This window comes from Scyliorhinus canicula, chromosome 25, assembly GCF_902713615.1.
Source record: "Scyliorhinus canicula chromosome 25, sScyCan1.1, whole genome shotgun sequence".
In the NCBI taxonomy this organism is placed as follows: Eukaryota; Metazoa; Chordata; class Chondrichthyes; order Carcharhiniformes; family Scyliorhinidae; genus Scyliorhinus; species Scyliorhinus canicula.
Window position 1 is genome coordinate 21533395 of NC_052170.1, and position 144179 is coordinate 21677573.

General features: G+C 49.7%; 3 protein-coding genes across 4 annotated transcripts in view; 1 reads left to right on the forward strand and 2 right to left on the reverse strand.

Annotated features, from left to right (window-relative positions):
* Positions 1–5108: 5108 nt before the first annotated feature.
* On the reverse strand, positions 5109–83845 carry atp13a1 (ATPase 13A1). 2 transcript variants are annotated; one of them, XM_038784656.1, is made up of 26 exons: positions 83475–83844; positions 76572–76661; positions 74251–74438; positions 72493–72565; positions 68843–68998; positions 65999–66068; positions 64223–64329; positions 61818–61947; positions 59909–59964; positions 55708–55834; positions 46919–47056; positions 40815–40935; positions 33229–33386; positions 30294–30469; positions 29662–29772; positions 27948–28073; positions 24111–24219; positions 23721–23920; positions 22902–22998; positions 18378–18556; positions 16880–16994; positions 13576–13772; positions 9875–10017; positions 8085–8196; positions 7107–7250; positions 5109–5492 (listed from the first exon to the last, which is right to left on the reverse strand). In XM_038784656.1, exons 1-26 carry the CDS (start codon positions 83820–83822, stop codon positions 5382–5384), a joined length of 3582 nt encoding a protein of 1193 aa, XP_038640584.1. In that variant the 5' UTR covers positions 83823–83844; the 3' UTR covers positions 5109–5381. The 2 variants fall into 2 exon arrangements, 1 of the variants encoding a protein (XP_038640584.1); XR_005458734.1 differs by having other exon boundaries at positions 5409–5492; positions 8085–8191; positions 83475–83845.
* A 154-nt stretch (positions 83846–83999) lies between these two features.
* Positions 84000–104851, forward strand: LOC119957168 (coiled-coil-helix-coiled-coil-helix domain-containing protein 5). Its single transcript, XM_038784955.1, has 4 exons — positions 84000–84106; positions 89209–89349; positions 98455–98606; positions 103269–104851. The coding sequence occupies exons 1-4, from the start codon at positions 84027–84029 to the stop codon at positions 103292–103294; spliced, it is 399 nt and encodes a 132-aa protein (XP_038640883.1). The 5' UTR covers positions 84000–84026; the 3' UTR covers positions 103295–104851.
* A 32613-nt stretch (positions 104852–137464) lies between these two features.
* Positions 137465–144179, reverse strand: part of lmx1al (LIM homeobox transcription factor 1, alpha-like) — a 182348-nt gene continuing 175633 nt past the window's right edge. The window contains exons 9-10 of the mRNA XM_038784597.1: positions 142721–142879; positions 137465–137741 (exon numbers count right to left, since the gene is read on the reverse strand). Coding sequence (XP_038640525.1) covers positions 137584–137741; positions 142721–142879 — 317 coding nt within the window. The 3' untranslated portion in view covers positions 137465–137583. The remainder of the gene's footprint in view (positions 137742–142720; positions 142880–144179) is intronic.

Consider the following 144179-nt stretch of genomic DNA (forward strand, 5'->3'; position numbering starts at 1 on the left):
CCAGGAAATGGAAGGGAGGGAGATATGCAGGAAGATTAGCTTCACCAGAGAAGTGGTACCGAGTAAACTGTTGGAAGCTGCGGGCTGACGAGCCCGGGTCCTGATGGACTTCATCCGAGGGTCTTAAAAGAAGTGTCTGGTGAGGTGTTTGAACCATTGGTTTTAATTTTCCAGCTTTTATTAAATACCTTACAGTGGGGTACTTGGATAAGCTCATGGTAATCAGGCAGAGTCAACGTAATTTTCTGAAAGGGAAATAATGTTGAACCAACTTACTGGAGTACTTTGAGGAAGTAACATGTGCTGTGGATAAAGGGGAACCAGTGGATGTACTGGTTAGATTTCCAGAAGGCATTTGATAAATTGCCACATCAAAGGTGATTGCGGAAAATAAAAAGTCATGTTATAGGAAGTCACATATTGGTATGGATTGAAGATTGGTTCGCTAACAGGAAGCAGAGAGAAGGCATAAATTGGGCCGGTGGGCTGATGAATGGCAAATGGAGTTTAATTTAGATAATGTGAGGTGACGCATTTTGGTGGATCGAATCGGGGCAGGACCTACTCAGTTAATGGTAGGGTGTTGGGCAGAGTTCTGGAACAAAGAGATCTTGGAGTCCAAGTTCATAGCTCCTTAAATGTGGAGTCACAGGTGGACAGGGTGGTGAAGAAGGCATTCAGCATGCTCAGTTTCATTGGTCAGAACACTGAATACACGAGTTGGGACGTCTTGTTGAAGTTGTACAAGAAATATAAGGCCACACTCGGAATATTGTGTACAATTCTGGTCATCCTATTATAGAAAGGATATTATCATAGAATTTACAGTGCAGAAGGAGGCCATTCGGCCCATTGAGTCTGTACTGGATTGGATTGGATTTGTTTATTGTCACGTGTACCGAGGTACAGTGAAAAGTATTTTTCTGCAAGCAGCTCAACCGATCATTCAGTACATGGGAAGAAAAGGGAATTAAACAAAATTCAAGAAAATACATGACAGGGCAACACAAGGTATACAATGTAACTACATAAGCATTGGCATCGGATGAAGCATGAAAATGAAAATCGCTTATTGTCACGAGTAGGCTTCAATGAAGTTACTGTGAAAAGCCCCTAGTCGCCACATTCCGGGGAGGCTGGTATGGGTGTAGTGTTAATGAGGTCAGTCAATAAGAGGGTCATTTAGGAGTCTGGTGACAGTGGGGAAGAAGCTGTTTTTGAGTCTGTTTGTGCGTGTTCTCAGACTTCTGTATCTCCTGCCTGATGGAAGAAGTTGGAAGAGTGAGTAAGCCGGGTGGGAGGGATCCTTGATTATGCTGCTTGCTTTCCCCCGGCAGCGGGAGGTGTAGATGGAGTCCATGGATGGGAGGCTGGTTCGTGTGATGGACTGGACGGTATTCACGACTCTCTGAAGTTCCTTGCGGTCCTGGGCCGAGCAGTTGCCATACCAGGCTGTGATGCAGCCCAATAGGATGCTTTCTATGGTGCATCTGTAAACGTTGGTAAGGGTTAATGTGGACATGCCGAATTTCCTTAGTTTCCTGAGGAAGTAAAGGCGCTGTTGTGCTTTCTTGGTGATAGCGTCGACGTGAGTGGACCAGGACGGATTTTTGGTGATGTGCACCCCTAGGAATTTGAAACTGCTAACCATCTCCACCTCGGCCCTGTTGATGCTGACAGGGGTGTGTACAGTACTTTGCTTCCTGAAATCAATGACCTGCTCTTTAGTTTTGCTGGCATTGAGGGAGATTGTTGTTGTTACACCACTCCACCAGGTTCTCTATCTCTCTCCTGTATTCTGACTTGTCGTTATTTGAGATCCAGCCCACTATGGTCGTATCGTCAGCAAATACTGGCTCTTGGAAAGAGCACCCTACTTAAGCCCACACCTCCACCCTATCCCTGTAACTCAGCAACCCCACCTAACCTAAGGGCAATTTACCATGGCCAATCCACCTAACCCGCAAATCTTTGGACTGTGTGAGGAAACCCACGCAGACAAGGGGAGAACGTGCAGACTCCGTACAGTGACCCTAGCCGGGAATTGAACCTGGAGCTGTGACGCAACTGTGCTAACCACTGTGCTACTGTACTGCCCCACAGTAGAAATAGTGCAGAATGATTTACTAGAATGCTACTGAGACTTGATGGTTTGAGTTATAAGGAGGGGCTGGGCATTTTTTCCCTGGAGTATATATATATATATAGACAAATTCAAGGATGCCAGACAATGCTTAGAATGCGAGCATTTGGAGGTCATTCAGTCTTTACAGATCCAGAGATAGGGGTAACCCCAGGTTAGAGGTGTGAATTATCTCAAGCCAGGACAGTTGGTAGGATTTTGCAAGCCCAGGCCAGATGGTGGGGAGTGAATGTAATGTGACATGAATCCCAGGTCCCGATTGAGGAGCAAGGGGGAAGTGGGAGGCAGAGGAGAACCAATGTGGGTGTGATGGACCCAATGGCCTCTTGTGCTTTATGGTTCTATTGAGCATCCTGACCCTTTTGAAGAAATAAAGGACGTGTGAAATTTGGATGTGCTTCAGTCCAGGTCTAGTGATGACCCATGGCGCTATTTAGTGTGGGTAATTGTCCCAGGGTCCTGGTCACATCTCTCCCTTAATTACCACTGCAAACAGATTACATAGAACATAGCACAGAACAGGCCCTTCGGCCCTCTATGTTGTGCCGAGCAATGATCACCCTACTCAAACCCACGTATCCACCCTATACCCGTAACCCAACAATCCCCCCATTAACCTTACTTTTTAGGACACTACGGGCAATTTAGCATGGCCAATCCACCTAACCCGCACATCTTTGGACTGTGGGAGGAAACCGGAGCACCCGGAGGAAACCCACGCACACACGGGGAGGACGTGCAGACTCCGCACAGACAGTGACCCAGCCGGGAATCGAACCTGGGACCCTGGAGCTGTGAAGCATTTATGCTAACCACCATGCTACCGTGCTTAATGGAGATTGATCTCCATTTTGCAGTAGAATGAGACTGCTTGCATCATCTATGCAGCAAGGTTACTGTGAAGCACCTTGTGATGTCTTAGCATAAGATGGTGCATATCAAGTTATAATAACCAACTCTCACCCAAATTTCAGGTTCAAACTTCAATCCCGAGACCCAAAACCTCACTTCTAGCGCCACAAACTCCTGATTGACTGAATCCAACCTTCATCTTCCACGCAAACAGCAAATGTGCACCCCATTCACAATTCTTTAATATATAAACATGACCATCAAATTCAAACCAGGAAAATGATTTGGCCACGAGCCCTCATCAGGTGTCATTTGTACCCCCGAAACAATCTCCCAGTCCATCATCTGGCAACTGCAAGGTTTCTGGGCACATGGCAGACAATTCCCAACCGGCCTGCATGGACGTGCCCGCAGCTGAACAGAAGGCATTAATCCCAGCACCAAATTCTTCCTCCAGCTTCCAAGCGTTTTGGCCAGCCTTTATTTTCTTCACATTTCTCACCATGAATATTTCCAAGTGTAAGACATCAGACTCAATTCCCTAATTCGGAGAGAAGGGGCAGGAATTCCAGGGTTTATAGGCAAGACCACATGAAGACACTGCTGCCCATGGTGGGGTGAAGGGGGTATGCGAGTTGTAGACAAAGCCCATGTCAGAGGAGCAGAATTCTTGGAGGACTGGAGGTTAGAGAGAGAGAGAGAGAGAGAGAGAAAGGGGCCCAGTATAGATGGGATTTGAATTTGAGGTTTCAGTGGGGGCCCGAGAGGCATGAAGGTCAGTGTTGAATGGGTGAGGATGCACGGAGTGAAGATTTAGATGAGCTGAAGCTTATGGAAGGTGGAGGACAGGAATCTAGCCAGGAGGGCAATGAAATAGTCATAACTCTGGTTAAACTCACATTTATTTATATAGCACCTTTCAAGAGGAAATTGTCACTCATCCAGAACTGAATAATCTGGCTGGGGAGTCATCGAGGGAAGTTGGTGGTGAGGTTGAGTTGGGTGTTGGCACCATACATGTGGAACCTGACACCATATCTTTCGATGAGAAGGAGAAGCACACAGAAGAGGATTCGGGCACTTCAGATTGTCTGGTTACCGTCAGATAGACAAGAGTGGAAGCAGGTGAGGCGCTCCCATCCAATTGGGCAACAGAGCAGAGACATTCGGGGAGGAAGATGACCTGATTAACTATTGTCAAAGGTTGCAGAAATGTAGAGGACAAAGGATATAATTTGGGACTTTGATTAGAGACATTTTAGTGCAGGAGCTGTAAATGAACCTTGATTGGGGAGATTTCTTTAACCAACATCCAGTAAAACTGGGGTCAAGTAGCACATTGCAGTTTGTGGGATCTTGCCATGCATAATTTGGCAGTCCCGTTTCCCGTATTACATGAGGATGGTTCTGAAGTGGTGCAAAGAAACTATGGAAATAGTTCAGCAAAAGTAAAGACACAGTTTCACTGAGTGCAGGTGTGTGTGTGTTGGGGGTGGGCAGAACTGATCTTTTCAGTCCAGCTGATTTTGAAGACTCACCCACAGCATGCGCATCAGCAGCTGTAGAACCTCCAAGTTGAGGAGTGACGTCACTCCACTGTGAAAGGATTTGGTTCACTGCGCTCACTGGTCTGTGTTACAGGAGCCACGGCAGAGGGTCGGTGAGAGGGATAATAGGGAGTGCAAGAGGACTAGGGTGTGCCAGGGTCGAACAGACATCACAACATTGTTGATGCAAGGGGCACGTTTTCAGGAGTGCAAGTGAGGAGAGAATTCCACAGCTGACGGCCTGCCTGCCAGTGGTGGTGGGGGGGGGGGGGGGGGGGGGGGGGAATGCCCAGAGTTGGAGAAACACAGCTAACTGACTGGAGGGTAACAGGAATTCACCCACCCACCTCCTGCAGAGCAGAGACTGGCCAACAGATGAAGTACATGAGGAAAACCTTCACCTCCGAGGTAATTAAATTAAATCAAGTGAAGACACAAGTCTTGGTGGTTAGTTTACAAAACTAAATCGGGCAGCGGTGATGAAGATTTCATATTCCATAATAAGCAAAGAGATGTGGGGGGGGGGGGGGGGGGGGGCGGCGGCGAGTGGCTGAATTCACAAACACTCAAACTGTACATGGATTTATTTCATTTTTTCCTCATCCAGAATTCTTTTTTTTTGGGGGGTATGAAAATACCAGTTGATTTTGTTTTTATATCAAAAACCATCTACGAAAACAGTTGGCGAGTTAAAAGTCCATCGGTGCGGGGGTGGAGGGGGGAGTGGCTTGGCACTGAGCCCCCCACCCCCTCGCCCTGAAATCTCTCACTGGGGCAACAAGCCAGCTGTGGGCTAGCACAGAGCAGAGAAAGGACTGGTCAGCCTGCCAGCTCCGCCATCAGGAAGGCACGTGAAGTCTGCTGCTCCCCAGCAACGCCTGAAGCATTCGGTCCAGCCCAAGTGCCACCAGGAAGTCGGCCACGAGCACCTCGCCAATCACCACCTTCAGCTGCAGCAGAGAAAGAAGAATTAATCTTGGCTCTTTGCCCAATTCTGTTTCCCAACAGCTCTGGCTTAAATGTTACATGTCTCTCCTAGTGCTGATCGCCCCTCTAGTCGATCCCAGTGGGTACTTTCACAGAATATAGTCAGCCACAGCAAGGTGCCTGCAGGCATTCGACTATAGTGTGCACCACAATCAACTTTGATTGGCAACTTTCCAGCAGGGACCCACCGATTGACGCTGACTGATTTACACCCTTCTCTTATCCACTGCAGTGTGCCACAACAGAGGACTGCTGGGTCGCAGGCAACACAGGGTCAAAAGCGGTGTTGACCTCTCTGCTGCCCCTGGTGCCGTTTGCCTGAACTCAATGTGCTTGACACGAAAGGGAAAATGCTGGAAATTCTCAGCAAGTCTGGCAGCATCTGTAGGCAGAGAAAAGAGCGAACGTTTCCAGTCCGATGACTCTTTGTCAAAGCTAACAGACAGAGAGAGTGGGAAATATTTATACTGTGGAGTGAGAATGAAAGATGAGTCATAGTCACAGAAGCCCAGGGAAACTGGGTGCTAATGGCCACAGATACCATTTCAGAAGGAGAGAGGTTGGAATGGGTGAGGGGGGCAGAAAAATTAAGACAGCCAATGTCCTGTCGACAGTTCTCAATGAAAAGATAAAGGACAAGTAATTGTCCCGGGGGGGGGGGGGGGGGGGTCCACTTGGAGGCACATGAAAGGATCAGTGGAAAGGGGCGGGGTTCTTGCCCAAAGAAGTGGGCACGGAGACGAAGGTGACGAAAGAAGTTCAACATCGTGTCGAGCCTGGAATTCACTGAGGTGGGGACCCAAGGGTACAAAGCTGAGTCCTTTGCAGAGAACATCACGCTCAACCTCAGAGAGGGGAAGGTCAGAGGGTATGGTGAACACGCGGCAAGGGCTGGGATTGGGAGAAATTCAATGTGCTTGACAACTGCTGTATGGTTTTTAAGCACAAAGCAGCTCTGAAGGGAGCTGCTGCAGATCCCAGGCAGGGCTAGAGAGAAAACGTGAAAGTCGGACGACTGAGCTAAAGGCAGAGGGGGCTGGAAACGCACGGCAGGTTAGAAAGCCAGGAAACTGCAGCACGGGGGGGGTGGTTACACAGACCATCTCGCTGTGCTGCCGCTAAACTGCTGCTGAGCCCAACTTCCGTGACACTATTTCCCTTTCTAATATTGACTTTTAAATGCTGCAGACTAATTTTTCCTTGTGGGAAAACATTCTCTGTTCCTTCTGGGAAAAACAATCCCGTTATTTCTCAAGTCGCAATGAGCCCCTGCTCTCGTTACTCCTTAACACCACTTGCAGATTGCTCAAAGTCTCCGAAAATCACTCCCCTCCCTCTTACGTCCACTTTAGTTCACACTACCTCTTCTCCTAGTCAGAATTAATCCTCTTGGCTCCAGCATCGTTGCCCCAGTCAAAACCAACCCCTCTTCAGCCATTTATATCACAATTCTATCCTCAGAATTGGGGGGGGGGGGGAAGAATCAGCTTTCCTTCCCCCCCCCCGCCCCCCGTTCAAGATCAAACGGTGCTGCCTCCATCCGAGAGATTCGGAGTCAGCGGACTTCCGGTCAGTACCTCTGTTGGGATTTCCACCAGCCCAAACTGTTCGTTGAACTCTGCAGACGAGCCAGTCAGCAATCCCAAAATAGCGAGGCCTGAAATCACAATGCTCCACAGCAAGGGCTTGTTCTCCCGCAGGCTCTCCATAAACGGATGACCCTGAAAACATAACACAAGGCCCAGCTTAGAACCAGGGGGTGTTTCAAAACAGCCTTTCATACCCTCCGAACCGTCTGTATAGGGTGAAAAGATTAAAGTGGTAATTAAACTGTCTCACGATCCAACACAAATCTAGAATTGAATCTGCCTCAGTAACTTAAAGGCCATTACTGGCACCGCAGCTAGGAGGCAGTGTAGTGACCAGCACGGCAATCAATGATTAAAGGCTAGTGACGATTCCACCCGGGTCATACATAGAAATACTTTTTATAAATTTGAAATGAAAAATGAAAATGAAATGAATTTAGAGTACCCAATTCAGTTTTTCCAATTAAGGGGCAATTTAGCATGGCCAATCCACCTAAACTGCACACGTTGGGTTGTGGGGGGGCGAAGCTCACGCAAACACGGAGAGAATGTGCAGTGACCCAGAGCTGGGATCGAACCTGGGACCTCGGCGCTGTGAGGCAGCAGTGCTAACGACTGCACCACCGTGCGTGCTGCCCTATAGATAATCCCCGTACAGTGCAGGAGTCTGCACCCACCCTTCCGAAAGAGCACTCTGTCAAGCCCACTCCCCAGCGCACCCCACCCTATCCCCGTAACCTAACCCATACATTTCTGGACACCAAGGGGCAATTTATTAGGGCCAATCGGCCTAACCTGCGCATCTTTGCACTGAAAACCCACGCACACACGGGCGAACTCCACACAGACGGTGACCCAAGGCAGGAATCGAACCCAGGTAGCCTGGCGCTGTAAGGCAGCAGTGCTAACCACTGTGCCGCTCAGTCGGTCAGTTCCCAGCTGGTGTACACTAATCCGCCCTCTTACCTTGTAATTAATGGCGAAAGTGGCCATCTGCATTGACATGGACATGATGTACACAGTGCTGTTTACCAGGCTGGGCTCAAACTCTTTGTACAAATCCACAAACCCCTCTGTGCTGGAAAAGGAAACAAGGCTGGCGGTAAAATCAAAACACAAACCACGGGAGCCGTAATATTCCAATATCACATTCCAAACCTCTTATTAAAGGTAAATCAGCCTCTGTGCCTCAGCAGCTCACAGGTAACTTACTGGCTGCAACACATGTTGGTTCTGTAAGTACATACCCAGTGGAACTGAATAGTGAGCCATTTATTCAGCAACGTCAAAACGTTACACCTTCCTCTCCAGATACTGCAAACCCTCACTGGGAGACAGTACTGTGGTGGTGGACGGCTTCCTGTCAGGGGAGCGGAATATTATTTAAATGGAGAAAGACTGCAGAAAGTCTCAGCTGGGAGGGTTTTCGGGGGTCCTCTTGCATCAATCACAAGCTCGCGTGCAAGTTCAGCGGCTGACAGGGAAGGCCATTGGCATGTTGGCCTTTATTTCAAAGGGAATAGAGTCTAAAAATAGGGAAATCCTGCTCAAACTACACAAGGCCACACCTGGAATATTGTGAACAGTTTTCCTTATCTAAGGAAAGATATGCGAGCATTGGAGGCAGAACAGAGAAGGTTGACGAGGTTGATCCCGGGTATGGAGGGATTTTCTTATGAGGAGAGGTTGAGCCTGTACTCATTGGAGTTTAGAATGAGAGAGGCGACCTTATTGAGACATATTGGATTCTCAGGGGTTTGACAGGGCCGATGCTGAGAGTGGGGTCGAGGATTATCACATCAGTCATGCTCTTATTGAATGACGGAGCAGACGTGGGCCGAATGGCCGACCTGCTCCAATGTTTTATGGAGTGTTGGTTGAGCAAGTTGACAATGGAAGGCATCACAACTGACCCCAATCCCAGTATCCACCTGGACAAATGTTAAAGCGGAAAGACTGAATTGGAGCCCCAACAACCTTTCCCCCTCTGTGGCCCAGAGGTTGTAAATGCTCATAACCTTCCCTGACCACCACCCCCCCGACAATTCCAGCCCAGTTAGCTTGTGCTAGTCGACATGAGGACATGAATACAAGAACCTAAGAAGGAGGCGTAAACCACATGGCCCATTGAGCCTGCTCCGCCATTCAATACAAATGGCTGATTTGGGTTTAACTCCATTTCCCCACCCTCTCCCCACATCCCCGAGTTCCCCAAGAGACCAACAATCTGTCTATCCCAGTTTTAAATACATTCAACGATGGAGCATTCACAGCCCCCTGGGGTGGAGAATTCCAAAGATTCACAATCTTTTCAGTGAAGTAATTTCTCCTCATCTCAATCATGATCTCATTAAATGACGGAGCAGACGCGAGCCTTGGCTCCAGCGGCATCGCACTTACTGGGCGATTAAAAGGACAAAACACGCCAAATCAATTAGATTATGCTGGTTATCGGAAACTGGGTGCGGAGAAAGATTAGTTTTTCCACAAGCCTCGGACAGCCTCAACCCAAATCGGTACATTACAGGGAACTACACTCTCGACTTCAGTGATAGCGGTTATGGAAGGCGCTACACAAATGCAGGCCTTTTCTTTATTCGACACTGAAATTGGGTGACTAAATTGTTGTGGCGTCCAACACTGGAAAAGTACCTTACTTTTACAGACACATTGGGGAATGATAGAAGTATATTTGTGCTCTGCACCGTTCCCCGGGTGGAACCAGGAGACAAGAAAAAACACAATGAGGGTCTCACCTGGAGGAGGAATATTTCTGTGCCGCCTTGTACAGGTAAACTAAGCTGGCGAAATGGACAGCAAACTGAAGCAGTACGGTGAGAATCGTGTACAGGTTGAATATGTTTGGCAGTGGGCGCACCTTCGACAGGGTCTTCAGTGGCTGCAGGAAAGTCAACAGAACGAGGAGTTTGGGTTATCAGAAGACCAAGACCAGATGTCATACTGCCCCATCCCTCCCTCAATGGGTCCGCAGCATCTGGATACCCTCGGTTCACACACCCAAACAGCCGCTCACCCTATCTGAACTGGGAAACTGCCGGGTCCAACACTACATCCGCTGGGCAAACACATCAAAGTCTTTTGATTCGAGTCGGTAATGGTTAGGAGGCAGGAACATGGAGCAATCCATCCCCACCACAGCAACCAAAACCAATGGACACCAAGGCCATGGATTAAAGCCAGGACTTTCCTGACCAACGCAACACTATTTGCTTGGCCAGGACAGCCACTGCACATCGTACACTACTGCTGCAAAGGTTCTCATTCATTTATGGGTCACTGACTAGATTATCACTTGATAAACTTGCAGCGACCGCCGCTAACCCATCAGGTCTGACGTGGTGATGGCACATACAGGGAGTGTGTTGGCCATGGTAGGTTGTGCTGTGTGGGGTCAGTGGCTCAGCTTTGACACCTTTTGGGGCGACAATCTTTCTTTTTTATTATTCATTCATGGGGTGTAGGCGTCACTGGCTGGGCCAGCATGTGTTGCCCATCCCTAATAGCCCGAGAAGGTGGTGGTGGTCAGCTGCCTTTTTGAACCGCTGCAATACATGTGGTGTAGATACACCCAGTGTAGATGGGAAGGAGCATTTCCCCTTTGTCGAGGGGTCAATGACCAGGGAGCATAGGTTTAAGGTGAGGGCAGGAGATTTGAGGATAGAATTTAGAGGGTGGTAGAGGCAGGAACCCTCATAACATTTAAATATTTAGATGAGCATTTGAAACGCCAAAGCAGACAAGGCTACAGGCCAAGTGCTGGAAGATGGGATTAGAATGGATAGGAGTTTGGTGGCCGGAGTGCAGCACAATGGGCCGAAGGGCCTCTCTGTGCGGTGAAACTATGATGGTATATGTCATTAAGGACAGAGTTCCAGGAGTTTGACCCAGCGACAGTGAAGGAACGACTATTTTTTTAAAAACTGCTTTCATGGGATGTGGCCCTCATTTGTTGCCCATCCCTAATTGCCCTTGAACTGAGTGTCTGGCTCAGCCATTTCAGAGGGGCAGTTGCGAGTCAACCACATTGCTGTGGGTCTGGAGTCACATGTAGGCCAGACCCGGTAAGGACGGCAAATTTCCTTCCCTAAAGGAGCATTAGTGAACCAGATGGGTGTTTGCAACAACCGACATTAGCTTCCAGGTCACCATTACTGAGACTCACTTTCAACTTCAAACTTCATTTCTCAATGAAATTTAAATTCCACTAGCTGTCGTGGTGGGATTTGAACCCCAGAAAGTGAGCCTCTGGATTATTAATCCATTGATATCGCCTCTACGTCCCTGTTTCCCTCCAATATAGTAAGAAAATATATAAAAGATATAGGGCCCAATTCTCCCAGAAGATTTCCAAAGTGTGGTAGCCGGTGGAAGACGAGGTGCGATTCCTGCCAGGTGGTGTGATGTGATCTCGATCCACTCACACTTGACGGCTGGGGTGAACTGCTCTGTTAATGAGGTGTGCGGGACCCAAAAACGCCAGATGGTTCAGCTCCTCAGCGATCCGGGCGCCATGATCTCAGTAGGCTGACAGATACCCCCCACCCGCCCTCGGTGTGTGGCACCCCGCAATGGGGTCGCCAAATGCTTTTACCCCTTTCAGGCCCCCTCCATCCTGTCTCGGAGGCCCCCAGTGTGACCATCGCGTGATTCCCGCCAGCTTCACGTTGCGCCGCGGGTGGGTCAATTGCAGGAGCCGGGAAAATCAGGTGTAAAAACCGATCCTGCATATATATAACCGAGGATTTAGATATGCTAATCTGGTTCGCGGCCAGCGAGGGCGTGAACCGGAGCAGGCCAGGAGCAAACTGCTGGCACTCGGTGCAAATCCCGGTTCAGGCTTCTTCCAGAATTCTCCCAACACAGCGGGATTTGTGCTGGGTACAACACGACCGTAGAATCGCTCCTATAGTTCTGAGTCAGGCCGGTGTGCGGCTGAGGGGGAGGGGGGGGGGATTGCACGAGGTGGCGCTCCACTACATTTGGTGTCCCAGTCCTCTGTGGTAGAGATTGCGAGTTTGGAAGATGCTATGGAAGGAGCCTTGGCGAGTTGCTGCAGTGCATCTTGTAGATGGCACTGTGCATCGGTGGTGGAGGGAATGAATATGGAAGGTGCTGGATGGGGCGCTGAGCAAGTTGGCTGCTTTGTCCTGGATGGCGTTGAGCGTCTCAAGTGATGTCAGAGCTGCTCTCGTCCAGGCAAGTGGGGAGAATCCCATCTATTGATTCACTGCCTTTACTCACCAAGGCAGCCTGACCAAGCCAAGGCCTGAGCTCCCCAAACAGAAATACAGAGCAGAGGAAGAGACTGTTGCAAAAACAAAAAGGCGAACATTTCCACTACCATCTTAGAGAGAGAGCCTGAGTAAGGAGAAAGCAAGAAGAGGGGTGAAGTTAGAGAGGGGAGACTGGGTGGGGGAATGGGTAGAGAAGAGAGCCATGTAGGAGGGAGAAACAGATAGGCAGACTAAAGAGGCAGAGGCACAAATCACCCAAGGAGATAGAGACACGCTGAATAAAGATAGAGACACATTGAATGACAATGTGACTGGGGCCAAGAAGGAAACCACAGACCAGCTCTTTGACATGCCCACAAACCATTGATGAGATACAAGTGGTAAACCCTTCCTGACCATTCCGGAAGCACACAGAGTTTGACAAGCATCTTCAGTCTGACCTCAAGCCTCACGGGCCCCAAACCTCTTTGGCCAAATGCCAGTCTCCTTCAGCAAGTGCTTCCAGTGCCCACACCGAGCCCCACAGGTCAGGGAAGCCCTCTGACTGTATACACACACACACACACACACACACATACACACGTGGGGCTGGTTTAGCACACTGGGCTAAATCGCTGGCTTTTAAAGCAGACCAAGGCAGGCCAGCAGCACGGTTCAATTCCCGTACCAGCCTCCCTGAACAGGCGCCGGAATGTGGCGACTAGGGGCTTTTCGCAATAACTTCATTGAAGCCTACTCGTGACAATAAGCGATTTTCATTTTCATTTCATTTTCATGTTCCGTGGATCCCTTGTCTGATATACAACTCTGTTGAGCGGTTTCTGAGGGAGTGTGATTGGATGGCGGTTACCAAGTCTGATGTTCAGTTGATTAGATCACTGCTTCTTAATCTCTCCTGGGTTACTCGCCTATTGCAGATTAGCCCATGGTGAGTCTCGGGCACTGCCGGCATCAGGTTATTAGGAGGCAAACTTCCCTCCATTTGATTGGTTGAACAGAAATGATTCATATTCCCTCTTGCCCCTCTGTCAAACCAGAGAAGGCGAGATACTGTGTTTAGATGAATCAGAGTAACGGTGGCTGGTATGTGGCCATCACAACTGGTCGCATTTAAGTTTTCACTGAAGTCTACAAGAGACAGCCCACGCAGAAGGCAATGGCTGAAGTACACATTCACAAATGTTAAATACACATTATATTACCTTGGATCTGGAGATGAAGAGGAAGCAACCAGCGAGAAGTAACCCCTGCAACGTGGCCTGGAAGTCGCTGAACTTAACTCCCTCCAGGTACAACACGCTCTGGCTGTAAGCAAGGATCAGCGCATTCAGGGCCAGAATCTTAAACATCTGCAGCGTGGTTACTAATGTGCAACGGCCTTGTTTGATCACGTAACATACTGTGGAGAGAGAGAGAGAGAGAGAGAGAGAGAGAGAGAGAGACACGGGCGGGGGGGGGGGGGGGGGGGGGGGGGGGGGGGGGGGGGAAGAGAAAGGAAAAAATCTTCGTTAAGTCTGAAATATATAGATGCTTGGCAGTTCAGAATCGAGTATTCCTGACAGAGACAGACTGTCAAAGCTTTGCATCTTGCACTCATCAGGTCCGGTGCAAGAATACCAAATTTCAAAGAGAGCAGCAATCTATACTGCATGAGGCAAGGGTACTGATTGGTTGTCGAGTTGATTGGTTGAGGGGTTGCCATACCTGTCCTGCTGAGCTTTTCCAGCACTTTTTGTATCCCTGATATCGTTCTGACCAATCTCCTCCCTCCTAAAGTGTAGTGCCCAGAGTTGGACACAATGCCCCAGGCTGAGGCCAGGCAGTGATTTATAAAGGGTTCACACAGCTTCCTTGTTTTTGTCCTCTGTGACTACTTCTAAAGCCCGGGATGCCAATGCGATTTTAAATGGCACTCTCAACCTTTCCTTCCGAGGGTTTGTGTACCTGTACCATCAGGTCTTTCTTTTCACGCACTGCACCGTTACAATTGGACCATTTAGTTCATGTTGCTGGTCCTCATTCTTCCAGACTGTGTCACTTCACATTTCTGCACATTGAACTGTATCCGCCATGGGCCTGCCCACTTGGCCAGCCTGGCTGATTGACGGAAAACGGTCCAACCCAACTTGGCATTCTATTTGATCGCCTGGTGCTGGGAATAATGCATTGCTTTCAATCTTTGGGAAGGATGTGACGGCCTTGACAGAGGAGATTTACTGGAATGGTTCCGGGATGAAGGAATTCCGCCACAAGTTTAGGTTGGAGACGCTGCGGTTGATCTCTCTGGATCGAGGAGAGTGGCGGGGAAATCTGATAGAGGTGGACAAGATTAAGACAGGTTTAGATAAGGTGGGCAGAGAAAATCTGGTCCCATTAACTGATGGTACAAGGGCGAGGGGGGGGGGGGGGGGGAAGAGGGGGGGCAGATTAAAGGTTTTGGGTAAGAGATGCAGGATGAGGTGACCTTTCTTTTAAACCCAGTAAGTGGTAACGATCTGGAACTTGCTGCCTCCGAGTGCAGTAGAAGGGTAGAATGATGGGGTGTAGATTAATTTGTTCTTAATCTAGGACAAAAGTTTGGCACAACGTTGTGGGCCGAATGGCCTGTTCTGTGCTATATTTTTCTATGTTCTATGTAAGATGGATTAATGATTTCAAAGGGAAATTGGAGGCACACAATGGGAATAAACTTGCAGGTTTACAGGAATAGAGTGTGGGAGTGGGACTGATTGGACTGCTCTATAGAGCCAATATGGATTTGATGGGCCGAAAGGTCTCCTTCAGTGCCATAATGACTTGTGTATCAAATGCCCCTGCTCCAAATCCTTCATTAACACCACACTGAGTCAGCTTCTTAGGTCTGGCAGTATCCACTCGCCAGCCTTTTCTGTTCCGAGCTGTAACGTCAGAATCCAACCCCACCATCGTTCTCAATGCCTCCAACACCCTACCCCACCTCACAGGGGCGAACGGAAAATCTGACCGGGGAGAGGAGAGAAAAAGAGCCCCTTCACCACCACCCACCCCACCGGCCCCGATGGACAATGGAAGTCCTACAGATAGCGTGTGGCTTAACTTTGAAAGAGATTGATTGACTATCGCACAAAAAAACTGCTAAGCAAGGCAGTGTCTTGTGGGACAGGTAGGGAGGTTTCAGATTGGACCGAATATTGTATTCACACCGGCAGAAAGCGGAGTGGATACCATCGGTGGGGTCCAAACACTAGCGGAGTTCCACAGCAATCGGTGTTACAACATAGAACAGTACAGCACAGAACAGGCCCTTCGGCCCTCAATGTTGTGCCGAGCATCGTCTGAAACCAAGATCAAGCTATCCCACTCCCCGTCATTCTGGTGTGCTCCATGTGCCTATCCAATAACTGCTTGAAAGTTCCTAAAGTGTCCGACTCCATATCACAGCAGGCAGTCCATTCCACACCCTAACCACTCTCTGAGTAAAGAACCTACCTCGGACATCTCTCCTATATCTCCCACCCTGAACCTGATAGTTATGCCCCTTGTAACAGCTACATCCACCTGACGAAATAGTCTCTGAACATCCACTCTATCTATCCCCCTCGACATCTTATAAACCTCTATTAAGTCACCTCTCACCCTCCTTCACTCCAAAGAGAAAAGCCCTAGCTCCCTCAAACTTTCCTCAGAAGACCTACCCTCCAAACCAGGCAGCATCCTGGTAAATATCCTTTGCACCCTTTCCAATGCTTCCACATCCCTCCTATAGTGAGGTGACCAGAACTGCACACAATACTCCAAGTGTGGTCTCACCAGGGTCATGTACAGTTGCAGCATAACCCCACGGCTCTTAAACTCAAGCCATTACTCCTCACCAACATTATTAAAGTATCTGGATAAAGGTAGAAGGAGAACAGTCCATATATGCTCGCTGGAGGCACCAGGTTATACACAGGAATTAAATGAAACTAACAGGCCGTAAGTGGGTCTAGAAGTTTTTGGAGAATGGTAGATGTGTCTCAAAGTTGACCAGTGCAGTGGGTGGGTTTGGAGCTGGAGGGAATCCACTCTTACGCACAGGTCACTGCCACTCAATGTCCCCGAGATGGAGAAGGACCTGGGCCTTAGAATAATGTAAGTGGGTTAACCCCAGGGCAGGAACCGCAGCCAACTGCAGACACAGCCTGTGAAAGGCACAGCCTGTGGATCCACGTTTGGCTAACTTGAATTGGTCGTATTAATGAAGCATCAAATTTTCGCCACGTGTGTCATGAGGGCTGCGGGGAAAGCTAAAAGTGAAGATGCACAGCCAGAGCAACCAGAAAGCAGTCTATTGGGGCTGGCTGCATCTAGAACGTGGGTCCCCGGTCTTGGGCTCAGAGTATAGAAACCTGCTTTGTATAATACTGGGAGACTGAGAAGAAAGAGTAGCATTTAATTGAGGCGAGGATAATTTGTGTAAGAATGACAATATACAGCATGTAGGTTAAGGAACACCAGAGAGAGGGCGGGTTATGTACAAATACTCACTGCACATGATGGATGATAGTTTGGAAGTAAATGGAGCTGCAATGCTGGCATCTCCCAGTTTTATTACAGGCATCTGATCCTCCTCGAGGTCCTTCAGTACCTGGTTAAGACGCTCCTGTAGGGAGAGAACACATGGTGGGCGGAGAAATGATTCAGAGGCTGCTGATATCACTGGGCCTTAGAATGATGTAAGTGGGTTAACCCCAGGGCAGGAACCGCAGCCAACTGCAGACAGCCTGTGAAAAGCACCCCGTGGATCCACATTCGGCTAACTTGAAAGATTCCAATCACTGCAACGTGGCTTTGACTACCCAGAGATGGTGGGACAGGTTTATCTGAAAATTGGTCAGGGTGCGGAATTACTTACCATATAGGTCGAGCTTTGAACGCCACATGGATCCCATTACCGAGGTCACTCCATCCCACCCAGCAGCTTCCACTAAAACCTTCAGCACCCTCAGGCTACCCATCTTTTGCCAAACTCCAGCTCTGTTCCTTCCTTCCATCTCACATTAATCACTTGTCCATTTGTCGGCTGGTCATTGCCGAGTCCGCAGCCGTGCTCCACCCTCCACCTGCAGCCTCCTTTATCCTGAGACCTCTTCACTCTGATCTGTACACCTCTTTATTCTACTTCTGCTGCCACAGCCTCCAGCCCTCGCTCCCAATGATCGCCGATGTTGCATCAATTACTCGGAAATCCCAACTGCCGACTGGCTGTTTCTTCCAGGGAGATCTCGGGCAGCAAAACTCTGGCTGAGATACAATTAATAGTTGTTCTCAGGAGATTGAGCCGCACAATATTCCATATCATTCGTCACCTGCTAGAGTGGAAGTGGAATGCTTCAGCTTACATCTGTGAGGAGCACCCAGTGATATTCAGGGCCCCGGGGGTGGGTGGGGCATTCCTCGGAGCTTCCACATTCCCAGCTCCTGCTCGGCCACCAAGCAGCAGCTGAACCCTGCCCAACGGGGAGGAAAACCCTAGGGAGCTGCCACCTCAGGGCCACAGCACCCAGTTTCTGGACAGCATCAGCCTCGCATGTGGTGGTAACCAGGTCTTCCAGTGTCCTTTCAGTGATGTACAATAGGGTATTCACCTGCAGAGACATCACACCCAACACCTATTTTTTAAGGATGGGGGGGGGGGGGGGGGGGGGGTGTGTGTGTGTGTGTGTGTGTGTGCACATCAAGAGAGAGATCAGGTATCAGGACCCTGGCTGATTCGTTTTCCCTCTCCCCTTGGTGATTAAATTCTAGTCCAGTGAACCAGTTAACTGGAGCACAGATTGGGAACTGCACCCGAGATCCTCCTGTGCCTCATTGGAACTCACTCCCCGTGCAGCCATTGGGAGATAACAAACCGTAGATCATTATTTTATAGACGTGTTTCGCTTCAAGTAAATTAGTTCTAAACACAATACGTTTACATAACAAGAGCAGCGAGTCCAGGCTAACCAGTCGAGGTGACCCAGTAAACGCTCCGAGTGTTACCCACCCTTTGTACGGCGAGCTGCTCCTCCCGCTGCGACATTAACCGGTGCCTCGCTGCCCGAGAGTGTGGTTTCAGGTTGCTGCTGGAGTTGGAAGTAAAAGGTTTCCCGTCGGTTATCGCGTCCTTTGACTTCCTCTTCTTCTCCGGAATCCGTTCGGGAGCGTTGGCCAGCAAAGCCACTCCTGAAACAACAGGACACTCGCTGAAAAGCTTGAACGGTGGGGAAGCACCAAGGTTGCTGAGGGCAGATGGGGAAATCTCCGGGGAGGGGGGTGTGTGTGTGTGTGTGTGGGTCTCGCTGTGATAGCAAGTTCCACATTCCAGCCATTCTTTGGGTAAAGTACCACCTCCTAAACCCCTTGTTGGATTTATTGGCCATTATCGTACATTTATGGCTCCAAGATTAGTGAAATGAAATGAAAATCGCTTATCGTCACGAGTAGGCTTCAATGAAGTTACTGTGAAAAGCCCCTAGTCGCCACATTCCGGCACCTGTTCGGGGAGGCTGGTACGGGAATTGAACCGTGCTGCTGGCCTGCCTTAAAAGCCAGCGATTTAGCCCAGTGTGCTAAACCAGCCCCATACTAACCCTATCAAACTTTTCCATTGTTTGAATGGCCTGTATCAGCTCTTTTTTTTGTTAGTGACAGCACTTCAACAACAAAAGGAAATCAAGCAGTGATCACAGGACAAGAGGCAGCTGATCCGCTGTACGGAGAACTCCAGTGGTCTGGAGCACGGAGGACCTTGGGACAGAGCAGAGTGAGCACAAACGTCAGAGAGTGAAGTTAAAAAGAAATTTTAAAAAGTGAGGGAAGGTTACGACTGTTCAGTTTTTTTTTGTTTAGCTAAATCTTTAATGAGCCTTTAGTTTATTTATATTACGGTTAAGTTAGTCTAATAAATGGAACCATGACAGGGCACCCCAGTCACAAAATACACATCAGGTTCCACGTGGGAACTCTAGTGCACTGAACAACCAAACGTGCAGGAAGCAGGGTCAGCGGAAGCAGCTGGAGATCCAGCTCGTTGAGGTGTATCTCATCGAGACCCACAGGGATATCACTTTTCTTGTCGCTAATTTATTCTTTCAATGGACCGTGGGCATCGCTGGCTAGGCCAGTATTTATTACGCATTCCTAACTGCCTTCGAGAAGGCGGTGGGCGAGCCGTTCCTGGATGTGGCCACCCCACAGGTGTGGAGGCAGGCAGTCGAGGAGGAGGAGGAGGAAAAGCAGGTCGCCCAAGGGTCCCCAACGCATCGCGCTCTCCGATCAGAATTCGGTTCCGAATGCAGGCAAGGTTGATGGTCCCTCAAGGGGAGAGGGTGAAAGATGAACGGGGAAGCAATAGTGAAGGGATTTTCTATAGTTTAGGGGAACAGACGGGCATTTCTGCGGCTGCAGACTGAGTTCACGATGGCCTAATGTCTACCCAGTGCCGAGGATGTCAGCAAACGGCTGCAAAGTGCTGGAAGAGGGAAGAGTAAACAGCCAGAGATCATAATCCACGTCAACACAAACAGCATAGGCAGAAAGATGGATTAGGTCCGGCAGCAAAGTTAAAAATTTTTTTTTTTTTTTTTTTTTTTTAAAAAGAGTACCCAATTCTTTTTTTTCTAATTAAGGGGCAATTTAGCGGGGCCAATCCACCGAACCTGGGTTGTGGGGATGAGACCCACGCAGGCACGGGGAGAATGTGCAAACTCCACACGGACAGTGACCCAGTGGCTGGGATTGAATCCGGGTCCTCAGCTCCATGAAGCAGTGCTAACCACTGCGCCACCCTGTTGCAGCAGATTTTAAGGACTTGGTGCAGATTCCTGACGGTGCCACACGCGTGTATAGAAATAAGTGGATAAAGCAGATAACTGATGTGAACATGTGGCCGGAGAGATGGTGCCGGGGGGTTGGGCGGGGGGGGGGGGGGGGGGGGGGGGGGGGGGGGGGAGAGAAAGAGTGTTTTCATTCCAGATATACTGGGATCAGTTTTGGGAGAGAATCATCGAATTTACAGTGAAGGAGGCCATTTGGCCCATTAGGTCTGCACCGGCCCTTGGAGAGAGCACCCTACTTAAGCCCAGGATTCCATCGTATCCCCGTAACCCAACCAAACCTTCTGGACACCAAGGAGCTATTTAGCATGACCAGGGACCTGTACAGGGAAAGCAAGCTGTACTTGGAGCGGGCACCAATATCCTCGTTGTGCAGTTTAGCTTTGATATTAGGAATGGTTTAAGCCAACCTGCCAGGGCGATGGGAACAAAGGTGTACCATCAGAGACAATAATCACAGGGTTAAAATCATTGAGCAGATAGCACTGGGGTAATAAATAACAAAGGTTTCAGACTAAGAGGTAATGCAGTAAAGTTTAAATTAGGTTTTAAGCACACGTATGCAAATACACGAAGCAATGGTAAATAAGGTTGGTGAGCTGCAGGTGCAAGTAGCCACATGGGAGTGTTGTTGTTGCAGGACTGGGTGCTAAACATTCCCGGAGACATTCAGGAAAGAATGGAGGAGGGTGGTAGTACTGAGCAAGGAGAATATTACAGTGATGGAGGGATAGCATGTCCTGGGGGCATCAGGTCACAATCTATCTGGTTCAGACCCAATAGACGCACCATTGCAAAGCTAGGTGTAGTCCATAGGTCACCAATTACTGGAAAGGTATGGAAGAGCACGTTTGCAGGGAAATGGGGGGTGCAAAAGTCGTTACAAAGCTTCAATTATCCAAATATAGACTGGAAAGTAACAACGGAAAAGAAGGGGGATGGGTTTCTCAAATGTCTTCAGGAGAATTTTCCTGATCAATCGGATTCGGGTCCAATCGAGAAAGAAGGCATTACTAGGTCTGGTTTTGGGCAATGACGTGTGTAAAATGGATGAAGTCTCTATCGAGGTAACTTTAGGAATCAACGATCAAAGGATCATAGGGTTTATTCTCACTGTGGAAAAGGACAAGGAGCAATCCAGGGTAAAAAATACTAAATTGGAGGACGGCTAATTTCAGTGGGGTGAGAATGGGCCCGTCTCGGATACATAGACAGGCAGATCTGCAATAGAACAACGGACTGCCTTTAACGAGGAGACAGTTCAGGTAGAGTCGAGGGACATCCCCACCAGGGGTAAATGTAGGACAAACAAAGCCAGCGCTCCCCAGATGGCAAGAGATGGAGAAAAGGCTGAAGCAGAAAAAGACATCAGGTGAAAACCAAACTGAATATAGAAAGTACAGAGAGGGAAGTGATAAAGGAAACCAGAGAGGCAGAGCAAAGACTGGCAACTAAAATTAAAGGGAATCCAGAAGTCTTCTATCAGCATATAATTAATAACAGAGAGGGCTAAGAGACCTCCGCAGAGAGAGGAATTGGTATGGATACTAAAATGAGTAGCTTTCATCTGTCTGTACCAAGGAAGAAGATGCTGACAAAGTCACCGTGAAAGAGGAGGCAGCCAGAGGCAGATGGACAGTAAAAGGGGGTGCATTAAAAGGGCTGGTCGTACTGGAGGTTGATGAGTCACCAGGACTGGTGCAGACGCATCCAAAGATCCTTGGGGAAGTAAGGGGTAGAAACGGCAGAGGTACTGCCCATAATCCAGCAATCCCCTTTAGATACAGGGCTGGTGCCAGCGGACTGGATAATTGCACGTTATACCCTTCTTCTTGGCAGATGGGCTGAGGGACAGAGAATATTAAGTTAAGGCGCCTGGCAAAGGAACCAATGGCTGCATGAAGAAATACTATTTAACACAACGAGTGATTTGGACCTGGAATGCACCGAGTGAGATTGGAGGGGGGGGGGGGGGGGGGGGAAGGAAGAGATTGGATTGGATTTGTTCATTGTCACGTGTACCGAGGTACAGTGAAAAGCATTTCTCTGCGAGCAGCTCAACAGATCATTCAGTACATGAAAAGAAAAGGAAATAAAGGAAAATACATAATAGGTAGTCTTCGAATTAAATTTTAAAAGATTAGAACGATTGTAAGATAAATAAAATGAAATGAAATGAAATGAAAATCTCTTATTGTCACAAGTAGGCTTCAAATGAAGTTACTGTGAAAAGCCCCTAGTCGCCACATTCCGGCGCCTGTTCGGGGAGGCTGTTACGGGAGGCTGTTAAGAGGGGGAGGGCTCGCAGAGTCACCTTGCTCCGGATGCCATCTTGCTGTACAGTTCGAGCTCTCAAACGGGGACCGAATGAGCACAAGAGGGGGAATTTAAAAAGCTGGGAGGAGAGAGCAGCTGAGTTGCCTCTTGCAAAGAGCTGGACATGGACATGATGGGTCAAATACCCTCCTCCTGTGCTGTAACCATCCTTTGATTATAGTTTGGACTTTAAATCCAGTCCAAGTTCATATATTAGATACATGTCAAGAACAGGCGTAACATTTCATCTTACAATTTTGTTGGTGTTTAAATTCCTGGTTTTGGATTAAAGTGCAGGGTTAAATACTGGAGCCAGTGGTGTTTGCATTCCGGCTGCCAGTTAGTCCGAGTCACACATTCACTCCTTTCATGCTTACCAACATCAGCATGTTTTAAGGCCCCAACGTCATTGGTCCCATCACCGCACATCAATGTGGTGTAACCGAGGCTTTTGAAACTGGTGATTACAAACTCCTGCAGACAGAGGATGGCGAGCATTCAGTCACAACGCACAGGATTTCACAACCTTCATCGTGCACGATGCGGCCACTCGGCCCATCGGGTCTGCACTGGCTTCCCGACAAGAGCATCCGACCTAGTCCCCTGCCTTATCCCCCCCTAACCCTGCACATTCTCTCTTCTCCGATATCAATCCAATTCCTCTCTGAAGCTCTCGATTGAACCTGCCTCCAAACCCCTCTTAGGAAGTTTATTCCAACCACTCTCTGGGTGTTAGTGGGATACAGGAGAAATATTTCCACATAATGGGTTATTGAAATAGGGAATCCATCACCACAAGTTACAATTGAGGCCAAGTTGATTGCTGCATTTAAGGTGCAATGAAATGGACAGAAGGGGCAGGGGTAGAAGAGTCAAATAATTCATTGCGCTGCAAGACCCCATCAATTCACTGCTGAAACCACCCCCCATAATTTCCATTGCCCCACCATTGGTGCCCCTGCCCACCCCCCCCCGGGTCTCAAACTTCTCCACCCCTCTGTCTTCAACATGTCTAACTGTAAATTCTATTGTTCCAAGTGAAAATTGCAACAGAAAAAAAAATAGTTTTTTGTTAAAACCAGCCATTCCACCGGTCACGCATTGGATTACATGGCGTGGTGTCAAATGTTGTCTTACATAAAACTGTTACGTTAACGGCACGACACGAGTGAAACGCTATCGCAATAAGGTCTAACCTTCTGTTTGGGTGCGACCCGTGCAAACACGTGGACATGCGGCATCAGCTTCATCAGGGAGGACCGATCCACCATGTTTAAATAATTGATCCCTTCCCCCGTCATGCACAAGTCGTACTGTTTGGTCATGTCATTCAGGGTGGATGGGATCGCGGGGCTGGTAACGGTGCCATCAATGGACTCCCACAGCCACTGAGCATCTGAAGCGACAAGCACACAATATTCCATTAGGCTTTACGAACATTGGACAGCCCTCCATACGTCCCATTACAAAATGCTAGTCACTAGTTGCATATTACGAAAAAGTAAAGTACACACATTTCTATTAGTGAACGGGACCATTTTAATCAGCTACTTCTAAGCCTCAGTTTAAAGTGCGTCAGGCTTTACCTTTAGTGTGAGGTGCTTGGAGGACAAGAGTGTGTTCTTTCTGGATGAAGTGGAGTTCTCGGGCCACATGGCAGGCTGTAAGGGGGTTGTCACCAGTGATCATGACTACCTGTAGAGAGATTGAGAAACGGGATCAGCAGGGAAAGGCAGGCAGGAACATGGCAAGATGCAGGCACAATGGAGAGAGGGTGAGGGAGGGGGAGAGGAGGTGGCAAAGGTTGGGGGTGGGGGAAGAAAGGGATAGGGAGAATAAAGGCGGGGAGGGAGAGGGAGTGAAGAGAGAGAGAGAGAGAGAGAGAGAGAGAGGGAGAGGGAGGGGGAAGGGAAAAAACTAAATCACAAAAACAATTCCTCAATGTAATTAAACGTTTGCAATGCAAAAGATGGAAACTGTACACTTTCGCCCGCTTTCTCTGGCCAAAGATTAATATTGTCCCAATGTCACTGATATTTGGAAGTGATTTCAAAATTTGTAGATGGCAAAACTTGGGCTGAGGTGGATGGTAGTGGACCTCAGGGGCACATCGATAGGCAGCTGGAATGGGCAGGAAGGTGGGAGATGATCTTTGACACGGAGAAGGGTGAAGCAATACATTTTGGCAGCAAGAAGAAGAAAGGGCAATATCAAATAAAGGATAGAATGTGGAATGGGATAAAAGAGCAAGGGGACTTTGGGCTATATATGCACAAATCATTAAAAGGTAGCAGGCCAAGTTGAGAAACCCAGACAGATGGAATGCAGGGCTTTAGAATCAGGATAGATCGGAGAAGCTGGGCTGTTCTCCTGCTCACCAAATCCACAGAACACCAGCTTGTCATCACTAACACACTGTTCCGCCAAAAAGACAAGTTCAAGACTTTCTGGAGGCGTCCACGATCAAATCACTGGCACATGATCAACTTCATCATCACCCAATCCAGAGACTCAAAAGATGTCCCCACCACCAAAGTGCTGACCAGTGCAGACGACTGCTGGACAGACCATGGCTCATCTGCTCCTCAAAGTCCATCAAACTCCAACTGAAGCAGCAGAAGATGAAGTAACAGCTCAGAAAAAAGATCAGCGTTGAGCGACGTCAAGAGCCAAACATGCTAGTGACCTTCCAACAATGTCCTCACCAAAATCTCCAGAGTCCATTCTAGTGGAGTGGAGAAAAACTGGAAAGAGTTTAACACAGCTATCAACCGTCAGCTACAAGACCAGGAAACACCGAGACTGGTTCAACAAGAACGACCATCCAAGACCTCATCACCAAGAAGAGGAAAGCTCTCCATGCCTGGCAAAACAACATAGCCAGCAAGGCAAAGCGGGAAAACTCCTCAAACAGCAACGGTGGAGATACAAAGAAGAACTAGGGAAAGAAAGAACCAATGGTGGACTGAGAAAGCCAAGGAGCTGCAACTTCTCGCCGACAAGCATGACAACAGCGAATTCTGCAGTGTCACCATGGCAATATATGGACCTAATGACCTAGGTCTCAAACCGGGTGCGGAGTAAGGATGGAAACCACTTGAGACACGGAAAAAACATCAGCTTAGATGGTGAGAACACTTCAACAAACTCCTAAACTGTGATACAATCATAAACGAGGACGTATTTGAGAAAATCCCCCAACTCCCCATCGAAGATGATCTTGGGCCCCCACCAAGTGTGGACGAAGCTGTCATTCAACACGAGGAATGGGAAAGTCACAGGAATAGATGAGATTCCAACGGAGATTTTCAAACTCGGATAAGAATAGAAGAGATCGTCCGTCATCTCCATCAGTTGCTCCTGAAAATCTGGGACAGAAGAAATCTGAGCTGATCTCAGGGATGCAGTCATCGTCACCATCTTCATGAAAGGAGACAAAGCGGACTGGGCGAACTACCGAAGAATCTGCCTATTCTCCATCACCAGGAAGATCATCGCCCAAATCCTCGCTAGCCGCCTTCTCCCAGTCTCTGAAGAAATCCTTCCCGGAAGCTGGTGTGATATGTACCAAACCTCAGAACAGCGGACATGATTTTCACTGCTCGACAACATCAGCCACTCCACATGACCTTCATCAATCTGACCAAGGTTTTTGGCTAAGGTCAATCAGGAAGTGCTACGGAATACCCTGTCAATGGTCGGCTGTCCAGAGAAATTCATCAGCATCCTCGTATTTATCCACCACAAGATATTGGCGACAGTCCTCACTGACGGAAAGACCAAAACCTTCCAAGGTCAAGCAGGGATGAGTCATCGCCCCCAACCTTTTCTCCATCGCCACCATCCTTCTTTACCTGGTCACGAACAAGATTCCCAGTGGAGTGATCAGTCTACAGGATAGATGGAAAACTTTTAAACCTCAACCGATTGAAATCCAAGAAGAAAACGACACTGACATCGATCGTGGAACTTCTGTGTGTGGATGACATCACCATCTCTACTCTCTCAGAAGAGAATCTCCAAGCCATGCTTGACACCTTCGCAGAAACACAACGAAGAATTGGTCTCGGCCTAAACCTCAAGAAGACTCCAGCCCTTTACCAAACCGCCCCAGGGAAAGATCCAGTCTCTTCCTCCATCAAGATCAACAGAGAAACCCTACCAAACTTTAAACATTTCCCCTCTGGGGAGCCACCTCTCATCTAAGGCTGAAATTGATGCAGAGATCCAACATCATAACCAATCTACGAGTGCCTCCTTCGAACGCCCAAGTACGAGTCTTTGACGACCACGACATTTGTGCGGACACCAAGATTCTCGTGCACAAGCCAGCCGTCCTCCCAACTCTTCTATATGGCTCAGAAAGCTGGACTATGTCAACGCTGATTGAGACAGATTCTCCGCATCAACAGAGAGAACAGGAGTACGAACATCAGCGTCCTTGAGGGAGCCAAGAGCACCAGCATCGAAGCCATGATCATCCGAAACCAACTCTGCTGGGCCGGCGGCCAAGTGCTTCAAAGGCCCTTGCTTTGTCCACCTCTTGTTTGGGAGCCTTCCTTGCGCTGGGTGAAGAAGATTTGCTTTGGCAGTCGGGACTCTGACATCCTAAGCACGTGCCCCCCCCCCCCCCCCCCCCCCCCCCCCCCCCCCGAGGGCTTACCGCAAGAAATTCAACATAGACGTCAACGCCCGGGAGACCCTTGCCCAGGAGAGATCCACTTGGAGGAATTGAAGGGACAAACTGGGCGGCATGGACAAGTTGGGCCGAAGGGCATGTTTTCATGCTGTAAACCTCTATGACTAATTCGCCGACTCTCAGAACCCATGACCAGTGACAGGAGGTTTCCTGGGTGGACAATCATACTCATTAGTGAGTGATCGCCGAAGATGTGAGGAAAAAAACTACAAGTGGGAAGGATTTGGAATGTATGGCTCGAGTGTGTGGTGGAGGCGGATACAATCTTAGATTTGAAAAGGGAATTGGACAATGATCTAAATGGGAAAAAAAATTCAGGGTAACACGGGAGGGGAAGGGCAGTGGCATGGGACTAGCTAGTTACTCTGGCAGTGTCTGCATGGGCACATGGGCCGAATGTATGACTATAATCAATAGAAAGTTTCCAATCAAAAGAGTCAAAAATCGGTGAAGCTCTGTTAGTCTTAGTCTGTCAGTAAATTTCTAGTCACTTGGTAACAGCTTCCAACATGGATGTTTAGATTTGGTACTTGATCCTCAGAGCCCATTTCACAAAGCCGCAACTCGCTGTAGATGCCCCAACACAAGAACTGAAGCGAGGCGACTGCCTGCTGACAGACCTGACCAACTCTTCACAGTGGAGGCCGACGTGGCCAACAAGCGAACTGAGCAGAGATCAATGCAGGAAATGCCATCCGTCTAATTGGAAAGTATCTCTATCTACCTGGTGTGATGCATTCTGGATCTCTTTGATGACCGCTTTCGAATCAGTCTTCAGGGGACAAGAAACGACCATGAAGCCAGCAAATTTCAGGTTCGACTCCAAGTGCGCACGGGTTAACGTCCGTACCTGAGAGAGAGAGAGAGAGAGAGAGAGAGAGAGACAACTCTTATGGTTAACGAATAAAGAAACATTACTGGGGCAGCACCAACACTTTAACTCCCAGCTGAACAAGGCTCTTCCTGCAAAAGCCGCAAAACGTAGACTCCAGACGACAATGAGGAAACACTGGAAAGCAAATTCACGTCCTGTTAAAAACAACACGTCTCTAAATGCTTAGGTATGGCACTAATGTGACAGGTTAACGAAAGGTAGTAATTCTCCATGTTAGAGCTACCAGAGTAGAGAGAATCCACAATATCAACACAAGGGGCAGCATGGTGGCACAGCAGTTAGCACTGCTGCCTCACAGCACCAGGGACCCGGGTTCAATTCTGGCCACAGGTGACTGTGAAGTTTGCACTTTCTCCCCTTGTCTGTGTAGGTTTCCTCCAGGTGCTCCAGATTCCTCACCAGATAGCTCATCAGGCTAAATTGCTGGCTTTTAAAGCAGACCAAGCAGGCCAGCAGCACGGTTCGATTCCCGTACCCGCAACAGGCGGACAGGCGCCGGAATGTGGCGACTAGGGGCTTTTCACAGTAACTTCATTGAAGCCTACTCGTGACAATAAGCGATTTTCATTTCATTTCATTCCTCCCACAGTCCAAAGGCGTGCAGGTTAGGTGGATTGGCCATGCTCAATTGCCCCTTAGTGTCCAAGATATGTAGGTTAGGGGTGTTATAGGGAGTAGGGGAGTGGGCCTAAGTAGGTTGCTCTATCAAGGGTCAGTGCAGACTTAATGGGTCGAATGGCCACTTTCTGTACTGTAGGGAGCCTATGATTCCAAGATGCAATACATGGTTCCCAATTCCAACAAACAGGGCCAGTTTGGATAATATGGAAAAATGTACATCTTTCATTGGCCAGAGCTGATCATCTTCACCCAGCGACCAATGTGGCACGTCAAGTGTAGAGAAGTGGGAGAGAAGAACGAAAAATAAATGTTACTACGCAAAATAAGAACTCATGGTGCAAGGGGCAACATGGATTGAGGATTGGCAACCAACAGTAGAGATAGATGGGTCATTTTTGTGTTGGCAAGATGCAGCCGAGTGGAGTGCCACCGGAATCAGATCTATTATTTGCAATCCATGTCAACATCTTGGATGAAGGGACGGAATGATTGCTAAAATTGCTGATGACATATTGCTCGGGAGGAGAGCAAGTTGTGAAGACACAAGGATATTGCAAAGGGATGCAGCGGTGCTAAGTGACTGGGTAAAAATTTGACAGGTGTAGTAGAGAGTGTGGGAGAACGTGAACTTGTCCACATTGGCAGGAGGAATAGCAAAGCAGCAAATCATTTAAATGGAGATTGACAAACTCTGCAGTGCAGAGGGATCTGGGTGTGCTGGTAAACAAGGATCGCCAATTTCAAAAGGAAATTGGATAGGCTCTTGAGGAAAATAAACTGACAAGGGGATTAGGCTGAACTAATGGTCCCCATCTGTTCTGGAATGACTACGATAATCTGTGGCTGGCGGACAATTCAGCATGGTTACCTGCACACCTCGCTGGCGTGGGAGTCAAGGGAAGATATTCAAGCAAATCTTTACCTGCTGATGAGAGAGGTGTCCCATCTCCTTGTATCCCAGGGCTAGTACTCGGGCTCCCTCCCGTGACATCGCAGTGTGGACAGCATCATAGTGGCTGGGGCACTCAGAAAACTACAAATCAATCACATGTACAATACGTCGCATGAAACCAAACTGATGATAGATTCAGCTACAAGACTCCAAAAGCACCGAAGCGTCAGATGGCTTTGTGCTAACTCCCTTGCATGGCCAAGATCTTAGAGACCAGCAACGAGTGGAGGGGACCCACCACCCCCTGTTCCTCACAGGTCAGGTGAGCCACGCTGAGCTCCTCTTTGTGAAACAACTACGGAGCAGCACTGATCTTTCCCCAGAGCCCTCCATTGCAAATCACTACAGAACCTCCCTCTACCAGCTTTACATTCAGCACAGTGCAGGTCACAACAATTCAGTTTACATTCTTTTTTCTGTCCATTTGTTTAATTGCATGCACTCTCACTTAGTAAGCGCCAGCTGTGGTTTACAATTATCAGTCGAGGTGCTGCGCGCAGCGAAGAGGGGAAAGTAGCAAAGACTTCACTGTGCGATGCAGTGAAATAGACATCCCTCCCTCCGTATCCAGTTTATGCTCCAAGTCTGAGCAGGCTCCTTACCATGCTGCGCAATGTCTCAGGCGCTCCCTTCACGGTGCTGAAATACTGGAGATCCGTGGAGCCCATCGTTTCGTAAGAGCCAAGGACTGACATGCGCTTCAGCGCGCTGGCAAAGTGAAACCGCTGGTGGATTTTCAGACCTGGTGATTTGATACTTTTGGAGAAAACCTTCTCGTCTAAGGAATAAAGGCGAACGAACAGTAAGGCCACAAGAACTTCCATTTAAAAAAAGACATTCAGCTGTATTTGATCAACATTTCTGCCAAATAACCAACTGGAAAACATTTAACATCTACGGCTGGATTGTCGGAACAATGCCGCTGGTTTAGAAATGCTTTTGCGACACTCCACAGTGAAGCAGTAAGTGAGATAGTCAACTATAAAACTGTTAAATGTTAATGTAAACCGGGAAAATGCTTTAGAAAGCGTGAGGGACCTTAGAACATCAGGCGGTCGGCATGTTCACTCAGGCGTCCTTTAAGGGAATGGGAAAGAGGTACATCACAAACCCCTCACCCAGTCCTCCAACAGCTCACTGGACGCCAGCAGAGTTGCAATTCCAAGCTTTTGAAATGGGAGACAAGTGTTACAACTGGGTAACTACCCAGAGGGTAACTAGCCCATGTGGTTAGTCATGGGGCAAGAAGCTCCAGGGAATCATTACAGATGCACCCCACGCCCGCCTCGACAGAGGCAGCCTCCTTGGAACGCCCACGGTGGTTTCTAGAAACTGGCTGACGAGCTCAGCAAGGGGAAGCTGGGCGTACATGGTTTACTCGGAGCTTTTAACAAAAGCACCACAGCAATTTGAGAATCTGGAGGCAGAAAGCATTTTGTTGATGGATATAGACTTGCTGGAGACCAGTTCCCAATGGTGTCCCGCAGCGTTAGGACCTTTACTGTTTACAGTTTCTGTTACTGATCTAGACGTAGGTGATAGGGCAATAATTCAGGAGTTTTTGCAGGTGATGAGGTATAGTGTGGACTACAGAGTACGCTCAACTAACACATTAATAACTAGTGTGTGCTGGGGTAGACAAGGACAGTGTTTGGCAAATGATGTGGCCTTGGAAAAGTGCAGTGTTACATGTGAGGGTTGGTCAAATGCTAAGCGCACGTATGGATGAAAAGAATTCAAGCCAGTGGTGAAAGGAGATCTAGGTGTTTTAGTCCATCTTTCTCTAAAGAATCATGATCAATGCGGTGAAGCTATAACTAAAGCGAACAGGGTTCTAGGACAATTCACTAGAAAACAAAGCATACCATAGTTTGTCTTGTACAAGACCTCGGGTTGGGCCTCAGTTAGAACACTTGTGTCCAGTTTTGGTCTCCTCAAATGATGGGTGATACTGAGATTCTGGAAAGGGTGCAGAGGAGGGCCACAAGGTTAATTTCCCAGTCTAAAGCACCTCAGTTACCCAGATAAGCTCAATGAGCTGGATCTCTCTAGAGAAAAAATAGGTGTTGACGCAACAGCGACTTGAATGAAGTTTACAGAAAAATGAAGGGACTGGCAGATGCTTACGTTTCAAATGTTTCAGCTGAATAGGTATTGGAGGACCAAAATGGTTTTGAGGTTTGGTAATTCTTACAGCGGAGAGGAGGTACAGGTCAATGTTCCTCAGATGATTGCAGAGTCACCGTATTCCCTTAAAAGGGAGAACTGGGCCTGTTTCCAAATGCATGGGAGGTCACCTTGCATTAGAAGGCTGCATTAATATAAATCAAGGTCACGGTGATCTGGGCTAATTCTGATTGCCTGTGGACGGGGGATTTTCACGCACACCTACCCTGAACTGACCTCTGGTTTTACTGCTCCGATTTTACATGCTTCCACTGAGGCTGGCGGGTGTATATAATCGGGGAGGCAACTCGAGGAAGTGGAGGAACAGAGGGACCAGAGGGGTAAGATGCCGATGAAAGGCGATTGGCAAAAAAAGAACCCAACGAGGCAAAACTGTTTTTACGGGGCGCGTGGTCAGGATCTGAAATCGGCCAGAATTCTCTGGCTGCTGGGATTCCCTTTTCCCACTCGCGGGGATCCCGGGCAGCGTGGGGGCAGCTTCAATGGGAAATCCCTCTGAAAGGCAGCGGGAAGAGAGAATCCCACCGCCAGCGAACGCCGTGCCTCTGAGAAACCCACGGCTGGGGAGCCGGGGAATCCCGACCTGGCAGTGAGTGCCGAGGAGGATGATCCAAATCAGGCTTCCGAAAGGGAACGGGGTAAGCACCAGAAGAGAAATAAAGTCGTATGGCTACGGGAAAACAGCAGGGGAGTGGGACTAGCTGATCTCCTCTTGCAGACAGCCAGCCCTGGGCATGATGGGCTGAATGGCCACCTTTCTTGTTGCAACCATTCTATGGTGCTGATGTGATGCATGAGGGGTGGCCGGACCCATCAATAATTTGTTGGTAGTGTTGGGTCAAGAACAAATTAGTATAATCACCAAGGCAAGAGTTAACGGCATGCCTGCAAAACCATTCGGACTTCTTTAAGTAAGGCACAACTTAGCGAGGGAGCACCCAACTAAATCTGGACGTAAATACGAGGGGGGGGGGGGGGGGGGGGGGGCATGGTGTTCATGAATGATTTAGAAGTAGGACACAGTGCAAAAGTCTCAATTTCAACACAAGTAGGTAAAGAGAGACAAAAGGAGGAAGTTCAGAGCGGAGGTGGTGTGACAGGAGAGAGAAAAACAAAGGGGGGGGAGGGAAACAGAACCGAGGCACACAAACACAGCTTGAGAGGGAACTTTAGAGCTAATAACTTCAATCTACCATACCCAAGCACAATTAGTGAAATCATTCGTTCATGACTTTTTTTAGAAAAATATATATTCTGGAACGTTTGGTTTGAATTCGCAGCTCAGTAAAATGGAGAATGCTCCCCAGTCACAGCACCGTATTAACAGAAATACCAAAACAGCCTTTTCACCTTTCGTGAGGGCCCAGTCCACTGCAGTTAGCATTGCCTTCTCAAGAGGATCGCCAACCAATGTCCCATCATCCATCTGCACCAGCGAATGACACGTCGCCACCACCCGGTGTGTCTGCAGGGGAATCTCCGACACCGGGACCAGTTCGTTCCCTTCCCTGCAACGTCAGGAGGAGGTTATGATCTCAGGAAAGGTTAAGCTTCACCCTAAATGCAGCAACTTCACAAACAGCTTGGGTGCGGGATTTCCAGCCCGGCATTTTATCAACTCACTCTTCCCAATTTGGAAAAAAAAGAAATCCCGCAGCTAAATGACCGGCTGGAATTATGTTTATTTAGACAAAGAGCTAACTCGCTGGTCAGCAGAGGCCTTGCAGGGTTGTCCAGACTGGAACGAGAGTCTCACTACTCCATCCCTGCGCACACGTGTATTTCTTCCTTGCCACTTTTTGCTGACTTTTGAGAATGGGGAGCTTTGTATTTTACATTGCCGCCTTGCCAAAGAACGGACATTGCTTAAATTTGGACAGAGTTCTGTCAGATTCTACAGCACAGTTTCTGATCGATAGAGCGCAGCGGACAGTGCAGAGAATTGCATCATTTGGCTATTAGAAAGTTAAGAAGTGTTCCTTCTCAGGAGACGAGCATCTCTACCGGTCTGGTATTTAATGACTTATCTTCAGTCACGCTGTGAAGTTGGATGGTTTACCACCTTCTTGAAGAATAGGCCAGTAGTTTAATACAACGGAGTGTCTTATTATGTCTCAACGGGGCAATTAATAGTCAACCACATTGACGTAGGACCGAAGTCACAAAGGCAGACAGGGCAAGGACACAGATTTTGCTCCGTATCAGATATTCACGAATCTGCCCAGTTTTCAAAAGTGACAATTAGATAGTTTCATGGGTCACCAGCATTTTACATCCAGATCTTTGAACTAAACTCTCAAGTTACTCAAACAATGGGATTGGAACACATGCTCCAATCATGCCCCCTTGGATCACAAGTCCAGATCTTTAGATTACTGGCCCAGTAATTGTGCTGAGACAAGAATTCAAAAATCGACAGGCGGCAACAAAAAAAAACACAGCGGACCCACACTCGTGACGCCTGGGAGCGCACTGTAGAGACAGCGAAACACGCAGCATTGCAGCACAGAGAGTTCATTCTCTCCGTAACCACAGTTCTCAAACGCTGCCAGAGGCTACGAGAGAGCATTACCAATTTTTTTTTAATTCACCGGAAGCGGACATCACTGGCAAGGCCAGCGTTTATTGTCCATTCCTTGAACGGAGTGGCTTGTTTGGCCATTCCAGAGGGGCATAAAGAGTCAACCACTGTGGGTCTGGTGTCACACGCAGGCCAAGCAAGGACGGTAGATTCTCTTCCCGAAAAAAGACTTCAGTGAACCAGCTGGGTTTTTACGATAATGGCCTCATTTAGACTTTTAATTCTAGATTTGGTTGGATTTATTTTCGCCAGGTGGGATTGGAAGCAGGGGTCCTCTCATATTACCCTGGGTCTCTGGGTAACTAGCCTAGTGACATTACCACTATGCCACCACTGCCCCATACCTCAGGCTATTGCCCCACACATCCATTAATTGTAAATCAAAGAGCACTGTTCGAGTCACACGGTGATTTGAGGACAGTTGTCTAAAAGCTTGATTGGGGTAGATTGTCAAGGAGGATTTTAAAAGGAGGGGCGAATTCCAGAGCTGAGGCAGCCAATACTGTTCCAAATAAAATCACTCGAGATGCCTGAATGAGGCGTCCGTAGAGATTCGCGGGCTGTGGGGAGATTAGAGGGGTCGGAAAAACGAGCTTTGAGAATTCTAAAATCCGGGTACCGGGAGCCAAAGTAAGTCAGCGAACAAAGGGGTGCTGGTTGAGGGTTTTAGCAACAAGGTGAATCGAGGGAGAGGCAGACAATATTGTGGAGATGGAAACAGGAAGTCTTAGTCATGGTCCGGGTATGAAGTCTGAAGCTCACCTCACGGGCCAAATATAATACCAAGGTCACAACCAGCCTGGTTCCACCCCCCCCCCCCCCCCCCCCCCCCCCCCCCCCCCCCCCCCCCCCCCCCCCCCCCCCCGAGATAGTTACCAGGGAGAGGGAATGGAGTCAGTAGCGAGGAAACATAGCTTCACACCACGGTAAACCACAATGACTTCAGTCTTCCCAGTCTTTAAATCGGGAGAACATTTCTGCTCACCCAATATGGGATATCAGACAAGCAGTCCAATAAGTTTAAGACAATGGAGGATTTGAGCAGGGCGGGCAAAGTAGAACATAGAAGAGTACAGCACAGAACAGGCCCTTCGGCCCTCGATGTTGTGCCGAGCAATGATCACCCTACTCAAACCCACGTATCCACCCTATACCCGTAACCCAACAACCCCCCCCTTAACCTTACTTTTAAGGACACTACGGGCAATTTATCACGGCCAATCTACCTAACCCGCACATCTTTGGACTGTGGGAGGAAACCGGAGCACCCGGAGGAAACCCACGCACACACGGGGAGGACGTGCAGACTCCGCAGACAGTGACCCAGCCGGGAATCGAACCTGGGACCCTGGAGCTGTGAAGCATTTATGCTAACCACCATGCTACCGTGCTGCCCAGAGTTGGGTATCGTCAGTGTACACGTAAAAACTGATGTGGGGTAAACCCAGCCGGTTATCGACACACTCCCCCAACAAACAGCAACGTGACGATGACCAGATCGCCTGTTATGCGAGGTCGATGGAGGGATAAGTAGGGATGTCCTCAAAGCATCTGTGAAGAGGCCAAACATTCCCACTGAACCGTGGGGAGACCCCTGTCCGACTGGAATGGAGAAGATTCAATCGGGAAGGCGCCAAACGATCATGTGGAGGGAATTCGGTGAGGAACACGCAGAGAGAGCGTGAAGGGATCAGAGAGAGCTCCAAACAGTGAATTTAGCCGGCCCACCTGCCCTATGGCAGAGTCCGCAGAACATACGTGGGATGGATCATCCAACCCGTGGAGTGGACAGGACAAAGGGGATAACTTTCCTGCTCTTCTCTGAAATATTGTCATGGGATCTACGTCCACCTACGAGGGTGGATGGGGTCTCAGTTTAACATCTCACCGAAAGACGCCAACCTCCGTTAGTGCATTACTATCCCCCAGTGCCACACGGAGGTGTCAGTCGAAATCTTTGTGCTCACATGTCTGGTAGTGGAACTTGGACACTCCGAGGTGAGGGAGTACTACGGCCTGAGTCAAGGCTGACACAATAGCCAATACTCTGGCTACAATTAGATAAGAAGAATGGAACAAGGTTAATGTAGGCCCATCCTGATGGAGGGTTATGGGAGGAGGCTGGACTGGCCAACCATGCCAATTAGCTACAGACCAGGAAGAAGGCAACAACGTAGTGAGCACCCAGGTCTTTGAAAAGTGAATGCAAATTTCAGGAAAACAAAAATCATAAGAAGCTCCATTTACAGGTTAAAGACAACGGTTTGAAAAGTTTTTACTAAACGTTGTAGCTTTGCATCATTTCTGTGCAGCCTGCAATTTCGACAAAGCTCTCCAGAGGTCACTATAGACCACAGCAAACAACGCAAACTGAGAATAGACTATTATTGTCAATGGTTATTCTGGACAAGCTGGGAATCCCTACGGGATCTGTTTTAAAGTCATTGCTATGCAGAGGATCACAAAAGGTGGGGGCTGGGTGGGGGGGCAGTGGGAATTTGATTTGTAAAATTAATAGAATTTCTCCAAATGGGGTGCTGGCAATGCAGACCGTCTCAGGGCGACCCGATTTCCAGATCCATCTGCGCGGGCCAGAGGAAAGTTGCATAGAAATTGGGGCGAGTAAACCACTCGGGCCCCTGAGCCTGCTCCGCCACCCTCCAAGACTACAGCCAATCGTATTTTAAAAAAATAAATAAATTTAGAGTACCCAATTATTTTTTCCAATTAAGGGGCAATTTAGCGTGGCCAATCCACCTACCCTGCACATCTTTGGGTTGTGGGGGTGAAACCCACGCAGACACGGGGAGAATGTGCAAACCCCACACGGACAGTGACCCAGAGCCGGGATTCGAACCCGGGTCCTCAGCGCCGTAGGCAGCAATGCTAACCACTGTGCCACCATACTGCCCGCGCCAATCGAATTTTAACCTCAAACTCTCACTCCCATCTACCCCGATAACATTTCACCCCCTTGCTCATTAAGAACTGATTAATATCTGCCCTAAAGATATTCTGCCCAACAGCACCCTGCAGAGAATGCCACAGACTCTCAACTCTGAGAAACCAGCCCCCTCCCCACTCCACCTCCAGATCAAACCCTCGTATCAAATCCTACTTCTGTTCAATAACTTCAAACGTTCAAAGTTTTTCCTATTTACAGCAACGTGATAATATTGCAGCAGGATTAGAAAAGACCTCCTTCCCACTGGCATGCTTCTGACTGAATGATGCAAGAGAGCTTTAATCTGTATCTTATCCCGTGCTGTACCTGTCCTGGGAGTGTTTGATGGGGACAGTGTGGAGGGAGCTTTACTCTGTATCTAACCCCGTGCTGTACCTGTCCTGGGAGTGTTTGATGGGGACAGCGTAGTGGGAGCTTTACTCTGTATCTAACCCGTGCTGCACCTGTCCTGGGAGTGTTTGATGGGGACAGTGTAGAGGGAGCTTTACTCTGTATCTAACCCGTGCTGCACCTGTCCTGGGAGTGTTTGATGGGGACAGTGTAGAGGGAGCTTTACTCTGTATCTAACCCCGTGCTGTACCTGTCCTGGGAGTGTTTGATGGGGAGAGTATAGAGGGAGTTTTACTCTGTATCTAACCCAGTGCTGTACCTGTCCCGGGAGTGTTTGATGGGGACAGTGTGGAGGGAGCTTTACTCTGTATCTAACCCCGTGCTGTACCTGTCCTGGGAGTGTTTGATGGGGACAGTGTGGAGGGAGCTTTACTCTGTATCTAACCCCGTGCTGTACCTGTCCTGGGAGTATTTGATGGGGACAGTGTAGAGGGAGCTTTACTCTGTATCTAACCCCGTGCTGTACCTGTCCTGGGAGTGTTTGATGGGGAGAGTATAGAGGGAGTTTTACTCTGTATCTAACCCTGTGCTGTACCTGTCCTGGGAGTGTTTGATAGGCATGGTGTAGAAGAAGCTTTACTCTGTACCTAACCCCGTGGTGCACCTGTCCTGGGAGTGTTTGATGGGCATGGTGTAGAGGGAGCTTTACTCTATTTCAACACATACCTTGGGGGTACTAGAGAACAGCAATCGAGTAGCTCTCCATTCCCTAGCACCAACATCCCTCACCTAGTGCACAAAATTCACATTAAAAACAAGATCTCGTCATCCTGAGACTGGCTTTTGAGTTTATGATCTCTGGCAATAGTCCAAACTATTGCGAATAGCAGACAGCGTTCACTGACATTGGCTGTAGTCCAAGCACATAGTGAACTGGCAAAGGCCAATGCAAGGACATCAATGCCCACTTCACACTGGACACCCAGAATTTGTAAAGAGGATAAGCCTGTGAGAAATCACAGCTGTAATTAAAAAGGTCCAAAATGCGACAGGTCAAACCCTGTACAATGACCATGGCACAAACCAACCCCAGAATCAGGTGGCTGAGCATGTGGATCGTCATCGAGGACAGACTTTGTGCTCTCAGACATCGCTCACCTCTTTATGAAGCTGACCTAATGCAGAGGGGGCTGTCTGCACCCGCGTCTTTTCAACAACGGGCCCAGACTTGTATTCACCTGCTCCTCCAGGTCCCCTCGTTTCGACATTTCTCCACCCGAACGTTTTGGGGTGGGAGGATAAAAATCCATGACCTAATCCTCAAGACCCTGGAGGTGAATTTTGCATTTAAAATTGGGACTAAATTCGATCGTCCGCTTTGAAGCAATAGTTTGTCGGATAACCGGAGTGGCGGGGGTATGACTGGCACCAGATACAACGGCCGGCTAGGCGACCAACATAATGGCTCTTTCCACCTCGATTTTGGAGGCAGCAGGTCTCTGGTCACCAGTCCCTCACTTCAATCAAAATTGGATATTTTGCTGGTCTTTGGGAGCGCCCACGGCCACTGGAGGCGGAGTGATATATTTTTTTTTAAAGATGGAATTAACTTTGGCCAAGTCGGTGATCCGATTTAAATTATAACACAACATAAACTGCATTCCATTTAGAACAGGTCACGGGCCTCCATTTAGAACAGGTCACCGCCTACACAGAAGTTTCAACATTTATTTTTTATTCTTTAATGGCACGCAAGCATCACTGACGAGACTTACATTTATCCCATTACAGGAGGGAGATGATAGCGCTGGGAAGGGTGCAGATGGGATTGACCAGCATGTTGCCTGGGCCGGAGAATGTTAGTTATGAAGAAAGATGGATAGACTGGGGTTGTTTTCCTTGGAGCAGAGGAGACGGGGGGGGGGGGCATGATTGAAATGTATAAAATTATGAGGGGTCCCCAGGTAGAGTAGACAGGAAGAAACTTTTCCCCTTGATGGCGGGATCAACGACCAGGGGCCATAGATTTAAGGTAAGGGGCAGGAGGTTTCGATGGGGATGTGAGGAAAGACATTTCTACCAGAGGGTGGTGGGAACCTGGAACTCGCTGCCTGAAAGGGTGGTGGAGGCAGAGACCCTCATAACACTTAAGAAGCATTTAGATCCCAGGGCAGACAAAGCTATGGGCCAAGTGCTGGAAAATGGAATTATAATAGTTAGGTGATTGTATTTGACCAGCGCAAACGCGATGGGCCAAATGGCCTTTTCTGCACTGTAGATTTCTACGACTATTTGTTGCCCATCCCCGGCGGAGGTGAGCCGCATTCTTGGACCGTTTCAATCCACGCGGTACCTCTGGTGCTGTTAGCAAGGTGCCAGTGTCAATATAAAGATGGCCGACTGTTGAGATGAGGCATTGTGATTAGGTGACACTGCATGCAGGGCGGGGTGCGGCTCTCCCACCCTACGATGCATGCACAGCAAGCTCCCAATCTCAGCGAGGCATCAAGGGCAGCAGCTTTTCTTTGGGGGGGGGGGGGGGGGGGGGGGGGGGGGAAGAGAGATTGGAAGGCAGCGAAGGTGTGCATGTACAGGGAAGCAGCGATGCCCAGTAATAGGGAGGGTGGGGGGGGGAAGCAGGTTTGGAAATAGGCATTCTCAGAAGGCTGCAGAACAAATTACTTGCAGCATAAAAGCAACAGCAACTTTCATTTACATAGCACGACTGATGCAGTGAGCCACCGCAAGGGATTTCAGAGGAGCACCGACAGGACGTGACACTGAGTCAAAGGTGGCCAGAAGCTACGTCAGGAGGTAGGTTTTAAGCAGCATTTAAAACGAGAGAGAGAGACAGACAGCGGGCAGAGTCACAGGGAAGGAATCTCCAGAGCTTCAAGCTGCTTGCACTTCCTCAAGCGGTACGAGAATGGAAACCACCGGTGGGAAGGAAGTTTAAGGAAAAGGTGTGTGCGGGAATTGGGAGGGGGGGGGGGAAGAAAAGGGGGAGTAGCGAAGCTTGGCCAGCACCCATGCAACTGCGCCCCAGGAAGGAAAGCTCACCTGAGTCCAGCGACCCCTCTGACAACCAGGTTGTCACTCGTCAGAGTGCCAGTTTTATCGAAGCAGCAGAATTCCACTTTCCCAGCAAAGGGGATTCGGAAAGGTTCTGTGCAGTAAACGTCTGAAAGAGGAAGCAGCAGATAGAACATTATTGCTCCTTCTCAACCGAACTTACCGTTGTGATGATGATACACACACAAAAAAAAGTCTCTCACATGAAGGCCTTACAAAGGCTTGCGTCCCTAAATCACAGCAGCGGCGACGGTACCACAGGCGGGAAAGCAGTTTACAACATCATGAGGTCAGGAAAGGTGCTACGGAAATGAAAGTTGGCTCTGTCCTCTTTTACTGAAGGCTTGGCCTGGGAAGGAACGCAGCAAGGTTCCAGCAGAATGTTGCCAGGGCAATGATGGATAAATTAGGAATCTAGACGGTTAAAAGGGTCATTTGATGTGGGAGATGAACTTGGTCTGTTGGCGTGGGGGACTAGAACAAGAGGACACAACCTTACAATCAGCGCCACGTTACTCGGGAGCAAAGTTAGAAAACATTTTTTCAGTCAAGAAGCAGTAGACACTAGTTCAATTCATCACTTTAAACCAGAGAACGATGAGACTTTCGCTGGCCAACAGTATCAAGGAGCAGGAGACCCAAGATCACGGCTCTTCACCCAGTTTTAATCTCCATCTGTGCCAAGTTGGGAAAAGTTTACAACAGCAGCAGCAACCTCACCTAACTTCAGTGCCCCTGACTTGGGAAGGAGAAATCGCCTGGGTTTCTGCTCCCATCACTAGATACTGATCTTTTCAGGAAGGGCATTTATCAGGCTTAGCCAAAATGCCGTTGCTGGTTGCCCGACCCCTCCAAGCTCTCAGTCTTGAACATGAAAATGGTGATGGTGGCACAGTGGTAATCGCGCGGGACTCGTAATCCAGGGGACCAGGCCAATGCCGGCACTCGTAATCCAGGGGACCAGGCCAATGCCTGCACTCGTAATCCAGGGGACCGGGCCAATGAAATCAGGCAAATCCCACCCTGGCAGCTGGTGGAACTAATCATAATTTTTAAAAGTCTGGAACTGAAAGTTAGTCTCGGTAATAACGACCGGGACCCAGGGTAGCACAGTGGTTAGCAGAGTTGCATCACAGCTCCAGGGTCCCAGGTTCAATTCCCGGCTTGGGTCACTGCCGGCACGGAGTCTGCACGTTCTCCCCGCATCTGCGTGGGTTTCCTCCGGCTGCTCCGGTTTCCTCCCACTGTCCATAGACATGCGGGTTAGGTGGATTGGCTATGTTAAATTGGCCTTAGTGTACAAAAAAGGTTAGCTGGGGTTAGGGTAGAGGTGTGGGCTTGGGTAGGGTTTCTCTTTCCAAGGGCAGACTTGATGGGCCGAATGGTCTCCTTCTGCACTGTAAATTCTATGACTCTATCAGCGATTGCTCTAAAAAACCCACCTGGTTCACGGATGTTCTTTAGGGAAGGAAATCTGCCGCCCTTACCCGGTCTGGCCTACATGTGACTCAGGACCTACAGCAAGCGAGGGTGACTCTTAAATACCCTCAGTTCAAGGGCAATTAGGGATGGGCAAGAAATGCTGGCCCAGCCAGCGACACTCACATCCCATGGAAGAACAGAAACAGAAACCCCCCCCCCCACCTTGGGGAGAGCAGCTGGTTCCCATGTAACCACTCCCCATGAAGGAAACGACCACACCCGCGAAGGGGGGGGGGGGGGTGAAATGCGAATGGCGAGGAGAAAATGGATTTCTCCCCCACAACCCCCGCTTAAAACAAATGAATGTTCTGTTTGAAATATGCGGAGGTAGCTGATTAATGTATAGTCAATTTAAGAACATGTGCTTTGTGTTGCTTCATATTAACAAAAAGTATTTCACCGATTGACAAAAACCAACGTAGAAAGCTTGGCCTGAGCGATGAGACTGATGAGGGGTGGAGGTGGGAGAAAGGAAAAGTTGGAGGGGGCCAAGGAAGAGAACTCGAGAGGGTAGGATAGGACTGAGGTTGTAGGAACAGGAGGCGGTCCCTCGAGCCTCTTCTGCCATTGATTCAGGTCAGAGTTGACCCACATCATATTGATGCCTCTGACCAATTAAACTCGACCGATATATTTCAAATCTTTCAATTGAAATGGGAGCGAGGGGGTCAAATAGAAGACCGGAAACAGAAGATGAGTAAAACAGGGTGATAAGTTGTGGAGTTTGAGGAGGTTGTGGGATGGGGAATGGGCGGGGACTGCCCTGATGAAGTACAGGATTCAGTGCATGACAGGACACAATTGGCAAGAACTCCCACTCTGCTTTCTGCCTCGAAGCCCACGAGCAATCCATTTTGGCACTGATCCTGACTCCATAATCTCTGACCTCAGCCGTTCGTCTATCAGGCAGCACCTTATTGAAGGCCTTGTCTAACTTCACTAAAACGTTTACTGCATGTTCCTTAGTCATTTGAAAATTCCGCACACATCCAAACACTCTCGCATGCAATCGCTAGGTACAGCGATCTTTCCACCATCACCAACCCTCCCCGCCGAGCGCAGAATTTTGAATCGATCTCAAAATCGCAGCTTCAAGCCACCTAAAAATATATTGGATCACAACCAAGGTTTGCCTCAGCCCTATTGGATATCCCCCACACTGGCCCCAGTAAACACACAGGAATTTCACTTTCAGTAACACCTCATCCAAAGAAACATCAAACACTTCTGCAGTGCAGACTCGTTTGTGGGTTCTATTTGTCCGGAGGGGTCAAGTCACAATTCAGTTTAAATAATGCAGGCGAGTTATTTAATGCACTACAAGACAAGGACTCTTCCCTCTGATGGATTGCATTTCACAGACACCAGTCACCTAGAGCCAACCTTAAACAAACACAGGCACCACATCTGCACATCAGAGGACTTGTTCATCTGATAGAGCGCACCCCATGTCAAATCTTAACACAAGATTTATTCCCACTTGAGAAATAATATCAGCACTAAATAAAAAGCTTGCATTATACTTCTCTCTTCAATGTCATAAAGAAGGGTGGGCCAACTCCAGGGGAAAGAGAGCCAGAATTGGATGGATTATGCCTGTAGAGCAGCATTAAGCTTTCCCCTTTCTTGTCTTCCGCCCACCGAAAGCACTGTTGCTGGCCGGGGGGGGGCTTCAGAGTCCCAGGGCACACTCCGCCACCCCTCTTCACGTGTGAGACATCACAGCTAACAAGCGCATGCTATTCAACCATAGGAAGCATCCCACAACAGGAGTTATTGGGTAACAATTCTGGAGTAGGGAGCGCCAAGTGATGTTCATCCTCTGGAAACAGGGAGCTGAAGTCAACCGAAAGATGCCTGGCCGGGACCAACAAATAACACAAAGCCAGGGTTTCAATCACACCCCCTTCTGATCAGTATGATTCACTTGATGGATGCGCTGGGGAAATCAGACAGAGGGTCTTGTTCTGAGGGTGTGAGTGGGCAGAGTAGAAGTAAATGATTTATCTTCCCACTCCCCCCTACAACGGCAGGAGACATTCCACAGGGAGCCATAACAAACTCGCCGATTTAACAGCACAAATAGCGATAGATCTGTTAGGGCCAACATCTGCTGCTGACGCAGGTGCATCACCATTCTGTAATACTGCCCAAGACTAAAGCACCCAACTTCCAACAACAGCTTGCATTTATAGAACACCCGTAACTTGGTAAAACATCCCAAGGTGCTTCACAGGTGCACCATCAAAGTTGGACATGGAGCCACACACTGGGATATTGGGGCAGGTGACCAAATCCATGGTAACGAGGTGGATTTTAGGGAGCAACAAAAGAGGAGAGCACATGGGAGTCTGCAATGCTCTTTGAACACGTTACAAAGAGGACAAGGCAGCACGAGTGGTATATTGAGAATGGGTAAGATGGCTCCTCCTCCAGGCTCCCCTTTTCAGGTTTTGGCTCCTTGTTTATCACCCCACTGCTGGTGGCCGTGCCGCCAGCTACCAAGTCTCTAAGCTCGGGAATTCTCTCTCTCAACTTCACCGTCTCTCGTTTCCCCAAAACGTTTCTGAAAGACCTACCTCTCCCGCCTGTCCTTACACTTTGCTCAGAGCGGTGAAACCTGCTGGCACTCGAAGCAGTTGAGACAAGTGGCAGATATATTCAAGGAGAAACTAGGCAAGCATTCGCTATAACAGATTTTGTCCGATAGCTCGCCTGTGAATCACCCAGAAATATTCTATTTTATTAAAGAAGTTACAGAAATGGTTGGTTGATGTGCATTTTCCCTTTGGCCTGGGTGCTGTAGTCTCTCTCTCTCCTTTGTTGTATCTTTGTAAATTTGCTGTTAAACCTCATGTTCTTGGAAATATCAAGGGCCTGCACAGCGACAGGAGAACACCACATTCATGCAGGCTAGTTGGTACTAATTTCAGTCCCTTCACTTCCCACCTCCAAAAGACAACGTGAGCAAGTTTTTTTCTGGGATTGCAAGTTCAGCCCTTGGATCTCCAATCGATCAAATCGCAGTTTGCTGATGGTCAGGTGAACGAGGCTGTTGCGACGTGCAACAAGCATTCCTGGCTCATAACTCGCATATAGACAGAGAACACAGTGACTTTCTACATTTTCAGTCTAATATGTGGTTTGCCAAGCCGTATTTCTGACTTGGCCTAGCTCCGAACATCCCAAAAACATTCACATTGCCAGCCTCAATTTTATTAGGATATAAATTCTTACAGACAATATTTCTAAGTAAAATAATTAAAAGCCAACAATGAGGCACGCTGGAAAACCAATTTCTCCACCACATACCCATCACTGAGGACGTTTGGGTTTAATTTGGTATCAGTCCCTAGAACCAGAATATTCACCCATTAACCGAATTAAACCGGGACAAGCTCACTGACACTACTCAATTTGCAATAATGTTTCTATGCGTTGGGGGTACAAATCGGATGCGTGTTCAGTAGTTATAGAATTTTACAGCAGTTGGTTCATTGTGCCAGCTCCCTAAAGGACTTGGCCATTTTCCTGCCCTTTTAGAAATCTTCCCCGCTCGAATACAGACTACAGATTCTGCTTCGCCCACCATTCCTGGCCAGACAGTGTGTGAAATAACGTTCAGTCAACCTCCACAATGATATTCTCCTCGGCTTCGTTAACTCACCAGACCGTTGGTACAAATGATTTACCTCCAAGTTACTTATCAAACTCCCTCATGTTTTTGAGAGATTCAATCTCATCTCCTCACCTTCTTCACTGCAACGAAAAGCAAAACAAGCTTCTCTCGTCTGCCCTCAATCAGAACGGGCCTCCCATCTCGGGTATCGTCTTGGCCAATCTCGCCTCTGCCCTCTGGGGGGCCTGGACATCTCTTCAGAGGTTCTCGAGATCCGACACATCATTCCACGTGGCACAGCCAATGGGCTGTGCAGTGGTTTTTGACTCCGAGAGCTTTATTTTAAACACGAGGACACTCACAGCTTTAAGATTAATTGTCCGTCGACTGTTAAGCCTCAGCGCATTTTTAAATGACCCCTTTCCCGTTGTCGACTCCCCGCTCTTTTCATTTGAAGGGATTGATCGGGCGTCAGATACCCTTCCACACATTGACCAAGTTGCCACTATTTCCCCCTCGGTGACTCGGTAGTGATGGTTGGCACAAGTAACTGGTCATCACAGTGGAGCTTCATCATGCTGTACCCCAACATCCAAACTCCCAGCAATGCTTGTTGTTAGCGAGCAAGAGTGCTGGGGGTGGGTGGACGGACAATCTTCTATCCCTTAAATCAAATATTCAGAGACTAGTTAACTACTCGATAAGAGGGCTTCTGAGACAACCAGTCAGCCATCGCTCAGTTGGTAGCACTTTGGCCTCTACCTCAGTGGGTTCAAGCCACACTCCGGAACGGCCTAGATTCTGCCTGGATAGAAAACGGCCATCGCCTATTTCAAACCAACATTTTTCTGTAGAATTTGCTTAGCTGTGGTCGCAGTGATTTCCGGCATTCAATGTTTTCAGGAAGTTGGCAGAATGTCAAACACCTAGCAGTACATGCACCTCCCTCCCGCCACAGTTTGAACATTTTAGGGCTCCACACAGTACTTACGCAGTTTAGCCAGTGCAATAAGAGAAGTGTTGACTGCCAGTGACAATTCAATTGGGAGCTCCGGAGGGACGACGGACGTTAGGATTAGTGTACACTCCAAAAATAACTTGTAGCGGTTTCTGTCTGGGTCCTTCGTACCTGCGGGCAGGAAAGAAAAAGTGATTACAATTCTTTGAAACAATGAATGGGCTTTTGACTTGTGCCCAGCCATGAAGTGTAGTGACTTTTACAAATCGCTAGTTTGAGACCCAGGGAGCGTATTAGCGTCTTAACGGCCTTTAAAATGCATCCTTCTAACATAAGCAGCACTGATTAATTATCATAGACCATTTCATGCCTTAGATCTCTTTGCTGGAGAAAATAAAAGCATTATTGGACATTATAATGGATCCAATTGGAGAAAAGGCTTCAGAACATATAGCATTATCTTCATTAAGATGAGTTACAATACCCTCAAAGTTATAACAAAATTGTGCATTTGTAGGTCATTAGGACTGCATTTTACTGTTGTCAGGCACGGCTCTTTAGCAACATAACTCTGTTATACATAATTCCAGAGAGATAATCGGTGGATTTTCATGATGCTCCGCGGTGACGGCGCCCCCACTCTCTACGTGTCCCCTGGAGGGTGGTATGAATAATAGGAAAACCCATCGACAGCGGTGGGTCTCCTCCACGCTAGTGTGTGTGTGTGTGTGTGTGTGTGTGTGTGTGAGATCCCACCCAATATCATCATCAAAGAATGCCTATAACGCAGGAGGCCATTCAGCCCATCAAGTCTGCACCAACCCTCCGAAAGAACACAACCTAGGCCCAATCTCTGCCCTACCTCACTAACCTCATTACTAGCCCCCCCCCCCAACTAATCGTTGGATACCAAGGGGCAATTTATCGTGGCCAATCCACCTAACCTGCACATCTTTGGACTGCGGGAGGAAGCCGGAGGAAACCTATGCAGACACGGGGAGAATTTGCAAACTCCGCTTAGACAGTCACTCGAGGTCAGAATTGAACCTGGGTCCTTGGAGCTGTGAGATAGCAGTGCTGACCACTGTGCCATCTGGTCCTAATATATGGGACAGGCTGCCCAAATGTGGAATTTGCGTACCTCAAAATCCAAATGTCCAGTCAATTCAGAAAAAAAATAATCATTTTGTATTGATTCATCTCACTCAACAAAAGTGCGGTTTACATCCTTCGCAGCTAGTTTTATTTCTTTTAGAGTACCCAATTCATTTTTTCCAATTAAGGGGCAATTTAGCATGACCAATCCACCTACCCTGCACATCTTTGGGTTGTGGGGGCGAAACCCACGCAGACACGGGGAGAATGTGCAAACTCCACCCAGACAGTGACCCAGAACCTCGGCGCCGTGAGACAGCAGTGCCAACCACTGCGCTGCCACTGTTTTATTGCTTTTGAACCCCCCTGATCTTCACACCGTACATCCTGGAGTTACAAAACTCTGGCAATGATCACCTCCTCTGCGACGCCAGGTCATCTCATCTCAGACTGGCACGACATTCATCATGAAATAACCGTCAGTGACAGGATACAGGAAGAAAGAAGGCTGTTCAATAAATAACCTCTTACACACAAACAGCATCAGCATGCGTAGGAGACGGTGTGGTGCAGTAGATTAGCGCACAGAACTAACATGCCCGTCATATCTTAATTCAGATGAATGGGTAGCCTGCCTCATATCAAGAGTGCGGGTTTTGCAGAATACACAAGACAGGGACAGTGGTGAAAACGCTAAAGCAGTTAAATATTACGTTACATCAATATTCCTCTAGACATCTGCTAAAACCAGACACGTTAAAACCCTCCGCCGACCATCACTAACACGCCATCTCACAGAAATCATTTGAAATTTATAATGCAGAGAAGGTCTAGCTCATCAAGTGTGTGCGAGGGGCAAAGAGCTACCGAGCCTAATCAATCCCACCTCGATGCACTTGGCCCAAAGCTCTGCAGGGCACAGCTCCTCATCAAGACAAGTAGACATTTAGTCAGATAACCCGACACTGGCCACTACGACACACCATTTAACCGGCTCGTGGTAGACTAGCGTTTGAAAAGCAGCCTTTTACGACTCTGGCTCCAATTTGAATGAAGGAATGGCCAAGAGGAGAAAGAAAGGTGATATGTAAAATGCTTACAAAAAGAGTTTAAATTGCTTCAGAAAATAACTCTCGTGGATGGCCCCTGGCTGGAACACATTCACAATGAAAGCAGGGAGCTCGAGCCATTGCTTTAATTATTGTCTGCAGGCAAGATTATGAAAAGTGGGCGATTTATATTCAAAGGAGCCATTCTGTCGAAACCCAACTGCCAGGTCAGACATTTGATATGATCCCGTGTTCTGGCAACTGGGATTTTGAATGTTTTTTAAAAAAAAACGATTTAATTTTTAAAAAAAGGTTTTTTTTGCCCCAAGAGAATCACCAGTAACAACATTCTAGTATCTTGCTCATGGGATGAGAGTGTCATCACACAAATCAAAATCAAATCATGGACGTTTCTGTCAAGTCAGAGGTCTGTGGCCCTTTCCCTTTCAAGGGGTGGTACAGGGGTTAGCCACACAGCGCCAGGGACCCAAACTCAATTCTGGCCTCGTGGTGTTCCCCAGGGGGATTGTCGCGGTGTTCCCCAGGAGGATTGTCGCGGTGTTCCCCAGGAGGTTTGTCGCGGTGCTCCCCAGGGGGTTTGTAGCCGTGTTCCCCAGGAGGATTGTCGCGGTGTTCCCCAGGGGGTTTGTAGCCGTGTTCCCCAGGAGGATTGTCGCGGCGTTCCCCAGGGGGTTTGTAGCCGTGTTCCCCAGGAGGATTGTCGCGGCGTTCCCCAGGGGGTTTGTCGCGGCGTTCCACAGGGGGTTTGTCGCGGCGTTCCCCAGGGGGTTTGTCGCGGCGTTCCCCAGGAGGATTGTCGCGGTGTTCCCCAGGGGGTTTGTAGCCGTGTTCCCGGGGGTTTGTCGCGGTGTTCCCCAGGGGGTTTGTCGCGGTGTTCCCCAGGGGGTTTGTCGCGGTGTTCCCCAGGGGGTTTGTCGCGGTGTTCCCCAGGGGGTTTGTCGCGGTGTTCCCCAGGAGGATTGTCGCGGTGTTCCCCAGGGGGTTTGACGCGGTGTTCCCCAGGAGGATTGTCGCGGTGTTCCCCAGGAGGCTTGTCGCGGTGTTCCCCAGGGGGTTTGTAGCCGTGTTCCCCAGGAGGATTGTCGCGGTGTTCCCCAGGGGGTTTGTAGCCGTGTTCCCCAGGAGGATTGTCGCGGCGTTCCCCAGGGGGTTTGTAGCCGTGTTCCCCAGGAGGATTGTCGCGGCGTTCCCCAGGGGGTTTGTCGCGGCGTTCCACAGGGGGTTTGTCGCGGCTTTCCCCAGGGGGTTTGTCGCGGCGTTCCCCAGGAGGATTGTCGCGGTGTTCCCCAGGGGGTTTGTAGCCGTGTTCCCCGGGGGTTTGTCGCGGTGTTCCCCAGGGGGTTTGTCGCGGTGTTCCCCAGGGGGTTTGTCGCGGTGTTCCCCAGGGGGTTTGTCGCGGTGTTCCCCAGGAGGCTTGTCGCGGTGTTCCCCAGGGGGTTTGTAGCCGTGTTCCCCAGGAGGATTGTCGCGGCGTTCCCCAGGGGGTTTGTAGCCGTGTTCCCCAGGAGGATTGTCGCGGCGTTCCCCAGGGGGTTTGTAGCCGTGTTCCCCAGGAGGATTGTCGCGGCGTTCCCCAGGGGGTTTGTCGCGGCGTTCCACAGGGGGTTTGTCGCGGCGTTCCCCAGGGGGTTTGTCGCGGCGTTCCCCAGGAGGATTGTCGCGGTGTTCCCCAGGGGGTTTGTAGCCGTGCTCCCCGGGGGTTTGTCGCGGTGTTCCCCAGGGGGTTTGTCGCGGTGTTCCCCAGGGGGTTTGTCGCGGTGTTCCCCAGGGGGTTTGTCGCGGTGTTCCCCAGGGGGTTTGTCGCGGTGTTCCCCAGGAGGATTGTCGCGGTGTTCCCTAGGGGGTTTGACGCGGTGTTCCCCAGGAGGATTGTCGCGGTGTTCCCCAGGAGGCTTGTCGCGGTGTTCCCCAGGGGGTTTGTAGCCGTGTTCCCCAGGAGGATTGTCGCGGTGTTCCCCAGGGGGTTTGTAGCCGTGTTCCCCAGGAGGATTGTCGCGGCGTTCCCCAGGGGGTTTGTCGCGGCGTTCCCCAGGGGGTTTGTCGCGGCGTTCCCCAGGGGGTTTGTCGCGGCGTTCCCCAGGGGGTTTGTCGCGGCGTTCCCCAGGAGGATTGTCGCGGCGTTCCCCAGGAGGATTGTCGCGGCGTTCCCCAGGAGGATTGTCGCGGTGTTCCCCAGGAGGATTGTCGCGGTGTTCCCCAGGAGGATTGTCGCGGTGTTCCCCAGGAGGATTGTCGCGGTGTTCCCCAGGGGGTTTGTCGCGGTGTTCCCCAGGAGGATTGTCGCGGTGTTCCCCAGGAGGATTGTCGCGGTGTTCCCCAGGAGGATTGTCGCGGTGTTCCCCAGGAGGATTGTCGCGGTGTTCCCCAGGAGGATTGTCGCGGTGCTCCCCAGGAGGATTGTCGCGGTGTTCCCCAGGAGGATTGTCGCGGTGTTCCCCAGGAGGATTGTCGCGGTGTTCCCCAGGAGGATTGTCGCGGTGTTCCCCAGGAGGATTGTCGCGGTGTTCCCCAGGAGGATTGTCGCGGTGTTCCCCAGGAGGATTGTCGCGGTGTTCCCCAGGAGGATTGTCGCGGTGTTCCCCAGGAGGATTGTCGCGGTGTTCCCCAGGAGGATTGTCGCGGTGTTCCCCAGGAGGATTGTCGCGGTGTTCCCCAGGAGGATTGTCGCGGTGTTCCCCAGGAGGATTGTCGCGGTGTTCCCCAGGAGGATTGTCGCGGTGTTCCCCAGGAGGATTGTCGCGGTGTTCCCCAGGAGGATTGTCGCGGTGTTCCCCAGGAGGATTGTCGCGGTGTTCCCCAGGAGGATTGTCGCGGTGTTCCCCAGGAGGATTGTCGCGGTGTTCCCCAGGAGGATTGTCGCGGTGTTCCCCAGGGGGTTTGTCGCGGTGTTCCCCAGGGGGTTTGTCGCGGTGTTCCCCAGGGGGTTTGTCGTGGTGTTCCCCAGGAGGATTTGTCGTGGTGTTCCCCAGGGGGATTGTCGCGGTGTTCCCCAGGGGGTTTGTCGCGGTGTTCCCCAGGGGGTTTGTCGCGGTGTTCCCCAGGGGGTTTGTCGCGGTGTTCCCCAGGGGGTTTGTCGCGGTGTTCCCCAGGAGGATTGTCGCGGTGTTCCCCAGGGGGTTTGTAGCCGTGTTCCCCAGGAGGATTGTCGCGGTGTTCCCCAGGGGGTTTGTCGCGGTGTTCCCCAGGGGGTTTGTCGCGGTGTTCCCCAGGGGGTTTGTCGCGGTGTTCCCCAGGGGGTTTGTCGTGGTGTTCCCCAGGGGGTTTGTCGTGGTGTTCCCCAGGAGGACTGTCACGGTGTTCCCCAGGAGGACTGTCGCGGTGTTCCCCAGGGGGATTGTCGCGGTGTTCCCCAGGGGGTTTGTCGTGTTGTTCCCCAGGAGGATTTGTCGTGGTGTTCCCCAGGAGGATTGTCGTGGTGTTCCCCAGGGGGTTTGTCGCGGTGTTCCCCAGGAGGACTGTCGCGGTGTTCCCCAGGGGGATTGTCGCGGTGTTCCCCAGGAGGACTGTAGCCGTGTTCCCCAGGAGGATTGTCGCGGTGTTCCCCAGGGGGTTTGTCGTGGTGTTCCCCAGGGGGTTTGTCGCGGTGTTCCCCAGGGGGTTTGTCGTGGTGTTCCCCAGGGGGTTTGTCGTGGTGTTCCCCAGGGGGCTTGTCGTGGTGTTCCCCAGAGGGTTTGTCGTGATGTTCCCCAGGAGGACTGTCGCGGTGTTCCCCAGGGGGATTGTCGCGGTGTTCCCCAGGAGGATTTGTCGTGGTGTTCCCCAGGAGGATTGTCGTGGTGTTCCCCAGGAGGTTTGTCGCGGTGTTCCCCAGGAGGACTGTCGCGGTGTTCCCCAGGAGGATTGTCGCGGTGTTCCCCAGGAGGACTGTAGCCGTGTTCCCCAGGAGGATTGTCGTGGTGTTCCCCAGGAGGATTGTCGTGGTGTTCCCCAGGAGGTTTGTCGTGTTGTTCCCCAGGAGGATTTGTCGTGGTGTTCCCCAGGAGGATTGTCGCGGTGTTCCCCAGGGGGTTTGACGCGGTGTTCCCCAGGGGGTTTGTCGCGGTGTTCCCCAGGGGGATTGTCGCGGTGTTCCCCAGGAGGATTTGTCGTGGTGTTCCCCAGGAGGATTGTCGTGGTGTTCCCCAGGAGGACTGTCGTGGTGTTCCCCAGGAGGTTTGTCGCGGTGTTCCCCAGGAGGATTGTCGCGGTGTTCCCCAGGAGGATTGTCGCGGTGTTCCCCAGGAGGATTGTCGTGGTGTTCCCCAGGGGGTTTGTAGCCGTGTTCCCCAGGAGGATTGTCGTGGTGTTCCCCAGGAGGATTGTCGTGGTGTTCCCCAGGGGGTTTGTAGCCGTGTTCCCCAGGAGGATTGTCGCGGTGTTCCCCAGGAGGATTGTCGTGGTGTTCCCCAGGAGGATTGTCGTGGTGTTCCCCAGGAGGATTGTTGCGGTGTTCCCCAGGAGGATTTGTCGTGGTGTTCCCCAGGGGGTTTGTCGTGGTGTTCCCCAGGAGGATTGTCGCGGTGTTCCCCAGGGGGTTTGTCGTGTTGTTCCCCAGGAGGATTTGTCGTGGTGTTCCCCAGGAGGATTGTCGTGGTGTTCCCCAGGGGGTTTGTCGCGGTGTTCCCCAGGGGGATTGTCGCGGTGTTCCCCAGGGGGATTGTAGCCGTGTTCCCCAGGGGGTTTGTAGCCGTGTTCCCCAGGGGGTTTGTAGCCGCGTTCCCCAGGGGGTTTGTCGCCGTGTTCCCCAGGGGGTTTGTCGCGGTGTTCCCCAGGAGGATTGTCGTGGTGTTCCCCAGGGGGTTTGTCGTGGTGTTCCCCAGGGGGTTTGTCGCGGTGTTCCCCAGGAGGATTGTCGCGGTGTTCCCCAGGGGGTTTGTCGTGGTGTTCCCCAGGGGGTTTGTCGTGGTGTTCCCCAGGGGGTTTGTCGCGGTGTTCCCCAGGAGGATTGTCGTGGTGTTCCCCAGGAGGATTGTCGTGGTGTTCCCCAGGGTTTGCTAGTGAGATACTTACCTTGCTTCCCCTATATTAATGATTTAGATCTCAGTGTAAAGGGGACAACTTCAAAGTTTGTGGATGATACAAAATAAACTGTAAATTGTGAAGGGGACAGCATGGAACTTCAAAAAGACAGAAAACAAGTGGGTGCTTTGGGAAGATAGGCGGCAGATGGAGTTCAATGCATTTTGGGAGGGAGAACATGGAAGACAATATGAAATAAGGAAAATTCTTCAGCGGGTGCAGGAGCAGAGACAGCTGGGGACACACATGCATAAGATCATCGAGGTGGCAAGACATGTGGAGGGAACAGTTACTAAAACATAGAGGGCAGGATTCTCCGTCCCGCCGCACCTCTTTTCTGGTGCGTCGCGTCCCCACCGGCAACGGGACGCTCCATCCAAGTAGCCAGCCAATGGGGTTTCCCCATTGTGGGCACCCCCACGGCATCGGAAAATCCGCGGGCGCTGCCGGCAAAGCGGAGGATCCCACCAGTGGAGAATCCAGGCCACAGTAATCTGGGATTTTCTTTTAGCACAGGTTGCGCTGAATTTATACAAGACACTAGTAGGAACTCAGCTGGAATATTGTGTACACAGTTCTGGGTGCCACACTGTAGGCAGGTTGTGAACGCATTGGAGAGGGCGCAGAAGAGGTTTACAAGAATGGCTCCAGGGATGAGAAACTTCAGAATTGAGGGTAGCTTGGGGAGGTTGGGACTGTTCTCCTTGGAGATGAGAAGACCAAGAGGAGATTTGCTAGAGATGTTCAAAGAGAGGGAGAAACTGTTCCCTTCCCGCTCACAAAAGGATAGAGAACGAGTGGGCACAGATTTAAAGGTGATTGCAAAAGAAGCAAACGTGAAGCGAGAAAAGACCATTTCACCCAGCAGGGGCCTGGAAGGCACTGTCTGCAAGCGTGGTGGAGGCAGATTCAATCGAGGCATTCCAAAGGGTTTGGATGATTATTTGAATAGAAAGAATGTGCCAGGGTACAGGGAATGACACCAGGTCATGGCATTCGTTTGGAGAGCCAGTGCAGACAGGATGGGCCAAATGGCCACCTCCTGCATTGTAACAATCCAGTGATTGAGATTATTTTAGATCACGTTAGAAGCCCCCCCCCTGCTCCTGGGCAGCACGGTAGCATGGTGGTTAGCATAAATGCTTCACAGCTCCAGGGTCCCAGGTTCGATTCCCGGCTGGGTCGCTGTCTGTGCGGAGTCTGCACGTCCTCCCCGTGTGTGCGTGGGTTTCCTCCCACAGTCCAAAGATGTGCGGGTTAGGTGGATTGGCCATGCTAAATTGCCCGTAGTGTCCTTAAAAAGTAAGGTTAAGGGGGGGGTTGTTGGGTTACGGGTATAGGGTGGATGCGTGGGTTTGAGTAGGGTGATCATTGCTCGGCACAACATCGAGGGCCGAAGGGCCTGTTCTGTGCTGTACTGTTCTATGTTCCTGAAGGCTCTGTGATGGGATACAGCTTGGGTCCATTCTGCCCCTTCACCTTTATCGGAGGGATTTTTTATCCCCACAACACCTCCCCCCACGACAAATCGAAGCAGCATTTGGTTCCCAGCCCCCAATAAGAATGGCAACGGTGAACTCAGCAGCCACACGTTGAACTCATGCCTTCCTGAAGCTGAAACACACATCTTGAGGGTAACAGAGCTCACTTGGGGCTTACCTTCAACCCAGACATATACAGCTGCAGCAACAGCAAAGACGAGAAGGAAGAGGATGAAGATAAAGGTCTCCAAGTTGTTGGCAGTAACTCGTTTGACTCCAAATAGGATTGTTCGCAGCAACTTGCCCTGGGAGTTGGAACACAAAATAAAATTCATACAAACTTGTGTAAATAGTCTTCTCTTTTCCTTACATTCTCTTCCTCTTTCCTGTGCTAATGGAGCTAGCAACCTACTTATAATAATAATAATCTTTATTGTCACAAGTAGGGTTACATCATCACTGCAATGAAGTTACTGTGAAAATCCCCCAGTCGCCACATTCCGGCGCCTGTTCGGGTACACAGAGGGAGAATTCAGAATGTCCAAATTACCCAACAGCACATCTTTTGGGACTTGTGGGAGGAAACCGGAGCGCCCGGAGGAAACCCATGCATGCACGGGGAGAACGTGAAGACTCCACACAGTGACCCAAGCCGCGAATCAAGTCTGCGACCCTGGCGCGGTGTACCCGAACAGGCGGCGGAATGTTGCGACTGGGGGCTTTTCACAGTAACTTCATTGCAGTGTTAATGTAAGCCTACTTGTGACAACAAAGACTATTATTATTAAAAGAAGTCCCTGCCCCTTCAACATCCACATGAACCACTGGATGTGGCAGAAGGTGCTTCGGTTTAACATTTCGTCCAGGGAACGGGACAGAGAATGGAATTCTAGCGGAGTTAGATTTCCAATGCATAGACAGTTATTTGCACATAACAAACTAGAAAAACCAATCCTACAGTTGTTGATGCATTCATTAATAATGATAATGAATTCCCCAGGTGACTATGCACAAGGACTCAAAATAAAGTGTAACATTCTGGTGAATCAGGCTTGGGGGTGTATTGGATAACTGGATCAATTCAGCTCTCATTTTAAAGAACTTATTCTCTCCCGACTTTGATGTTCAAAATTTCTACCCCCTAGTACGGAGGCAATTTAGGTTGTAAACTTGTTGCACTGTAATCAAACCTTCCCACCAATGGTGGCACTGTGTTCCTCGACTGGAGCATCACATCCCAATGTTGGGAATTCCTATTACAAAGCAGGGGCTGGTTTATCACTGGCTAAATAGCTGACTTTTAAAGCAGACCAAGGCAGGCCAGCAGCGCGGGTTCAATTCCCGTACCAGCCTCCCTGAACAGGTGCCGGAACGTGGCGACTTTTCACAGTCACTTCATTTGACAATTAGCGATTTTCATTTTATTTTTTTCATTTCAAATGTAGTCAAAGAATTTATCACCAAAATGGTGACAGGGAATGGACGCAAATTTTCAGACTGGGTGTAGAAAGGCAGTTGGTACATTGGGAACGGAGTACAAAATAAACAAGGATCTCATAGGAGAAAGGCAAGGATGCCTGATCAGATATCTAGGATCTCAACGCTTAAGATCCAATCCATTATTTTTGTTAGGTATATGCAGCAGCCGGTTTGCATAGAATAGGCTCTTGCAAAATATAAGCGAGATGAATGGGAGGAGGTGGCGCAATGGCATTGTCGCTGAACTAGTAGCCAGCAACCTTGGGTACTGTTCGACGGCCCTGGGTTCGAATCGCATCAGGGTAGATGTGGAATTTGAATGCAAAAATCTGGAATTAAAAGTCTAACCATGACCATGAAACATACGTTGTAAAAAAACCACCTGGTTCGTTTATGCCTTTAGAGAAGGGAATCTGCCACCTGGGGCTCACAGAAACATGGTCGACTCTTCGTTTCCCTCTGAAACGGCCGAGCAAACCCCTCAGTTCGACAGCAATTCAGCACGGGCAACAATATCACCCACAGCCCATGAAGGAATTAGAAGACATAGTTTGGTATTTCTTTTTTTAAAAAAAAGGAATTATTGGCTAAAGCAAACCCCTCAGTCTTCTTCAGCTTGGGGATCCCTTGTATCTACCCGGGCAAGCAGATGACGCCCTCGGAAATATGGTCACCCTTGGGAGTATACAGAATTCTTGTTGACACTCCAATAAGTGTCTCTGGAGAGCGACTTGAATCCACAAGCTCTGCACCCAGATAATATTGTTCCAAACACTTTGCAGGCATGTAGAAAAGGTAGGGCGAGTATATCAATGAACACAAATAACTCAAAAACAAAATAACCCGCTCCCACTCATCATGCATTCATTTACTGCTGTTGCCACAGATATTTTTCTCTGCTGGGGTTAAAGGCAGTGGCTCCATTTCCATGAACATATTGAAGCAGAATGATTAAGTAGTGCCGCATTTTGCGTTGCAATCGGGTTCAATTAGAGGCTTTATCGTTGAAGGAATTGAAGCCTGGATCTGCCTTCCAGGAAACAGTCCCGGCAAATCAAATAGGACAAACGATCTTGGAATTTTGTGTGCAAACGAGTTTTACCCACAGCAACTTAACCCTCAAGCATGCGATCTTTTAAAAACGCAGAATCACGACAGTGCAGAAAGAGACCATTGGGTCCATCGAGTCTGCGCCAACCCTCTGAAAGGGTACCCTACCTAGGCTCAGACCTCCACCCTATCCCCTTAACCCAGTCACCCCCACCTAACCTTTTGGACACAAAGGAGCAATTGTTCACGGCCAATCCACCTAACCTGCACATCTTTGGACGAGGAGGAAACTGGAGCACCCGGAGGAAACCCACGCAGATACGGGGAGAAAGTGCAGACTCCGCACAGACAGTGACCCAAGATCAGAATTGAACCTGGATCCCTGGAGACGTGAGGCAGCACTGTGCCACCATGCTGCCTCTTTTGCACGAGTCTAATAGCTCCCTTGCCCAAGTTAGTCCCCACCCACAAAATGGCAGAAAGAAGTTTCTGCCAGTTGCGCTCAATCGGGATGGCTTCTTAAAATGTACTTAGATTCTCGGGTGCCTGTGTCTTAGTAATCTAATGTTAAGCAATTGACCAGCAGCCCATGGGAGCCATTGGTCTGGTCTGCCCTGCTGCAAACGTCAGTGGTAGGCAAAAAGTGCAGAGGATACTGGAAGTCTGCAGAGGGATTTGAATAGGTTAAGTGAATGGGTTAGGGTCTGGCAGATGGAATACAATGTTGACAAATGTGAGGTTATCCATTTCAGTAGGAATAACAGCAAAAGGGATTATTATTTAAATGAATTAAATATTAAAACATGCTGCTGTGCAGAGACCTGGGTGTGCTAGTGCATGAGTCGCAAAACGTTGGTTTACAGATGCAACAGGTGATTAAGGCGGCAAATGGAATTTTGTCCTTCATTGCTAGAGGGATGGAGTTTAAGACTAGGGAGGTTATGTTGCAATTGTATAAGGTGTTAGTGAGGCCACACCTGGAGTATTGTGTTCAGTTTTGGTCTCCTTACCCGAGAAAGGACGTACTGGCGCTGGGGGCTGTGCAGAGGAGATTCACTAGGTTAATCCCAGAGCTGAAGGGGTTGGATTATGAGGAGAGGTTGAGTAGACTGGGACTGTACTCATTGGAATTTAGAAGGATGAGGGGGGGATCTTATAGAAACATATAAAATTATGAAGGGAACAGATAGTATAGATGCAGGCAGGTTGTTTCCACTGGCGGGTGACAGCAGAACTAGGGGACATAGCCTCAAAATAAGGGGAAGTAGATTTAGGACTGAGTTTAGGAGGAACGTCTTCATCCAAAGGGTTGTGAATCTATGGAATTCCTTGCCCAGTGAAGCAGTTGAGGCTCTTTCATTAAATGTTTTTAAGATAAAGGTAGATCGTTTTTTTAAAGAAAAAAGGGATTAAGGGTTATGGTGTTCGAGCCGGAAAGTGGAGCTGAGTCCACAAAAGATCAGCCATGATCTCATTGAATGGCGGAGCAGGCTCGAGGGGCCAGATGGCCTACTCCTGCTCCTAGTTCTTATGTTCTAACATCAATTTTGAAACAGAAATCTTTATAGTCTTGAGCCTCACTTGAAAGGCGATAATTTTCCCCATCCCTTTTATAGTACCCTGACGATCCCATCAGTCTGGACATACTTTCAATTACATTGCTAACTCACGGGAGATTTTGAGCTAGGGCATATATTGATGAGTCTGCTCTGAAACCTGGGTGCGATTTCACCCACCAAGACTGGCGGTGTGTCTGGCACATTTGGTCAATTACAACTCTCAGCCATAATGTTCACCCCTTATCCTGGTAACCAGTTTTCACGTCTCACAGTACGCAGTGGTCTACTCACCTGAGAAGTGTTGAAACCAGTTCTGAGGACATAGGCAACACAACCGTTATCCACAGCTGGGGAAATTAATTAGAATTGCAGCAATATTAGTGGCGGGGATGGCATTTTTAGTTCAATAAGCACAAGGCAGTTAAAATAGAAAGTTATAAAGATAAACATAAAAAATAAATTATCACACAAAGTGCAACACACAATATTGAAGTTCTTCAGGTAACAATTGATTTCTAAGTTACCCAATTGCAGAAACTGCATCAGATTTGGAATACATAGGTACAAGCATTTTTATGTGCAACAATTCGGAATTAACTGGCTAAATTGAGAGAACTGCAACATTGCGAACGTGTTCAGCGCCACCCCATCACCTGGCTCTCCTTCCAGATTACTCTGCTAGAGTTCTGGGTCAGTTTCCCATTGAAAGACACCAGCAGATTAAGCTGCATCCCTCTGTTATATCAATGGGCAGGCAGAGATTAAACTCTCCTCTTAACTGAAACATTTTCACCAACTGTATACAGTTAAACCTTCCTGCCAGCATTACTCTAATGGAAAGCTAAAAAAAGAGTCAGGACAAACTAAAAAAAGTCTGGGCAGGAGGGGGGGGGGGGGGGGGGGGGGGGGGGGGGGGGGGGGGAGAAAGAGAGCTTCCCAGAAGCAAGAAACGTCATAAATGCATTGTAAAGGGCTGTACTGTTGGCTTTAGTTTCAGCTTTTAAATTAATTTAGATTACTTAATTATTCTTTTCCAATCGAGGGGCAATTTAGTGTGGCCAATCCATCGACCCTGCACATCTGTGGGTTATAGAATAGAACAGTACAGCACAGAACAGGCCCTTCGGCCCTCAATGTTGTGCCGAGCCATGATCACCCTACTCAAACCCACGTATCCACCCTATACCCGTAACCCAACAACCCCCCCTTAACCTTACTTTTATTAGGACACTACGGGCAATTTAGCATGACCAATCCACCTAACCCGCACATCTTTGGACTGTGGGAGGAAACCGGAGCACCCGGAGGAAACCCACGCACACAGGGGGAGGACGTGCAGACTCCGCACAGACAGTGACCCAGCCGGGAATCGAACCTGGGACCCTGGAGCTGTGAAGCATTTATGCTAACCACCATGCTACCCTGTTATGGGGGTGAGACGCACGCAGACACAGGGAGAATCCCTGACAGAGACTCGGGGCCGGGATCGAACCCGGATCCTTGGCGCCGTGCAGCCGCAGTGCTAACCACTGCGCCACCGTGCTGCCCTGCTTCCCGTCAATTCTAGCGATGCTTTGAGGCACCCTAAATCACTTGTTTGGGATTATTACAAGCTCAAAATTTCCATTAATTCTACCCGAGGCAAGAGCATAATAAAATTACTGACAGTTTTGGCCCGACAACGCTACCGCCTCGGCCGTACAACGCTACCGCCACGGCCGCACAACGCTACCGCCTCGGCCGTACAACGCTACCGCCTCGGCCGTACAACGCTACCGCCTCGGCCGCACAACGCTACCGCCTCGGCCGTACAACGCTACCGCCACGGCCGTACAACGCTACCGCCTCGGCCGTACAACGCTACCGCCTCGGCCGTACAACGCTACCGCCTCGGCCGTACAACGCTACCGCCTCGGCCGTACAACGCTACCGCCTCGGCCGTACGCTACCGCCACGACCATACAACGCGACCGCCTCGGCCGTACAACGCTACCGCCTCGGCCGTACAACGCTACCGCCTCGGCCGTACAACGCTACCGCCTCGGTCGTACAACGCTACCGCCTCGGCCGTACAACGCTACCGCCTCGGCCGTACAACGCTACCGCCTCGGCCGTACGCTACCGCCACGACCATACAACGCGACCGCCTCGGCCGCACAACGCTACCGCCACGGCCGTACAATGTCCTTTCTCTACTTACGTTTGAGACCCGCACTGGTTTTTTGAGGCGGAGTATGTTGAACAACTTTGGTTCCTCCAAATATTACATTCAGCTTTGAATCTGCCTGCAGGTCTAGTGTGTGCTTCGGGTCAAGGTCTTCTACTGGCTCCTGCAAGCATCACAGTGAAAATATTAGTTTGCCAATAGCCTGGACTTCCCAAAATGGAAAAGGAGGGGGGAGAGGGGGGGGCGAACACCTATTAAAAGGCCATTCGGCCCATCGTGTCTGCTCGGCCATTCAATGAGATCATGATTAATCTGATATAATCCTCAAATCCATTTTCCTGCCTTATCCCCATAACCCTCGATTCCCTCACCGATTAAAAATCTGTCCGTCTCAGCCTTGAACATACTTAACGACCCGGCCTCTACAATAAAGAATTCCACAGATTCACTACCCTCAGAAGAAATTCCTCCTCATCTCTGCTGAAATGGGCGTACCCCTTACTGAGATCACACTCCCTGGTCAGAGACTCTCTCACAAGGGAAAACAACCTCTGAGCATCTACCCTGTCAATCCTATATATCTTAATAAAGTCGTCTCGCATTCTTCTAAAGTCCAATGAGTACAGGCCCAATCTACTCACCCCGCCACGCAAGAAAATTCCTCCATACTAAGGATCAACGTCACTAATCTTCTCCAGACTGCCTCCAACGCCAGTCCATCTTTCCTTAGATAAGGAGCCCAAACCTGTTCACAGTATTCCAGATGTGGTCTAACTAGTGCCTTGTATAGTTTTAGCAAAACTTCCCTATTTTTATACTCCGTTCCCTTTGAAATAAAGGCCAACATTTAATTTGCCTTCTCTATGACCTGCTGAACTTGCAACTAACTTGCGATTAGTGCATGAGCCCTCTGAGCTGCAACTTTCTCTATTTAAAAAATATTCAGATCATTTATTCTTCCTACCAAAGCACATAACTTCACATATTCCATCTGCCAAGGTTTTGCCTTAACCTGTCTAGATCCCTCTATAAACTTTACATATTCCTACATTATATTCCATCAGCCAAGGTTTTGCCGTAACCGGTCTAGATCCCTCTATAAACTTTGTATCATACTCAACACCATCCCACCTATTTTTGTGTCATCTGAAAATTTGGCAATAGTACATTCACTTCCCTTGTTCAAATCATTAATACATATTGTGGCCCCAGCACTGATCCCCGAGACACTCCACGAGCTACAGGTTGCCATCCTGAAAATGCCCCTCATATCTCAACCCTGTTTTCTATCAGTTAGCTGATCCTGACTAATCCAAGTATATTACAACTACTGGTTCCCCTTTATCTATCCTGCTTGTTACCACCTGCCAGAATTCTAATATGTTTGTCAAGCACAATCTCCCGTTCATGAAGCCATGCTGACTGCTTGATTATATTGTGTATTTCTAAATGCTCTGCTATTACATCCTTTATAATGGACCCTGACAATTTCCTAATGACAGACATAATGCTAACTGGCCTCTAGCTACTTGTTTTTTTTGTCTCCCTCATTTTTTTTGAAGACGTTACAGTGGAAGCTTTCCAATCCTCTGGGACTTTTCCAGAATTTAAAGATTCTTGGAAGATTACTATCAGTGCATCCACCATCTCTGTAGCTACTTCCTTTAATATCCAGTTTCCCTGAGTACTTTTTCTCCAATGATAGTTATTGTACTTCTTTTCTCCCCTCCTTTTGTTCCTTGATTATTTACTATTTTTTGGAATATTGGAGTCTTCAACTGTGACGATGCAAAGTATTTGTTTAACTCCTTTGTCGTTTCCTGGTTTCCCCATTATTATTTCCCCAGTCTCATTCGCTAAGGGGTCTATGTTCACTTTGGCCTCCCTCTTCCTTTATACATATTTAAAGAAGCTCTTACTGTGTTTTTACATTACATGACAGTTCACCCTCAGTTTATCTTCTCCCCTCATTATTTACGTGGTCATCTTTTGTTGGTTTTTTAAAAATTCCCAATCCTCTGGCTTACCACTAATCTTTGCCACATTGTATGTTTTTCTTTTAGTTTAATGCTATCCTTAACAATACAGACAATAAAGGTGGGTGAGGAGTTTAGGCAGGACATTTGACAAAGTAGCTCTCCGTGTTCTAAGGAGGTGACGGAGCGGATTTTGGTTTTGAAGTTCAGCTTTGGTTCAAACAGAATAAAGTAGTACAGTAGACAGCTACTTTACAAATTAAACATGGCTTGGTTATAAAAAACTAACCCAAATACACAGAAATGAAACTACGTACTAGCAAGAGATTAAATATATAAAATTTGTAATTTGAAAGTATTAATTCCTGCTTATATCAGGAAGTCTAAATGACTTTTTTTGGTGTCCAGACAAGATATTGTTCCCAAACAATTATTCTTCCTAACACTGTGACTATGCCATACCTTCATCTGTGGGACAGACTCCCCAGTCAGCATAGCTTCATCTACAATGCAGCGCCCTCTGAGCAGCAGGACATCACAGGGAACGAGATTCTCGTGAGGTGACCGGCCTAGGCAGAAACAAAGGAACACAGGAGGAACATGAAGGCACGCGGTACTCAACACGAGAAAAAACAAACTTGCGTTTATACAATGCCTTTCACAACTCAGGACATAAAACTCCATGTAGTCAGAATGTAGGAAACTTGGCAGTCCATTATGCATAGCACAGGGGAGACAGTGCCGTAGTGGTATTGTCACAGGACTAGTTAATTAGAAACCCAGAATAATGCCCTGGGGACCCAGGTTCAAATCCCCCCATGGCAGATGGTGAAATTTGAATGCAATAAAAATTAAAATTCTAAAGTTGACCATGATTGCTGATTGTCGTAAAAACCCATCTGGTTCATTAATGTCCTTTAGGGAAGGAAATCTGCTGACCTTACCTGGTCTGGCCTACATGTGACCCCAGACCCACAGCAATGTGGTTGTCTCTTAACTGCCCCCACAAGGGCAATTTGGGGATGGGCAGTAAGTGCTGGAACAGCCTGTGATGCCAATGAAAAGACCCACAAACAGAATTCTGATACTGTTGGCTGAGGGACGATTTCTAGCCAGGACACTGACAAGAGCTCCCCTGTTGTGTATAAGTGTATGTAGAACTTGCGACTTGCAATGGAATAGAGAGAAAGACATCTGGTTTAGGTTGTCATGGACATTGGTGGACATGTCTTCAACCGTTTAGGTCCAGTCCTCTCCAATTGTCTCGATAAGCCTCTCTGTCTTGCCACTCCTCATTTAAGGCCCTCTTTGGCAAAGCATTTGGCCATCTTTTCTAATATCGTTTTTAGCTTGGCATTGAGTTTCCACTCTTAGAAGCACTATGGGATGACTTTTCTAAGCTAATGCAAGTTACCGTTGGCTAAGCCATGTATTGCTGCCCTGTAACATTAAGCTAATTGCTCATGCTACAACTGGCAAAGATCCAGCACACTTTTCCATCAGTTAATGAACTATAACTGACGAGTGGCAGCACGGTAGCATAGTGGTTAGCACAAATGCTTCACAGCTCCAGGGTCCCAGGTTCGATTCCCGGCTTGGGTCACTGTCTGTGCGGAGTTTGCACGTTCTCCCCATGTGTGCGTGGGTTTCCTCCAGGTGCTCCGGTTTCCTCCCACAGTCCAAAGATGTGCAGGTTAGGTGGATTGGCCATGCTAAATTGCCCTGAGTGTCCAAAATTGCCCTTAGTGTTGGGTGGGGTTACTGGGTTATGGGGATAGGGTGGAGATGAGGGCCTGGGTAGGGTGCTCTTTCCAAGAGCCGGTGCAGACTCGATGGGCCGAATGGCCTCCTTCTATACTGTAAATTCTATGATAAGGAGCCAGATATGGGAGGGGGAAGTTCTTCAATCAGATGGCTAGTCGGAATTCAATAGATACTGCACATGATTGTTCAATCACATGTTCAATAGTTTTGGGAGGGGACACTTGTGAACAGCCCAATCCACTGGTCCTCAAAGTCAATCCCCACAATCTACATCACTGACTGGGAGGGACGCGCCCAAAACACACTGTCTGTGTCACACCAGAAATAATGCGGAGAAGTGGGAATATTTTAAACATGGGTTTCCCTTTAGAATGTGTTAAAAGAGTAGTCATTCCACGCCCCCTCCCCCCAACCACCATACCCATAAGACCCTTAGACCTGCCACCTCCTTTAATGACATAAATAAATACTTACCTATTGAAACTATGTCACCAGGGACGATCTCGTCACTTGAGATTTGTCTCCACTTCCTGTTCCTGAAGACCTAGAAAAATCAAGGAGCAAAGTAGAACTCATTTAGTAGCAACCAAATCACCCTGCATGATGTACACACACACACTCCACTGGTTATGTGCAGGCAGACCCACATATTAACCTACTGTTGTGCTGCATCCCAGTAAAGCTGTAACAGCCGTGCCAGAATACCCTTTATTTTGACGACTTAGCTTACGTATTTGCTCCCCGACTGTTTCCAATTGTTTCTGCTTTATTCTGCGCTATCATGTGGCGGATTGCTATTTTAAATATTAGGTACTTCTGTTGATACCTAAACCGCACCACACTTCCGATCACCACATGATTGCTCTGGACAGCCATAGCTGTGTAAATCACACGGGGGAGCGGAAATGGCTGGTCAGTGACACATCATCCATATAACGGGGCAACACGTGCGTTTCTGCATAATCTGCTTTGAAAAAATGCATCAGAACCCGAATAGCAACGAGCGTTAAACTACTACCGTGACGCAGCACGGCAGCACAGTGGTTAGCACCGTTGTTTCATAGCTTCGGGGTCCCAGGTTCGATTCCCAGCTGGGTCACTGTCTGTGCGGAGTCTGCACGTTCGCCCCGTGTCTGCGTGAGTTTCCTCCGGGTGCTCCGGTTTCCTCCCCACAGTCCAAAGATGTGCAGGTTAGGTGGATTGGCTATGCTAAATTGCTCCGAGTTTCCAAAAAGTTCGGATAGGATGCTCTTTCCAAGCCGATGCATACTCAATGGACCGAAATGCCTTCTTCTGCACTAAAATTCTATGATACTAGGCGAGGAAAGGGGAGTGCGCCAGAGAGAGGCAGGCTCCGATTCGGAATGAAACCCGCGCTAAGGTGCCAATTTGTCGTATCACGCGGTCTGGTGTTCTTTAGTATTCTGTCCAAACATACAAGGGACCAGCAGCAACTGTGTAACAGAACCCACTATATATCATTCTATAGATCAAGGGGTTTAATCAACCGCAGCACTTGCCTTGGTTGTAAGGTGACTGGTGCTGAACTGGACTACAGCAGGTAGTTTAATGAAGCTGCTGCTGGGCGCTCTCGCAGCAGGGTGCTTCCTTGTTGAAAGATCAATGTTCTTCTCTCTCTGTTCATGCAACATAATTAGAATCTCACTCTGAGCATGGCAGCTGTACTCGGATGCGGGATTGGACACGCTATTTGGGATGTTTCAAAGCATTTTGAGGCGGGCGAGGGGGTGGCGTTAAAAAAAATAAACAATTTCTACGGGTTGGTCCATCAGTTATAATAGTGCGCGGATGGAGGACTAATCAGTTGATAAACAGGCTGGGAGTTAGAGGAAATCTTTCGCTCAGAGGGTTATCAGAACTGGGAATATCCCTGTCGGGAGTAGACACTGAGCAGCTTTTCAAAGCTTCCCCAATTGTCTTCAAAAATTCCCAAGATACGGGATTAGCCTAGGCTCAACAGCCAAGTCTGGGAATATTTGTTCTTAATCTGACAGGCTATACTGACGGGCAGGCACATTTAACACAGTGGCCGTCTCAGAGCCCGTAACGGGAGTGGATTGTTTCACACATCGGAGGGAACGTTGCAGCCAGCTTTATGGGGAGATGCAATCTCCAGAATACAACCAGGGGACACAAACAGCTCTGATGTTCAGAACACAATACTCAAGGTAGTAAACTCGCTGATCCACAATTAGCCACGGATCAAGTTCATGAGGATTTAAAAAAAGAATCTTATAAAAACAGAGGCCTGTCCAGTATCCAATTCCTTTGGCAAGTTCCGGAGTGTAAGTATGTACATGACCTTCAGAAAGGTACACCTCCAGTCCATTGTATATCGGGTTATGCTCATTTTGACAGAGCTGGACTCGAAGATCTTGTCTCAACCTTCTGTCCCGAGGGAGAATAGTCCCAACCTCTCCGGCATACCCAAGTAACTGGAGTTCCTCATTCCTGGAACCATTCTAGTGAAATATTTCTGCACTCTTTCGCATGCCTCCACATCTTTCCTAAAGTCGGTTGCTCCGGAAGTCTGGTTAAGGCCCAAACAGTGATGCAATCATAACCTCCTAGTTTTTGGGCTAGGTCCCTATTTATAAAGCCTACAAACCCAGTAACTGCTCACATCCTGTCCTGCCACCTTCAATGGTTTGTGCACATATCTCCCCCCCCCCCCCCCCAGTACCTCAGCTCCTGCGCCACTTTTAGAATTGGACCCTTTATTTTATATTGCTTGCCCCTATTCTCCCAACCAAAATCAATCAACTTTGCACCTCATGAAATGCCATCTGCCGCTTGTCTACCCACAATGGATGAAGGTCTCCTCAGTGTGCTGGCCATAATAATCCTCTGCGATGCGAGTGGGTGTCCAACATGGTCCCCATTGGGTATGGGCCAACACACATTTGTTCCCAACACCAATTGGCAGCAGAAAGGAAATAGGATTGTCATTGTAAAAAGACGTGTTGCAGTAGACAGTAGTTAGATTGGAACGGCAATGCTATCAAAACACTGCAGAGGGAACATTGTACATAACCCGTGCCGTGCCCGCCCTGGAACTATTTGATGGTGACACAGGGATCACAAAATAGAAACGCAAACCAGTCCAATATTATTCTTACACCAGGCATCCCAAGAGCTAAACTGGTGCCAAATCACAGCAAAAACAGCTGGGCTCCTACTGTCCAAACTCATTTTACACAAGACCCTTAATGCAAACAGGCAAGAGACTTCCATCCCAGGCTACCTTGTATCATTCAGTTGGGCGCCCACCAACATTTACCTTTATAAACTCCTTACCTGGATCATGTAGGGTTTGTTGCCCATTTTCCGAATCTCCGACATGTTTCTCATTTGCTGCTGCACCAGGGAGGCCTCGAAGGCTACCAGCATGAAGAGGGTAAAGACACTGTAATACCAATACTCATCCAGGCACCAGAGACCCACGCAGAACACCTGCAAAAACAGATGGGGGCAGTTTTAATACTAGTCAAAGCAAACTCAAGTAATAAATGTCAGTGAGTCAAAAGGGAGCCAAAGTGCCCCGGAGACGGGTGGCAGCTAGTACAGAGGGAGAGTCAGACATTCACCTCTGCCATCACCACTCTCCCACCAAACCCAAAGTCGGTGAGGCATGCGTCTGGACACATCTCCACAGCCCAACATGAGGGGCGGGATTTTCAGCACAAATCATTAGCCGGTGGGGGGGACCTTTGGGTTTGCCCCTCGCACCTGGGTAACCCACGAAGCCGTAAGAACTAGGAAGAGGAGTCGGTCCCTCGAGCCTGCTCCACCATTCAATCGGATCGCGGCTGATCCCACATTCCCCACGTCCACTTTCCTGCCATTCCCCCCCCCCCCCCCACCCACCACCACCACACGCCCTCGATTTCCTTACTGATCAAGAATCTGTCTCAGCCTTAAATATACACAAGGACTCTGCCCCCATAGCTCTCTGTGCCAAGGAATGCAAAGACTCTCAGCCCCCGTAGGAAAAAATTCCTCCTCACTGTCTGTGCGGAGTCTGCACGTCCTCCCCGTGTGTGCGTGGGTTTCCTCCGGGTGCTCCGGTTTCCTCCCAAAGTCCAAAGATGTGCAGGTTAGGTGGATTGGCCATGCTAAATTGCTCGTAGTGTCCTAAAAAGTAAGGTTGGGGGGGGGGTTGTTGTATTACGGGTATAGGGTGGATACGTGGGTTTGAGTAGGTTGATCATGGCTCGGCACAACATCGAGGGCCGAAGGGCCTGTTCTGTGCTGAACTGTTCTATGTTCTATCCCAGTGTGAAATTGGCACTCCCTTATCTTGAGCCCTCTGTTTCTCGACTCCCCCACTGGAGGAAACATCGCCTCAGCATTTACCTTGTGAAGCCCCTTAAGAACTGTAGGGAAGTAGTTGAACAGAAATCATGCTTTACGCTCCTTTAAGAGTTAGCAAAAAGGTTTGTAATATTTATTTCGCAAACAAAATTCCACTTTATCTGAATGAGGGGGGAACAGTTGCCAGCAGCGGGGAGGATTATTGGACTCATGCCAAGAACTTGGATAGACCGCCTCCCTTTTGGCTTTCTGCTCAGTGCAATGGGACTCGAAACTTGGTGCAGAAGGGGCAGGTACCGTCAGACCAGAAATCAATCGCAGACATTAAAGTGTCTTTTTGTAGGGGGGAGACGCACCTCCTGATACAGAAACATTTTAACTGCTTCCAGATTTCACTTTGAGGCTGAGGATATATATTCGCTGTGCATGGCTTCAACAGGGACATTTCTCTTTCATACATGTATGCCCCAAGATAGAATGTCAGCGCTGTCTGTGCACTGCATATATCAAGCCTCTTTCACTATAAATAACATGCATTTTAACCAAATGCTGCATAAACTACGGCTGGCTGATTTACACTTTAATTCATGCAGTGTTGCTAGCTTTGGGTAATTAGTGACAATTGAGACATCTATGATTCCTATCAATAACAGTTGAATGCTGCTCATATCCCCGGCAACGTAGCAGTGGTTAGCACTGTTGCTTCACAGCGGCAGGGACCATTGTTTGTGTGGAGTCTGCACGTTCTCCGTGTCTGCGTGGGTTCTCTCCCGGTGCTCCGGTTTACTCCCACAAGTCCCAAAAGACGAGCTGTTAGGTGAATTGGACATTCTGAATTCTCCCTCCGTGTACCCGAACAGGCGCTGGAATGTGGCGACTAGGGGATTTTCACAGTAACTTCGTTGCAGCGTTAATGTAAGCCTACTTGTGACACTAATAAAGATTATTATTCAACAGCAAGGTGGACGAATTGCACCTCAGGGGCTGGGTTCAATACCACTGCAGCAAGTTAGCTGATGTTATTGGGGAGGGTTAGGCAGGACAAAACTCTCGTGAGGAGAAACAAGGTGCACAGAGGGCCAAAAGCAACAAAGAGCACGAGCATTCAGAATTAAGAGATTAGACAGGCACCTAACGGGAGCAGGGCCAACTTCAAGGAGTTGACGCAGCGGGATTGGAATCAAAAAAGTCATTGAATAGTGCGAGGACTTCGAAGAGGAAATGGCTCAGGTTCAGAACAGACGCGAGGTGGAAGGAGGACATCCCAAGCCAGATGTCACGGGATGGCAGATATCGAGACTGAAATAGAAATGACTGCCTTATTGTCCTCAGATTGGAGAGTGTAGAAGAGGTTTATCAAAATGGTTCCAGGAATGAGAACCATCAGTTAAGATGATCTATTGGAACAGTTGGGTCTGTTGCCCCCCACCCCAAGGGTGTGGAGATTAGGTGGATTGGACGTGTTAAAGCTGCCCCTTAATGTCCAGGGATGTGCAGGCTAGGTAGGGGTATGGAGTTAGGGTGGGGGTGTGGGCCGAGGTAGGATTGCTCTTTTGGAGGGTCGGCGCAGACTCGATGGGTAGGTGAAAGTAAGACAAGAGGGCATAGCCTCAAGATTAGGGGGAGCAGATTTAGGACTGAATCAAGGAGGAACTTCTTCACTCAGAGGGGGGTTAAAGTATGGAATTCCCTACCGAAAGGAGTAGTAGACGCTACTTCATTGAATATATTTAAAGATGGGGTAGATGTTTTTTTGAAAAAGAAAGGAATTACGGGATATGGCGAGAATGCGGGTAAGTGGTTCTGAGACCACGAAAAGATCAGCCATGATCTTATAGAATGGTGGAGCAGGCTCGAAGGGCCGGACGGTCTACTTCTGCTCCTAGTTCTTGTGTACTGTAGGGGTTCTATGGACTCGAAGGCCGAGAGGAGATTTAATGGAGATGTTCAAAATCACGATGGGGACTGGACGGAGCAGTTAGTGAGAAGCTGCCGCCACTTGTAAAAGGATAGAGAATGAGAGTGTGCAGGTTTAAAAGTGATTTTCAAAAGAAGCAAACGTGATGTCAGGAATAACGGTTTTTCATTTCTGGAATTGAGTGCCTGCAAGTGTGACGGAGGCAGGCTCAATCGAGGTATTCTCGAGAGCATTAGATGTGCAATGGTATTTTCACAGTAACTTCAGTAGGCTTACATTAACACTGCAATGAAATTACTGTGAAAAGCCCCTAGTTGCCACACTCCGGCGCCTGTTCGGGTACACTGAGGGAGAATTCAGAACGTCCAATTCACCTAACAGCACGTCTTTCGGGACTTGTGGGAGGAAATCGGAGCGCCCGGAGGAAACCTACGCAGACACGGAGAACGTGCAGACTCCGCACAGACAGTGACCCAAGCCGGGAATCGAACCCGGGACCCTGGTGTTGTGAAGCAACAGTGCTAACCACTGTGCTATCCTCAAGAGCCGGTGCTGACATGACAGGCCGAATGGCCTCCTTCTGCACGTAACATTTCCGTGATTTCCAGTTTCTAATTCAGATTTCAGCATCTGCAGCAATTTGCTTTTGTAATTGCACTTAAATCACTTGGAGGGAGGCGGGGGTGGAAAGAGCGGGAAGAGATAAGGCACTTACCTGAAAGACAAAGAAAGGGGCAGTGGCTCTCTCTTTGAAGAGTTGCATGAATTCAGGAACCACCATTTCAGCCCTGACAAACAAAAATAAAACACACTCCCATTAGAGACTAGGTGCTTCATCATCAAGATACAAAGGATATAAACTAAACATTTTAACATTAGGAGAGGCAAGTTACTCTTATCGGTTTTTCAAGAATATTTTTAAATAACGCTCTGTTGCAAATTCTCCACCATCCCTTTGGTAATTTGAAAGACTCCCAAGCCGACTAACCCAGTGGCACCTAGCAGCTTTGAAACATGCCCAAGCTGCCCTGCCCTTCACAGGGTTGGAAGCAGCAGGAAAGTAGGTTATGGGAATCGCTGTTCTGACAAATCCCACAGGTTGCCACTTGCCCGAATTTTCCAAAAAACCTGCAATCCAGCGGCGCAGAAAACTCTGGGAAACGGGATTCTTTTGCAGAACGTTGATCTGGAATGCACTGAAATGGAGTGGCGGAAGACAGGGTAGTAACTTTCATAGGATCAGAACTAGGCCCTCAACCATTTACAATCGACATCAATGATTTGGATAAAGGGGCCGAGTGCATAGGAGCTAAATTGGCCGATGACACCAAGATAGCTGGAAAAGTAAATTGTCAAGAATCTGGGCAGGGATATGGACAGGTTAGGCAAGTGGGCAAAAATTGGCAGGTGGGAGTATAGTGTGGGGAAAATGTGAACTTGCCCACTTTGGCAGAAGAATAGAAAAGCACTATACGATTTAAATAGAGGGTGGTTGCAGAACTGGGTTACAGGTGTCCTTGAAAGGAGTCACAAAATATTGGTATGCAGGTACAGTAAGCGATTAGGAAGGCAAACAGAATGTTGACATTTATTACAAGGGGAATGGAATAGGGAGATTTTACTGCTGCTGTACAGGGCTCTTGACGAGGCCACACCTGGAGATATTATGTACAGCAAAAAGATGCAACTGCATTAGAAGCAGCTCAGAGAAGACTTGCTTAACTCATTCCTGGGGTCAAGGGGCTCATCTTGTGAAGAAAGGATGACGAGGTTGGGCTGACACCCATTGGTGTTTAGAAGAATGAGTGGCGATCTTAATGAAACATAAAAGATCCTAAGGGAATATGAATAGGGTGAACACCAGGAGGGTGTTTCCACTTCTGGGAGAGACTAGAACAAGGGGACAAATCTTAGTAAGGGGTTTCCTTTATAAGATGGAGACCAGGACAAATTTTTCTCATGGGTCATTGGAGTGTGCGGAATTCCCTTCTCCAGAGAGGAGTGGAGGCAGGGTGACTTGAATGTATTTAAGACCGAGTTAGACAGGTTGTTGATAGACAAGGGAGTCAAGGGTTAGCTGGTGTCTCGGGGAAAGAGTCGAACAGGAGGAATCGGAATGTATTTTAAAGGGAGTGGGACTAATTGGATAGCTCTTTCAAAAAGGCCCAATGGGGTGAATAACTTAGTGCCGGAAAATTCACCGCCGAGCGAAAGCTTTCTGTGCCAATGACAAGACTCTTCACAAGTCTCATCATCAGGAAGATAACTTGTCTTGTGGTATCAATTCTGCATTCGACGCAAGGACATGCCATCAGAGAATTGGCTCAGTCATGTCTTTGTTCAATTGATTTCCGGTATTGTTGCCTTCCAGCACCGTTAGTTATTGTTTTAGAGGCGAGGGAATGTGTATCGGTGATTACAGGGATGACACAAGAAGAACGGTATCAACCCTTCCTCAAGCTGCAGTACATACTTGTTTGAGCCATATTTCCGTTCTGCAGCTTCTACCTCCTTCTCATCCAGGAACCCCTTGGCTGCCTGGTAGAACTGGATTTGGTTAGTCACCGGGAAAGCAACTGGGTGGAACGCTTTTGTAAATTCGTCAAACCAGTATCTAATCTTCTGAAACTCAAAACAGATGGTTTTCTGGTTGTTGGCCTCCTAGAGAGAGAGAGAGAGAAAAAAATCGGCTTAAAGCATCAGGTCATGGAACAATGGGATTACAGAGCTGCAGCAAGGGTCAGAATATAAGGGGGAAGAAAGGGCGATTCCGTCGAGCTGGGATGAGAATCAACCACCAGGAACCTAACTGGCATCTACCCACCCCTAACCTATCACAAATTCCCTAATGTGCTTCGATTCAACAACTTTGCTTGGTAGATTATTCCATTTAATATCCTTTAACATCTAATTTTCATTAAACTCTGTTGTCCCATTGGCTTGCCTTCTTATCGTAGCTACGTACCATAAATATATTTCACACTGTGTGCCTGCTTGACTGACTGCAAAAGCTGAAGCTCCCCCCCCCCAAATGCTCCACATAGTTCACACCCTTGCACCTGGTGTTGCTCTCTGTACCCTGACAGAAAACAGCAAGTAAGCGACGGCTACAGTGCAATGTAAAGCATCAGTGTAACCTCTACATTCGATTCCCCATCTAGACGATTCTTCCCAATGTGGGTTTGAGTAGGGTGATCATGGCTCGGCACAACATTGAGGGCCGAAGGGCCTGTTCTGTGCTGTACTGTTCTATGTTCTATGTTATTTTTCATAGAATTTACAGTGCAGAAGGAGGCCATTTGCCCATCGAGTCTGCACGCCCTTGGAAAGAGCACCCTACTTAAGCCCCATCCCCGTAACCCCACCTAACCATTTTGGACACTAAAGGGCAATTTAGCATGGTTAATCCACCTAACCTGTACATCTTTGGACCGTGGGAGGAAACCGGAGGAAACCCACGCAGACTGGGGGAGAACATGCAAACCCTACGCAGATAGTGACCCAGGAGCTGTGAGGCAGCTGTGCTAACCACTGCACCACCATTTTTGCTGCTTAGATTCCTTGTCAATATGCAAACTATTGCACCGACTGACCGAGCCTAGGGGTTAAGTAACAATTGAGCTTAATGGTCATAAAAGGGATGCAGTTCTCAGTAAAATAATATTGCACAAGTCATTTGCATACTTTTTCTTCAAATAGAACATAGAACAGTACAGCACAGAACAGGCCCTTCGGCCCTCAATGTTGTGCCGAGCCATGATCACCCTACTCAAACCCACATATCCACCCTATACCCGTAACCCAACAACCCCCCCCTTAACCTTACATTTTAGGACACTACGGGCAATTTAGCATGGCCAATCCACCTAACCCGCACATCTTTGGACTGTGGGAGGAAACCGGAGCACCCGGAGGAAACCCACGCACACACAGGGAGGACGTGCAGACTCCACACAGACAGTGACCCAGCCGGGAATCGAACCTGGGACCCTGGAGCTGTGAAGCATTTATGCTAACCACCATGCTACCGTGCTGCCCTAAATCTTTGATTAAATTATTAAAGTGGATACTGTCACAATTTAAACATGTTTTAAAGTTGCTTGCAAGATGTACAGGCATTAGAATCATCAGTTAATCAGCAGCTTGATAAAACCTGAACCAAGTTTGTTTTAATGGAAATAAAATGCTGGAAACCCTCAGCAGATCCGGCAGCATTTCTGGAGAGTTCAGGTGAAAGGTTACAACACACAACAGCTGTTTCTCTCATCCAGATGCTCCCAGACCTGCGGAACATTTCCCCCGCTTTACGTTTATTATAGATTTCCAGCAACTGCAATATTTTGCACGAGTTTCATTTTAATGTGTTATGTGTGCCCAGATTTATGGCGGATTTGTGGGATGCCCATATACATACATACACACACTGCTACCCCTCCTCACTGGCCCAGGATCACTCACTGCTGTCATCCCTCATAACATCTGTCCTTCAATCACTCCTCCCCTTCATCCCATCTCATTCTCTCTCTTCTCTTCCCCCCCCTCCCCCCTCCCAAAAGCCGTTCAGCTCAAAAATCTTCCTGGTGTAAGGTCAGCGACCCGAAATGTTTCTCTCTGCACAGGTGCTGCCTAACCGGCTGAGCGTTTCCAGCATTCTCTGTTTTTACTGCAGCTTTCCAGCCTCGGCGGCATTTTGCTTGCGCAACTTAGAAATAAGTTGGGTTTCCTGGAAACCGAGAACACCTTCGGCCTCGTGCATGATCGAAGCGCTCCCGCTGGCGGGGACCTGCTGCGTACCTTGTCATGCTGGAGCGCCACGAGCTCAGGGGACCCGTTGTTGGGCGTGGGAACAACCTTGGCCCAGGCAGCTTTGAAAGGGTTGGGCTCCTGCAGCACACGGAAACAAAACAGGTTATAATCCAGGTACACGCGAGCAAGGTCACATTTTCACAAGTCTGGGGAGGCACCACAAATCCCACGGAAATTTCAAACATTCACATATGTTCTGAACAGTAATCTAAAAAAAAAAAAAGCATTTTTGTTACAATCTTGGATCTGCCCACTCCTCTCACGTCCAGCTGCTGATTCCGTCCCCTCCACCCTGATAACAATTCTATGATGCCGTGGGTGTTATGGCGCAGGAAGCGGCCATTTGGCCCATTGTGTCTGCACCTATCACAATGCCAACAGGAGATTGAGATTCAGTGATCATTACAGATGCACTAGATAGAATGGCTATCGTCCATAGTCCCAATGGAAAGACAAACTGGGACAAAGAGGGGTAGGGGAAACAGAATGCACCCATTCCCTTGCAAAGTCAATGTATAGCAGAGAGTTATCGCACTGCGGACACCGCACAAAGTGTCGCTAAGTCAAGCCATGCTATTCCTGCACTGGGCTCATCACCACTGGATCTACCACAGGACCCAATAAACTTTTATGAAGCAGGCAATCCCCTAGAGAGAGGACTGCCCTATATGACAGCATTAAACTGCTCAGGGTAAAGGAGCGCTCAGCCAGTTTGGCACCCAGCTCACCTATCACGATAACTGCACACTCACATTTCTGCTAACGGTACAACTTTGTACAGTCCTATCCACTGAGCAGGTACACCGTGCTAATTTGATTCTTGTACTATGCATGGGGATGATAAACTCATAACAGGCTGTGGCAACCTTATTGGGGAAAACAAACATTATATAAACCCTAGAAAATAATTTGAAAAACGGAATAGGATAGAACAGCAAATCAATGAAAGCAGATCAAAACACTTCAAAAAGACAAAATACAAACAAGGCACTGGATTTATTGCTTGGGGTGTAGAATTCAAACATAACACAATGATGTTAACTGGTATAGGACCCGAATGGTTTCAGGGCTGAGAGATTTGAACTACAAGGTTAGATTGGGAACATTGACATTGAAGCAAAGGAGTTTTGAAAGAAGTGTACAAGATTACAAGTTACGATAAATTAGACAAAGAAAACCCAAGTGTACAAGGATAAGGAACATGGTTTTAAAGTTTTGGGGCCAGAAATGCAGGGGTGATAAAGGAAGGTTGCTTTTTACACCTGGAAGTGGCTGTTTCTGGGCGTGGTGGAAGCAGAGACAATGATTTCAAAAGGAATTTGGATGAGCTCGAGGGACTGCCCAACAGAGAGCCTGCACGGACTCAATGGGCCGAATGGCCTCCTCCTGTGCCGTAACGACTCTATGGCCCCGCACAGATCAAATTTCCACACCAGGAACACACAGCATGGGAGGACGTACACAAGAGAACGGCTGCAAACTCTTGTTTCTGCTATCTAGAAAGATTGGGACTCTCTCCCTCCCTCCCTTTCTTCCACAGGGAGTGACTGAGGCGAGAATGTTTTCAACAGGAAATGAGACAAGTACAGGAGAGAAAGGGGAATCGGCAGACACGCTGAAAGGTGGTGAAGTAGATGGATTGGAAGGTGATCGGGGTGAAGTATAAACACTGGTACAGGCTAGGGCGGAATGGCCTGTTTCTGTGCTTTTTATTTTATATATTTCTATGTAGTTACATCCCACTGAAGTGGCGTGAAGGCCTGATGTTGCTAGAAATAAGCAGATCATAAGAACCACCAAAATAGTCTTCACCTTTTTAATTGACCCCTAGGATAATGACAAATGGTCAATATTATCTGCCGATATAGATCGCTCTCCCTACCAAGCATATTTAAGAAACATGAAGCAACTCGGGCTCCACACCCAGTTATTGCATCAATCACTGACTGATGCAACACAGGAGCTCATTTTTCCCATGAGGCGCCTGCAACAGGACACAAAACTGTGCGACACCTCATGCCCAAAGCCAATGGGTATCCATTTTGGACAGGGCAGCAACTGCTTGGATCAGACGATCAACATCACAGTTTCAGAGTGGACGCGAGGTCAAGAACGGGAATGCCAAATTTGTTGAGACAAGATCAGGCGTGAGCAGTAAACTGTAGCCGCAAGGTGGTTTTTATTTTGTCTTAATTTGGTCTTGGGATGTGGGCGCCGCTGGCTGTGCCGGCATTTGTTGTCCATTCCCATCGGCCCTTCAACGGAGGGGCTTGCGCGGCCATTTTCAGAGCGGCAGCTAAGAGTCAACCACGTTGCTGTGGGGTCTGGAGTCACATGTAGGTTCCGACCGGGTAAGCACGAGAGACTTCCTTCGCTAGAGGGGAATTGGTGAACCGGATGGGATTCTACGGCAATCCGGCAGTTTTTTGATCAGCATTAATGAGACCAGCACTTTATTCATCAAATTTAAATTGCCCCAGCTGCTGTGGTGGGATCTGAAAGTACGTCTCTGGGGTGTTAACCCAAGCCTCTGGATTACTCATCCAAGAACCTAGCCACTACAGTCTCCGCTGCTTGCAAAAGTGATTCCAACAACACCACAAACAGGAACCAAGATTGTTCAAACATGAACCAGATATAAAAACACAGACAAGTGGGCTAGGGGATCCTGGCCAGAATAACTATGACAGAAACATAGACATCTCCAGTACAGGAAACGCCTATTCAGGCCATCAGGGTTTTGCTGGCACTTCGCTAGAATAATTCAAAGCAAATCCCACTGTCCTGCATCCTCCTTACTGCACCCCCCAGCCAAATACTCTCCAGGCAAGTGGAGAGTATTCCATCACACTCCTGACTTGTAGGTGGTGGACAGACTTTGGGGAGTTACTCGCTGCAGGATTCCTGGCCTCTCAACCTGCTCTGATAGCCCCAGTATTTATATGTATGTATCTATAGTTAGATGATCAGCCATGATTGTGATGAATGGCAGAGCAGACTCGAGGGGCCAAAAGGCCTCCTCCTGCTCCTATCTTCTATGTATGTATCACTAGTCCAGTTCAGCTTCTGGTCAATGGTAACCCCAAGGATGTTGATAGTGGGGGAATTCAGTGACGGTAATGATACTGAACGTCAAGGGGTGTTGGCTGGGTTCTCTCTGGTTGGAGATGGCCATTGCCTGGCACTTGTGCAGCATGATGGTAACTTGCCACTTGTCAGCCCAATCCTGGATATTGCCGCATTTGCACGTGGACTGTCTCAGTGTCTGAGTCGCAAATAGTGCTGAACATCCTGAGCTTACGTTGGAAGAAATGCCATTGATGAAGCCGCTGAAGATGGTTGGGCCTCGGGCACTACCCAGAGGAACTCCTGCTATGGTATCCCAGATGACTGGCCACCAACAAATAGAGCCAAGTTCATTTGTGTCACAAATGACTCCAATCACCGAGAGTTTTCCCCGATTCCCATTGACTCCAGTTTTGCGAGGGATCCTTGAGGCTATTCCCGATCAAATGCTGTCTTGATGTCAAGGGCACTCACTCTCACCTCTGGCATTCAGCTCTTTTGTCCATGTTTGAACTACGGCTGTAATGAGGTGAGCAGCCGAGTGACCCTGACGGAACCCAAACTGAGTGTCCGTGAGCAGGTAAGGAAGCTGAGCAAGTGTCGCTTGATAATAATAATAACCTTTTATTGTCGCAAGTAGGAAGTACAGGTAAGGAATTGAACCCGCACTGCTGGCCTTGTTCTGCATCACAAACCAGCTGTCTACCCACTGAGCTAAACCAGCCCTGTATTGATGGCCACTTCCAGCACTTTCCTGATGATTGAGAGTAGACCGATAGGGTGTTAATTGGCCAGGTTGGATTTGTCCTGCTTCTTGCGTACACGACACATCTGGGCAGTTTTCAACATTGCCAAGTGGATGCCAGTGTTGTAGCTGTCGGAAGAGCCTGGCCAGGGGCGAGGATACAGGCAGGGCCCATAGCTTTTGCTGCATCCAGTGCAGTAAGCCTTTCTTGATATCATGTGGGGTGAATCGAGCTGGCTGAAGGCTGGCATGCGAGATGCTGGGGAACTCTGGAGTACAGTCAAACTACATATTGGAAGTTCTATATCTGTCTCAGGAAGCGCAGAGGAAAAATTCTGCCAGTCAAACGAACAAAAGCCAAAAAAGCAGGCCGTCTTTTCATCGGGCAACCCAGCTAAAAGAAAAACCTGTGTGCAGAAGTACAGCGAATAACACTTAAATCTCAGCATGGCCAGGGGCCATTTAATATTTCACAAGCTAAAGGCAAAACACTATTCACTAACCATCCCTATTTAGTCAGCTGATGGAGGCTGAGTGCACGTACACACTGCAATTACAGGAATAGCGGTCACCAGTCCAAGCCTGCATACAGGTGCAGGTGATAGAATAATCGGCTTCCCTCCAGTCAAGCTGCTGAATTCAAAGGATCAGACAATTTGAACTGAAATTGTGCAAAAAAATGGCACTTGTGTTTTGTTTAAAGCTTTTCAACAACTTTGAGCATTATTGCAACAAAAAGCCTTTCATTGCTGAATAGAAGCAACATTTTCCCCATGTACAGCTGATCACTTACATTCCTCTTTTTGGCAATAGCCTGTGTGGCACACATCCTTACAGTGCTATTTTACTTTGCTGTGAATGAGCAAGACTGTTTAAGTCCTTGATACTAGGTCCTGTACGTACGTCCACCAATGTTGAACATTAAAATCCTGGTAACCGATTACTGACATCGACAGCGAAGATGAGATATTTATCCAAAGCCGATATTGCGACCGGATAGCAAGAAGCAGGACAATCAGACACGCTTCAAATGAAGAGGAGAGTACGACAAGGTTGTATACTGTTGCCAAAACTATTCAATCTGCATGGAGAACAAATATTCAGAGAATACTGGACAATTGGAGGGGAGAAACTCAAGCTTGTAACAAGGAAAAAATGCCACCTGGACAATCAGCAAAGACCTGTGGAAGAAAATAGAGGATTCTGGCGTATGGATGTTAAGACGCATGCTTAAAAACTCCACATACAGATCGGAAGACAAACATGAAATTACGAGTGTGAAAGTACTCTAAAATGTGACACCCAGAAAAGAAAACGTCAGTATTTTGGCCATTTAATCAGAGTGGGAAAGATAGATCTCTCCTGGAGGTCAAAGTGGAGGGCAGCAGAAAAAGGAGTCGCCCTCGGCATAGTTGGATGATGATCTTTGCAGAGCAGCTGCAGACAGGCAGTGGACGTGTGAACTTGGCACAAGACAAATACATGTGGCACACCATTGCAGCAAATCTCCTGGGAAGAGTAGGTACAAGCAGCAGCAACCAGTTACTATATATCCACTAGATAAGGGTCATCTGGACTCGAAACTTTCACTCCTTCCTCTCCCTACAGATTTTCCAGCATTTTCTCTTTGGGTACAATATATCCACGGTGTCTGTACCCGGGTATACCCAGCACAATTCCCATACTGGACAGAGGGGCTGGTCTATTCTCAATTCCCGTGCCAGGGTGTCCTGATCAGAATGCTCGTCCCAAGGAGCACCCGGGCTATCGATTCCCAAACCCTACCCCTGGGCTGCCCTGGCCGAGTCTCAGTCCCTGTTCAAATTTAAGTCTCATTGCCAATCCCTGACCCAACCTAAACCTACTCCCAATTGCTGACCATCCCGACCAAACCCCCAGTCCCTGATTCTCCACCACCCCCGGAAACCAGTCCCTGACCCCTCCCCCCCAGGTTCCTCCAGTATCACCCCCCTCCCCCAGTCCCTGACCCCCTCCCCGGTCCTTGACACCCCCCCCGCAATCGGGTTCCCCAGTCCCTGACCACCCCCCCAATCGGGCTCCCCAGTCCCTGACCACCCCCCCAATCGGGCTCCCCAGTCCCTGACAACCCCACCTCCCAATCGGGCTCCCCAGTCCCTGACCACCCCCCATCGGGTTCCCCAGTCCCTAACATCCCCCCCCCCCCCCCCCCCCCCCCGGTTGGGTTCCCCAGTCCCTGACACCCCCCCCCCCGGTTGGGTTCCCCAGTCCCAGACACCCCCCCCCCCAAATCGGGTTCCCCAGTCCCAGACACCCCCCCCCCCCTCAAATCGGGCTCCCCAGTCCCTGACCACCCCCCACCCGGTTCCCCAGTCCCTAACACACCCCCCCCCCCAATCGGGTTCCCCAGTCCCTAACACCCCCCCCCCCCCCAATCGGGTTCCCCAGTCCCTGACACCCCCCCCCCCCGGTGGGTTCCCCAGTCCCAGACACCCCCCCCCCCCCCAATCGGGTTCCCCAGTCCCAGACACCCCCCCCTCAAATCGGGTTCCCCAGTCCCTGACCACCCCCCCCCCCCAAATCGGGTTCCCCAGTCCCAGACACCCCCCCCCCCCAATCGGGTTCCCCGGTCCCAGACACCCCCCCCCCCCCAATCGGGTTCCCCAGTCCCTGACACCCCCCCCCCCCCAATCGGGTTCCCCAGTCCCAGACACCCCCCCCCCCGGATCGGGTTCCCCAGTCCCTGACACACCCCCCCCCCCCCCCAGTCCCTGACCAGCCCCCCAATCGGGTTCCCCAGTCCCAGACACCCCCCCCCCCCAAATCGGATTCCCCAGTCCCAGACACCCCCCCCCCCAAATCGGGTTCCCCAGTCCCAGACACCCCCCCCCCCCAATCGGGTTCCCCAGTCCCTGACACCCTCCCCCTCCCCCAATCGGGTTCCCCAGTCCCAGACACCCCCCCCCCCCCCCCAAATCGGGTTCCCCAGTCCCTGACAACCCCCCCCCCCCGCCGTTTTCCCCGGGTTCCCCAGTCCCTGACACCCCTCCCTCCCTCTCGCCCTCCCTCTCGGGGGTCCCAGCGCGGGGGCGCGCTCTCACCTTGGTGCAGGTCAGCAGGCAGTGCGCGTGCACGGACCAGTGGCCGGACAGCACGGTGAGGATGTGCACCACGCCGATGGCGGCCAGCGCGATGAGGCCGGCCTCCCGGTGCTGGGCCGCGCCGCCCTCCCACAGCCACAGGTAGAGCCAGCCGGCGTACAGCGCCGCGAAGGGCCCCAGCGTGCCGTGCAGCAGCAGCGGGCTGCGCCGGTACAGCGACACGCTCTGCACCAGCTCCTCGCCGAAGGTGGGGGTGGGGGGGTGGCGGCTGTGCCGGGCCGCGGGCTCCAGCTCCGGCTTCTTCATGACCGCAGGCCCGACTCGGTGACGCTGCACAGCAACCGGCATCCCCGCCCACCTGACCCCCCGGCTTGGCAACCGCCACTTCCGGCACACGTGGGGCTCCTTAGCAACCGCCACTTCCGCTGGTACCGGCTGCTGATCCGCCAATCAGCGCTCGGTATTAGCGGCCGGCCTATCGGGAGGCGGGGGACAGCTGATCGGCGGCCGGATCCTCCAATGGGCGGTCGGGAAAGCGTCACAGGGCGGCCAATGGGTGCCGGATGGGCGGAGCCGACTGGCCCCGCTCCCCTGGTGACCTTGTGGAGCGGCCCAGAGCTACTGGCAGCAATGTGAGTGAGAGACTGAGGGAGGGTATCCTGTTCTGGGGTGGGTGGCATGGGGGAGGGTATCCTGCCCTGGGGTGGGTATCCTGCCCTGGGGTGGGTGGCATGGGGAGAGTATCCTGCCCTGGGGTGGGTGGCATGGGGAGAGTATCCTGCCCTGGGGTGGGTGGCATGGGGGAGGGTATCCTGCCCTGGGGTGGGTATCCTGCCCTGGGGTGGGTATCCTGCCCTGGGGTGGGTATCCTGCCCTGGGGTGGGTGGCATGGGGAGGGTGTCCTGCCCTGGGGTGGGTGGCATGGGGGAGGGTATCCTGCCCTGGGGTGGGTATCCTGCCCTGGGGTGGGTATCCTGCCCTGGGGTGGGTATCCTGCCCTGGGGTGGGTGGCATGGGGAGGGTGTCCTGCCCTGGGGTGGGTGGCATGGGGGAGGGTATCCTGCCCTGGGGTGGGTGGCATGGGGAGAGTATCCTGCCCTGGGGTGGGTGGCATGGGGGAGGGTATCCTGCCCTGGGGTGGGTGGCATGGGGAGAGTATCCTGCCCTGGGGTGGGTGGCATGGGGGAGGGTATCCTGCCCTGGGGTGGGTGGCATGGGGGAGGGTATCCTGCCCTGGGGTGGGTGGCATGGGGAGGGTGTCCTGCCCTGGGGTGGGTGGCATGGGGAGAGTATCCTGCCCTGGAGTGGGTGGCATGGGGGAGGGTGTCCTGCCCTGGGGTGGGTGGCATGGGGAGGGTATCCTGCCCTGGGGTGGGTGGCATGGGGAGGGTATCCTGCCCTGGGGTGGGTGGCATGGGGAGAGTATCCTGCCCTGGGGTGGGTGGCATGGGGAGGGTATCCTGGGGTGGGTGGCATGGGGAGAGTATCCTGCCCTGGGGTGGGTGGCATGGGGGAGGGTATCCTGGGGTGGGTGGCATGGGGAGTGTGTCCTGCCCTGGGGTGGGTGGCATGGGGGAGGGTATCCTGGGGTGGGTGGCATGGGGAGAGTATCCGGCCCTGGGGTGGGTGGCATGGGGAGAGTATCCTGCCCTGGGGTGGGTGGCATGGGGGAGGGTGTCCTGCCCTGGGGTGGGTGGCATGGGGGAGGGTGTCCTGCCCTGGGGTGGGTGGCATGGGGAGGGTATCCTGCCCTGGGGTGGGTGGCATGGGGAGAGTATCCTGCCCTGGGGTGGGTGGCATGGGGAGGGTATCCTGCCCTGGGGTGGGTGGCATGGGGAGGGTATGCTGCTCTGTGGTGGGTGGCATGGGGGAGGGTATCCTGCCTTGGGGTGGGTGGCATGGGGAGGGTATCCTGCCCTGGGGTGGGTGGCATGGGGAGAGTATCCTGCCCTGGGGTGGGTGGCATGGGGGAGGGTATCCTGCCCCGGGGTGGGTGGCATGGGGTGGGTATCCTGATAGGCAGTGGGTCAGGGTATATTGCTGTGGTGTGGGTCAGGGTATATGGCTCTGGTGTGGGTCAGGGTATATTGCTCTGGTGTGGGTCAGGGTATCCTGCCTTGGGAAGAGGGCATGGTACAGGGGGAGGGTATTCCGGTCTGGGGGGAGGAGTGGGCAGCAGAATACACCAAAGGAGAGCATCCTGGCCTAGAAAAGATTGGGGTCAGGGGTGCGAGAGTTTGGAAGAAAGTTTGACTTGATTATTTATTGTCACGTGGACCGAGATGCAAGGAAAATTATTGTTCTGCGTACAGTCTAGGCAGATCTTTCCATACATGAATAAGAATAATCTTTATTAGCGTCACAACTAGGCTTACATGAACACTGCAATGAAGTTACTGTGAAAAGCCACTCGTCACCACACTCCGGCTCCTGTTCGGGTACACAGAGGGAGAATTCAGAATGTCCAATTCACCCTAACAAGCATGTTTTTGGGACTTGTGGGAGGATACCGGAGCACCCGGAAGAAACACGGGGAGAACGTTAGGACTCCACGCAAACAGTCACGCAAGCCGGGAATAAAACCCCGGTTCCTGAAGCTGTGAAGCAACAATGCTGACCACTCTGCTACCGTGCCGCCCATACATAGAACATGTTACAAATGTTTGGTAGTGGGGAAGATGCTGGAATCTATCATCAAGGAAGAAATAGCGAGGCATCTGGATGGAAATTGTCCCATTGGGCAGACGCAGCATGGGTTCTTAAAGGGCAGGTTGTGCCGAACTAATTTAGTGGAATTTTTTGAGGCATTACCAGTGCGGTAGATAATGGGGAGCCAATGGATGTGGTATATCTGGATTTCCAGAAAGCTTTTGACAAGGTGCCACACAAAAGGTTGCTGCATAAGATAAAGATGCATGGCATTAAGGGTAAAGTAGTAGCATGGATAGAGGATTGGCTAATTAATCGAAAGCAAAGAGTGGGGATTAATGGGTGTTTCTCTGGTTGGCAATCAGTAGTGGTGTCCCTCAGGGATCAGTGTTGGGCCCACAATTGTTCACAATTTATATAGATGATTTGGAGTTGGGGACCAAGGGCAATGTGTCCAAGTTTGCAGACGACACTAAGAGTGGTAAAGCAAAAAGTGCAGAGGATACCGGAAGTCTGCAGAGGGATTTGGATAGGTTAAGTGAATGGGCTAGGCTCTGGCAGATGGAATACAATGTTGACAAATGTGAGGTTATCCATTTTGGTAGGAATAACAGCAAAAGGATTATTATTTAAATGATAAAATATTAAAACATGCTTCTGTGCATAGAGACCTGGGTGTGCTAGTGCATGAGTCGCAAAAAGTTGGTTTACAGGTACAACAGGTGATTAAGAAGGCAAATGGAGTTTTGTTCTTCGTTGCTAGAGGGATGGAGTTTAAGACTAGGGAGGTTATGCTGCAATTGTATACGGTGTTAGTGAGGCCATACCTGGAGTATTATGTTCAGTTTTGGTCTCCTTACCTGAGAAAGGATGTACTGATGCTGGAGTGTGTTCAGAGGAGATTCACTAGGTTAATCCCAGAGTTGAGGGGGTTGGATTACGAGGAGAGGTTGAGTAGACTGGGACTGTACTCGTTGGAATTTAGAAGGATGCGGGGGGACCTTATAGAAACATATAAAATTATGAAGGGAATAGATAGGATAGATGTGGGCAGGTTGTTTCCACTGGCAGGTGAAAGCAGAACTAGGATGCATAGCCTCAAAATAAAGTGAAGTAGATTTAGGATTGAGTTTAGGAGGAACTTCTTCACCCAAAGGTTTGTGAATCTATGGAATTCCTTGCCCAATAAAGCAGTTGAGGCTCCTTCATTAAATGTTTTTAAGACAAAGATAGATAGTTTTTTGAAGAATAAAGGGTTATGGTGTTCGGGCCGGAAAGTGGAGCTGAGTCCGCAAAAGATCAGCCATGATCTCATTGAATAGCGGAGCAGGCTCGAGGGGCCAGATGGCCTACTCCTGCTCCTAGTTCTTATGTTCTTAAATACACAATGTAAATATATAAACATGAAACATTGTGTAAAGCAAATGGAATATAGTGTTACAACTGTAGAGAAGAAGTATAGAAAGATCAGGTCAGTTCCATAAGAGGGTCATTCAGGAGTGTGGTAACAGTGGGGAAGAAGCTGTTTTGAATCTGATAATGCGTGTTCTCAAACTTTTGCATCTTCTGCCCTCTGGAAGAAGTTGGAAGTGTAAGCTGGGTGGGAGGGGTCTTTGATTGTGCTGCCCGCTTTCCCAAGGGAACATGAGGTGTAGACAGTATCAGTGGATGGGAGGCGGTATCGTGCGATGGACTGGGCTGTGTTCACGACTCTGTAGTTTCTTCCATTCTTGGGCCGAGCAGTTGCCATACCAGGCTGTGATGCAGCCCGATAGGATGCTTTCTATGGTGCATCTGTAAAAATTGGTAAGAATCAATGTGGACATGCTGAATTTCATTAGTTTCCTGAGGAAGTAATGGCGCTGTTGTTTTTTCTTGGTCGTAGAGTAGATGTGAGTGGACTAGTAAGATTGTTGGTGACGTTTACACCTCGGAATTTGTCCTGAATTAACGTGTTTCGGTGTGTAGTGGGATTTGAACTCCACCTTCTGACTCAGGTGGGTGTGCGGAGTCAGGGTGACACACGAGTGTTTTGTGGGTGCATCGCAGACCTGGAATTACCTTCATGGCCCACCCTCCTGGTACTCGGGCAGGGGAGTAATCAGACTTGATAGAATTTCCGAAATCTGCACCTCAGGCTTTGGGTAACAGACAGGAGTGCATGAAGAATTGTGGCTGGAGGTCTTCCAGGGGCTGACAACTGGCATCCTGCAGCCCGGGGCTGGTGTTTCAATGGAAGGGCAGATGGGACAGTGGGAGTGCCCACTGCTGACGCCAACTCTCCCGACAGGCAATGGCATCACCTGTTCAAGGCAAGCTGAACGATGCAATTCCGCATCGACATCTAGAATCCAGGCAGTATTTAGGAGACACAAACAATCAACCTGGCATTGCTTTCACCCTAAACCCCAGAAAATCTGATTGCAATTTGAAAGGAGCTTCTGAACAAGCAGGATCTGTGGAAACATGCCTCTGTATTGGTGTCAGTATTCAGTCAGTATGTGTTGGACAGAGGGATTGATAATCAATCAAGGAGATTTGGGCATACTGTACTGGGGGGGCCTAACTCGCCTCAAAATTCTGCAATTGTTTAACCTGCACCCTGTATCTCTGAGCCCAAATAGACCGGAAATGCCAGGTCCCAGTTTCTGAAAGTTAACAGTTATGTTAGTTATTCCTTTGCTCTTGAAAATGATCATCTTTTTATTCATACCACCACTTAATCTCCCAGAACATAGGCTCTTTTGAAAAATGTTGTTCTCCTCCTGTAGCTGTATCTGGTTTTCTCTCTCGCTCCTCTTGCCTCACCCTCTCTTTTCTCTCTCTCTCCTCTCTCTTCTCTTTTCTATTGCTCTCTCTCTCCCTCCCCCCTCTTTTTTCTCTCTCCCTCTTTTTCTCTCTCTTCCCTCTTCTCTTTTTCTCTCTCCCCTCTTTTCCTTTTCTCTCTTCCCCCTTCTCAATTTTCTCTCTATCCCCTTGTCTCATTTTCTCTCTCCTCTCTTCTCTTTTTCCACCTGCACCCTCCTTTTTCTCTCTCTCTGCCCACGGGTGTGTGTGTCTGAACTGTATTTTGTTTTATTGGCAGGCAAGCAGCGTTTGAGATCACCACGCGGTACTGTTCAAAGGAGATGGAGGCGTACGGGCAGTGTGTGGCTTCCAACCCATCCTCGTGGCAGGCGGACTGTCACCAGCTGAAAACCAGGGTGGCACAGTGCACATCATCACAGTGAGTTTGTTGAGACGCGGGAGGACCAAGCGGGAGGACCAAGCGGGAGCTCTGCCATTAGTGAGGAGTCAGGAATGTGGGGCGCAGGCAAGCACTCCGTGGTTGGCATCTACATTTCTGAATGAGAAGAACATGGATCCCACTCCAGAGACTTGAACACAAGTCTTCCCTCTCAGAGGGCTGGTTTAGCTGAGGGCTGGTTTAGCTCAGTGGGCTATACAGCTGATTTGTGACGCAGAACAAGACCAGCAGCGCCGGTTCAATTCCCGTACCAGCTGAGAATTCTGAAATCTCCCTCTGTGTACCCGAACAGGCGCCGGAATGGGGCGACTAGGGGCTGTTCATTGCAGTGTTAATGTAAGCCTACTTGTGACAATAAAGATTATTTAGATTTTAGGTGGATGTAAAAGGTGTTATGCCACAATTTAAAACAGAGCCGTCCTCCCTGGTGTCCAGGGCACAGTGCTTACCCCTCAGCCAGCTTCACTTTAAAAATAAATCACCGGGGAGGTAGCGGTGTTGTAGGATTCTTTGCTAGTTACTACTAGTAATCCAGAAATCGTGCTGGGGACCCGGGTTCCAATCCCACCAGGGCAGATTCAAATTCAATCAATAAAAATCTGCAGTTAAGAACCTTTGTTGATTGTCGTAAAGGCCCATCTGGTTCACTGAGGTCCCTACCTGGTCTGGCCGACATTCGACTTCAGACCCGCTGCAATGAAATGGCCGAGCAAACCACTCGGTTGTATTAAACCGCTTGAAAGTCAATAAGAATTGAAACTGGACAGACCATCCAGCATTAACATAGGCACTAGAAACGACAACTGGAAGCCCAGACCTGTCAGCCCTTCAGAGTCCTCCTTACTAACATCTGGGGCTGACATAACTGGTGTAGTCATACTCACAGAATCGTACCTTACAGGTAACGTCGCCATTATCATCATTCCAGATACGCCTGTACTTGCCGGATCTGGAGCCAAGCAATACAGCTGCAACACTGGCATCTACCTGGCAATGTGGTAATTTCCCCAGGTATGTCCTGTACACACAATGCAGGACAAATCCAAGCTGGCCAATTATCACCCCATGAATCTACTCTTGGTCATCAGTAAAGTGATGCAAGGTGTCATCTCCAGTGGTGTCAAGCGGCACTTGCTTAGTAATAACCTGCTCACGGACGCTGAGTTTGGATTCACTCAGCTCCTGACCTCATTACAGCCTTGCTTCAAACATGGACAAAAGAGCTGAATGTCAGGTGAGAGTGACTGCCCTTGACATCAAGGCCGCATTTGACTGAATGTGGCATCAAGGCGCCCTAGCTAAACTGGAGTCGTAATCAGTGGGCGAACCCTCCACTGGTCGGAGTCATACCTGGCACAAAGGAAGTTGGTTCTGGTTATTGGAGGCCAATTGTCTCAGTTGAAGGACATCACTGAAATGAAATGAAATGAAAATCGCTTATTGTCACAAGTAGGCTTCAATTGAAGTTACTGCAGGAGTTCCTCAGGATAGTGTCCTCGGCTCCAACCATCTTCAGCTACTTCATCAATGACCTCCCTTCCATCATAATGTCGGAAGTAGGAATGTCCGCCAATGATAGCACGATGTTCGGCTGTTCCAATAATGAAGCAGTCCATGTCCAAATGCAGCAAGACCTGGACAATATCCAGGCTTGGGCTATCAAGTGTTAAGTTACATTTGTGCCACACCAAGTGCCAGGCAATGGCCATCTCCAACGGTAGAGAATCTAACCGTCACCCCCACATTAACTGGCTTCACCGTCACTGATTCCCCCATGATCTTGGGAGTTTCCAGAAGCTGAACTGGACTAGCCATATAAATACTGTGGCTACAAAAGCAGTTCAGAGGCCAGGAATTCTGCGGCGAGTACCTCCCCTCCTGACTCACCACGGCCTGCCCACCATCTACGAAGCACAAGTCGGGAGTGTGATGGAATAGGCCCCACTTATCTGGATCAAAGCAATCTGCTTGATTGGCACCCGATCCACAAACATTCATCCCCTCACCACCGACAAACAGTGACAGCCGTGTGTACCATCTACAAGTTGCACTGCAGTAGCTCACCAAGGCTCCTTTAACAACACTTTCCAAACCCACGACCACTACCATCTAGAACAAGAGCAGAGATATCTGGGAACCCCACCACCTGGAGGTTCCCCCCCCAAGTCACTCACCACCCTGACTTGGACAACGACACTGTCGCTGGGTCAAAATCCTGGAACTCCCTCCCTAACAGCACTGTGGGTGTACCTACACCACACGGACTGCAGCGGGTTCAAGAAGGCAGCTCACCACCACCTTCTGAAGGGAATCTAGGAATGGGTAATAAATGCTGGACCTTTCCAACAACGCCCATATCCTGTAATTTAATTTTTTTTTAAAATCCTATGACTGTGAAAGCTGTAAAATGTCAGAAAGGTCTTTCTGCCCAATCGGATTGGAAACTTGGCATAGTCTCTGTCTCTTCTCTAAATCTCTAACTTTTAAACATGTGTCCTACAGCCCCTTGTCCTACACGCCTCAACCTCCAAGTGGCCAGCTCCAAAAACTTGGCCACATCCTTTCATTATTTAAAATACCAGTACTTCGCTCAGTTAACAAAAAAATAATTCTCATCATTAGGGTGGCACAACGGTTAGCACTGCTGCCTCACAGCGGTAGTCCGGGTTTGATTCCAGCCTCGGGTGACTATCTGTGCGGGGTCTGCACGTTCTCCCCGTGTGCGCGTGGGTTTCCTCCGGGTGCTCCGGCTTCCTCCCACAGCCCGAAGATGTGAAGGTTAGGTGGATCGGCCAGGATAAATTGTCCCTTCGTGTCCAACGGTTAGATAGGGTGGAGGAGTGAACCTAGATAGGGTGTCCCTTCAGAGAGCCGGTGTAGACCTGATGGGCTGAATGGCCTCCTTCTGCACAGGAGGGATTCTATGATTGACTTTCGGCTTTTACATTCTATTTTATAGCCATCTTAATGTAAAACCTAGAATTTCTTTTGCAGCTTCATCAAGTGGAGGTGCTGCCTTTAATTTCTAAAATACACCTCCCCCCCCCCCCCATAAATCCTTCCGCTTGTCTGATTTTACCTCTGTTCATGGTAGAATTATTGCTGCTACCACTAAACAAACGGCATCACCTCACACTTACTGATATTGAGTTCTGTCAGCCACTTTGCAGCTCATTCTTCCCTCAGCTTATCACTATCCCTCTGTCGTTTCTTTGATCTTCTAGCGAATTAACTGACCTATTTTTGTATCGTCTACAAATGTCAACATCACTCCCTGTTGGCCTGAATCCAAATCCTAGATGTGCTTCGTAAACAGATGTGTCCCACAGTGCTGAACCGCTGTGGGGCACCCAGTACCCACTTTCAAACACTCTGAAAGACTTGGCCTTAACTCCTAATCTTCTAAACAATGTTGTCCTCCCTTCATACGCCTTTACCGTCTCTCATTATCTCTCTTAGCTCTTCAAAGAACTCCGATTTGTTCAGCACGACCAGTCGCTTTGGGATCTCTGCTGGACTGATGCTCAGTGTTTTCTCTTTATTGGGATGTGGGCGTGGTGACGCTTCCCGGGTATTCCTCTCAAACTTTTTGCTACTCTTGGGACGTGGGTGTTGTTAGCAAGGCCAACATTTATTGCCCATCCCTAATCACTCTCGAGGGGCAATTTAGCACGGCCAATCCACCTGACCTGCACATCTTTGGAATGTGGGAGGAAACCGCAGCACCCGGAGGAAACCAAGACGAGACTGAAAACATCTGGAGCCATCTTCAGCGCAAACTACCGAAGGGATGATTCATCTCGGCCTCCTCCTTTGGGCCCCACATCACAGACGCCAGTCTTTTCCCTATTCGATTCACCCCAGATGATATCACGAAATAGCTGAAGGCATGGGATACTGCAACGGGACAGAAACTATCAGGGAAAGGCACAAATGAAAAGTGGATCTTGTGCAAGGAACAAATACTGCGTGTCCTTGATAGGTATGTCCCTGTCAGGCAGGGAGGAAATGGCCGTGTGAGGGAACCATGGTTCACAAAAGAGGTTGAATGTCTTGTCAAGAGGAAAAAGGAAGCATATGTAAGGATGAGAAAACAAGGTTCAGTTGGGAGGCTTGAGGGTTACAAGGTAGCAAGGAATGAGCTAAAAAAAAGGGCTTAGGAGAGCTAGGAGGAGGCATGAGAAGTCCTTGGCGGGTCAGATCAAGGAAAACCCCAAGCCTTTTTACTCTTATGTGAAAAATAAAAGAATGACCAGGGTGAGGTTAGGGCCGGTCAAGGACAGTAGTGGGATGTGCATGGAGTCAGAAGAAATAGGAGAGGCGTTGAATGAATACTTTTCTTCGGTGTTCACCAAGGAGAGGGGCCAGGTTTTTGAGGATGAGAGTGTGATACAGGCGGGTAGGCTGGAGGAGGTAGATGTTCTGAGGAAGGATGTATTAGCAATTTTGGAAAAACCAGAGGGTCGACAAGTCCCCAGGGCCAGATGGGATATGTCCAAGGATTCTTTGGGAGGCAAGGGATGAGATTGCAGAGCCTTTGGCTTTGACCTTTGGGTCCTCACTGTCCACGGGAATAGTGCCAGAGGACTGGAGAGTGGCGAATGTTGTTCCTCTGTTCAAGAAAGGGAATAGGAATGACCTTGGTAATTATAGGCCAGTTAGTCTTACTTCGGTGGTCGGTAAGTTAATGGAAAAGGTCCTGAAGGATAGGATTAATGACCATTTGGAAGATGCAGCTTAATCCGGGATAGTCAACACGGATTCGTGAAGGGTAAGTCTTGCCTCACAAATTTGATTGAATTCTTTGAGGAGGTAACTAAGTGTGTAGGTGAAGGTCGAGCAGTTGATGTCGTATACATGGATTTTAGTAAGGTGTTTGATAAGGTTCCCCATGGTCGGCTCATGAAGAAAGTAAGGAGGTGTGGGATAGAGGGAAATTTGGACAATTGGATAAGTAACTGGCTATCACATAGAAGACAGAGGGTGGTGGTGGATGGAAAATTTTCAGACTGGAGACCAGTTACCAGCGGGTGTACCACAGGGATCAGTGCTGAGCCCTATGCTATTTGTGATTTTTATCAGTGACTTGGAGGAGGGGGCTGAAGGGTGGGTCAGTAAATTTGCTGATGACACCAAGATTGGTGGAGTAGTGGATGAGGTGGAGGGCTGTTGTAGGCTGCAAAGAGACATTGATAGGATGCAGAGCTGGGCCGAAAAATGGCAGATGGAGTTTAACCCTGATAAGTGCGAGGTGATTCATTTTGGTAGAAAAAATTTGAATGCGGATTACAGGGTCAACGGCAGGGTTCTGAGGAATGTGGAGGAACAGAGAGATCTTGGGGTTCATGTCCACAGATCTCTGAAGGTTGCCACTCAAGTGGATAGAGCCGTGAAGAAGGCTTATAGTGTGTTAGCGTTTATTAACAGGGGGCTTGCTGCAACTTTACATGACCCTGGTGAAAGTACATTTGGAGTATTGTGTGAAGTTCTGGTCACCTCATTATAGGAATGATGTGGAAGCATTGGAAAGGGTGCAAAGGAGATTTACCAGGATGCTGCCTGGTTTGCAGGATAGGTCTTATGAGGAAAGGTTGAGGGAGGTAGGGCTTTTCTCTTTGGAGTGGAGGGGGATGAGAGGCGACTTAATAGAGGTTTATAAGATGATGAGGGGGATAGATAAGAGTGGACGTTCAGAGACTATTACCTCGGGTGGATGTGGCTGTTACAAGGGGACATAACTATAAGATTCAGGGTGGGAGATATATGAGGGATATCCGAGGTAGGTTCTTTACGCAGAGAGTGGTTAAGGTGTGGAATGGACTGCCTGCTGTGATAGTGGAGTCGGACACTTTAGGAACTTTCAAGCGGTTATTGGATAGGCTCATGGAGCACACCAGAATGACAGGGAGTGGGATAGCTTGATCTTGGTTTCGGACAAAGCTCGGCACAACATCGAGGGCCGAAGGGCCTGTTCTGTGCTGTACTGTTCTATGTTCTATGTTAGGCGGGGTTACGGGGATGGGGTGGAGGCCTGGGCTTAAGTAGGGTGCTCTTTTCAAGGGCCGGCGCAGACTCGATGGGCTGAATGACCTCCGTTTGCACTGTAAATCCTGAGATTCTGCGCTGACGTACCAGCTCCTCCATCATTGAGGACAGGAATGTTTATGGAGCCTTTTCCTCCAGTCAGTTGCTTTCTGTTGACCGTGACTCAATGCGACAGGCCTGTGGAGGTTTGGTCTCATCTGTTGGTTGTGAATTGCTTCATCGTTCACATGCACCTCAGCAGGTTGGCACCTGATTTCTAGGGGTCCCTTGTGTTGCCCCAGGCAAGCTCTCTTGCATTGTTCATTGAATTGGTGCTGAACCCCTGGATCGATGGTAATGGTGCAGTCAGGGCTATGCTGGCCTCTGAGCTTACAGCTTGTGGTTGAATACTGGAGCTAATGGCTCACTGCCTCGTGGCTGGCCAATTATGAGCTGCTAAATATGTCCACAATTTATCCCAGTTAACACTGGTAGCAGTGCAGAGGATATTCTCAATGTGAAGACGGGGACTCTGTCTCCACGAAGGCTGTGCGGTGGTCACCCTACTGTGAGGTGGGCGAGGACGAGGTCAGACAGGTACCCCCCCCCACCACAAATCATACACCATCCTGACCTAGAGAAACATCACTCTTCTCGCAATGGCCCCGGATCAAATTCCTGTGGGTGTCCCCGGCTCGAGGAAGGCAACTCACTACGCACCTTCTCGAGGGCATTTAGGGTTGGCCAATAAGTGCTGCCCTCAGCCGGCGACGCCCACATCCGGTGAAAGAAAAGAAACAAAGCGAGGAACCACAGAGTGTCCAAGAAGACTTTTCGAAATATTTGCAACAGACGCAACAAAGACATCCAGGGTTTAGTTTGTACTTGTCACGTATGCACCAGGTGGTGAGAATATGGAACGCCTGACCACAGGGAGTGGCTGATGGATGCGTTTGAGGAGAAGCTAGACAATTCCAGGAGGGAAAAAAGGAAGAGAAGGATGGGGTGAGCTAGGAGGAGCCTCAAACTCCAGTCTAGATGACTGGTGTGTTTCTGTGCTGTAAATCCGACGCTATTGAAAGATATCCAGGTTTCAATCTCTCCATTCCCTTGCAGCCCAACACCTTCAAGTCTCATTTTCGCCACCTCCTCTTTTTTTTTTTCTGAGAACAGTCTTTAATATTTTCCTGCACATAGTGAAGCTGTTGCTGCTCCCTGTGGGTTTACCTGTAGATTGCTTTCTTTCTATTTTGGGACACCGTGTTTATTGTACGTCTTGCATGCGTGCCTTGCTTAGCTATTATCTATTACTCAATGTTCCATTGTTGTTCTTCCACGTGTAAAGACGCCACACCTTAGAAATTGTCATCGGGGTTAATCCGCAAAATAATTCTCTCTGGGGGAGGTGTCCACTTACAATGAGTTTTGATATCCACCAGTTCTCAGATTCCCAACTATTCTGGTCGAGGTAAATTGGGAAATATTTCTCCCATTCGAGGGTGGTAGCAATAAGGAATTCCCTGTCCTTCTGCACTGTAAATTCTATGAAAGGTGCTGGGGGTTTGGTGGAGCTGTCAAGACTAAGGTTAATATCTTTTTGTTGCATCACAGGGGTTGGTTATCTCTGCTGTCCTGATGGCTAGTGTGCGCTGTGGGTTAACCTCAGCAACGCGGGTCCAATCCCCGCAGTGACCGAGGTATCTCGTGAGGCCTGCCTCCTCGCCATACTCCGCAGTTGTGACATAAGCCATGATTAGCAACCCTTGCACAGCCAGGACCGTGTATGGTGAGAGAGGAGGGGACCAAGGGATATGGAGCAACGGCAGATAAATGGAGTCGAGGTGCAGAGCAGACTTGGTCTAATTGATCGGCGTGGCAGGCTCAAGGGGCACAATGGAATTCTGCAATGGCTCATGGGATGCCAGCTTATGTAGCATGTGCAGTGAGGATTGTACAAAAGATTGGATTTGCACTGAAGATAGACAAGCAAGCGCCCTCTGGGGAGCATCTGATATATTGGAGAGTTGGCACTGTTCACCTTGGAGAGAAGAGGGCTAAGATAGAGATGCCCAAAATCATGAGGGGGCTGGGCAGAATAGACAGGGAGAAACTGTTCCCGCTCGTGAAAGGATCGAGAACGAGAGGGCGCGGATTTAAAGCAATTGGCAAAAGAAGCAAATGTGATGTGAGAAAAACCTTTCTCACGCAGCGCGTGGTTGGGGTCTGGATGCGCTGCCTGCAAGCGTGGTGGAGGCAGGTTCAATCGAGGCATCCGAGAGGGGATTGGATGATTATTTGAATAGAAACAATGTGCAGGGTTGTGGGGAAAAGGCGGGGTGAATGGGCACTAAGTCACAACGCTGATTTGGAGAGCCGGCACGGGAGGAATGGCCCTCTTCCTGCACCGTAACAATTCTGTGATCCCGTGGGACGGCTGGGGCTTGGGGTAGATGGAGGAAGCCGGCCTGGCTGGCGTGGGCAAGTCAGTGAGTCCGGACTCTCTCCAGCGGTTGGATGTTCAGTAGAAGCTAATTGTCACACCTCTTCCGTGAGTAAAAGCCAGAGTACCGGTGGAAGTTTGGGAAGTATTGCCTGTCAACTTTGTGCTTTAATCGTGTGCGGCATGAGGAGATCAGAGGGAACTGGCAGGGGGTTTGGGGGGGCGGGGGGGGGGGGGGGGGGGGGGGGGGGGGGGGGGGAGAGAAAAAAGGGAACAGCACGTGGATAGACGTAGACGTGATGGTGAACGGGATTAGTGGGTATTCAGTGCAGGAGAGAGAATCAGGGGGCTACTGAGAATCAAACTGGTGGAAGCTGCAACAAACTCCCAGGGAAAGACAGGGAAACTCCCTTTTCTTTAGCTATTGGGAGTTAGAGGGAGGGACACATGGTAGATTGATAGATAACGACTTACAATATCCACTGGTGTGGAGGACACTAATATCCCTGAGTTATTCCAGAGACGATCCTGTTATAATGTTTATATCCAGACAGACTCGCACAGAGCCTGAAACCGCCTGCTGCTATGAAATCTCGAAACTGACCTCTGTCTCCTTACAGCCCAGTCATCCAAAAGGTCCGTGCAGAGTGTGCAGAGCCCTTCCTGGCTTTTGAACAGTGTTTGAAGCAGAACCAGACTTCTGTCACCAACTGCGCAGACCACGTCAATGAGTTCCTGGCCTGCGCGGACAAAGTCAAAGTGTCAACTTTAGGTAAAGCGTTTCTGTATTTGCAATACTTTGAAAATTCTGCCAACGGTTAATGGACGCAATAACGAGACCTATTACTGCACAACTTTAACAAGCGCCATTTTGCAAATTGCCGCGGCGCCGAATCGAGTCTGGCCTTGCGCCTCGGGAGTCGCTGCACTGGGGTACCGCATTGTCCGAGATGCGGCCTTTGGCTGAGATGTTAAACCCAGGCCCCCGTTCTCGGGTGGACCCCGGTTCTAGTCCAACGGGCTGCCGCGTTTGCTACACCGCAATGGCAGAGACGCTTCGAAAGTACTTCACTGGCTGTGAAACGCTTCGGGGGTCACCCTGAGGTCATGGACGCTGCCGATCTTGCTGACCTGGAACTAGACCCTGACGCGCTGCGACCTACTGCTCCATGGTGGAGGGTGCAGTGCTCTTTCATATTGAATATTTCACAAACTTGCTGCTATTGTACCACAGTAACCATTGAGGCCATTTGCGCAGGTCGATAATGAGTCAATAGGAATCAGGTGGAAGAGCCTCCGTTGGCTGGGAGCCATGCCGAGCACAATGGAAGATTCACCCACTCCACCACCGACCCACAGTGGCAGCCGTGTGTATCATCTACAAGATTCACTGCAGGCAGCAACTCACGGAGGCTCCTTCGACAGTGGCTTCCAAACCTGCAATCCCCACCGCCTAGGACAATGGCAGCCTAGGAACACCACCACCCAGCAAGTCCTCGAGGTTCAGCGCAGTATGAATGAAGGAACGGCCATGCTGAAAATACTTATCTCGACCTAATTGTCAGCACAGTGGTTAGCACTGCGGCCTCACAGCTCCAGGGTCCCAGGTTCAATTCCGGCCTTGGGTCACTGTCTGTGCGGAGTCTGCACGTTCTCCCCCTGTGTGTGCCTGGGTTTCCTCCGGGTGCTCCGGTTTCCTCCCACACTCCAAAGATATGCAGGTTAGGTGGATTGGCCATGATAAACTGCCCTTAGTGTCCAAATGTTAGCTGGGAATGCGGGGACAAGTGGGTGAGTGGGCCTAGGTAGGATGCTCCTTCAGAGGATGGGTGCTGACTCGATGGGCCAAATGGCCTCCTTCCACACTGTAGGGATTCTATGATGATTCTAATGCTCACCAATAATTCATTTATGTTGATGCCAAATTCAAGGTCGCTGCTTCAAGCTTCTTAAGTGCTTCCTTCATTCCAGACAGAAACAACAGTGCTTACTAAACTGCACTCAACGTGAAAATAGAATGACCGGCCTCAGATTGCAGCAGGAAATGCTAGTTAATATTCATTAGGGGCAGCACGGTAGCATGGTGGTTAGCATAAATGCTTCACACCTCCAGGGTCCCAGGTTCGATTCCCGGCTGGGCCACTGTCTGTGTGGAGTCTGCACGTCCTCCCCGTGTGTGCGTGGGTTTCCTCCGGGTGCTCCGGTTTCCTCCCACAGTCCAAAGATGTGCAGGTTAGGTAGATTGACCATGATAAATTGCCCGTAATGTCCTTAAAAGTAAGGTTAAGGGGGGGTTGTTGGGTTACGGGTATAGGGTGGATACATGGGTTTGAGTAGGGTGATCATTGCTCGGCACAACATTGAGGGCCGAAGGGCCTGTTCTGTGCTGTACTGTTCTATGTTCTAAGATTGGATGTACAAAGCGATGCGGACTTGCCGGGTGGTGGTGTTCCCAGGCTGCCATTGTCCTAGGCGGTGGAGATTGCAGGTTTGGAAGCCACTGTCGAAGGAGCCTCCGTGAGTTGCTGCCTGCAGTGAATCTTGTAGATGATACACACGGCTGCCACTGTGGGTCGGTGGTGGAGCGGGTGAATCTTCCTTTGTGCTCGGCATGGCTCCCAGCCAACGGAGGCTCTTCCACCTGATTCCTATTGACTTCAGTTTTGCCAGGGCTCCTTGATACCACACTCGGTCAAATGCTGCCTCGATGTCAAGATCAGTCACTCTCGCCTCTCCCCGCGAGTCCAGCTCTCTCAAATAACCAGTCGTACCAGTCCAGAGAGACAGAGAGGAATTGGATTGGGGGTTTCTTTCAGTATGTTTCTCAATCTCTGCCTGTTTTCTCCATTGTATGCCCTAATTAACTAGCCTTGGAATGTAAGGACAAGATGAATCCGCTATTGGGTTTGGATATGTTAGGCAATTTGTGTTTGCATGTCTGTGCTTGACTTTAGGGGAAGGCACAGTGGTATAGTCACTGGACTAGTAACCCAGAGACCCAGGGTACTGCCTGGGGATCTGTGTTCGAAACCCGCCAGGGCAGAGGATGGAATTTGAATTAAGTATAAATCTGGAATTGAAAATCTGATGATGACCATGAAACCATTGTCGTAAAAACCCATCTGGTTCACTCACGCCCTTTAGGGAAGGAAATCTGCCGTCCTTACCCGGCCTGGCCTACATGTGACTCCAGACCCCACAGCAATGCGGTTGACTCTTAGCTGCCCGTCTGAAATGGCCGATCGCGACGCTCAGTTCAAAGGGCAATTAGGGAATGGGCAACAAATGCCCGCCCAGCCAGCGACGCCCCACGTCCCCTGAAACAGTGTGAGCCACACATTAAACCAAAATCGTATTGCATACTATTCCATCTCTTTTTGTTTTATACTTCTGGAAGGTGCTGAATTCTCAGCGAGACTGGCTTCCTTCAACTGGCCAGTATTCACATGTGACGGCAAACGGAGTATTTGACTGCAGGAAGCATCACAGCTGAACAAAATCCCGCGTTCACATGTACCCGCTTCCAAACAGGGCTCATGGGATGAAAATGCGGAGTGGGCACCTTCATAATTTCCTTTACGCCACCCAGGCCAATTCTAGGCTGATGATTGCCATCCCATCTGAGGTTAGCTAATCAAGACTTGGCTACCCGCCAAATAAACCTGTTGCGTTATCACCGAGTGCTTTTCCACGTCTGTCTCATGTTCACCAGTTGTAATCTTAAAATTGCCGGGATGAAATCACTCCTGGCTTCCATTACCCTAAATGTAACTGGTACCCAAGCAGTGGAAAGCAAATGAGTTCCCAACGCACGGGCACAGGCTTTTCTCTCTTTGCTCAGCCCCTCGTCTGCATCGCGAATGGGAAAATGGCCTTACAGGGGCAGTTGTTTTCTGGTCTGAAGGCAAGTGAGCATGGTGTACCCCCATAGTCAGCCCCTGGGGCCACTCTTTCTGAGATATATTATTGTCCTGGACTTGGATACAAAGGCCATATTTCAAAATTTACAGATTGCAAAAACCCTGGAAATATAGTAGATAGCGACGAGGGTGGGAATGTACTTCAGAGGACATAGCCGAATGAAATGAGTAAAAACATGGGAGATGACATTTAACGCCAGGAACCCAACCATCTTCCCTTGACATCCATTGGCATTGCCTTTGCTAAATTGCCTCACTATTAACATCCTGGGGTTGTATAGGCGACTTCACAGACTTTTACAGTGCAGAAGGAGGCCATTTGGCCCATCGAGTCTGCACCGGCTCTTGGAAAGAGTACCCCACTCAAGCCCACACCTCCACCCTCTCCCCATAACCCAGTAACCCCATCCAATGCTAAGGGCAATTTTGGACACTAAGGACAATTTAGCATGGCCAATCCACCTAACCTGCACATCTTTGCACTGTGGGAGGAAACCGGAGCGCCCGGAGGAAACCCATGGAGACACGGGGGGAACGTGCAGACTCCGCACAGACAGTGACCCAAGCCGGGAATCGAACCTGGGACCCTGGAGCTGTGAAGCAATTGTGCTAAGCACTATGCTACCGTGCTGCCCCTATAGATCAGAAACGGAACTGGACTCACCATGGAAATGCTGTGGCCACAAGAGCAAGTCAAAGGCTAGGAATCCTGTGGCGATGAGCTCTTCTGTCCGGGTCTTGTTACATTTGGTCGTGGACTGCTTCATTGTCTGAGGAGTCGCGAATGGTGGTGTAGTTTGGCTGTTAAACGAAGGCCTTTCTGCCCTCTCCAGTCGAGGTGAATAATTCCATTGCGCTATAAAAGATGACGGTACATAGAACAGTACAGCACCAAACAGGCCCTTCGGCCCTCGATGTTGTGCCGAGCATTGTCCGAAACCAAGATCAAGCTATCCCACTCCCTGTCATTCTGGTGTGCTCCATGAGCCTATCCAATAACCGCTTGAAAGTTCCTAAAGTGTCCGACTCCACTATCACAGCAGGCAGTCCATTCCACACCCTCCTATATCTCCCACCCTGAATCTTATAGTTATGCCCCCTTGTAACAGCTACATCCAGTTATGCCCCCTTGTAACAGCTACATCCACCCGAGGAAATAGTCTCTGAACGTCCACTCTTATCTAGCCCCCCCCATCATCTTATAAACCTCTATTAAGTCGCCTCTCACCCTCCTCCGCTCCAAAGAGAAAAGCCCTAGCTGCCTCAACCTTTCCTCATAGGTCTTCCCCGTGTCCTATCCATTATTTATCCCTGAACCAATCTTGAGATCTTCCTGTGTGCAAATGGCTGCTTTCCCTCACTACAGCAGCGACTGCAGTGCAAAAGTATTTTATTGGCCGTGAAGCACACCGGGATCTCCTGCCGACCATGAAAGGCGCCACAGAAAGTCAAATCAAGTAAACAATAGCGATTCTGCCCTTGATATTTAACTTACGCTGCCTCTCTCTCCTCAGGGGAGGCTGTACGGCAAGGCATGTGAGGGCTCGACGGACTTGGAATCTTCACCACCTCCATAGATTCCACACAGCTGTCGGAGGTGGGCGATGGGTGCGGCCCGTCGACATTGGAAGCAGAAGCAAAAGACTACTTGTTTAAGATAATTGTGTTTGGCCTGGTGAAGTGTTTAAGATGGAGCTTGTTCACGATGGCAGGAGCTGTATAGGCCTGCAGCTTTAAGAAGTCAATGGACGGTATTGCCACGTAAATCCTAAAGGTGGTTGGGGGGGGGGGCGCGTGGGGCGGGAACCATGTACCTTCTGGCCTCGCGTTTTATTCTCCAGAAGAGTTTGTTGTCACTATCTTCCACAGCTGTGCTCGAAACGTGTGACGTTATTCAAGAGGATCAAGTTGTTACTGGAAACCTTTGGGTTATTGTAACTTGAAAGCCCTTGAAAGGAAATGTCTGAAAGGGGGCACATTGGAGGGAGGTGACATGAAAAGTGTAGGAAAGGCAAATCGGAAACATCAAGTTTCAGCCCAATGAAAGGAAAAGGTTCATATTTGCTCGTTGCCTCTTTTGGTTTTTCGCCATGTTACATGGGGTCATCACGATATTGGCCGTTCAGCTTCATGTCAAATTCTGGGTAGTTGGCAGAAAATTCTTTGCCACAAAGAATGATGGGCAAGTGAAACAGAAGATCCATCAGTATTCCTGGTAACCCGCCGATAACGGTGTTGTTCACTAATCACAGCAGCCAATCTCGGTCAGCTAGGCTCGAACATGCTCGGTCATAAGACGCAGAAACAAAGCTGCAAAGTCACCTTTATCCCCCCACAAGCTTACCTTGAATGTGTACCCTGTCGATGAGAGTGGAGGCAAAAACTCTCAAATCATTGAAGAGGCAATTGGCAACTACACTGAGAGGGACGTGGCTGTCTGGTCATCCGGATGGCCGGCGATGGGCTGAATGGTCATCTTCACCCATATCCATCTCCACAAAAACTCCGTACGGGGAGACAAGCGGAGTCAAAGCGGTAATTGTGCTATTGTTGTCAATTCAAACTGGCATGTGAAATCTGTACACTTACCCACTTGAACAGTCCCCGAGAAGCAGAAACGCCATCTTTGTCGAGGCCCAGTTCGGCAAACATTGCCAAAACCACGGCAAAAGAAACGGATGCCGTTCGCTGGTTGGTGGAGGGTGGGGGGCTGGGTTATCCAGCAATGGCCGCTGATTTGTAGGTCGTTCACCGGGATTCAGCCCCCTCCAGAGTGATGTCCTGTTTCCTGGACAGCACCGTCACAATATGCCCATTAAATGGCATTACTGTAGGTCTTCCAGTTTTCTTAATGGGAATATTCAGTGGGTACTTAGCATTGATGAGAAACCTTGGCTCTCGTCCAGTAACCATGATTCAAAATAAACAAGCTCCGTTTGGCCTTCTGAAGGGGTCTGTCTCGGTGGTTGTACCTAGTTGCCACACATACCAACAGCTTTCTGCACATTTCCTTCACTTCATATTAACAGGAAGTGCATGTGTGTTCTGTGTTGAATCGTTTTCCATTCCTTCATAAATTCTGCCGCATTTTTGTGTTTTCAGACTACTTCCAGTTTATTTCTGTGGTGGGCGATGATTCAAAAAGTCTTAAAGTGACAGAATGTGCATCTTTGTAATAATAATCTTTAGTGTCACAAATAGGCTCACATTAACACTGCAATGAAGTTACTGTGAAAATCCCCTAGTCGCCACACTCCGGCGCCTGTTCGGGTACACAGAGGGAGAATTCAGAATGTCCAATTCATCTAACAAGCACGTCTTTCGTGACTTGTTGGAGGAAACCGGAGCACCCGGAGGAAACCCACGCAGACACGGGGAGAACGTGCAGACTCCGCACAGACAGTGACCCAAGCCGGGAATCGAACCCGGGTCCCTGGCGCAGTGAAGCAGCAGTGCTAACCACTGTGCTACCCTGTGCCGCCCGCACAGAAACAGGCCCTACACAAGCCCCGGCCTGCCCTATTTCACTGGGCCCTATCACTATAACCTGTTTCTTCCTCCCGTAATTATCTAGATGCCTCTTTTTTTTTTTTAAATAATTTTTATTGAGATTTTCACAAAATATCAAAAACAAAAAATATCAACAAGAAAACAGTATTAACAACAAAAACGAAAAAAAAAAGAAAAACCCCCAAAACCAAACCCCCCAGTAATTACAAAAAGAAGAAGAAATAGGTTAGCACCCGGCATATTCAACAAACACATGTACACATTCCTCCCCTCCACCGAAACAGGATTATTTAAGGCGGCAGTCATTGTTGCAGTTTAGTGGGCAATAGTTCAATGATCCCAAACAAACTGCAAGGGTGGGCGGTGGGGGTGGGGAAGAGAGGAGTACGGAAGAATCAGTTGGGAATTCTTCGCCAAGTTACTCTTGTTTATCTCCGAGCAGCTAGATGTTGTGATTTAGGAGCTGGTTGTCCACTTGTTAAACGGGAGAGAACTGTTGTTCCGAGGCATTCGAAGGCACGATTCGGAAAAACGGTCTTCCCTCTATACTCTGAGCCGAGCAAAGGCCAGCAAGCCCAACATCTTGCAAATACCAGCTACTGAGAGATGGCTTGGAGTTGTCGTAGTTTGTCTGAATCTGATTCCTTTGTTGATGGGGTTACACGAGGCTTAGGTGGGGCACTAACACCAGCATGGATCTTTTGGGCCGAATGGCCTGTTGCTGTGCTGTAAAAGCTTTGCGATCTCATCTCCTTTTGCCCTCACTGCCTCCAACCATCCCATCTAGGCTTTGAATCTCACTCTGCGGAAACTGCAAGCAGGTCCCTCGGCCTCCCCCAGCACCTCGCAATGCTAGACCTGTGGGGATGGGCTGCTCATTGTCCGTCTGGTAAGGACCCAGGAAAAGGGTGGATTGAAATATTTTTAGTGGCTCGAGGTGGAGTCAATTTTAATGATCTCCAACTGCACCTTAAGTTTCTGATGGGTTCTTATCCCAGTCCTCCAAAAATAACATTACCTCCGGTTCTTAGCCTTCCATCTGGGTGGAGTGAACAATCCACTGTTGGTTCCTCAGATTGGGGAGAATCCATGAGTGTCACTTATTCAAGAACCATTTTGCAGGTATCACTCGGTCTGAGTGAGGTTTAGCTGGTGTGAGAGGACAGACTAGGGACTCAATCTCAGCTTTCCATATTCCACAGTCGATCAGCTGGCAAAAGAGAACGCGCCGCTAAGACTGGCCCCATCAATTATTCCCAGTTTCCCTTGAGGGGAGGTCCTGGCCTACAAAGCACCCCCCTTGAAGCATGGCCGAAACTGATAACCGGCCAGCCAGGCGCACCTGGCGATACTAGAAATCTATTTCATGCTTGATCATTCCAGTCCTCCAAAGAAATGGTCACGGCTCTGACTGGCAAAGAATACATGGCCACGTTGGCATAAATGTCCATTTTCTCTTTGCAAAGGGCAAAGAGATTAGCAAGGGCAGCACGGTAGCATAGTGGTTAGCATCAATTCTTCACAGCTCCAGGGTCCCAGGTTCGGTTCCCGGCTGGGTCACTGTCTGTGCGGAGTCTGCACGTCCTCCCCGTGTGTGCGTGGGTTTCCTCCGGGTGCTCCGGTTTCCTCCCACAGTCCAAAGATGTGTGGGTTAGGTGGATTGGCCATGCTAAATTGCCCGTAGTGTCCTAAAAAGTAAGGTTAAGGGGGAGTTGTTGGGTTACGGGTATAGGGTGGATACGTGAGTTTGAGTAGGGTGGTCATTGCTTGGCACAACATCGAAGGCCGAAGGGCCTGTTCTGTGCTGTACTGTTCTAAATACTGTTCTAAATGCAGACTGCCCTCAATCCAAGAGGATGCTGTGGGAAATGGAAGAGTTCCAAACTAGTGCCCTAAAGGCGGCATTCTTCTTTAGTTGAGGCGAGGGGGATTGGGGGGAACGGTGGGGAAATCAGGACTTGAAACTTTGTGGGTAAATCCCAGAGGAAACTTCCCTCCATATCTGACCCAGAAGGGCTTGATGCTTGGACGCCAAGTGGTAAGGCCACATCAACGATTTTGATGGAAGCCAAATAAACTAAATTATGTAAACTGAGGGGCAAATTAAAAGGGGCAGCCCCTTTAAGGGATCCTGCCTTGAACAAAAAAACGTTAAACCGAAATGTGATTATGAGGCACCGAAGTGCCCCACGGGCATAGAAGTCCAATGGTGTGACTGGACACCGCGTGCTCCCTCTCCAGGGACACCCAGCCGCAAATGTAGCCACGGTCGAGGGGCAGACAGTCGGACCGGATGACCCCACCCCCCCCCCCAACTTGGTCGCCTGCAGCCTGGACAGGTTTGGCCAGGATCAGGCTCACCAGGAGGTCCTCCTCCCTCCTTGCACCGGGTTTGATAAGGACTCCATTCCATGGCACTGTCAGCCTTCATTTTGTTGTACACCATCAGTCTGCGGGCACCCTGCTTCTTAGCCTAAGCCGAGGAAACAAAATAATGGCTGACAACCTGGCTACTTTATCTCCCCCCCCCCCCCCCCCCCCCCCGGGCCCCCGACGCCAAACTGTTATTCATTATCTCCCGTGCCTGGCCCTTTGTGATACTGCAGCAACACTCCCTGTCTGCCACCAACTCATCAATGTGTGTAGTCCCCATTTAGGATTTCCTTCCGATTGCTCAGAAATACATTCGGGCCGCTTCCAACATCATTCGAAGTTGGCAGAAGAACGGTTCTTTTATGCTTCTCTCCACCAAGGTCCGGTGTACATATATTTTTTAATCCTTGCGCGGCAACTGAATGCAAAAGCCTGAGTGCGAGATATAACAAAGAAAATTACAGCACAGGAATAGGCCCTTCGGCCCTCCCAGCCTGCGCCGATCCAGATCCTTTATCTAAACCTGTTGCCTATTTTCCAAGGATCTACTTCCCTCTTCCCCGCCCGCTCATATACCTGTCCAGATGCATCTTAAATGATGCTATCGTGCCCGCCTCTACCACCTCTGCTGGCAAAGCGTTCCAGGCACCCACCACCCTCTGCGTAAAAAACTTCCCACGCACATCTCCCTTAAACTTTCCCCCTCTCATCGTGACCCCTTGTAATTGACACCCCCACTCTTATAGAACATAGAACAGTACAGCACAGAACAGGCCCTTCGGCCCTCAATGTTGTGCCGAGCCATGATCACCCTACTCAAACCCACGTATCCACCCTATACCCGTAACCCAACAACCCCTCCTTTAACCTTACTTTTATTAGGACACTACGGGCAATTTAGCATGGCCAATCCACCTAACCCGCACATCTTTGGACTGTGGGAGGAAACCGGAGCACCCGGAGGAAACCCACGCACACAGGGGGAGGACGTGCAGACTCCACACAGACAGTGACCCAGCCGGGAATCGAACCTGGGACCCTGGAGCTGTGAAGCATTTATGCTAACCACCATGCTACCCTGCTGCCCCTTGGCTACCCTGCCACTCTTGGAAAGAGCTTGTTGCTATCCACCCTGTCCATACCTCTCATAATTTTGTAGACTTCAATCAGGTCCCCCCTCAACCTCTGTCTTTCCAACGAAAACAATCCTAATCTACTCAACCTTTCTTCATAGCTAGCATCCTCCATACCAGGCAACATCCTGGTGTACCTCCTCTGCGCCCTCTCTAAAGCATCCACATCCTTCTGGTAATGTGGCGACCAGAACTGCACGCAGTATTCCAAATGTGGCCTAACCAAAGTCATAAACAACTGTAACGTGACCTGCCGACTCTTGTACTCAATACCCTGTCCAATGAAGGTAAGCACGCTGTATGCCTTCTTGACCACTCTATCGACCTGCGTTGCCACCTTCAGGGTACAATGGACCTGAACTCCCAGATCTCTGCACATCAATTTTCCCCCGGACTCTTCCATTGACCGTTTAGTCCGCTCTTCAATTAGATCTTCCAAAATGCATCACCTCCCATTTGCCTGGATTGAACTCCATCTGCCATTTCTCTGCCCCACTCTCCAATCTATCTATATTTTGCCGTATTCTCTGACAGTCCTCCTCGCTATCTGCCAACTCCACCAATCTTAGTGTCATCTGCAAACTTGCTAATCAGACCACCTATACCTTCCTCCAGGTCATTTATGTATACGGTGGATTCAAAACCGTCCTCTCTCGGGCAGTTTTCGAAGCCTGTACATTGTCACCGCTTATTGAAGTTGGTTAAAACGTGATTAAAAAAAAAAAAAATAAAGAATTTGAATTATTTAAGTTTTGAACCTTTTCCACCGGGGGGGGGGGCATCAAAAAGGAAGGGTACGCCTGTTCCCGGGGAAGGAAGGTCGAGCGATTTTGCTGCTTTCCATTCTGCTGAGGCTGACTTCAGTGGCCTGAGACAGAGTATCTGCAGACAAATCGGCATATCTGTTCGTGAGTCAAGCGACCGAAGATCAGTGCAAGGCTTCCAAGAATAATATAACGTGACACAAACAGGAAACAGCCGTGGATAACTGAAGAGGTAAGGGACCAGATAAAATGAAGAGAAAACATAGGTGAACGGGAGAGATGTATAGAGCAGCAATGGCTGACAAGACAGTGAGAGCTACAAAAATGGACCATGAGAGGAAACATAGAACATAGAAAAATACGGCACCGAACAGGCCCTTCGGCCCACGATGTTGCGCCGAACCTTTGTCCTAGATTAATCATAGATTATCATAGAATTTACAGTGCAGAAGGAGGCCATTCAGCCCATCAAGTCTGCACCGGCCCCCGGAAAGAGCATCCTACCCAAGGTCAACACCTCCACCCGATCCCCATAACCCAGTAACCCCGCCCAACGCTAAGGGCAATTTAGCATGGCCAATCCACCTAACCTGCACATCTTTGGACTATGGGAGGAAACCGGAGTACCCGGAGGAAACCCACGCACACACGGGGAGGATGTGCAGACTCCGCACAGTCAGTGACCCAAGCCAGAATCGAACCTGGGAACCTGGAGCTGTGAAGCAATTGTGCTATCCACAATGCTACCGTGCTGCCCAGGCACGCGAGGCTTATCAAAATTGACAAAAGATCTTAGTTATTAGGAAAGAGGGTGGTCTATGACAGTAAGGGAATTGCGAATGCGTTCAGTAATTACTTTCCGTCAGTATTTGCATCCCACCAAAACTAATATTGAGGCAGGGACTCACCAGCATCAGTCATGAACCAAAAATAGTAATCACAGAATAATACAGCACCGAAGAGGCCCTTCGACCCATCGAGACTGCACTGACGCGTGAAAAATACCTGACCTGTCCACTTCATTCCATTTACTAGCACTTGGCCCATAGCCTTGAATGTTTTGACGTGCCAAGTGCTCATCCAGGTACTTTGTAAAGGATGTGAGCCAACCCGCCTCTACCCCCCCCCCCCCCCCTCCCAGGCAGTGCGTTCCAGACCCTCACCAACCCCTGGGTTAAAAACATTTTCATTCACGAACCTTGAACTTGTGTCCCCTCGTAACTGACCCTTCAACTAAGGGGAACAGCTGCTCACTGTCCATGCCCCTCATAATCTTGTACACCTCGATCAGGCCACCCCTCAGTCTTCTCTGCTCCAGCGAAAACAGCCCAAGCCTATCCAACCTCTCCTCATAGCTCCAATGGTCCATCCCAGGCAACATTCTGGTGAATTGCCTCTCCACATCCTTCCTATAATGTGGCAAATGAAGAAACTAATGGCACGAAAGAATGTCAAGTACCCAGGGCCAGATGGTTTCCAGAATTTTAAAGGAGGACATAATAATAATCTTTATTATTGTCACAAGTACATTAACACTGCAATGAAATTACTGTGAAAACTCCCTAGTCGCCACACTCCGGCGCCTGTTCGGGTACACTGAGGGAGAATTCAGAATGTCCAATTCACCTAACAGGCATGTCTTTCGGGACTTGTGGGAGGAAACCGGAGCACCTGGAGGTAACCCACGCAGACATGGGGAGAACAAACTTATAATTAAGAATGGAGTGGCTGAACACCCAGAGAATTTTCAGCCAAGTCAGGGAGAGCTGGCATGGATCTGTAAAGAAGGTCTTGTGGCACATTGGGTAGCGTCTCTACCTCTAGGACGGATTTCTGGGTTTAGGTCCTGCTCCGGGTTCAAACCCCACCTCAGGACTTGATGGCCAAGGTAGGTGTGTTCAGAATGTGGCCACAGAGGTTTATTATCAGCCTTGTTACGACACCCTGGGCTTACTTGTGGTCAATTCCAGCCACAATTCCAGTTGACCCGGAGTCACAACACAATTGCAGTAACCAATAATTCTTAGGAAAATACCCAAAGTCCTTGTCCCTTGGCTGCCCAATAATTACAGTCACCAGGTTTGTAAATTTAAACAATTTTTATTTATAACAAGAACTATAATGAAATATACAGCAAGTACAACTGTTTGGCTATGATCTAATTCCTAATCCCCAACTTTAACTTGCCCCACCCCTCCGCACACACACACACACAAGACAGACAAACAGAGGGGTGTAAAAAAAAAAGATCCTTTCCCCAGAATGTCCAGGATTCATACTGAGCTCCTTGAGCCTCTGAAAATCATTCCACTCGAGTAGGACCTAACCAACATCTGTTACCGGGCAGAGTACGACCTTTTGGCCAATTCATTGACTACTAACCGATCATTCGAACCGAGTCCCACCCCATGTCCTGGGTGCTGGGTTCTCCTGTTCGAACACCCATATACTATGTTGCAAGTTCTTGAATTCCTCATTCTCTGCTGCTTGATCTAAGACACATGTCCATTAAGCATCAAGAATAATAAGGGCAAAAATAAAGGCAAAATAAGGGAACTAACAGGGAGGACCCATACGTAGCTCGCTCCCTAAAAGGAATGAAATATTAGTGCGAGGACATTTCATTATGAGGTATGCAAGACATAAAACACGTATCTATCTCCACCCCCATTACACAAGTTCCCTTCCCAGTCTACATTGGTAGCATGTCAGCCCTTAAAGGTGGGACAAAGAATCTGCCAATATAATATCCTTTCCGGGAATATGTACAATTTTAACATTGAACTGTTGTAATGATAAACATCAACGGAATAATCTTGCATTCCAGATTTAAAACTTTTCCAGAAATGCAAACGGATAATGGTCCGTATAAACTAAGCTTTGTTTACTGTCATGTCGGACATTATACTTCAAAATACTGAAGGGCTAGTGCCACGTGAGTGTCCCTTTAAGAAATGTTTTTGTCTTATCACATGGCTTCACCGATGTCATCATATGGGTGGAACTGGGCTGTGGCCCTGGGAGTTGGTTTTAATTTCACTTTGGATCTTTTTTACTTGGATCTTGTTATTAAATTGGAACAGTTAAGGGGGAGTCATTAAGGGTTATAAATAGATTACTGTAACTGTGTGGGGGCTTTATGTTTGTCGTTGATAAAAGTTCTTGCATGTGTGTGTGTTTATACAAATGTTAGCTAAATTTGTAGAATAAAGCTTGTTTTTTGATTAAAAGCACCTAAGACCTCTTGAACAACACCTGAAAGGCAGTCTCCTGTGCACATTGTAACCAAAATCAATAAACGGTTGTAGGTCAGGTGACCTCCATGATATATTTGGAGTTTTCTAAACCCTGGCCCATATTACTAGCAGCATTATTTCAGTCTCTGAGCCAGTCTTTGTGGTTTTAGTTGAGACAGATGTGGCTTTATTGGTTTAGGTTTTACTATTTCTACATCATGATTAGCTAATGGAGTACCTCCTGGTATTTCCCGTCAACTCTGTCCATACTCTTTAGTATTTTTATTAGATCTTCCTCTTCCTCTGCTGATAGGTTTGCAACTTTGGTTTTGGAACTCTCTCTGACACCTTCAAGCAGTGCCTTGTTTTCATTCTCTTCTTCAAAAGCAACATGCTTCCCTTTGTCACGTGTCTGACTGCCCAAATTGGGCAGGACCCCCTGCAAGAGTTTCTTCCGCATTTCTGTCCCTCGTGTAATGCAGCCGGTCTTTTCTGATTGTCCAATGAATATTGATCCAAATTTAAATGATCCTCCAAATTCGCCAAATTTCAAGCGGTATTGTCAGTACAGAGGGGAATATTTGGTTCATTCTTAATCAATAAACATTCTTCAACCCCTCCAGCTTTCCATCCTCCCTTTTCCTTCACGTGTTTACTTGCAGTGACAAGCAAAGCGGTGGGTTCAATTTTCAATTTGGCTGGCTTTATATTCACCATTACTTGTTTTACCTCTTCATCAGAGACTTCGTCATTACAGTCCCTTAAAATGGTTATGGGTTTGGCAACACCAGTTGAGGAAAATAGGATGATATTCCCCTTGAATATAAACCCTGCATATCTCTCATCTACCTCATTCATCACACCTCCTCCCACAGCAATGTTTACCTCATGTCTCCTAAGTCCCGTTAAGGTCCTGTAGTATTCTCCACTTTTGTTCCCTTTTCCGAATCCTTATGAACTCCGACAAGTCCCATGGGCCTGCCTTGCAACTTCCAACACGCTGAATGAATGTGCCCCACCTTATTACAATGGTAACACCTAGGCTTTTGAGTCTCACCTTCGCACAGTGGCGCAGTGGTTAGCACTGCTGCCTCAAGGCGCCGAGGATCTGGATTCGATCCCGGCCCTTTGTCACTGTCCGTGTGGAGTTTGCACATTCTCCCCTGCCCACATGGACAGTGACCCGGGGCCGGGATAGAACCCAGGTCCTTGGCGCCGTGAGGCAGCAGTGCTCATCACGGTGGCGCCCATAAGACCCCAATTACTTATACCATCAAACTAAGGTACCTGTTCAAAGAGGAGGACATGCCAGGAGAAGCACCAGATAGACTATAATTAGATGGTGAAGGGGTAGCATGGTGGCAACAGTGGTTAGCTCTGCTGCCTCACAGTGCCAGGGACCCAGGTTTGTTTCTGACCTCGGGTAACTGTGTGGAGTTTGGGCGTTCTCCCCATGTTGGTTTCCAAAGATCATAGAATCATAGAATTTACAGTGCAGAAGGAGGCCATTCGGCCCATTGAGTCTGCACCAGCTCTTGGAAAGTGCACCCTACCCAAGATCAACACCTCCACCTTATCCCCACAACCCAGTAACCCCACCCAATACTAAGGGCAATTTTGGACACTAAGGGCAATTTATCATGGCCAACCCAACTAACCTGCGCATCTTTGGACTGTGGGAGGAAACCGGAGCACCCAGAGGAAACCCACGCACACACGGGGAGGATGTGCAGACTCCTCACAGCCAGTGACCCAAGCCGGAATCGAACCTGGGACCCTGGAGCTGTGAAGCAATTGTGCTATCCACAAGACTACCGTGATGTGCAGGTTAGGTGGATTGGCCATGATAAATTGACCCTTAGGGTGGGGTTTCAGGAATAGCAGAGGGGATTGGACCTAGGTAGTATGGCCATTGCAGACACGATGGGCTGAATTGCCTCCTTTTGCACTGTAGGGATTCTAGGATGCTATGAACACAAATCTATCTCTGTGCCACACAGCATTTGATAAACAGAGATCAGCAGTTCCACAACCAACAGATCCGATCAGAGATGTGCATTCCTGTCGCACCCAGTCATGAATGGTGATGGACAATTAACTAACTGGAGGAGGAAATATCCCCATTCTCAATGATGGGGAAACCCATTCAAGGCTCGTTCTATACCCTTTCAGCGAGTCAGTACAGACTCGATGGGTTAAATGGCCTCCTACACGGTTAAAAAGTCTGCGATTCATTGGAAAATGCTGAGAGGGAGATCCATCTCGACCTCCTCCTGAATTCCCCAGCATCACGGATGCCAACATTCAGCCATTTTGATTCACTCCACATGACACCTCGGAATGGATGCAGGCATTGGGCACTGCAAAGGCCATGGGGCCTGACAACATCCTGGCCGTGGTGGTACTGAGGACTTGTACCACCACACCCCGGCCCGAGCTGGTTTCTGTACAACTACAACACTGGCATCTGCTGGACAATGTGGAAAGCTGTCTAGGTACGTCCTATCCTCAGAAAATACAGGCCAAATCCAATCAGTCTACTCATCAGAAAAGTGATGGAATGTAAGGTCAAATGTGCTATCAAATGGTACTTAAAGAGCAATGACGGTTAGTTTTGGTTTCCGTGAGGGCCACTCAGCTCCTGACCACATAACAGCTTTGGTCGGAACATGGACGAAAGAGCTGAACTCAAGAGATGAGAGTAACCACCCTTGACATCAAGGCAGCATTCGGCCAACTGTGGCATCATGGAACTCTGGCAAAACTAACGTCAATGGTAATCCCACTGGTTGGAGTCATACCCAGCACAAAGGGGGATGGTTGTGGTTGCCTGAAGTCAATCATCTCAGCACCAGGACATCACTGCAGGAGTTTCCCAGGGTTGCATCTAGGCCAAACCTTCTTCAGCTGCTTCATCAATGACCTCCGTTCCATCATAAGGTCAGAAGTGGGGATGTTCGCTGATGACTGCACAATGTTCATCACCATTCGCGACTCCTCAGATAATGAAGCAGCCCATGCCCAAATCCAGCAAGACCTGGACAATATCCAGGTGCGGGCTGACAAGTGGCAAGTTACATTTACACCACACAAGTGCCAGGCAATGACCACCTCCAAAGAGAGAGCCCAATCATCTCCCCTTGACATTCAATGGCATCGCTGAATCTCCACCATCAACATCTTGGGCAGTACCATTGATCCAGCTATTGGGCCGCCATTTTGAGTGGAGGCCCGATCGCGAAGTCCCGCAGCTGGCCCACACTCCCCACCCCCAGCACTGCAAAGCAGCTCCCCATCCCGGATTGCCTGGGTGCTTCCCCCTTCCCCCAAATACGGGGCGACCCGACCCCGCTCTCAGGGACTCCCTAAATAGGGAGACCCCTCCAGGGACCCCATGAAGAGGGAGCCCCCCCCCCCTCCCACACACTGGGTGCCCTAACTGAAGAAACTCCCCCACAGGAACCCTCTAACTAAAGAAACCCCCCCCCCCACAGGGACCCCCTGACTAAAGTAACCCCACCACAGACCCCCTCCCCCAAACAGACCACCCCACCCAAAAATAAACCTCTATCTGGACACTGAAGATCAGTCCAGGCAGGGGCAGTAAAACCAATTACAGTTGTAACACTTACCTGTCCATTCCTGGAAGGAGAACAGCTGTGAATTGTTTTTTTTAGCCCACATGGATCCATTAGCTGCAAGCCATTCATTCATTTCCATTAGTGGGCTGTGATTGACAGCTGCAGCCTTAGATTCATTCATCTCCCTTCATGGATGAATGACTCTAAGTGCTGAAACCACAAATATCAACCACATCAAACTGTGGTAAGTGTATTGCAATCCCACACTTGAGTGATTGGAATACACGTACACGTGGAGCCTCCAGGTAAGTTACAGCTATAATGTTTTTCACTTCCCCTGTCTGGACTGTCCCTCTAGCTTCCACACAGGGGTCTCTTTTCTGGGGAGGGGGGGGTGTCTCGCCAATCAGGGGATCCTTGTTGGGGGGGGGGGGCTTTAGTCAGAGGGTCTCTGTGGGGGGTCCTTTAGTTTGAGGGTCCTTGTGGGGAGCTTCCTTCAGTTAGAGGGTACATGGGGTGTGTCCCCTATCCCTGGGGGGGGGGGGAGGGTCTCCCTATTCAGGAAGTCCCTCAGGGGGATCCCATTGGGGGTTTCCTTACTCAGCAGATCCCTGGAAGGTCTCCCTATTAAGGGGGGTCTCTTGGTGGATTTCTCCTGCTTTGGGGGTCTCGGGGGGGTGGAGGGGGGGGGGGGGGGGGGGGATGTTGGGATGGGGTGTCTGGTAGAGGAGGGGTGGGCGGGTAGTGTGGGGGTGGGGAGGAGGAGGGTGGCCCCCAAATGGTTTTTCACAGCCACCACGTTCAGTGAGACCTGTAGTAATCTCTGCCCACGTGATTCCCAGCCCTGGAGACCAGAGATTCACAAAAGGTCAAAGGTTAGGGCGCCGGAGCTAAATGGATACAAATGGGGCATTCAGAGCCTCGATCCTGCCACCAGCAAGGGAGGGGGGCGGAGCATTGCAATCAGACAGGCATCTGCCAACTTCAGGTGCTGATCCCAATTTTACGATTCTCGGTCCCATCGGAAAACATGCTTTGGGCATCAGGGATGGAGAATCCACCCCCCCCCCCCCCCCCCCCCATGTCACCATTAGTAAAAGTTTGCTATTAATTAGTTCTCAATAATTAATTAATTCTCCCAATATCCAGGACAACATCATAGATCACAGAATTTACAGGGCAGAAGGAGGCCATTCGGCCCATTGAGTCTGCACCGGCTCCTGGAAAGAGCACCCAACCCAAGGTCAACACCTCCACCCTATCTCCATAACCCAGTAACCCCACCCAACACTAAAGGAAATTTTGGACACTATGGGGCAATTTATCACGGCCAATCCACCTAACCATCTTTGGACTGTGGGAGGAAACCGGAGCACCCGGAGGAAACCCACGCACACACGGGGAGGACGTGCAGACTCCGCACAGACAGTGACCCAAGCCGTAATCGAACCTGGGACCCTGGAGCTGTGAAGCAATTGTGCTATCTACCGTGCTGCCCCATTTTTTTTGTCAACCAGCAATGTTAAAACTGATCGGCAATTTGGTTGCTGTGTTTCCTACATTATACAGTAGTGGGCGGAATTTTCTCATTTTTAGGCAGAGTGTCGCAGCGGGCGGGACCAATGTGGGCGGTTTGGGACTGAAGGCTTCCCCCGCCATGTTTCTAGGGGCTTAGTAAAAAAGGACATTAATAGAAGTCATCGCGCTCACAGGGGTGAGCTCTGATTGAGACTTCCACGCCAGCAACTTGGTTTGTAAAAGATCGGGGCGCCAGGGGGTGGTGTCAAGGGGGCAGTGCCCGGGTACTACCCGGGCACAACCCTCTCCCATCCACCCGGGGGATGTACTCATTGCCCGCGTCCGGCACGTTCTGCTTGCCACGTGCACGTCATGCCAACAGGTATGGACATATTAACAGGGGGGAGGTGTTGAGACCTGGGGTGGGATTCTCTGTCCCGCCGCACCCGTTTTCGGGTGTGGCGCGCCTCAGCCAGCAGTGGGACTCTCCATCCCGGCAGCGGGGTTTCCTATTGTGGGCAGCCACACGCCGTCGGGAAAACCGCGGGCACCGCCGGCATAATAAGGACATGGGGAGTGCTTCTTCCGCTCTCCCCTAAGTCAGTGCGACAACAGTGGGGCTGAGGGTAGAGCTACCTCACACCGACGATCCAAGGAGCCTATAGATCTTGTCATGTGAGTGTACCTTTAAGAAATGGGTCTTTAAGAAATGGGTGCTTGTCAGTGAGGTCAGAGAGTGGGTGGAGCTGGGCTGTCTGTCAGCTTTATTTTCGCCTTTGAGCAGCCTGCGACAGAGTGAGTTTTTAATTTTGTTTTCAGAGAGAAGAGCTGCAGTGAAAGCCAGCAGATGTGCATGGATCTCTCTACAAGCGAAAGAGTGTTCATTTGGGGGATTTCAAAGGGATAACTGCTCTCATTAGAGAATTTAAACCGATCTCTGCGTTAAAAGGGTACTTTGTCTTCTGGATGTTGTTTGGGAATTTATTAAGGGTTATGTGTAGAGTACTGTATTCCTTGGGGATTTATTGGTGTTGATAGTTGTTAAGATGTTTACTGTGGGTTTATAAAGTGTTAACTGGTTTCATAAATAAACATTGTTTTAATTTAACTGTACGGTAACTCTCTGTTGAATAACATCTGAAAGGTAGGCCCATGTGCTCCCCATAACCACAATAAATTCAAAGTTGTGGGTCAGGTGAACTCCATGATACACTTTGGGGAAGCAAGAAGGAGGAGAAGAGAAAGGATATTCAAGGCAATAAACCACCTCCCTTCCCATCCATTGGCCGTAATGCCGCTTAACACAGCTGGCTACACTCCGGTCGAGCACCGTGGGAGGTTTTACTATTTTAAAAGGCGCCATGTAGATGCAAACCGCTGATTACCGCTGAGCGTAGCAGGAAATTAGCCTTATGGGAAATGGAAGGTGGAGATAGAACATAGAACATAGAACATAGAACAGTACAGCACAGAACAGGCCCTTCGGCCCTCGATGTTGTGCCGAGCAATGATCACCCTACTCAAACCCACGTATCCACCCTATACCCGTAACCCAACAACCCCCCCCCCCCCCAACCTTACTTTTTAGGACACTACGGGCAATTTAGCATGGCCAATCCACCTAACCCGCACATCTTTGGACAGTGGGAGGAAACCGGAGCACCCGGAGGAAACCCACGCACACACGGGGAGGACGTGCAGACTCCGCACAGACAGTGACCCAGCCGGGAACCGAACCTGGGACCCTGGAGCTGTGAAGCATTTATGCTAACCACCATGCTACCGTGCTGCCCCTTTGGATGCTGCTTTGGAACCCAAAAAAAGAGACCCCAATAATAATAAGTAGTATAGATTTGGACTCTCTGTGCTAAAATCTATCATGAATCCACGTGAGTGGGTGGAACTGCACCATTTGGTGTGTTACCAAGCTAGCCAATCTCAGGCTCAGCATCGCTTTGGGGTCCTTTTCCTTCATTCTCTCAGGCGATGCGGGCATCCCTGGCTGGGCCCGTATCCGTTGTCCATCCCTAATTGCCCCTGGACTCAGGGGTTTGCTCAGCCATTTCAGCTGCCGTGGCGGGATCTGAACCCAGCGCCTGTCCTCCGAGTATTAGGCCAGGGTCTCTGGGTTTCTAGCCCAGTCTCATTACCACGGCGCCAACCTCACCCCTGAAAAGTGAGGAGTTGTTGGAAGTTAAGACGAGTTGTTGAGGCGGAGTACTGGACAAGGCAAAGGGTGGAATAAATGAAGGAATCTTGACTGCTGTCAGGGTGGCCAGGATTGATTTGGGTGAGGGAGGTGAGCAGTTCGGACTACATTCACTTGTAGCTTTAGTCTTAACCATACTCTCAATGTGACTGCATTTTATCTTGCTCAGGTAACCCTGTCAAATTCCCATAGTGATCGGTCCCTTCGCAAAGCGTTTGGCAGTGTGTCAGATAAGAATGAGAAAGAGAGAGACAAATAACAAGATTTGAAAGAAAGACTTGCACTTATAAAACATCGTACACAACCTTCGATTGTCACAATTGAAGGTTTAGATTAATTGAGATGCTCCATGCGCGTCCCAGAAACATACAAACCATCAACGGGGAAGGTCAGAGTTAGTTATGAGACTGTGTCAATAAATATCCTTCGACTTCTACTTCACACGGTCGGGTGAGAATTCATAGAATACCAAGAAGGAGGCCATTTGGCCCATCAAGTCTGCACCGACCCAGGCTCCCACCCTATCCCTGTAACTCCCACCCAACCTTTTGGACACTAAGGGGCAATTCAGCGTGGCCAATCCACCTAATCTGCACATCTTTGGACTGTGGGAGGAAACCGGAGCACCCGGAGGCAACCCACGCAGACACGGAGAGAACGTGCAGACTCCGCACAGACAGTCACCCGAGGTCGGAATCGAACCCGGGTCCCTGGCGCTGTGAGGCAGCAGTGCTAACCAATGTGAATTCAGAGGCTTTATCTGTGCAATATCCCATACACAATCTACGGGGTGGGAATTCCTGTCTTCCCTGTTCTCCTTGCGGAGTATCTCAATTACCCGCTGCATCTAAGGGCGGCCAGTAAGGCACCGGCTGTGATGATATCCATAAGCTACAATATATAATGCTATACATGACCTCTGACCAGCAGCTGGCAGTGTAAATCTACCATGTGTACCTCAGGGAGTTGGGAGTTAGTCGTGTTGTTGGATAGTCATACTTGCAGTAACTCCAGGATTATTAGTATTAGTAGTTTGTAATATATTAAATATAGTTATTTTTAGTGCGTATTTGTTTTATAATAAATTACTTTAACTAGATGTTCTATTGTGCATCATTCCTACTGGCAACAGAACAAGAACATGACCAGAGAGGAACCCAGTAGGGATCTACCGGGTAGTGTATATATCTTTGTTCTTACTTTACTCGGTGTGAACTCCTGTGTACTTATAAAAACCTGTTTCCTAGTTTAAACTCTCTTGGATTAAGTTGAAGAAAACTGCACCCATTCTGTAGAGGGCACTGGCTGAGGATTAAAGGTAGGGGAAGAAGATTTAATCGTAACTTCAAATGGGACATCTTGCAGAGCTGTGGGTGAAGAGTGGGGGGGGGGGGGACTAATTGGGTTGTTCTTTCAATGGGCTGAACCCTTCTTTGTGTTATTGTTTGTTTGTTATTTACAGCACAGAAGGAGGCCATTCGGCCCATTGTGTCTGCACCGGCTCCCAAAAGAGCTAGTCCCATTCCCCAGCCCTATCTCCGTCGCCATCTAAATTCATCACTTTCAAATGTATGTCCAGCTCACTTTTGAAACCTCGCATGGAATCCGCCTCCACCAGTCTCCCAGGCAGAGCATTCCAAACCCCAACAACTCTCTGAGTAAAGGGGTGGAATTCTCTATTTCTGAGCCAACGGAGAATCCGCGGGTGATCCACGATGGGAAGATCTTGCGCTGGCGTCACGTGGAATACCCGCAGATCGCGCAGAAAACTGCCAAAGAATCGCCGGGTCCCGAGCTGCGCATGCGCAGGGCTGACAAGCTGCACCGGTCGCTCCGGAAAACAGGGTGCTAGCCGTGCTGGAACCCTAACCCGCTCACCCCGACCCCACAGCCCACCCCCTGGCCATCCCCCACCACTCCCCCCTCCCCCCCCCCTGGCCCATAACCCCCCGGCCAGCGGCATGGATCCCGGGTGAGTGTGGCGGCGCTGGACATTGTCCGCGGCCGGCACGCCGGGTTCCATACCGCGGAGACCAGACGTGGCCCGCGCCATCGGGAACTCAGCCCATCGGAGGCGGAGCATCGCGGGTGAGCCGGCTGATGACGCGCCAATGGCCTCGCCACTGCGTGCGGCGCGCGCCCCGATGACGCCGATTTGAGGGGGCGGAGCATCATGAACCAGCGCCAAATCGGCGCCTGTCCCGACTCCGCCATCGGAAGCCTTCCTCCGCCCGATCGCCGATCCCGATTTTGGCATCGGGCGACGGAGAATCCCGCCCAAGAAGTTTCTCATCTCACTCCTGGCTCTCTTGCTGACCATCTTGAAATTGTGACCCCCCCCCCCTCATCACAGACATACCGACTGGTGGAAACAGAATATCCTACTTTACCCTGTCAAAATGGTTCAGAATTTTGTACACCTCAATAAAGTCGCATCTTAAGCTTCTCTACTCCAAGGAGAACGAGTCCAATTTCTCCAATCTCTCCGTGCCGGCTAGTTTGTGATTCTAACTCAGTCAACTAGGTGCTTTTGACATCCAAGTGCTCTACCAAGCAGCAACCAAAGACTGCACAGCCGCATCTCACAGACGCAGTGAGATAGTGGCCAGAAATCTGGTTGTCGTGATTTCGGCAGAGGGATAAAGATTGTCCAGGACGCCGATTGAAATGATGCTTCGGTGGGACCCAGATCAGTGGGACCTGGGAGGGCCTGGGTTTAACATCACCATCAGAAGGTGCTGTCGGTGCAGCGCTCCCTCAGTACGGCCCTGGGAGTGTCAGCCTCGATTTTGAAAGAGAGAAAAGAAAAAGCATTGAACTGTCTAAAACATCAGAAGCTCACCAAGAATCAGGATATTTATAGAAGGTCATTTTCATATTAGATTGCTGCAGAAAGAAAACGATGGCAATAAAAACTCAAAAGCGCAAAAGATTTGTGTCCTCGGGGGTTGTGTAGTTTCTCAATATCCGTACAGCCCTGTCTGGGGACCCTGCATTATTAAGGCACAATAATTCCACATGAATGAAGTTTACACATGTACAGCTTCGTGTAAAATGTCAGGCAGCCAGTAAAAAGCCAATTTTTATTACCTGTGTTCGGAGCTGTGCCCCCAGAGTGCCCGCACCAAGCCCCCCTCACAGCTGCAGTGATCAGGCCCACTATACAACACAGGGACTGGATTTGATTAAAATCATTGTAGATTCATGAAAGTAAACCCCAGGGGAACGCTGCAAATATTGCTTCAGGCACCGAGAGACTGCTGATTATGAATATGTTTGTACGGTCGGTGCGTAACCTGGCTGTGTGAAAGACGGAGTGCTGGATTCTCCGTTTCTGAGACTAAGTGCTGACGCCGACGTGGACGCAGTGGCGTTTTACGACAGGAAAAATGGCGCAACAGCTGCTCCTTTAAGTGGGCTAGCGCCATCGCCAGGCGGAACACAACCAGTTCCATGCAAAATGGTGCCGGATTCGCCGGGTCCGTGATTGGCGGACATGCCCCACCTAGACGATCCATCCCCCCACACACACACACACCGTCCCAGCCAACAAGATGGCTGGAAGGAGAGCAGCGCAACGGTTCAGGACACCATCCTGGACGCCGTGGAGGCGAGGCGGATGGCCCTGTACCCTGGCCCGGGAGGAAGGCCGCCAGGAGACGCCGTTCGCCGCGGCAGGTGGCAGAGGCGGTCAGCGCCGTGGGCAAGGCCGCCCAGACTGAAGAGACTCCGCAACCTCCTCGGGGTGGCCAGGGTCAGTCGGTAGCGCTGTGCCCCTGGCACTAACCCCCCCCCCCCCATCTCAAACCCAATCCTACCCCCCCCCTCCCCGGACGTCAGCCGAACCCCCACCCTGCCCCACGTGCCAGCACCCATGGCCGGGTGCCCTGGCCACTGAGGCCTTTCATCAGAGGATCCCGACCATCGGAACAGTTTTTCCGTTTATGTTTCCACCCCCCCCCCTCCCCCCCTCCCTCCCTCCCTCCCCCCCTCCCTCCCCAGGAGAAGGCCGCACACAACTGCCAAGAGTGGGAAAGGACCGGCAGGGGGACCACCAGACCTGCGGCCCCTTACCGTGCCCGAGCAGAGGGCACTGGACGGCGGATCGGTGGAAAGGGAGGTTGCTGAGGCGGAGTTTGGCGGGGGCAAGTGATACCCCCCCCCTGCTCAGTTGCGGATCTCTATGACACATGTGTGGGTCGCCCCAACCCCCTCACCCCACCCCCGATCACTCCCCTCACTCCGCACACCCCACCCTCCTCTATACACACCCCCCCACCCCTTCACCACCCCCACCGCCCTCATCACCCCCCACCCCCATACCCCACACACCTCTAACCCCCCCCACCTCACCCTCCCATCCCCCTAAACCCGCAAACTCCCCACTCCCACCCTCGTGCCGGAGCAGGGGGTGGTGTCGGTCAGCATGTCTAATGCCTGGGGCATTCTGTGCAGGCGGGGACCGAGGCTCAGGACATGGCTGCCCTCTCACAGGCGACCATGTGCCAGAGCCACCTGGACATTGCAGCGGCGCTCCTCAGCGAGGCCCCAGCCATGCATATGTATCAGGCGCAGACGTGTACGATGCGCAGCTGATGGTCACAGACCAGTTGAACGTTCATCGAGTGGAACCACTTTTGCACCCCGTCTATCATCCCCTGGACCCGGGTCATCCCAGCGATGGTGCTGCTGCCTCCGCCTCCTCATGTCCTTTCCCCACCCCCTCCCCCATTCCTTCACCCCTGTCGGCAGGGATAGCTGGCACTATGGGGATCACTGGCCCCGCTGCCCATCCCTGATGCCATGGCACTGCCATGCTGGGGGCTGCCATCGGTGTCGCCCTGGGTGGTCCGCCGGTGGGGGGGGGCGGCTGTTTGGGCGGGGAGTTTGGGGCGGGGTGGGGGGGGGGTTGCGGTGGTGTGGGTTGTGGGGATGGGGGCCCCAGTCCCATGGGGGGGGGGTCAGCCTAGCCGCCTGGCCTGTTCCCGGGGAGAACGTGCAGACTCCACACAGACAGTGACCCAAGCTGGGAATCGAACCTGGGACCCCGGCGCTGTGAAGCAACTGTGCTAACCACTGTGCTACCGTGCCACCCGCTGTACGGCAATCAGCTTCACGCAGGTCAATGATTCCCGGTAAGGACATGGGTCTGCCAGTAATTACTTCAAATGGATCAGGCCTGTGGTGCTGTTTGCTGTGTGATGCTGCACAGGACCAATGGCAAAGCCTGGAACCATGGCCTCCCCTCCTGATCCACCTACCCTGCACATCTTTGGGTTGTGGTGGCAAAAACCCACGCAGACAAGGGGGGGAATGTGTAAACTCCACACGGACAGTGACCCGGGGCCGGGATTGAACCCGGGTCCTCGGAGCCGTGAGGCAGCAGTGCTAACCACTGCGCCGCCGTGCCCCCCTGACATTTTGGTAGTATAAGGGCGCCTGGCATAGCAAGGGTTAATGTGGGACTGGGAAACAGGACTGTCCACAGTGAGATGTGAAGGGACACTTGACCTGAGACTAGAGTCAGTTGTGGACTGGACAGAGACCTGTGTAGAAGTAAGCATGGAGTTAGCTCATCGTTTGGTCTCTACCCTGTATATATGGACATCATTACGTGTTATCATCAAATAGTTAACGTTCACCCATACAAGACTCAGAACCTCCTTGTGAGACTGGCTGGATCTCACTGCTGAATGTGGATGCCAATTTATTGGCCAAGGTGTTAGCGTTAAGGCTGGAGTCTTGCCTTCTGGGGGAAGACCAGACGGGGTTTGTATAGGGACGGAAACAGTCGTCCAATGTGAGGCGGTTGTTGAATGTGGTGTTTACCCCAATGGCCGTGCTGGAAACTGAGATAATTGTGTCATTGAAAGGGGAGAAGGCGTTTGACCGAGTCGAGTGGGTGGTATTGGAGAAGATCGGGCTTGGTCCAGGGTTTGTGGCATGGGTGCGGCTGCTGTATGCGGCCCCGTTCGCTATTGTTTGTACGAACACCGAGAGCTCGGGGTCTTTCCAACTGCATTTGGGGGTGCCCCATGTCTCCTCGGGTCTTTGCGCTGGTGATTGAGCCGTTGGCCATGGCTTTGAGGGCCTCGAATGCGCAGAGCGGGATTGTTGAGTGGTGTGGGCAGGTGAAGCAGAGCGTATCGTTATATGCAGATGAGCTGCTGCTGTACGGGAGGACCCGGGGTCATCTGTGGGGAACATTATGGGTATTTTGCAGAGCTTTGGGTCCTTTACAAGTTGAACATAGGGACGAGCGGATATTTTGTGGTTGGCGGGTTGGGGAGGGGAACCAGACTGGAGAGGTTTCAGGTTCGGTTGGGGGGGGGGGGGGGGGGGGGGACGGACTAGCTTTCCATACGTAGGGGTCCAGGTTTCTGGCTCCAGAGGCTGAGCTATTCGAGTTTGGTAAAGTTGGACCCGCAGAGGTGAGATAATCTCCCATTATCTTCAGTGGGCCCGGTCCAATTGGTTAAGATGCAAATCTTGCCGAGATTCCTGTTTTTATTTCAGCGTCTCCCGGTGTTCCTGCTTAAGTCTTCTTTCCGAAGGGTCGAGCAGTTTATCTCTGGCTTTCTTTGGGCAGGAAAGGTCCTGCGGACTCGGAGTTGAATTCTTCAGCGGGACAGACAGTGAGAGGGTTTGGCACTGCCAAAACTTGTTATATAATAATAATCTTTATTACTTTATAATAATCTTTATTATTGTCACAAGTGGGCTTACATTAACACTCCAATGAAGCTACTGTGAAAAGCCCCTAGTCGCCACATTGCTGCGCCTGTTCGGGTACACAGAGGGAGAATTCAGAATGTCCGATTCACCTAACCTGCACGTCTTTCGGGGCTTGTGGGAGGAAACCGGAGCACCCGGAGGAAACCCACGCAGAGACGGGGAGAACGTGCAGACTCCGCACAGATAGTGACCCTATTGAATCGGGGACCATGGAGCTGTGAAGCAGTAGTGCTACGATGCTGCCCAATGCGGAGATGGTGCTGGGGTGTCACGGGGACCCAGGAGGTCTCGGGGTTCAGATGGAGTGTGGGTCATGCAGAGGGACAGGTTTTGGAGCATTGGTAACGCCGTCACTTCTGTTGGCACCGGCAAGGTGCTTGGCGAACCCAGAGGTGGCGTCTACGTTATAGCTATGGGGGCAATTTCACCAGCATTTTAAATTGGGGGCGGCCTCAAAGCTGGCTCCCATTTGAGCCGGCAAGGCTGGACGCCGTATTTTGAGCACGGAAAGGGCAGGAGAGAGCGAGTGATTTATTCCAGAGAGGGCTGTTTGCCAGCCTGGAGGAATTGAAGGAGAAATTTGGGCTGGCAGGCACGGACGTGTTGAAGTATCTCCAGGTACGGAGCTTTGGGAAAAGGATGTTCTCAGACCTTCTGATGGTGTTGCCATCTTCCTTACTGGAGAGGATCCTCTCCTTTTCTGGATCGGAACATATGAGCGGATCGAAGGGGAAGAGTCGGTGGAAGGGGTAAATGGGTGGAGGAATTGTGACCCACACTGGAGGAGGAGGTGTGGAGTGAGATGCTGCGGAGGGTGAACGCCGTGTTGCCGTGTGGGAGACCGAGCCTGATACAACTCAAGGTGGTGCTTCGAGTGCACCTCACTACGGCGAGGATGAGTCGGTTTTTTGAGGGGGTGGAGGAAAGGTATGAGCACTGCTCGATTCTGGTCCTGTTCCAAATTGGGGTTTTTTGGGGGGGCCGTTTTTTTTTAACAACGTGCTCGCGGTCTTACATATTGAACTGGAGCCCTGTCCTTTGGTGGCTGTTTTTGGGGTTTCGGATGTGCCGGAGGTTTGGCCGGGTGCGGGGGCGGAGGGCCCGGCCTTCACCTCGTTGATGGCGTGGAGGCGGATCCTGCTGGGTCGGAGGTTGGTGACACCTCCGAGTGCTTTGGCCTGGGTAGGGGATTTGATGGAATTTCTGCACCTCACGAAGGTCAAATACACGGTGGACGCGTCGATCGAGGGATTCTGTCGGAGATGGCAATTATTTATATTGTATTTCAAAGAGTTGGTCACTGTTAGCTGTTAAGGGGGGAGTAGGGAGGTGGGGGACAGGGAGGGTATAAGATGGGAAGGGGTGAATACACTGGGAGGGGGCCTTGTTCCTTCGTTTGAAGGGTTGTTTTACGGGATTTTGGTTGTTAAGGGTTGTTGTTTGTATTTTTTTCTGTAATTTTGTATGAAAAGTTCAAATATTAATAAAACGTTTTCAAAAAAAAGAGTGGTGTTGAGTGCGATGTTTAAAGATAAATGGGTCTTTTTCAGGATGGCAGCCAGTGACTAGTGGTGTACCTCACGGTCAATGTTGGGACTACAACTTTTCACAATATACATTAATGATCTGGAGGAAGGTACTGTTGCTAAGTTTGCAGATGATACAAAGATCTGGGGCGCGATTCTCCGACCCCCACGCCGGGTGGGAGAATCGCAGGAGTACCGGGCGATTCACGCCACGCCTCCCTGGCACCCGCACGCGATTCTCCCCCCCCCCCGGCCCCAAAACGGTGTGTCGCGTTTTGCGACAGGCCGCTTGGAGAATCGCCGCTCCGGTCAAGCGGGGATTCTCCGGCCCGAATGGGCCGAGCGGCCTGCCTAATCTGACCGGTTCACGCCGGCGCCAACCACACCTGGTCACTGCCGGCGTGAACAGCGCGTGTGGGGCCTGTGGGGGGGGCGGAGGGAGGATCGGGGGGTGCTCAGGAGGGATCTGGCCCGCGATCGGTGCCCACTGATCGTCGGGCCGGCATCTCTGAAAGACGCACTCTTATCCCTCCGCCTCCCCGCAAGATCAATGCTCCAGATCTTGCGGGGCGTCCGCGGGGAGGACGGCAACCGCGCATGCACGGGTGACATCATTTAGGCGCCGCCGGCCGCGTCGTTCAGGTGGCGCCGCTTTGATGCAAGCGTCAAGGCCCGGCGCACAAGATTGACGCGCCGCCGCTCCTAGCCCCCCAGGGGTGGGAGAATAGTGGGCGAGGAGCGGCCGCCAACGCCGGAGTGAAACACTCTGGTTTTCACTCTGGCGTCAGCACTTTGTCTCCCTTTGGGAGAATCGCGCCCCTGTAGAGGGACAGATAGTATCGAGAAAGCAAGGATGCTACAGAAGGACTTAGACAGGCGAGGAGGGTGGGCAAAGAAGTGGCAGATGGAATACAATGTGGAAAAGTGCGAGGTTATGTACTTAGGAAGGAGGAATCTAGGCATAGACTTTTCTAAATGGGAAAAGGCTTTGTTCTCCCCGTGTGGGCGTGGGTTTCCTCCGGGTGCTCCGGTTTCCTCCCACAGTCCAAAGATCTGCAGGTTAGGTGGATTGGCCGTGATAAATTACCCTTAGGGTCCAACAAGGTTGGACTGGGTTACTATGGTTACTGGGTTACGGGAGGTGTGGGCTTAAGTAGGGTGCTTTGTTCAAGAGCCGGCACAGACTCGATGGGCCAAATGGCCTCCTTCTGCACTGTAAATTCTATGATTCAATGAAATCAGAAACACAAAGGGACTGAGGAGTCCGAGTTCAAGATTCTCTTAAGGCTAACATGTAGGTTCAGTCAGCAGTTAGGAAGGCAAATGCAATGTTAGCATTCATGTCGAGACGGCTAGAATACAAGACCAGGGATGTATTTCTGAGGCTCTGTAAGGACCCATTTGAAGTATTGTGAGCAGTTTTGGGTCCCGTATCTAAGGAAGAATGTGCTGGACTTGGAAAGGGTCCCGAGGAGGTTCACAACAATGGTCCCCGGTATGAGGAGCGGTTGAGGACTCTGGGTCTGTAGTTATTGGAGTTTATAAGGCTCTTATTGCAACTTACAGGATACTGAGAGGCCTGGATAGAGTGGATGTGAAGAGGATGTTTCCACTTGTAGGAAAAACCAGAAACTGGGTGCACAGCCTCCAGTTGAAGGGAGGATCCTTTAAAACAGAGATGAGGAGGAATTTCTTCAGCCAGAGGGTGGTGAATCTGTGGAACTCTTTGCCGCAGAAGGCTGTGGAGGCCAAATCACTGAGTGTCTTTAAGTCAAAGATAGATAGGTTCTTGATTGATAAGGGGATCAGAGGTTATGGGGAGAAGGCAGGGGAATGGGGATGAGAAACATGTCAGCCATGATTGAATGGTAGAGCACACTTGATGGGCCGAATGGCCTAATTCTGCTCCTAGGTCTTATATTGTTGTGTGACGTATTAAAGAATGATTTTGTGTGTGGAAGGATTGTTGTGTGAGGTATTTCAGAGCGGTTTGGTGGTTTTTAGAATGGTGTTCAGTGAGGGATTTAAGTGTGATTTTGAGTGTGTAAGGATGGTGTTGTACGAGGTATTTGAGAGTGTTTTTGTGTTGTGTGTAAGAATGCTGTTTTGTGAGACATTTAAGAGTGGCGTTACGTGTGTAAGAATGCTGTTGTGCGATGTATTAATGAGCGGTGTTTCAGACGTAGTGTGTGTAAGAAAGGCATTGGCTGAAGTAGGTGAGAGTGAATTGAGTGTGTAAAGATGAGTTTGGGAAGAGTTTGTGTCTTTTTTAGATTTGGGTGCGTTGAGTGAAATGTGAATGAAATTGTCTCATATCAGATGCCTGCCTACCCACGGAAGCCAGAAAGTGCAACAACTACTGCCATTCGGAGCAAGTCTCTGGGTATCCAGCCCTCCCAACCCTCCGCCCCATCAACCCCACCACGAGCAGAAGGAACATTGTCCTTAGCCCCTCTCATTAGGTTAACCAACTTTAGATTTTGAGCTTTCCTCACCATAACCCTTCTCCTCCCCCTGCCTTTTATCCCATACATGCAACCCCCACTCACACCAGGCCATCTATCTCTCTGTCTTAAATTTGCTACTTTGTGCTGCAGTTCCCACAGCTCCAACACATCCTTCCTCCCTCCAGTTCTGAAGAAGAGTTAAAGATCTCCAAACGTTAACTCTGTTTCTCTCTTAACAAATGCTGGATGACCCGTCGAATTTCTCCGGCGTCCTCTGTTCTTGCTATTAGGAAAGCTAATGGAATCTTAGCCTTGATTGCAAGGTGATTTGAGTACAGGTGCAGTGAGGCCTTGCTTCAATTGTATAGAAGCTTGGTCAGGCCGCTCCTGGAGTGCTGTGTGCAGTTTTAGTCCCTTTATCTCAGAGGGAGTGCGACGAAGATTCACCAGACTCGTTCCTGCGATGACAGGACTTTCTTATGAAGAGAGGTTGGGCAAATTGAACCTGTATTCCCTAGAGTTTTGAAGAATAAGAGGTGATCTCATTGAAACCTACAAAATACAGGAAGCGTGGAGGAGAACATGCCCCTGTCTACATCAATGGGAATGAAGTAGAAAGTGTCGAGTGCTTCAAGTTTTTAGGTGTACAGATCACCAACAGCCTGTCCTGCCCCCCCCCCCCCCCCCCGCCATGTCAACACTATAGTTAAGAAAGCCCACCAACGACACTACTTTCTCAGAAGACTAAGGAAATTTGGCATGTCAGCTACGACTCTCACCAACTTCTACAAATGTAACATAGAAAGTATTCTTTCTGGTTGTATCACAGCTTGGTATGGATCCTGCTCTGCCCAAGACCGCAGGAAACTACAAAAGGTCATGAATGTAGCCCAGCCCATCACACAAACCAGCCTCCCATCCATTGACTCTATCTATAATTCCCGCTGCCTCAGAAAGGCAGCCATCATAATTAAGGACCCCACGCACCCCGGACATACTCTCTTCCACCTTCTTCCGTCAGGAAAAAGATACCAAAGTTTGAGGTCATGTTACAACCGACTCAAGAACAGCTTCTTCCCTGCTGCCATCAGACTTTTGAATGGACCTACCTCGTATGAAGTTGATCTTTTCTCCACACCTTGCTATAACTGTAACATTATATTCTGCAGTCTCTCCTTCCTTCCCTATGTACGGTATGCATTGTTTGTACAGCATGCAAGAAACAATACTTTTCACTGTATACGGATACACGTGACAATAATAAATCAAATCAAATCAAATCAAAGCTTAAAGGAATAGACAGGGTGAATGTAGGCAAGACGTTTCCTTTGGTTGGGGAGTCTAGAACCAGGAGGCACAATTTCAAAATAAGGGTCTTGCCACTGAGGGGCGATTTCTTTACCCAGAGGTTTGTGAATCTTTGGAATTCTCTATCTCGGGGTAGTGGGGGAGGGGAGCTCTATCATCGAGTATGCTCTTTTTTATTCAATCATGGGACGTGGGTGTCGCAGGCTAGGTCAGCGTTTATTGCCCATCCCTAATTGCCCTTGAGGGGGCAGTTAAGAGTCAACCACATTGCTGTGGGTCTGGAGTCACATGTAGGCCAGACCGGGTAAGGATGGCAGATTTCCTTCCCTGAAGGACATCGGTGAAGCAGAAATCGATAGATTTCTGATTAAAATAACGCAGAGTGTGGGCGGCAAAGGTGGCACAGTGGGTTAGCCCTGCTGCCTCACGGCGCTGTGGACTCGGGTTCCATCCCGGCCCCAGGTCACTGTCCGTGTGGAGTTTGCACATTCTCCCCGTGTCTGCGTGGGTTTCACCCCCCACAACCCAAACATGAGCAGGGTAGGTGAATTGGCCACGCTAAATTGCTCCTTAATTGGAGAAAGAAAATTGGGTGCTCTAAACCGATTTGAAAAATCAATGACGCAAATGGTTAAGGGGATAGTGGATGTAAAAGTGTCGGATCATCCACGATCATATTGAATGGCGGAGCAAGCTCGACGGGCTGAATGGCCTAGTCCTGTTCCTATGTTCAGCTTTTCTTTGAACACTTTTATCAAGGTATTGGGGATGGATAAAGGAAATGGTGATTGATTGAGTCACAATTCATCCGATCAGGCAACGGAACTTGCGTTCCAATTACTCCTGGGAAGGTGAGGAACCGTGAGGAGGGACATGTCAGGATTTGTGTGGAGTGTCATGTGACAAAACCTCCAGGAACACCTCTGCCTGGAGTTGGTAACCTAGTGTGTGTCCCAAGCTTGGTCTGGCCCACTTGGTCTGTCCCAAGTTTAGCTGATCCTTTGCCCATCCAACATGAATCTGGCACGATTCACCTGTTCCTCACAGGTTCACTCTCTTCACAGGGTACTTCCTTAGACCATAGAACATAGAACAGGCCCTTCGGTCCTCGATGTTGTGCCGAGCTTTGTCCGAAACCAAGATCAAGCTATCCCACTCCCCGTCATTCTGGTGTGCTCCATGAGCCTATCCAATAACCGCTTGAAAGTTCCTAAAGTGTCCGACTCCACTATCACAGCAGGCAGTCCATTCCACACCCTAACCATTCTCTGAGTAAAGAACCTACCTCGGATATCCCTCCTATATCTCCCACCCTGAATCTTATAGTTATGTCCCCTTGTCACAGCCACATCGACTCCTTGGCTGTTGTCGGGCAGGTGTAGGTACATCGAACTTCCGCTGATTGCTGAAAGGCACAAGATTCAGCAATGGAGCCATTGTCTTATTTTTGAATAAATATTGAGAACATGTGAGGTCAGCCTCATGCGATACTGTAAAGTTGTCTCACCACACTGCATCATAAATAGACAATAACACTGTAATATTCAATAATTGCAATATTCAATGTGGTGGAGCCGTAATGTTTGTAATGAAATGGCGTTGGAAAGATCAGCTAGGCCAGCATTTATTGCCCATCCCCAATTGCCCCCTGAGAAGGTGTTGAACCGCTGCAGTCCGTGTGGTGTACGTACACCTGCAGTGCTGTTAGGAAGGAAGCTCCAGGATTTTGACCCAGCGACAGTGAAGGAACAGCTCATACATTTCCAAGTCAGGATGGTGAGTGACTTGGAGGGGAACCTCCAGGTGGGGTGGTGTTCTCCGTGTGTCTACTGCTCTTGTCCTTCTAGATGATAGTGGTGGTGGGTTTGAAAGGTGCTGCCTGAGGAGCCTTGGCGGGTTCCTGCAGTGCATCTTGTAGATGGTACACACGGCTGCTATTGTGCGCTGGGGGTGGTGGGAATGATTGTTTGTGGATGGGCTGCTTTGACCTGGATGGTGTTGAGCTTCTTGAGTGTTGTTGGAGCTGCGCTCATCCAGGCAAGTGGAGAGTATTCCCTCACACTCCTGACTTGTGCCTTGTAGATGGTGGACAGGCTTTGGGGGAGTCAGGAGGTGAGTTACTCGCCACAGGATTCCCAGCCTCTGACCTGCTCTTGTAGCCACAGTACTTATATGACTAGTCCAGTTCAGTTTCTGGTCAATGCGAGTATGGCATTGATTTCAGACACTGTGTCACATACAGAAATGAGCTTCAAATCGACATCTGTATCATTTTTGAAAAGCTATCGCACCAGTCACCACAATCACACTGACATCTATTTACATTGAAAACCTTGAAACATTGGAGAAACAGAAAACAACCTGGAGATCGCTTAATACTGAAGGCCATCTAACTCTATAATCTCCAGACCATACATAAGACCATCTAACTCATATTTAGGACCATCCAGCTCTGACTGAAGACATTCTGAGCTTGCACAGAGAGGACCTTGGTTTCTTTGACGTCCAATTACTTGATGCAGAAGCTCTTGGTTGTCATTGATTGTCACCCTCTTGGTTCTCAGTGATTGTTACCATATAAAAGTGACCACTTCGATAAACATCACGATTGGCAGCCTATCCTTCTTATCCTTTAAGCCAGATGTTAGAACTGGTGTTAAATCAGGGCTGCGTTTGCTGTCAATGTCGTTCATGGGCAGTTGAATGCTGATGACAGGCCCAGGTATATCATAGTTATTGTAAATAAACAAAGTTTCTGTAAACTACTCAATGTGGACTCCTTTGTGACCTTACAAAAAGTTTAAACTCGATTAATAAGAATATGGAATTGAAAACTAATTAGTCTCAGTAACATAGAACATAGAACATAGAACAGTACAGCACAGAACAGGCCCTTCGGCCCTCGATGTTGTGCCGAGCAATGATCACCCTACTCAAACCTACGTATCCACCCTATACCCGTAACCCAACCTTACTTTTTTAGGACAATACGGGCAATTTAGCATGGCCAATCCACCTAACCCGCACATCTTTGGACTGTGGGAGGAAACCGGAGCACCCGGAGGAAACCCACGCACACACGGGGAGGACGTGCAGACTCCGCACAGACAGTGACCCAGCCGGGAATCGAACCTGGGACCCTGGAGCTGTGAAGCATTTATGCTAACCACCATGCTACCGTGCTGCCCACTTGCTACCGTGCTGCCAACAGTACTTGCTACTTGCTAACAGTGAGCGGGAAACTATCGTCGGTCGTTGTAAAAGCCCATCGGGTTCATTAATGTCCTTTAGAGAGGGGAATCTGCCGTCCTTACCCGGTCTGGCCTACATGCGACTCCAGACCCACAGCAACGTGGTTGAAGGAATAAAGAAACCCATTGCAGAGGCTCAATTCCAAATTTTGCACATGATATGTTGTAGGGGGACATCAGTGAAGAATGAACCATTTTGCCATGGATGTTTAGTCACATGTAGGCCAGAAATGAATGAAAATCGCTTATTGTCACGAGTAGGCTTCAATGAAGTTACTGTGAAAAGCCCCTAGTCGCCACATTCCGGCGCCTGTCCGGGGAGGCTGGTACGGGAATCGAACCGTGCTGCTGACCTGCTTGGTCTGCTTTAAAAGCCAGCAATTTAGCCGAGTGAGCTAAACCAGCCCCAGAGAGGGTCAGGGCGGCAGATTCCCTTCCCTAAAGGGACAATAGTGACCCAGATTGTTATGTTCTTGTTGGATGGCCTGATTTATATTACAAGAACACTTTCAACTAAAGCTGTAAACAATTTACTAACATTAACTCTGGGTAAACTATATACAAAACAACAGATGAATAACAGTATGACCTTGCACAAGTAACCTCTCTCTTCCAGCTCTCCAGTTCATCTGAGGTCACCTGATTCTAACATTCACTTACACTAATGGGACTCCTAGTGGCCAGTTGGTGAATTACAACATGATATCTCCGCGCAGATGGCTTTTTACGATGGTTTCCCAGCCATTGTTACTGAGGCCAGCTTTCAATTCGAGATTTTAAATCACTGAATTTGAATTTTATGACAACAGCAAAAGCAAAAGCCTGCAGATGCCGGAGTTCTGAAATAAAAAGAGACGGTGCTGCCCAATCTCAGCAAGTCTGGCAGCCTCTGTGGCGAAAGAAACAGAGGTAACGTTTCGAGTTCAAAGAAGCGTCGTACGGACTCTGTTTACCTCTCTGTAGATGCTGACAGACCAGCTGCGTTTTTCCGGCACGTTCTCTCTTTATTTCTCATCTGCAAACATTTGGCAACTGCAACCGACAATAGGTCCAGTTTGGGTTATATGAAAGGTAGCCGGTCGGGTTGACTCCTCGGGCTTTCTGTCGTCATCTGACCAGGCCATGCTGAGGCAGACATCTTGAGATCCGTTCAGTTGAAGCCTCTTACAGAAACACACGAATGAAGGCTCCTGTCCTTACACTGGCAACAGGTCCATCCACTGATCGAAGGGACATCAAAAAGCCAACCTCACTCGGTTGCCATTTTTACCGACTGCCCACCTCACATTGGATACAAATTTCGGGGTCAGGTGATCAGAAGGCAAGTATAAATGGGTTTGGGGGTGAGGGGGGTGGTGGTGGGTATGGGTGCTTGCGGGGTCTGGAACAGCCGGCTTCAGCAATCTTCAATCTGGGCCCTCCGCGGCGAGACAGGACTTGAACTCCACCCCCTCCCCCTGCGCCCCCCCCAACACACCAACACCACAGGCCACATTGGCGCAGTTCAGAACCAGTCTGACCCCCCCCCTTCTTAAAATGTCTTCCCATCGGCGACGATCGGCGTTCAGTTTGGAAGGTAACCAGTCCGGGCATCTGCGGTGAAACATTTCAGAGGGGGCGACGATGGCCCTCCTACCGACACCCCACAGCCGATCCTGGTCGGCATGCCCTGGATGATAAGATGGTTGAAACAGGCACGACTGTGTAACGGGAGGATGTGGAGCCTCCAGTTGACGCCCAGATGTTAGAAAGTTTAATGGCGGTGACTGGAGCAAACTGCTCCCAATTCATGACGTCTTGGGCAATAAGGTTCATTCCTGAATTACCTCTAATTGGGTACAACAAAATAAGACACGGGGTGATGATTAAGTGTACGAACACCACGATTGTGAACATTTACCCTTGTGAGACATCTCAGCAAGTACCTACTCCTCCTTTAATAGTTCCACCCTGAAGGTTCTCCTCAAAGTTGACTGTGAACGGTGTGATGCGAAGGTTTTCTGGGATTTCTCTGCAGGTTTACTGCCGTATTCCTCTCTGTAGGGGTGGAGGAACTTAACTGTGTGCAAGGAGGGCGGGGGGGGGGGCGAGGGTGATCTGTTAACGTGCGACTGCATTCCTCATGGCCCCAACGACAAAAATCTAAAGGCTGCAGGAGAGCGACAGCAAGTACAACAAAGCGACAGCATGAAAAGGACGGGGAGAGACGACAACGTTCCCGCCATGGGTCGCTGCAGATCAGGAGGTGAAGTAGGAGTCCTGCATGGAGTAGAGCCGGTCGATGGGGTTTCCCACTCTGGCTGGGAGGAGGCTGGATTCGGGAGGAACCGGGAGGCAGTCCCCCAGGTGGCCCAGGGGTCCGTCGTGATCCAGGTCGTGAAAGACGGCGTCAGAATCTAAGTGGCAACAAAGAGAGAGGGATGTTTTCAGGAATTGGTTCGATTGTCGTCATTCGCCGTTGATTCAGACCGTGACATCTTAGAGAACACAATTAGCACAGCCCTCTCCAGGAGATGACAATTCACACATAGAATTACAAAGTATTTAAATCATAAAGCTAGGCCAGCCTGCCCGATAGGTCAATACCAGCCTTTATTCTCCACCCGAACCTCCTTCAACTGACCCCACCCAACTCTGCCTCTCTCGTTCCCCCCCCCCCCCCCCCAAACCATCCACTCTATTTGCCCCAAAGGAATCCCACATTCCCGTTGCCACTGGACTGGAAAGCCCATTTTCAATAATTGAATCCAAAGTGAGTGGTAGCTGGCTATTGGACTGTGGAAACCATCGCCAGTGAGGAAAACGCCACTTCTTCTGACGGTAGGTCCGCACATTTTCATTTAATAATAATAATCGCTTATTGTCACGAGTAGGCTTCAATGAAGTTACCGTGAAAAGCCCCTAGTCGCCACATTCCGGCGCCTGTTCGGGGAGGCCGGAACGGGAATTGAACCCGCGCTGCTGGTCTTGTTCTGCATTGCAAGCCAGCTGTTTAGCCCACTGTGCTAAACCAGTCCCATTTGGATGCTGCTGAGGAGGGGAGGGGGGGGGGAGCTTGTGTAATTTTCAGCCCTCGCCTCCCCTCTACACACCCCCCCCCCCCCACCACCGCCAGCCCACTACCACCCCCATCCCTCACCCCCTTCTCTCACCCCCCCTCCAACAACGTCGAATCCAAGGCCAAGATGTTACAGGACGCTGTTACCCCTGAGGGAGGGAAGCTACCGCTTTGGATACAGGACCTTCCTGTTTTCTGAATGACGATAAAGTAACCGAATAAAATGGTTGGGATTTTGCCTTGCTTAAGGGGGGGTGGGAGGGTTTTGCTTTGCTTAAGGGGGGGTGGGAGGGTTTTGCTTTGCTTAAGGGGGGGTGGGAGGGTTTTGCTTTTCTCAAGAGGGGGTGGGAGGGTTTTGCTTTGCTCAAGAGGGGGTGGGAGGGTTTTGCTTCGCTCAAGAGGGGGTGGGAGGGTTTTGCTTTGCTCAAGAGGGGGTGGGAGGGTTTTGCTTTGCTCAAGAGGGGGTGGGAGGGTTTTGCTTTGCTCAAGAGGGGGTGGGAGGGTTTAGCCTTGCTTAAGAGCAGTAGGAGCAGCTCAGAGAAGAGTCACGCGACAGATTCCTGGGATGAAGGAGGTTTGCCTTAGAAGGAACGATTGAATAGGTTAAGCTGGTGGCCATTGGATTTTAGACTGGGAGATGATTTTATTGAAATCTATAAGACTCTGAGTGGACTCGACCTACGGATTTGCTGTTTCCACTCGTCGTGGGAAAGGTCAGAGCGAGGCGACGCAGTTGAGAAACGAAGAGTCTCCCATTTAAGAGATAAAGAGGGGTTCTTCTCTCAGAGGGTCATTCCTCTGGGAACACATTCAAGGCTGTTGAATATATTCAAGGCTGAGTGAGACTGATGTTTGACGTTTGAGGCAGTCAAAGCCTGTGGGGGTCAGACAGAAAAATGGGGTCGACACCACAATCAGACCAGCCACGGACTTCTCAAATGGGGGGGGGGGGGCATTCGAGGGGCTGAATGGCCTACTCCCGCTCCTAATTCTTTGTTCTCTTGTCGATTATTTGTTTTAATAGTCCCACCACTTCAGGAGTGAGGGGAGGCGGTGACGCAGTGGAATTGTCGTAACCCAGAGACCCGGGTTATGGTCTGGGGCCCCAGGTTCGAATCCCACCACGGCAGATTGTAAAATTTTAATCCAATAAGAAAAATATGGAATTACAAGTCTAATGATGACCATTGTCGGGAAAACCCCACCTGGTTCACTAATGCGCCTTTACGGAAGGAAATCTGCCGTCCTTACCCGATCTGGCCTACATGTGACTCCAGACTCCCACAGCAATGTGGTTGACTCTGAACTGGCCCCTCACAGAAATGGCCGAGCGAGACGTTCAGTTCAAGGGCAATTAGGGATGGGCAACAAATGCTGGGCCCAGCCGGCCACACCCACATCCCGTGAATGAATAAAAAGCGGACAGGAGGTGAGCAGATGTAGTCGCGAGATGCAGATTTGGGCAAGAAGAGACAAGGACCCACCTGACACAAATATATATAAATCCATTTTGTGGGTCAGCCCAACTCCCCTGACAGCGGTAGAGAGAGTAACTAATCTTTTACAGAGCCCCAGCTACAAATCTCTGGGAGCAGTTTGGCACCGTAACAGGGTGTTCCTCCTGATTGGTATCATAGAATCCCTACAGTGCAGAAGGAGGCCATTTGGCCCATCGAGTCGACCCTTCGAATGAACACTCTACTCATGCCCATTGCCCCCTATCCCCGTAACCTCAATAATAATCGCTCATTGTCACGAGTAGGCTTCAATGAAGTTACTGTGAAAAGCCCCTAGTCGCCACATTCCGGCACCTGTTCGGGGAGGCCGTTACGGGAATTGAACCCGCGCTGCTACCTTGTTCTGCGTTACAAGCCAGCTGTTTAGCCCACTGTGCTAAACCAGTTCCTACTAGTCATAGACTAACCTGAACATCCCTGGACACTAAGGGGCAATTGATCACGGCCAATCCACCTAACCTGCACGTCTTTGGACTGTGGGAGGAAGCCGGAGCACCCGGAGGAAACCCACGCACACACGGGGAGAAAGTGAAAACTCCGCACAGATGGTGACCCAAGGCCGGAATTGAACCTCGTCCCTGGTGCTGTGAGGCAGCAGTGCTAACCATTGTGCCACCAATGGTTGAATGAACCCATGGGAACAGGACAGGATTGGGCTGGAGTGTCATGAACCCCCCACGTCGAATAGGTCGAAGGGTGGAAGCTGAGTAATGCCTGCTGACCCTTCTCCGCTGGTCACACTCTTCCCGATGCAGCTGCTACTGTTGTTTCCTGGCATTCTGTCCTCTCTCAGTGCCTCTGCCACCCCAAAGACCCGTTTGAGAGGTGGTCTGATGCCATCCATAGCCCTGCCATTGAATCGCTCTCACTGTCCAATAACACCGTGTAAGACCAGTTGCCCCTTTATGCTCCTGACCCAGTGAAGGCTGAGATTTGATAGAATAGCCAATCCAGGCCAATCCTACTGATCTCCATTCTCAAATCGAAACCCCGTCATTATAATATTATTATTGTATTATTATATCCTCCCAACGTCTTTTCACTTTCTGTTTCCATGTGACCTGGATCTTGTTAATTCCAATAATTGTAAGTTGAGGGAGCTTGTAATCCGAAAACAGGTTTATTTGCAAGACAGCAAAACAAAGTCCCGGACTCCCAGAGTGAACTGGTTTATATAATCTTGCAATGTTTTCCCTCACCCTTCCCCAATTGGGGACTGCTGTCATTAATTATCACCACGTTCCGACATCCTGGGCTAGTGCACAGTCAATTCCAGCCCCACCCGCCCCGGAGTCACAACACAAGTGAATTAACCCATAATTCTTAGAAAGATACCCAATGTTTCTGGCCCTTGGCTGCTCAATAATTACAGTCATCAGGTTTGTAAATGTAAACACAATTACTTTTTATTAATAACAAGAACTATAATGAAATATGCAGCAACTACAACTTGCTAACTATGATCTAATTCCTCATTTCCCTTTTTAACTTGCCCCCCCACCCTCTACACGCTCACACCTGCACACAAGACAAACAAACACAGAGGGGAGGAAAGGGGGACAAAAAATCTTAAGTAAAAGAAAAAGCATCTTTGTTTCAGATAATAATAATCTTTATTGTTGCAAGTAGGCTTACATTAACACTGCAATGAAGTGACTGTGAAAATCCCCTAGTCACCACAACCCCTGTTCGGGTACACGGAGAATTCAGAATGTCCAATTCACCTAACAAGCACATCTTTCGGGACTTGTAGGAGGAAACCCACGCAGACACGGGGAGAATGTGCGGACTCTGCACAGACAGTGACCCAAACCGGGAATCGAACCCGGGTCCCTGGAGATGTGAAGCAACAGTGCTAACCACTGTGCTACCATGCCACCTATAATGGCGGGTTTTAGCATCATACTCCTCTTTAAACCTTGCTTTCAGTTCAAAGTCTTTATTGTGGATTTATTCAGGTTCTCTGCAGTTTCAGGTGTACAGTCTGCTGGAGAAAACACACGGGAGAGAGAGAGAGAGAGAGAGAGAGAGAGACCTTCCCCCTGTGCATCAGGAGACAAACTGAAACACCTTGGGACTCTGAGAACCATTCCACTGAGATAGGATCCAGTCACCACCTGTTACTGGGCAGAGTGCAGCCTTTTGGGCCAATTCACTGGCCACCAGCCAATCAATCAAACCGAGTCCCACCCCATCTCTCTCTCTGGTGCCCGACAAGCCTCCTGTTCAAGCCAGCAGAGACTAGCAGAGTGATCTCTCCTGTAACCTCTGAGTTCTGCTGCTTGACTTAAAGACGCATGTCCATTAATCATCCATGGATCCAAAATAATAACGGCAAAATGAAAGAATGGGGAAATAAGCAGGAAGGACCCTCACAACCTGAACATGGATATTCTATTGCAGCACACTTTCAACATGAACAAACCTGAGCTCATTGGTCCCTCAGCCAATCCTATCGCCACCTTGTTTCCCCCCCCCCCAATTTCTCTGCCCCCTGACCTGTTCAAAGCCGTCCCACCCCCACCAATGACTCCACACCATCCAACCTCTTTAGAATTCTCTTCCGAAATCTTTCCTTCCCAGAACTCCCCCCCCCCCCCTCCCCAGCTCACCCCCCCCCCTCCCCTTGCCCCTTTAAGGCCCTCCTCGGAATCCCAAGATCGGAGACCAAAGTTCTGTGGTCACCCTCCCACCCCCGTTGGACATCCTCCATGATTTATGCCTCTTCGAAGGACTGCGAGCCATTGGTTCGGATCGGTGCCCACATTCCCCCCTCCCCTGTCCGTTTCCGAGCACTCACCATAAGGATGCATGTGATCCCCTGGCATCTGTGGCGGGGTGAGCCCCTGTCGAAAGTGGTCCGTGCTGTAGCTGCTTTGGTGCATTGGCGTCAGCCGCTGATGGGGCAGAGATGTATAGGAAACCATCATCCTCTCCAATCCAGGCCCAGCCGCTAGATCTGCACAAACAGGGGATGGGAGATCGGTTTAGTCATTCGATGGGTCAGCAACCGACGTCAGCCAACGCTTGTCACGAGAGAGTGATCCAATGCTGATCACCCTCGCAGGGTGAGCAGTGAGAGCTGGAGGCCTTCAGCCAGCTAGGCCCGAGGCTCTGGAGTTTCCATTCAGCCCATCGTGTCTGCGTGGCCAACAAAAAAAAAGAAACTAACCGCTTATTTTAATCCTGTTTTTCAGCATGAGGCACTCTCAATTACGACACGAAAGTTAGGTCAGTAATAGAACAGTACAGCACAGAACAGGCCCTTCGGCCCTCAATGTTGTGCCGAGCAATGATCACCCTACTCAAACCCACGTATCCACCCTATACCCGTAACCCAACAACCCCCCCCTTAACCTTACTTTTATTAGGACACTACGGGCAATTTAGCATGGCCAATCCACCTAACCTGCACATCTTTGGACTGTGGGAGGAAACCGGAGCACCCGGAGGAAACCCACGCACACACGGGGAGGACGTGCAGACTCCACACAGACAGTGACCCAGCCGGGAATCGAACCTGGGACCCTGGAGCTGTGAAGCATTTATGCTAACCACCATGCTACCTACCATGCTACCTTGCTGCCCAGAGGCTAATCAAAGGCTTTAATAAGCAGTGAACAATGGCAGCCTCCATGAGACGTGTGCTCGCAAAATGCAGTCTCATCTTAAGTACTGTTTCCCAGGGGGCGTAGCCAGAGGCGGAGTCCCCCAGGGTTCCAAGCCTCTTAAAGGGGCAATGTATTCCGACCATCACAAGCCTCTTAAAGGGGCAAGGTATTCCGATCATCACACAGCACCCGATCCATAGCCGGGCAGATTGCAGCACCGTCAGACGCAGATCCAGGGACCTTTTAATTGGGTTGAGCCTCTTCCTCCATCAAACGCCAACCCAGGCAGCGAACTCCAGACGCCCACCACCCTCTGGGTGAATATGTTTTTCCTCATGTCCCCTCTAGCTCGGTGGGCTAGACAGCTGGTTTGTGATGCAGAACAGGGCCAGCAGCTGCGGGTTCGAATCCCGTAGCGGCTTACCTGAACAGGCGCCGTAATGTGGCGACTAGGGGCTTTTCACAGTAACTTCATACTTGCGACAATAAAAAAAACTTTTCTTGTCCCGGGACCCACTTTTGCCGACGGTCCGACCTTCGGGACCCACTTGAAGACCGGTGCAGACCCGATGGGCCGAAGGGCCTCTTTCTATGCTGTAAAACCCTATGGTTCTATGAAAGTAGAGAGATACTCAAAGTTCGGAGGGG

Excerpts from the sequence above, each read along its gene's own strand:
- LOC119957168 (XM_038784955.1), top strand. The coding sequence starts at position 84,027 with ATGGGTGCCGGATGGGCGGAGCCGACTGGCCCCGCTCCCCTGGTGACC. Across the intron at positions 84,107-89,208 it reads CCAGAGCTACTGGCAGCAAT|GCAAGCAGCGTTTGAGATCA; the intron begins GTGAGTGAGAGA and ends TTTTATTGGCAG. Across the intron at positions 89,350-98,454 it reads GCACAGTGCACATCATCACA|CCCAGTCATCCAAAAGGTCC; the intron begins GTGAGTTTGTTG and ends GTCTCCTTACAG.
- atp13a1 (XM_038784656.1), bottom strand. The coding sequence starts at position 83,822 with ATGCCGGTTGCTGTGCAGCGTCACCGAGTCGGGCCTGCGGTCATGAAG. Across the intron at positions 13,773-16,879 it reads ACTATCATCCATCATGTGCA|TATGTTACGTGATCAAACAA; the intron begins GTGAGTATTTGT and ends CTCTCTCCACAG. Across the intron at positions 5,493-7,106 it reads TGGTGGAAATCCCAACAGAG|CTGAAGGTGGTGATTGGCGA; the intron begins GTACTGACCGGA and ends TCTCTGCTGCAG.